The sequence below is a fragment of the Eublepharis macularius genome, chromosome 13, assembly GCF_028583425.1.
Source record: "Eublepharis macularius isolate TG4126 chromosome 13, MPM_Emac_v1.0, whole genome shotgun sequence".
NCBI classification, from domain to species: domain Eukaryota; kingdom Metazoa; phylum Chordata; class Lepidosauria; order Squamata; family Eublepharidae; genus Eublepharis; species Eublepharis macularius.
The window spans coordinates 44,848,899-44,983,895 of record NC_072802.1 but is presented as its reverse complement, the minus strand read 5'-3'; the positions used below and the strand labels follow the sequence as shown (position 1 = coordinate 44,983,895).

The window sequence follows — 134,997 nt, the reverse complement described above, 5'->3', positions numbered from 1 at the left end:
AGGCAGGGAAATGAGCAGAGGTAAGGAGAAGCCACTGCAATGTGTCACTACGGTAGCAGGGCTGTTTCTGCTGCCTGGCACTGGACTGCAGGATAAATGGGGGAGGAGGGAGGAGGAAGTGGGTACCAACATAGACACCTTGACATATTTTGGAAACCTTCTTTAGCACAGACCAAAAGTCTTCTGATTTCCAGACTGAGTTGTTAATCCTTCAGATTTTCTAGCTCAGGGACTCCCAACCTTGCTGAGTGTCCGGGCACTTTGGGAATTTAGAGAACAGGTGGCTGCTAGGATTGGCTTTTTGCTTTGGAGAAGGAGGAAATGGGCACAAGGAAACACATTGGTGGTGCCATGGTGGGAAGCGTTGCTCTAGGTGAAGGCCAGGCACCATTTTTAAAAAGGAGGCACCTATACTCTGCTTTTGGGAGGAAAGAGCCCCAGTGCAGGTCTAGCCTTCTTTGGCTGGACTTGCTCTGCACTATGCTCAGTTGAAGAGGTAGCCCAGCCCTGAGCCTGTCGTGTTGGTTCGAAGAAGGCCTGGCTGTGACTGAGACACACCTCCTGGCTTGTTCCATTGTGATCAGTCCGTGTCCCTCTGATTCATTCTTCCAGCACCACCAGAGGTGGGCTGAGCTGGGCCAGACAGCAGGGAGGTCTGGAATCCTCCTGTTCTGCCTCGCTGCTGTTGCTGCAGTAGCAGCTGACACATCCATGTCGCTCCCACTTCCACCCCTGGCACCCATTCTGCATTCTCTGTTGGGGAGTGTGTGTCTGCTTCTTCCACTGGCTCAAGCATCAGAGGGAGAGGGCTGAGCACACAAGCAAGGAGCTGCTGTTGCTGCACAGAGGCTGGAGCAGAGGCCGGGGGTTGAGGCTTGCACCAGCAGCAGCCCTGGGCCGTTTCCAGACGGCCCCCCGCCTCGCGAAACGTTGCGCGTCGTCGCGCGTCGTTGCACAGAAAACGCGAAATATCGCGTTTTCTCGCGCGAGTTTTGCGCGACGTCGCGCAAAACTCGCGCGAGAAAACGCGATATTTCGCGTTTTCTGCGCAACGACGCGCGACGACGCGCGACGTTTCGCGAGGCGGGGGGCCGTCTGGAAACGGCCCTGCTTTGGGAGACAGAAAAGGGAGTTTTTGGGTTGGCTCCAGCAGCCTAACACTAAAGGAGGGCCTAGTTAGAACAGGTTTTGTGGGCTGTCCGGTGAGGAAGGGGCAAACAGCCAGTGAACCGTATGAGGCTTGCCAGGTGGGTTGGGGCTGAGTGGGGTGCTGGATGCAGGGCCTGTGGAGTGGTACTGCTTAGCCACGTGTGTGTTTGTTGCTTCTCCCTGTAGGTTTCCTCTGAGCAAGGGAGAATTGATTTTGCATGGGTTTCCTTCCACAAAATAATGTGTTTGAGACTTCGGCTCTTTCACTGGATAGAGGTTTAACTGGCCTGCAGCAGATTTGTGTTTGCGTCTCCCACCATGTGACTTTGTGCTTCTGCTCAGCCCCTCATCTGTAAAAGGAAATGTTAATGATTGACTCAGCATGGGGGCTGTGAATGCTTTGGGGGCACTGGATGCTGGAAAACTTCACTATAAATCAAGACAGAGGTTGAAATGAGTAATAGCTTACCTTGCAGCTCCTATCCCTGAAAATGTATAGCTGATGGGGTCCTACCTGATGTGTATCTTGGAGACCAGTCCAGAAAGTCTTCTTTGCCTGTTGCATGACCCAGCGCAGAAGACTCAAAATCAGGGCTTTCCCTCTGCTCCCCAGACAGCAGCTGTGTTCATTTCAGCACTAGTCTCAAAGTTTCCAGGCAGGCATCTCCCACCTGGAGGCACTTGACAGCTATAAATAGAGATCCAAGGGGGAGTCAGTCTGAGACACTCCCTTGTTCAGGAGCTGAGAGAAGCCGTTGGCAAAATGAACTGGGTCTGTTGCGTAATGAGGTGGGTGAATTTTAAGACAATTGCTGAATGAGGGCAAGTCCCAGCAGAATGACTGGGGGTAGAGGGGGAAAGGAGAGGGGGCAGGGCAGAAGAGCAAAGGACAAGTAATCTAGAGAGCGCTTCAGGAGATGGTTAGCCTCTAATCCATTTAAAAAAAAAAGCATTTATGGGGAAACTGAATTCTTGGAAAAATTGCAGAGAGAGTATCTTGCTTCCTTGTAGGCTTCTAAGCAGAGTTTCTAATAACCTGGAGAAGAAATGTCTTGCCTCTTTAACGGGGGCACAATTTTGGAAATGGGTAGTTAAAGCTTTTCCCTGTATGGTGGCAAATAACATCACCTGATAAATAGGGTTCCCATTATGCCTCTTTTAATGGGGCTGAATTTTCTTCTACATCATTGGCAACCCTAACACTAGAAGGTTGTTCCAATGCATCTGATAAAGTTAGCTTGAATTCATGGAAGTTTATGCTGGAATAAAATTTGTTAGTCTTTAATGTGCTACTAGATTTCTGTTTTATTCTGAAGCCGGACAGCCTTTGGGTTAGGAGCGATCAGAGGGCAGGAAAAAAGGCACCATAGCTAGAATGGAGTATAGCTGAGCAAAATAGATGCATAGCTGCTTCCAGAAGTGGTTAGAGTAGTTCTCAGTCAATGTCTGGAGACTGACACTTAATACATTTTCATGGATTTACAATCTCTGAGAGATCATAATGGATATGCTGCCAACGTAGCAATACTGCGTTCTCATTGAACCACTTTTCAATGTATAGTTGACCAACAGTGCAGTCTTAAGCAGAGTTACAGCAGTTACAAACTTCTAAGCCTATTGAAGTCAGTGGGTTTAGAAGAGCATAAATGCATTAGGAGCATATTGTTGGAGTTTAGGATTCTGTGCTTACTGATCCTCCTGTGAACGGAGGGCAGCTTTGCTGGCAGTCAAGGAGGCAACCACATAAAGGTGCCATGTCTTGCAACACTGAGGCTTTTTGCAGATGCCACTTGCATTTTTGTTTTAGTTGCCGTGCTGTTTTTCTTGTTTCTTTTAAAAAAAAATTAAATAAAAAGAATTACTCCCACTGACTTGGAAGGCTCAGAATGCATCTCATATAATTTGTGAAGAGCAAGGATAATAGCCCGTTTCAGAGAGGGAGGGGGACAGGCCCTTGGCATCGAAGCCTAATTTATTGCTGATGGAGTTTTTACAGGGGGCAGCAACTTGGTTCAACTTGAAGCATGGACAGAGGTGGAGATGGCTATGTGTACATGCAACTGCATCCAGTAGGGGGTGCTACAACCTGCAATACAGCACTGCTTTGTCTTCCTCTTTGCTTAAAAGTGTAACCAGAGCATGTAACCAGAGATCAACATGCAAAGATCCTGCTGAAAAGCAGAGTCTTTCGGAACGCCGCTGTGCCCTAGCAGGGCCCCACATTTCAACATGAATGCCATTGTAAGCAGGAGGCAGCAGCTCTGTTTCCAAGTGCTGAGTGAGCTTTTGGCGTTAAAATCAGGCTCCAGGGCTGGTCCCTAATTCAAATCCAGCTCCCTTCTCTGGCCTTCACAGCCAAATCAAATAGCTTGTAGCAAAGGCCATCCAAGGACAGAGAAGAACCTCATGACCAAAACGGACTCCCCCCCCCCTCTTCCTGGCCTTCCAGCTGTGTAATAGAAGATGGTTGTTGTTTCCCAGGGTTGTGTTAATGATTGTCTGGCCCTTGTGCTGACAGAGTTGGGGGCAGCCGGTGGGAGGTATTCAGAGAGCCATAATGTGCATGCCTTAGGCAGTACTGTATGTTGGCCAGCGATGTGTACTTGTGTTTTGGGAGGTGGCTCACTCCCTCCTGTGTGCATATTCTGGCTGGGCACGGGGGCACAGGCGTGCTGTTTCTCATCTTTCTCATTCTCAGCCTTTTAGAGTTGCTCACTGCAACACAGGACCAAAGGTCACCAAACTGCTCTCTTTGCTTCCCTGTGGAAGCCCATTTCCTTTGCACAATTTTCAGGGTGCCTGAGAAACTGCCCCAGAATCTTAAATTCCTTGATATAAGGGAAGTTCTCTTTACCAGATTCCACTTTAGGCCTCATATTTTTCCTCTTCTATTCCCTTTCTCCTTAGAGCTCTCCCATTTCATAAAGACTGAAGAGGGGCCGGGAACAGGGGTGGGCTGACCATTTAACTCGCAGGGAAATGCTCCTGGTGGGCCACTGCCCCAGAGGGCTACTGGCAGCTAGGAGCAAGCACAGCCGGGTCTCAGTGGCTCTGTTTAGCACTGCACGGGCCACTCAGCCTAGGTTACTCCAGGGCCATTTTGACTTCCCAGTCCAGGCCTGAGCAGGAGCTGGGCGAGTGAACGTGAAGCAGGACAGAGAGAAGATGGAAAGTTTCCACCAGCCACGCTGTGGACAGGCTTGGAAAAACCGTTTCTACCTTCTCCAGGCTGCTGTGGATGTGCCGAGTCCTCACAAGGGAGGGAAGGAGGAGCCAGCCTGTCTGCTGTTGGTGCGGTGGTGTTACATAAGGTAACTCTAGGTCCAGTGCGTAGGCAACTTTGTTTTGAGTAAATAGCTGTGAATTCAGATGCATAGAAAGGGAGAAGGAGCTTGTGTGTGTGGAAGGTCCTTTCCTCACAGCTCCTAAACAAATACAGCTTTGGATTCACAAAGAGGCAACCCAAGACATTTGACCTCCTCATCCAAACAATGCTTTTCACACAACTCCCCTCTCCCACTCCTGGCCCTTCACTGTCTTTCCTTTCTACTCCATAGTTTTCATTTTCACCGTGCATCTGTGAGGACAAAGTGGCCAGGGAGATTTTGAAAGAGCCTTTAAAGCCAGTTCTTAACCCCCAAAGATGTTGTGAGGTTTTTTTTTTTACTATGCTATTATGTTGTGTGTTTGTTTTCCAATGCCATTCGATGAATGGAAGCATAGCCTAGCATTACATTTCTATCTCACCTTTCCCCCAAAAAACTCAAGTTGCTGTACTTGAGCCTTCAACCCTATTTTGACCATGCAACAGCCCTGTGAGGTAAGTTAGTGGCCCAGGGTCACTTGGTGACCTTCATGGTTTAGTGGGGATTTGAACTCGAATCTCCCCTGTTCTTGTCTGACAGTCTTGATGCACTGCTCCTTTCTGGCTAGAAACTGCCTGAATCAATTACAGCATTAACCCTCCCTTTCCAAAGTCAGAGCAGTGCCTTCTACCACTCTTTCAGCATGTACGGATTTATTTATTTATTTTAAATGTGGTACATGGGAATGCTACTGAGACAGCTTGGTTTTGGCACCCTTAGAAAGAATGATGGGTCCAGGTTTCCCTTAAGGGGATCGTGTGAATAAGGATTCAACAGCAGCCGAACCTGTTTTCAAGGCTGTGCGTAGGTCTGGGGCATGAGGTTATTGCCAAAAAAAGGCTGCAATCCTCACACATGCTCAAGGGAGTAAATCTCCTAGAACACAATGGGGCTTACTTTCAAGTAAACAAGCTGTCACTCAGGAAAGCTTCTGCCACAATATATTTGTGTTAGACTTTAAGGCGTTGCGTGCCTCTTTTGTTGTCTTGGCGGCATCGGACTCACACGGCTGCCCTTCTGGAATGTGCTAAGTGCGTGCGCTCGGGCCGAGAAGCACTTGAGCATGTGCAAGGGTCGCTTCTGTACTGTAACTCCCTTGCAGGGCTCCACGGCACAGACTGCTGCCGAGCTTTCATCCGGAGCAACTGCAGCTTCCTGACTTTTAAATTCGAATCGCTAGCCCACTAGAGGCGGGACCCCCCAAACCAACCCAGTCCTTGTCGCACTCTAAGCACCTCAATTATGAAGATGAAAGGGCACGATTCGGGTCCAGTGCACCTTTTCAAGACCAACCAGATTTCCAGGATATGACCGTTCGAGAGCCACAGGTCCCTTCGTCAGCGCCCAAGGCGAAAGGATGTGCCAAGAGGAACAAATAGCGTGCTTTTTGCTCCAGATTATAATTTACGCAAAGCGGAGTTGCCGTCGGAAAACCCGCTCTTTCGCCACGGTTTGGCCACGTCAGGCCGGGACCTGAAAGGGCGGCTCAGGGGCTGCAACGGGAGCTTCCTCGGAGGTAGAGGCCGGCGCTGCCTAGCAGCGAGGCACGCCAGCCAGGCCGGCTCCGCCCGCCTCTGCCTGCCCCACCCACCGCGGCCGCCCCGCCCCGCCCCTCCTGCGAGCCGCCCTCGTCCATTGATGCCGAGCGGCAGTCCATCTGGGCCGGCCCGCCGCGCGCGAAGGGCTGCGGGATGGTGCCATGGCGCGGCCGGCCGGGGAGGAGGCGCAGTCGCGGCGGCGGGAGAGCCCGACAGCCAGCCGGCTGCTGGTCTCCTTCCAGTACGTGCACGTGCAGCTGGGGGGCGGCGCGCCCTGGGGCTTCACTCTGCGCGGCGGGCTGGAGCACGGCGAGCCCCTCATCGTCTCCAAGGTGAGAGGCCCGCGCCGCGCTTCCCGGGCCCGTCGCTCGCCACGCGGGGCTGCCCTGCTGGCGCACTCCGAGGCTGTGCAGGGTGCCGCCGCCGCCGCCGCGTCGCCTTGCGCGCTCTCACGCCGCCGCCATTTGGTTGGGTCTCCCGGAGTTTCGAGTTTGGGCCGGAGTTCGGCCTGGCTCAGAATGGTCGGGGTGCGGGGGGGGGGCGTTGCAAGCAGGGGGGCAGCCCGTTGCAGACTTGCGGAGCCCTGCGGGCGTGGGGAGGGCTTGCTGGCGGGACGATCGCCTTCGCTCAAGGATTGCGTCCGCCCCTCGCCGGGCATCTTGTCCTAGCGTCTGTGGCTTGGTCAGCTGTAGAGTGGAAGTCACCATCCAGCCGGGCTTCTGGGCCTCTTGGGCATCTCTGAGGACGGGGGTCACTTATGCTTAGTCTTAGAACTCTGAGCTGGAGCTGAAATGGGAGTCAAACTACCAGTCTGTTTACTTGGGCATTGCCTGCCATAACTGGCAGCGACTGCCCTGCAGAGGAAGATAATATACCTTCCAACCTGAGACCCTTTAAGTGGCAATGCCTGGGAAGAACCATCTGCTGCCCTGAGCCCAGACTCGCCATTAGTTAAAACGGGAGTAGCAGATGAAACTTAGCAGTTACCTTGCCTAAAAAGTAGCAAGCCTCGTTTCCTTATGAGCATAAAGCACCCTCGCCCCTGGTGCGCCCCAGTGCCAGGGAGGGACTTGGTGCCATATATCTTTTTTCCTTATGGTAGTTGATGCATTCTTTCCAGTGCCAGCCTCTGCTAGAGATGTCTTTTGGGCTGGACTTGCTCTGCTGCCGGAATGGGGCTTCCTGCTTATCTCAGCTTGGTGATTGAAATCAAACTCAGCTGTGGCTTGGAGACTGGCCGGTGCAAGAGGAAGGTGCTTAGCACAGGCAGAATCAGAAGGATGTTGAAAGGGGCATGGAGGAGGTCAAGAACTCAGCAGTCTGTGGTGGGTTGCAAATGGGACCGCTGGGTTTGAACAGGAAGGCAACCTCTCAAAGGTCTGCCGTCTTCCTGTGCCTGGGCTCCTGCTTCCCATCATGGCATTAGGCTCTAGCTGTTTGAGACTGGGTGCCTGGTAGTTTCTGTGGGTGGCATGGTATCATCTTTCCAAGGGGCAGGCAACATGCACACACGACTTGGACTATATACAGGAGCCGCTAGGTCATGCATGGGCTTTCTCAGTGGCAGGTCCAGTGTTCTGGAATGGCCTCCTTGAGTAGGTGCAGCGGCTACATCTAGGAAGGCATGCAAGACTGTTCTGTTTCAGAAGGCATTTTCGGGAAAGCAAATTGTTCCAGCGGATTTAGCTTTCTGCGCGCGTTTTAAATCTGTGGATTTTTTAAAAAATGTTAATAGACTTTTTGAGTCCTTAACAACTTGTGGTTGCATTGTTAGTTGCCTTGAGTCTAAGAAAATAAGACAGGGTTCACATATTTTAATTAATTAGCTAAATTTCTCAGTTTGGCTGGTGGTGTTGAAGAATTCCCTGAGTTAAAAAAGAGTTCCTGGGACACATCTCCTCCCCCTCCCCTTTAGCTGGCAAAGGCGGCTTCACACCTCTGTCTATTGAGTGATTGGTGTAACGGGTGAGTAATCCAAGCTTGGCAAAGCATCTGGTGAGTTTTGAGCAGCAAGAAGATTTTGAGCCCCAACGTATTTTTTACCCTAGAAAAAAGATTGTGGGGGAAGGAATGAAGTTGCCAGACTGTTGCATATATACTTGCGTAGGAGGGGGAGGCTTCAGCATGGGGTAGGTCTGGACCCTGGCTATCCATTTCTCCTTCTCTTCCTCCTCTGGCCCGATGAAGCTCAGCCAGTTGCGTCTCTTGGGGAAGTATTTTGACAGTGTTAGAATGAGGAAGGGGTGGAAATGCCTTACAGTTGCCTGGAAAGGCCATAGATGAGACCCCGCCTGCCTGTGTTTGGCAGTGGAGACAGAGGTGAGGTAGCTTTGCTGGCACAGATCATGCACTGGCATGTTGAGTCTCCCATGGATGGTCCCTAAACCCCTGGCCCTGGGGCTGCTGTGTAAGCTTTGATTGGTGGTTTCTTTTTTGCCTGGCCCTGGGAGCTTCCCTTGCCCCAAACTTGGTTTCAGGCCTGCTGCTTCCCTGGTTTAGATTTGGTTCTTGTGAAAGAGGCTTTGTGCTGCACTTCACCCTTTCTCTCCTTCCCCCCCTTAAAACATTTCCTGAAGTGTTGGTTTACCCAGTCTGTATTTGTTTTAAATCTCCACAGAAACTCCTTCCTGACCAGTAGGAGAAACTAATAACCAAGTGTTGTGATAGTGTGTGGATTTCTGAAGGCACCAAGAGTTCTTGCTGAGACGAATGGGGAAGGGTCTGCAGTTCCAGAAAGGACTCTCCCAAGCTTAGCAGTGAGGCACTTTCTGCTTTCCTTTGCTCCCTCTTCTTACTTTTCACAAGGCTTTTCTTTCCGGCATTGTCTGGTTCAGTAGCTGATAACCCACAGTGGGGCCCTGTAGAGCAGGCTGACCCTGTCCGTTGTAAGCCCAGGCATGTCCACCAACCCTCTTGGTTATACAGTATTAGGGGGTGACCCGTCCTGTCTTGCGTTCCTGGGGTGATGGATGTCGCATCTCCCACTCTGCTGCAAAAGCTCCCTTTGAGGTTCAAGGCCTTCCACATGGAGCTTTTCTATCCATTATAAAAGGCTGTGTAAGAATTCTAGAAGACAGGCTGCAATGAAACAACAGCTGTGGTATTTGATCAGCGATGGCTACATGCATTTGCAAGGAAGGTCTTAAAGCCTGGTGGCAGAGTGCCTCCTTTGCAGGCACAACGTTCCAGGTTCGATCCCCAATGTTCCCAAGTATCTTTCCAAGGGAGAGCTGCTGTGAGTTAGAACAAATACTGCTGGGCAGCTTTCTGTCTTCAGATTAGTTATCAAGGGAGCAGTTTTATTTTTATTTTATTTATGCCATTTATAGTTCATCTTTCTCATGTGTATGTATGTAAGGGAGAGAACTAACCCTTAACTATAAGGATGGGCCTTGGGAGAGGAGGATAGAAATGTTCTGTCTTTATCTTAAAAAAAGAAAAGAAAATACATGCATATGCTTTTCAGTGTACTTGCAGATTCGAAAACATGAAACATACTTGATCTTAATTTAAATAGTCAAATAACGGTGATTTTTGCAGTAGTCAAAAGCCGTCCACAGACATTCTCTTACCCACTTCTCCCAGTTATGGACTAACCTCCTCTCAGACTATCAAAGGACACTGTTTCTCACCGACTACTAGGGTGGGTGGGTGGGCAGAAGGGCTACACGGGATGGGGGGAGGATGTGCTGCAGTGCCAGCCTGAGCCTACTGGAGGTGCTAACACAATCTCCCCCGTCCCAATTCACTGTTGGTTCGACTGACTGATAGGGAGATTGTGTGAAAGTAGCTGGAAAGAGTGCAGAGTAGTTAGGGGTGCTGGTGGTATTGCAACCTGCCCCAGTTGATGAAGGCCCACCCCTGCATGCTTTTTCATGCTGTTACATGAATCTGTAAGTGAAATAAACTTAGGCTGGCAAAACTGTGCTCCTGGGGGCAGCACTAATCATCTGTAGATGCTACTGACCCGCTTGCTGGACGGTACAGCCCAGGGTGGGTGGCCGTGCCAGGAGAGTCGGCTGGGTGCTGAGCAGGCAGGCCAGCAGGCAGTGAATCATTAACTGTCCTTGTTCCTTTGCTGCCAGCACCGGCACTTGGTTCTTGGGCTTGAAGCAAGGCCACTCCCCTGGGTGGAATGCCTTGTTGATGCCAGGGCTGGATTGGTCCCTGCGGGAGGAGAAGAAAGGAGAAGATTTCAGATGTGTGGAGGATGGCTTTCGTGATGCATTCTCTCATTTCCTCTGGTCTCTAGGCATCCATGTCGCAACTGCTTCAGGGTCTGCTTGCGTTGACTCGTTCTGAGATGGCTTTGTGTGCTTCAATAGCCACTTGCCAGATTCTACCTTGTAGCTGTAGCATTGAGGGTGACTTGTGGGGGGCATGCCAAGAAGTACTACTGTTTGTTTGATTTGGTCAGCCTGGGCCAGGAGTCAATGCAGCAGGCCTCCCTCTGCCCCCCTGGCTGTGGGCTGCTGAAATAGTTGTAAGAAGTGGCTTCTGCTGTTCGCTGTGGTCACTTCCACATAGCGATGTTTGTCCGTGTCCCTTCCATTGCCGCTATGAATATGAGACAGCTGTGGCTTGGCTTCTTCCACACAGAAATGCTCCACGAAGCTTTATTGCCATTGTGGATTCAGAGGTGATTGCAGCAGCAGCAGCAACGGGATGGCCACACAGTCGTTTTCCTTGCTCTTTCTTTGCCTCTGCCCCCCCCCCCCCCCGTTGCTGCCGCCACCAATCCTCCTGGCACCACCAGAGGATTTTGGAGTGGGGTGATTTTTTTTAAACGATGGTGATTGACCTATGGCGATAGTGCTTTAACTGTATTTTTTTAAAGCCTGAAAAATCTCTGGTTAATGGGTGGGGGGATGAAAGCCACAGGGGTCTGAGGCAGGGAAAATGGCGCCTATGTGGCCAAGAGATGTAAAAATGTGCAGCTTCCCTTCTGCACAGCATGCAGCAGTCCTTTGACTGTGATTTCCCAAAAAAATCGGACCAAACCAGGTTTGGAAAAAAATCACACCACTGCAGGGGGTGGATGGGTGGGTAACAGGGCATGGAAGCAGGACAAAAAAAGGAACAACGGTAATGAGTGTTGTTGTAAGGAAGCTACATTGTAGCAAAACATCTGCAAGGAAGATGCAGTTGGCGAGTAATGTGAGTCACCTCTGGAAGTGAACGGAGCTGAAGTTTAGCCCTGGAACCTCTCTCTCTCTCTTAAGAAATGAAGCTCAGGATGCAAACTGCTTTGCCTGTGCTGGAGGTTGTCTTCAGCATGTAACTGCCCAGCAATGGCTGGCTGTTCGCTCTGAGCTTGGCTTGTTTCTTCATGGAGGCATGACAGCTGATTCATTGGACAGGCACTGCACTATAGCAGTTAGTTGGACTAGGATTTCAGATAACTGGGTTCAAGTCCCTGCTCTGCTCTGAAGTGCATTGGGTGACCTTGGGCTAGTTGCACATTCCTACTTCACAAAGTTGTGAGAATAAAAAGTGAAGGTGAGGGAGACCCATATACCTCCCTGGGCTACTTGAAGGAAGAGGGGGGTAAAACGCATAGGCCTGCTGAGCCAGGGTGGTGTCTAAAATTAAACTCCAGATTTACATCTCCTAAATATCTGGATTTCTTTGCATGCTATTTTTCTTTTAAGCCTAAACCATCTGTCCAAAGATTGGTATGCTTGTAAAAAGACATTACCAACATCTTGGCTAGGGCTGCAGGCTCCCAAATATGATCAGAATTCCCTTCTCCTCCACATAGCTTCCTTTCTATGTTTCCCTACGCCTCAATCCTTTTTGTTTTGCTTGCAAGAGAAATTCCAAGCTTTCTGCAACTTGCTGATCAGTGTTGGGTTAATGATATAGCTGATGCAAACTTGAACAACTTCCTTGGATTTTGTATGTGCAAACGAAGGGCATGGGCTTTGGGGAGAGGTGGGTGTGCCTGGGTTCCCTCTCAGTGGGGTTGAAAAAGGAAGCCCCTCTTTTGGCTTCTTTGACAGGGTGGGATGGCAAGGACAGCGAGCATCTTCCTTGCCCTCTTGTGGCAAAGTCACCAGCGGCCGAAGCAAGAACAAGGGCCTCTTTGTGCCATAATTAGCCTTCAGCCCATGAACTCCCTTTTTTGTGCTCTCAGGCCTAGCCCTGCCCTCTTTCCTCCCTACTCCCTCCTGGATGCTGGGGTCTGATGTTGTGCCAAAAGACATACGGCTCCTCCTTTCTCCAAATTGCCATGCCTAGCCTTCCCCATTTTGGTAGTCAGAGAACCCTGCCCAACAGGCACGAGATCCAAAACGCAACTTCCTTCCTCCCACCCCCTTGTAATCTTGTGTGTCAGCAGTGGCCACAGGACATGCTCTGAACTTTCTCTGAAGACTGGACAATTTGCTCAGGTCCTGCAAGCTGGTGGCTGGACTGCCTTTCCCCACTCCAGCGGCAATGATCTGCTTCTCGGACCTGTTGCATTTATCTCTTAAACTATTTCTAATTTGCTGAGCAGCTCACAAATTGTCTAAAGCATACAAATCTGTTACAAGGCAGAAGAAGAAGATAGAGAAACAAATAGATTACAGTCCAAAAAATATAAGAGGATACAGCTAGGCTAATTCTCCCATCTGCAAATAGTGCATTTTTCCGCTGCTGCTCGGGCAAGGGAGTTCCATAAATGGGGTACCATGAAAAGGCTTTGCTCAGCTCACATCTGACACAGAAAGCACGCTCAGCACGGCACTGAGGAAGATCTTCAATCCTGTGTAGTCTTATACAGGAAAATGTGGTCCTTGACGTACTCTGGGCCTGCACAGTTTAGCATTTCAGAGGTCAAAAACAGCACTTGAATTGGGCCCAGACACCACTTAGAAGCCAGTACAGATGGTGCTACTCTGGCATAATCAGCTCTGTCACAACTGACTACCTTGGAAATGAGTTGGTGCTGTTGGACCCGGATCTTGCTCTGCAGTTTCTAAATATTCTTCAAATGCAGCCCCTCATAGCGCACGTTACTGACACAGGTATGAGTACCTGCCCACTGATGAATGTGGGGGTTCCCATGATGACGTGGTCTTCTGGTCTGAAGAGAGCAAATCATAACTGAGGGAAGGTCTCTTGCCTTGATTTGGTGCCACCTTGAAGGATCTTGGAGGCTGAGTCTATACTGCCGCCTCCACTTGCCTCTCACCTCTGGTGTGAAGAGCAGCTGCTGGCAAGCAGCACTGTGCTCCAGAAAGTGGGGAGGAGACAGCGCTTCCTCCCACAGCAGGGAGTCTGTGGGTTCCATCCAGCTGCCAGGCCAGCTGTTTCCTGTGGGGAGGGGCACGTGTCTGCTTATCTTCTTGCAGCTTAATGTGGCAGAGCAGGAGGAAAAGCCGGACAATGGTGATGAATCTCTTTGCCTTGGTGATCTCTTCCTAGAAAGGATTTCACGGTCCTCCTTGTTGGTTCACTAAAATCCTCCCAGCCTCAGATCTTTTAAGGCGCCATGGCATGTTGCGGTTGTCCTCACCTTCACAATTCCAGGCAATGTGAAACTCCAGATTTTGCAACCACTGCCTGAAGATGTTAATTAAATGCATGCATACATTCAGCCCCCCAGAGGCACATCTGTCCCTGTCTGTAGGCATCAGTTGGATCGATCCCCTGTAGCTAATGTGGCAGAAGGCTCCATTTTTAAAGCTTCCACTTTTGCTCCCTCCATTATGGCTCACTGAAGGCTAAGAAAAGTATCCTGATTTCCCTGCCTTGGGCTGGGCTGAGAGAGGTTGAAAGTCCTGGTCTTAGCCTCCATGGGTTTTGATGTGCCCTGTTGCACATCTGCTATTAAGATAGGTCAGAGGAATCCATACAGCCCAGCTTTTGAGGGAGTTTTTTGGTTTCACTGGGGCAATGCTGTGTGGTCTTGAGAGTCTTCTTTCCCCAAAATCAGAAAGAGTCCAGTAGCACCTTTAAGACTAACCAACTTTATTGTAGCATAAGCTTTCAAGAATCACAGTTCTCTTCGTCAGATCTGACGAAGAGAACTGTGATTCTCGAAAGCTTATGCTACAATAAAGGTGGTTAGTCTTAAAGGTACTACTGGACTCTTTTTGATTTTGCTACTACAGACTAACACGGCTAACTCCTGCATTTTCTTTCCCCAAGAAGTTGATTGATGACTCTCTGCCATCTTCAAGTTTTCCTTGTGGAGTTGGAATTACAACTGGCCTATAGCACTTCAGGGCTAGAAGCATCACAACATGTAGCTTAACTCGTTTAAAATATCCCCTCCCTAAACACATGAATTGCTGCTTTATCACTGCCCTTCACCTAAAGCTCAGTGTCGATCCTGTATGTGCCCAGCATGCTCAGTGAGCCTCCTTGGCAATTTTGGGCCGCAACGTCTCTGTCTCCAAAGCTGTCCCGTTCTTTCTCATTTATTTTTTGAAACCCGGCTGTTCTACATATCTTCTTGTTGAAGGGGTTTTGGAGCCCATTTTCTAATTGATGTTCTTGGCACTGCATCTAATTAGTAATTGTGCTATGTGATTCCCAGACTCCCCAGATAGGTGGAGTGTCTAGACACTATGCCCCTGCTGCCTCCCTCTTGCTTGGGCTCAGTGCCACAGAAAGATGAACTGGGTTTTGGCCTCTTACACCTGGGCTGTCAAGTGCTCTGGCTTTTCTGTTGCTGGCCTGCCACACCCCACTTATTCTGGGCCTCTTGTGCTGTGTGCAGGACCCCCCCCCCATCTGGGTTCCTACAGCAGGCGAGGTTTCTTGGGCTCACTTTGCAAGCTGTTTGCGGCTCTTGGAAACTGGAGACGTTGCCAGGCAGATGCAGGGATGCAGGCAGCTGAGTTTCCCATTGTAGATAAGCTTGGATGGGAAAAGAGCACAGGATTGGGGCCAGAACTTTTGATAAACTTCCGAAGAACCCTATAGTTTGAAAACCACTGGCATTCGCTTGCAGGACTAGGGCTTTAGAGACATACATACAGTCTCCACATCCAGTGTGCTTATAGTCCAGGCCTGCTGTTTGCTCCACCCCGGCAAACTCCAAGCTCCCTATTGCCTCCAGCTGGGATTTGAGGAATGAGAGCCTCTCTTCTTGCTCTGAATGTGCCAGGCCCTCCAACTGTGTGCTGGCCGTCCCCATCTGGACTCTATTTCCGAAATGCGGCTGAGATGCGCGGGATGCAGACCCGGAGTTTAGAGCAGAGGATTGTTTGTTTTCTTTCAGATCTGAGCTCAGCCCCTCGCGGCATTTGGAGAGAATGTGCTGATTTTGTACATAACTGAGCTCTGTGTATTTGGAGTTGCAGTAGACATGTTGGGAGATCCAGGAGTGGAGTGGGGGGGAACTGGCAGTGGCTAAATGGGAAGGGGGAGTCCTGGAAAGGGAAGATTGGGAAAGGTTGAGAAATGCATCCCTTTCCTTTCTACCTTCTGAGGGCACTCAAGCGTGTGTTCCTCTTTCTGCAGTTGAATTCCCTCAAACAGTGATTAGACTTCTTGCCAGCAAAGCAGAGTTGGGTCCCCATCAGAATTTGAACGAAGTACCCTGCCTTTCGTCAAGGCTAGTTTATGGCATATCACTTTGCATTTAGATTGTAATTTTAAAAAAAAATCATAAAGGCATTCTAATTTGGGGGAAGAGCGAAGGTGCTGATTTCCCAGCAGTATTTGAGGGTAAGGGAAAGTCTGCCCCCCCCCCAGTCTTGCAAATAGCCACATTAAGGTGTATAGGTAAGAATCTCTTCTAGGTATTCAGACAGGAAGTGCTTGTAATAGATTTGGGACTTTTCATTCAGGACCGCAGTAGGAGGGTGAGCAGTTCTTGTGGACTAGTGACTTTGGCCTTAGTTGCAAGGTTGATCTACCCAACTACTAAAGCTTGCTTTAAAATCTGGAACTGGATTTTAGCTGCATCAAACTGAGTGTTTCTTCTTTTCCTGCAAGCAACAATTCTAATGGACTTAGATGCAGAGCAAAAGTACTTTGGTTAAGAAGCATCACCAATTCCACTGCAAATTGTACAGCAGGGATGACAGATTTCTGCACTCAACCCCCCCCCCCCCTGCATATGTATCTGTATGTGATTAACATAACTTTGGAGTTTTTAAACAGAATTAAAATTGAGGGCACAAGTCCCTAGCTGCTGGAGTTCATTTGCTGGTTTTAATGCTAGGTATTTCATGGTGTCACTAAGCCTCTAGAACTGGCCACTCTCAAGATGTTTCGAATTAATTCTGAGTGGCAGAGGGTTTTCCATATACATTTATTTAAAATTGTATCTCATCCTGTCATTTTAAGTTTGTCGTCAGTTAAGATTCCAACATTAAGAAAAGCAGAGGGGGCTTGGGGTGGGAAAAGAGAATTTAGTAATCTTAACCATTTATTTTAGCTCTTTCCAAGGGAATGGTAGAACTTAAAGTGTTGGAGTGGCTGTCCTTCAGCAGCTGCCTTTTGTGACGTAGCGACATCCACTCTGTCTGCAGCTGTGGTGACCCAGCAGAGGATCTGTGGAGCAGTGGGGAAAAGCAGCTTTAAAAGTAGAGACTCGTGGGTTTTTTTTAAAAAAAGGAGTCTTAGTAGAATTGTGATGAGAAGCCCCTCAGTGACTGACAATCTCCTTACTGCCACATGTGGTAAAAGCCCTGAGGTGTTACATCCTGAACATTGTTTCCTTTTGCCTGAGCCATGCATCATCCAAGTCAAAGATTTGGATCTCAGTTCTTCCCAGAATTTGATCTTCCCATTCCTGCCTTGGCAGGCCTTTTCCATAATGGGGATTCCCAAACTTTGTACAGGATAATTTGTTCTTTGTCTGAGACCTGGGGGTGGTTTCATTCCCCGGGAGGTGGGTGGGTTCTCCTCCTCCTCTCCATTTGGACAAAGCTCACATTACTTTGCCCTGCCACTCAACTACTTATTAAATCCTGCCCTCTCGTCCAGAAGAGGTTGGAGCCAATCTTGGTTTGAAATCTTGACACAGCCTAGACTGGCATCTTGTTTTCTTCCATTGCTTTGAGAAAGTTTCTCAACTTTCATGATTCCAGGATTGGCTCTGAGAGGCAATTCATGCAGCTGCTTCGAGATCCAGTTGGGTTTTTTTGCATATTCAAAAATATTTTTTGTTACAATGCCCTACTTTGGGAGCTTGCTTGAGGAAGGGAGCTACCCCACCAACTCTTTTCTAGGGTGGCCTGCCTTGGGGTTTGCTTAAAAAGACTCTTCCCCATTGTGTTAAGCCACTCTCTTTTGTGCATGGGCAGTCAGGGCTTTTTTTCTGGGAAAAGAGTTGGTGGAACTCAGTGGGTTGCCCTTGGAGAAAATGGACACATGGCTGGTGGCCCCACCCCCTGATCTCCAGACAGAGGGGAGTTTAGATTGCCCTCCGAAGGCAATCTAAACTCCCCTCTGTCAGGAGATCAGGGGGCGGGGCCACCAGCCATGTGACCATTTTCAAGAGGTTCCGGAACTCTGTTCCTCCTGAAAAAAACCTGGAAGCAGTAAATGCTCAACACTTGTCACAGCTGTGGGAGTATCTTAGTTGGATGTTTGTTTATTTATTTACTTTATTTATAACCCGCCTTTCTTGCTGAGACTCAAGGCAGATTATACAGTGTAAGACAAACAATGCAGTCAAATGGCACCAACAGTGCAATAGGTCTAAGATTATAAAAATTAGAAACAATGCAGCCCCCCACCCCAGTTATCACAGATGATATGTTGTAAACAGTGCAAAAATGGAATTATGAAAGCAGACAGCAGTCCAGTAACAGCAAAAATAATGCCTACAAGCTGAATTGGAGGGAAAGCATTCGTGGTTTTGGTTTGCCCTGGATGTGTGAACTTGAGTCTTTTGGGACTTCTGGCTGGGTCAGACTTTCAGGGGTCCATGGGACAGCCACCCTGGTTCCACCCTGGCATGAAAAACTCATGCTGCTTACAGGCAAAGAAATATTGGCATTTCTTTAGTGCCTTTTGTCTGTGGGGTGCAGCAGAGACCTCCTTCACTGCAAGAGGCGCATCTCTTGGCACATATCAGGTGCCCCACATCGGCCCAGCCCTGCAAGCCTAAGGGCAGGATTTGGAAGCTAAACCTGGAAGCACCAAGGGGTTGTAACCAAGGGTCTTGTATCGTGTCGAGTCACGTACATTTGGGGGGTATGCCTCATCACTTGTCACAGCACACAAGTTAGTGGTGAGGTCTCCAGTTGCTCTGTATGTGCTAAGCAACTTTTCCTGCTCCTGCTTGCCTGTCATCCTGTCTTCTGTTAGCCAAAATGGTCTTGACTTGCGCTGCTGAACATGGTGTGAGTGTGGCCGCCTCTGGTGAGCAGCAACGCAAGACCTTTGTGGGCTCTGGACAGTCCCACTGGCATTTTGGCAGCACAATGGGCCCTTGTGTTGTCTGGGCCACGGGGGAAGCAGCTGAGGGAGCCCCTTCGTACATTCTCCATTCCATGTGACTGTGACGGAGAAGGGTGGCTGAGCCCTGCTCTCTCTTCTGCTTGGTGCTGCAGCCCTAGCTTGGTCCTGGAGTCGGTGCTGGCAGGAACAGTCTCATCTGGGTCACTACTCTGCAGCCAGTAGGTGAGGGTAGACTGTAGCCGGGTGCCAGCCAGGAGTTTTAGCACCACTGCTTCTTCGGATTGTACTTTATCCTGCCCGTTTGGGCTGAGCAGCCAGCTTTCTCAAGGGATTAGCCTGGGAACCTCCCATCTTTGCCATGACCCCTTATCAAAGAGAAAAGGGGCCATTTCAGCCTGGGTGAGGTCAAGAAGATGGAAAGCTCCAAAGCACAGAGGAGGAGAGTACTTTTACTTGGAAGAAGAGTTGGGGGAGACGGGAGTTCTTTAGCCCCTAAATTAGGAGGTGAGCTGGAATCAATACAGAGGTTGCTGGGGGGGGGGGCTGGGGGGGGAAGGGAGGAGACTGTACCAGCACCCCTTCTCTCCTGTACGGAGCAGTTGCAAGTATGAAGCAGAGAGGTAGGTAAAGAGAATCTTGGCCAGTAACCATCTCCCTCTGCTAGATTTGCTTTTAGTGTGAGAATTGTTTTATGAGATCGTTTTAGGCTGATAAAGGTTTTATGCTGTTTTCATGCTCTGACTGAGGTTTTATTAATTTGAATAACTTTGTTTTTTAAAAAAAATTAATCATGTTTTACTTTGTGACTGGCCACAAACAGTTTCCTTAGTGGTATATTAATTTTCTTTAAAAACAGGGTGTTAGCTCCCAGCTGCAGAGGAGAGAGAGGTGCAGTTGTCAGTGTGACATGACGTGACCTGGGTAAGGGGCTACCCTGAGAGTTGCAGCAAGCTGGGATGGCATTTGATGGCGCCATCTGTATTGTTCCTTTCCCTTAAAGCTCTTCCCATAGTTGCTACCAATAGGGCACAAGAGAATTGTGGAGTGGTGGTGGTGGTGGTGGTGAGCTGACTTGTTTATTCTCTTCAGTGCTAAACTAAGCAATTTCCAGTCAATATTCATATCTGCATCACTTGGGGGGGGGTGCAGACCTTTGCAGAATGTGCATGCTGAAGGCATCTTGCTTGCAGCATGACCTGCTTGGGAAGAATGCCGCTCTGGAAGAGGAGGTTGGAGAGTCTTTCTCCTCATCCCTGTAGTAGGGGGCTCCTATTTGCTGGGCAACTGAGGGAGCACCTGGGTGTGTGTTAAGTTCCTGAGTGGGGGCTTGGTGTGCCTGTGTAATCTTCTCTTTGTATGGGTTCTGTGGGGCTCAGGAAGCAAACTTTCGCAGAATTGTAAGTTAAGAATGTTTTTTAAAAAACTGTTTAACAATAAATACAATATAACTATTTTTTTCCCTTTAACTAAACTCATAAGTGCAACCATACAGAAACTTTCAGCCAACAATGTCTTTGAAAAGGTTCAGCTTGTTGGATCCCACCAACTGACGGAGTCCTTTTTCACAATCTTTTTAATCTGAAGCAACTGGAACCCAGGCGTCTGTCTTCTTCTTGGGGAATTACAGCCAGGCAAAAATAATACAGTCTCAGTGACAACAACCAAACAATACACAAATGCTACTTTTAGTCATATTGTTCACATACAACATTTCTGATTACCTTATTCAAGGTGATAAGAGCAGATGAATTATTCAGCTCGCCAGCAACTAGCTTCTTCCTCAGCTGGCTCTAGCTACTGACTCCGCCCTGCTGGGCTAAACCAATTACTTCATAGGGATTATACCTGCTTGCTCTCACAAGCAAGCATGGTGGTGTTGTTAGAGTGCTGGGTTCGGATCTCGGTTGTGACATGGAAACTCCCTGGCTGACCTTGGGCCAGGTGATGCTCTCAGCCTCACCTGCCTCACAGGGTTGTTGTTAGGATGAAATGGATGGTGGGAGAGCAGTGTTGTAAGCTGCTTTGGGTCCCCATTGGGGAGGAAACTGAACATCTAAATAAATGGCACGTGGCCTTCTTTTGGTTCAGGTGGAGGATGGCGGGAAGGCATCCTTGTCGCAGAAGATGCGCCCTGGGGACGAGCTGGTGAACATCAACGGGACCCCGCTCTACGGCTCTCGGCAGGAGGCTCTGATCCTCATCAAGGGCTCTTACCGCACACTCAAGATGATCATCAGGAGGTGAGAGGCACCAGGCAGTCGGGGGCTGGGTCAGGGGCTGAGAGCTGAAACTTAATGAGCCCTTAGAGAAGTTATCTTGGTCCCCTATCCCATCCTCCTCCTACATTCGATCTCCTGGGCACTGCAGTACAGGAGTGTTTGGTCCAGGAGTGCTTGCTTGGTCTGTACTTGAGCTTCGCTCAATGTCCCAGCAAAAGAATAGTCATTTCTGCTCCCCTCCATGTATTGCCTATGCCAGCTGTTCTGACTCCCTTATCAGATAGTGGAAATCTTTGCTTGGGTTGCTGCTGCCATCCTGTGGCAGGAATTAAGATTTGCGGGCAGGGGCTTGTATTGGAGAGCATGGAAACACATCTCCCTCTCCCACCCTCCACAGAAATGCTTACATCTTTTTCTTGCAGACTAGAGTTAGCTGTGATTTAATAAGAGCAGAAATTCTGTGATTCTGAAATATGTAATAATTTGACAGATTGAAGAATTTCACACATGCTGAATAATGCACTTTCAATCCAGTTTCAATGCACTTTGCAACTGTATTTTACTGTGTGAAATGGGCAAATCCATTTGCAAAGATCACTTTTAAGTGGATTGAAAGTGCATTATTCAGTATGTGTGAAAGCAGCACTCAAGTGGATTTTTTTTAATCAGACCAGCTGCTGTTTGTAGGAAAGTGTTGCACACTTTTGCACTTTGCAGAACACTGTTTGGGAGAACAGAAAGTTGTACTAATTCACATATAGAGAGAGTAATTATAGTAATGCAAAGGGGGAACTGAATTTTTCCTACCAGGGAAGTGATATCTGTAAAAAAAATGGGGTGGGGGTGAGACATGTTTCAGCGCAGGACAGAAGACATCACTCCACCAGTTCCTATTAGAGGGCTGGAGAAGTTGGTATGTCTCTGTGAGTTCTTTCTTGGCCATGTTGTATATGACTTTCAAAGTCTGCCTTTCAACATGGCCACCTGCATTGAACCAGAGCATCCTGGCTGTGCATTGTTGGCCAACACACAACCACAGCCACCGGGCCTTGCAGGGCCGAGTTGGGTTCGTGGACAGCCACAGGTGCTGTTCACTCCAGGCCTAGGGTTGCTGTTGGTCTCCCTGCCTGACCCTTCCCGGCACATACAGGCATGCACACACCCAGGTTCCTTTAGTCCCAATCCCACGGCTTCTAGCACAGATCTGGCAATGATCTCACCCTTCCTGCACTCTGTCCCAGCCACTTCCTGCGTGGGGTGAGTGTTGAGACTGAGCCAGGCGGTTCTTCCAGGCTGCAGTTCTTCCACTTCTGGAAATCCCCCTGCTAGTCCAGAGCTTTCGGAGAATGTCCCCATTTCAGGGATCCCTCGGTGCTGGGGGCCAGCAGCAGGCCCTCTGTAGATCGGCCTAACTTGTTCTCGAAGCAGAGTGGCTAGTGGGTGATGGGGAGTGTTGGGACCTTTTCTTCCCCCGGCAGGCGACAGGGAGCTCCGTTCCGCCTTGTAGCCTTGCAACAGGGGATGGATGCTGCCTACAGAGCCAGGAAGCCCTGTTCCCCTGGGGGATGGTCTCTGGCCTCCACTATGCCGCCTTTTGCTCCGTGTGCAGTGTTATCTCCCTGCACATCACTTCCTCACCGCTTCCTGGCTGTGAGGGAATGAGAATCATGTCTGGGACTTGAGTGGGGGGGCAGGAAACCCCTGGCCAGTAAGGAGTCCCTCCCTATTGTGCAGGTCCCAGCCCCTGCAAGCCGAATCTTCCCCACAACTTCCAGCTGTCTGTAGGCTAGAACTCTGGAGTGCTTTCTGTCCTCCAAGCAAATCCCCACAGCTCTCCTCCACTTCCCAGTGACAGGTGAGTGGAGAGCCTCAGGGGCACGAACCTCTGCCTCCCACCCTGATTGCATCTCTTCCTTTTGGGGAAAGGAGGGGGCATTTTTCCTATGCATTTTGCTGTAAACACATCTGAGCATTACAGGATTGCAGGGAGGGGGGACTCTTCTATTCTCTTTAGCAAGAAAGCCGGGCAAAGATTTCCTCATGCTGTTTGGACTTGCGGAGTTTGCAGGCACATGCATGTGGGTCCTTTGGTGCTGCTCAGCTGCGGATTCCACCCGGCTCTTCAAGAGACTTGCCCTGTTCCCTGTTAATCTATCGTTGTTCTACTGATAGCGTTAACCTGTGTGGTGCTGGACTATTTGGAGGAGAAGGGGATGCTGTGTCTACCCTACTGTGATCCACAAATGGGCTGCAGGAAACTCTCCGTGCCTGGGACGTTTTTCTCAGCACTCTGTTTGGGGAGGCCAGGCCAGTGTCTACTCTGTGTTGTTCCCTTGGTGCTTTATAGCATTGAAGTTAACAGCACAAGCTGTGAGCATGGTTCAGATCTCAGCTCTGGTGTAAGTTCAGCAGGTGGCCTTTTGTAAGACACCAGTGTGGGGTGGCACATAGTGGTCTGGCTATGGATGGGCTGATGACTTGTGGCAGTGCAGGTGAGTAAGTGTGGCTATAGCAGATAGCTGGACTGGCTAGGCGGCCTTTTGGGGGATCCCCTCCAGTCCTATGGCTTTAGCCAGCCCTCCTATCCAAGCCCCATACAGCAGCACTGGAGTATTCTTGCTCAGCCGGGGGGCTGCTTCCTTGTTTGGCTAAGGGCATCTTACTATCATCTCTCGAGAGCGTATCTTCCTCAGACTCGCTGAATTTCTCATCATTACCGCAAACGCTTCCTTCCACTTGCTGAGCATAGTTTCAGGTGGGTCGCCATGTTGGTCTGGCTCTCAAAAGCTTATGTCTTGGAAATCCGCATGCTGAGCATATTATCAACCCCTCCTGCCCACAGCTGCTTTTAAGTGAAAATTCATATTCTGAATGTTCCGATCGCAGCTGTCCCTCGGTTGAGAGTTGCAGCGTGGCACGCTATTTTATCCAACCGGAGTCTTAGAAAAACAACAAACGTTTTTGTAAAAATGCTTTTTTGGGGGGAGGGGCTTTTTATCTTGGCTTCTGAGATACGAAAGAGATTTTTCTTGGGCTTTCATCTGCAACCAAGAGAGTAACAACTTCATGGGCTTTGAAGGCAACATGCTGTTGCATGAAGCAAGACTCCTCAAGCCGTTTCTGCAAGTGGATCAGCAGTGAATGTGCAGGCCGGGTTCTATAGGGAGAGGGAACATCTCTGGCGGCAGCACTCAGGGCCGAAGGGGCAAGTGCTGCAGGCTGGGAATGAGGCGGAAGGAGTGCTTGGGTGGGAAAAGGAGTGGAAGAGCGCCAGCACTGGTTGCAGGGCACTGTGCCAGTCCCTTCCAGGGGCACAGTATGCGGCAGGGGAGGGGGGAGCAAGAGAGTCCCAGTTAGGCTTGAGCACTACCTTCCCTTAGCTCCGTATTAGTCTTCCCCGGTTTGTGTGTGAGAGTGTAAGAGTCTTAGGGCACCTTCCTCCCAGTAATGTCCTTCCCGTTCTTGCCACTGGACAGGAGGAACGTGCCCGTCATCAGGCCTCACTCATGGCACCTGGCCAAGCTGTCCGAGGTCCGGACTGAGACCGCCACCATGCACTTCCCTGCGGATGCCTTCAGCCTCTCCTGGCACTCGGGATGTGACACCAGGTGAGTGGCCAGTGAAGAGGGACTGGAGGGGAGCGGGTGGGTTATGTTAATGTGTGGGAGGATTGATCAGCACCCAGAGGCTCACACGGTTTGGCCCCTGATTTCCTCGGTGGCCAGAATAGCTCCTGGCTGGTACTGAACTCCCCCTGTGAGTGCTCTTTCATTTGAATGCTGGCCAGAGCATCTGGGCCATTCTTCCTTTGGCTTTGTCCCCCTTGCTATCTTGGGGGGCTTTGTGTTTTTGTTTTTTAGTGGATTCTACTGCAGGCCAGAGCCAGCTGAAGGGCCACAGGTTGAATTGTGTTGCCGATTAGCTTCAGGGCTGGATTTCCTAGCTTGCGGGGGGGGGGGGAGCTGCCTAACCCTTCCTTGCACTCATTTGCCAGTTCCTGTGAAGCCTTGCCCTTGTCTGGGAACAAGGAGCAGGGCGTGGACTCGACTGCTCTGCTTAGGGCTGCCCCACAACACAGATGGGTCTAGCCTGGGAGTTTCTGCAGGGTTGGCTTGCGCCATTCCTTCTCAGAGCTCTGGCTGGCCTGGGGCAAAACCGTCCCTGCTCTGTGAGCTGGGTGTGGGGCATGGGCTTGAGCTGGCTCCCCTTGGTAGCTGCTTGTTTGGGGTTGAGCTTTCTCTCATCTCCCGTCAGGAAGGGAGGTGGCTTGGGAGCTGCTCCGGCTGCCAGAAAAGGAGGTAATGAATTCCAGATCTGTTGCCCAAGTGAAAAGAGCATGAGCTGCCAATTCTGTCTGGTTGGAGGGTGTGGCAGGCATGCTCTGCGCACTTCCCTGACCTGAAAAGGCTTTTGAGGCGCTTGGAATTTCTCCTTCCTGCCTGGATTCTGCAAGGAGACAGACGCCTCCTCAACAATGGGCACTTGGGGAAAAGATACCTTGAAAGCTGGACAGTTGGAGTCCTCCCGCAAGGTGCAAAAAAATGATGCTTTCTAGGGAGCAGGTGGGACGTGGGCCTTAGGCAAGCATGATACCAGGCAGGAGTCTCCAGCAGGTCGCTCACGAGCTCCCAGTAGCTTGCCAGCTGCTGCAGTGTAGCTTGTGCAAAAGATCCTGAAATGAAAAGATTTGCTCTGGGCTTTTATATTAAAAAAGCTTTAATTTCATAGGATTTCTCTCCATGCTGCTTAGCTGTAGCTTCCTTTCTGGTACTCTTCCTTGTCTGTGTTCCATTTCTAGAACAGAACAAAACCTGGTAAGACTCAGGCAGTAGGAGCAAGTCGCTGGGGATTGTTTTTTTTTTCTTTACTCAGAAGTAGCCGTCATTAAAGAAATTGTTGGCAATGCTGATCCAGGGCCTTGAAGAAGCATTATGTGTGGCTCGGGAGGAGCATCTGGATACAGCTAGAACTAGTGGGATGCATTATGCAGTTACAAGAGTCTGGGGAGGGAGTCCTTTGGAAGGGCTAGTTAACTCCTTGAAGTAAACCGAGCAGACTGGATTGCTCTGTTAGGATTGGTGGGCCTCCTTGCTTTCTGGCCAGAACTGCTGTAGCCGTTCTCTTTGGCTGCTCCTTCTTCATCATCGGTCCAAGGTCTCCTATGACTAAAGTGCTCCTGCATCACTCGCACTCTCTACCCCATGTGCTGCTTCAGCTTCTAGCAGCCAGCCGTTGCAGGGTGAATTCCCACTGCTGTAGGTGGAGGAGGTCATCCACTCCCAGTGTCCTAGCAGGGGGCATTGTGATGTGAAACGCTATTGCAGGCCACCAAACATGAATCATGAAATCAAACACTAAGGTGACATGATAGTAAAATCTGGGAGGATTTTCTTGGGCTCCAAGGCTAACGGTGAAGATGTCAGTGATAGAGGCTCACGCACCCATCTTGCTGGTGTAAATAGGTCTGGGTGCAGTCGGTGCCTGGATGGAAGATCCCCAGGGAATCCCCATATGCACCCATGAAATTCCATGATGGTAGAAAGGAGGGTTAGAGATAGAATGTCTTAATAATTTGGCACCTGGCAGTGCAGGAGGGAGCGATTGGGGAGCACCCAAGGCCCGTCATCACTTGCTTATGTGAGGCTACGGTGTCATCCCAGCGGAAACACCGCTCTGTGGCCCATGTGCCCATTTGTTTAATGGAAAGCTGTTCAGTCTGTGTCTCTGTGGGACATAGAAACAATGTGTTGCTCCCTCCTGGCACTTGGGACCATCCTCTACATTGGGCGGTTTGGCTGTTTGCCTGCTGCGTGCCTCCCCATCGCTGGGTGCCGGCATTGCCTACTGCCGTTCCCAGAAAAGAGAAACCAATCTGAATGCTCTCTCGGCGGGGACGTGGGGAAAACTGCAGCAAGAGCCTGGTTGAAGGTGAGGAGGAAGGCGCAGCCAGGAGTGGCACAGTGGAACAGGAAGACCACTGAGCCATTCTGGTTCACAGTCCCCAGGGCCTTTCCCCAAAACGTCCTTTTAAATGGAGATGTTAAACATAGGCTCTGTCGCTGAGCTGTATCCTGATGCGTAGGGGAAAGAAGGTAGTGAGCTAGATTGCAAAATGGCCTAAGGAAGCCCATGTGAGTTGAGTGTTTCTAACCTTGGGTCTCCTTTCCTCCTTCCCCTGCAGCGACCTGCCCTTGCCGTGGAACCCACTGTCACGCCACTGCAGCACCGACCAGAGCAGCTCCCTCGGGAGCATGGAGAGTCTGGACCAGCCAGGCCAGACTTACTACGAGGGCAGCCTCTCCCCCATCGACCAGGCCATGTACCAGAACAAGCGCGACTCTGCCTACAGCTCTTTCTCAGCCAGTTCCAACACCTCTGACTCTGCTTTGAGACCCGAGGAGAGCAGCTCTGCTGAATACATCCAGCAAGGCCAGTTGCCAGACCCCCGCTACCTGCAGACGAGCAGTGAAGGTAGCGAGGCATCAGGGGCAGCAAGCCTGCCTTCCCTGGCCAGCCAGCTCAATCCTGGCACAAGGCCAGCCTCCTGCACTCAGGAAAGTCACTTTCCCAGCTCCACCAAAGCCTTTGCCCCTCCCCAGCCCCCTGTAAGGCAGGACAGCCTGCGCGCTTGTAACCCCTCGTCAGCCAGCACGGAGGCACGGGGGGCCTTGCCCCAGGTGGAGTCTCTGCACCCCAAGGGCAGGTGGACCTCGGACACTTCTCTCTGTGTGCGTGCCAGGGACCCTCAAGGGACCAGCGGGCAGTCGGCCTCTGCCAACCCCACCAAAGAATCTCTGCCCACTGACCAGTACTATCTGCTGAGCTCCCACGCAGACAGAAGCCTACCCCTGGAGAGGGGAGCACAGAGCATGGAATCGCTCTTGAATGAGGAGGGTGGCGTTCCCTCTCCGGAAGAGGCTGCCCAATGTGCAGACAGCCAGGCTGAGCTGGGCAGCCCTAACATCTGTCCCTCGTCTTGGAAGGACTGTTGGTCAGGACAGCTGGCTCACCGGCACAGTGCCCCGGAGCGACTGCTGGCTGCCCAGTTGCAGGCTCTGAATGTGTCCCATAGCCAGGAGGGGCCCCACTGGACCGTTTCACCACTCCATGCAGACAGCAAAAGTCCCGGAGCCCGGGAGTCGCGGCGGACTCAGGGCCATGGCTGCCAGAGCTCTCCTGGTCAAGCACAAGAGCTGGGTCTTTGTCCGGTGCCAGGGGAAGGATCTTGGTCTCCCAAGAGTTGCCCCACAGTTCTAGAGAGGCCCAGGAGCACTTCACTTGAGCTGACCTCTTCCCTGCCCGTGCCGCCTTCTGGTGATGCTGGCCCAGGCCCCAGGGCAGTGCCCAGTACGGATACTTTGACTGAAGGGGGACAAGTCGGCGAAGGGAGCCAGCCCACCACAAGGAAGGGAGGCTCAGCTCAGCACCGCTCAGCACAAATGCGCCGGCGTAGCGACCGTTTTGCTACCAACTTGCGCAATGAGATCCAGTGGCGCAAGGCCCAGCTCCAGAAGGCCAAAGGCTCTGCCGTGCTCCTGTGCGGGGAGGAAACGGTGCAAGAGATGGAGGAGCCCCCAGACAGCCCCGCTCCTGCCCTCTCTCCTCCCCCACCTCCCTCTGCCCCTGCTCCTGCAGCCCTCCTAGCGGAGAGGAGGCCGCACAGAACAGTCGGCCCTAAGCGCTGGGGCTCTGAGCTGAGTGTGTTGCAGGGAGAGGCTGCTCCCCAGAGCCCCAGCAGGGGGCATCCAGAGCCCAAATGGAAGGCCCCATTGCCCGAGCCCGAGAAACCCCAGGCAGCTCTGCCGTTGCTATCTGGGGGAAGAGGTCGCTGGCGGTGGTCTCCGGAGCACAAATTGCAGCCACACTCTCAGAGCCCCCAGGCAGCTGAGCCAGGCTCGCCATCGCGGCTTTTGGAGGAATCCGGCCTTCTGCCTTTTGCTGACAGGCGGAAGTTCTTCGAAGAGACGAGTAAGGCACCAGCCTCAGCACATGTGGCCTCCCGCCATGGCAGGCCTGGAGGTTGGCATCCCAGAGGGGTGGAACAAAACACTTTCCAGCCAGTGAGTTCAGAGCACAGGGACCAGCGCCGGCACTCTATGGACCATTCCTATGGCCCTCCATCCTCGCCTCTCATCTACCCGGATTTCCAACCAGACATGACCGGGTTTTACAAGCCAATGGCCCGCCACAGGGACTGTGAGTGTTGGCGGTCCCTTCCCTGTGCTTGTGCGACCCGAGAAGCCTGTGTGTACTGCTGTGGGGAGAGGTGCCCCACTTTGCTTCAGAGGAGTGTTCCGGTGCCATCCAGCCACTGTACCCACCACTGCCATCCTCACCCCTGGGCCCGCCGCAGTGACTGCTGCTGCCCAGCTCAGCACAAGCTCTTGGAGGAAGGGGGTCCTTGGCAAGTCAGGAAGACCTACTCACCGGTAAGAAGGTTGTCATTCTGGTTGTGGTGTTGGCTCCGTTTGTGGCAGAGCTGGGAGACAGCTGTGGCCAGAACAAATGGGTGCTGTTGGGCTAGCCCTGTGGAAAGGAGACAGATGGATCTGATGGAGGATGGGATCTGTGGCTGGGAACAGGATATTTCTAAAGGGGACAGAGAGCTTTTTCCCGCCAACCGTGTGTGGTTTATGAGCTTCCTGGGTATCTGGCTTCGATTCAGTTTTGGATGTGGACCAGATGGACCCTTTTATATGGGGAGGTTTGCCCCGGAGTTGGAAGGGGGAGGGATACAGCTGTAGCCCCCTGCTTCCCAGCTGTGGCCAGCCAAGCCCCAGTTCTATCAGATGTGGAAAAGCAGTCAGGCCAATAACAAAGCTGCATTCTTTACAAGGAAGGACAGAGTTGCCTGTCCTGGGCTGCCCAGCTCCATCTCCATTGGCCAGGCTGAAAGGCAGCCTGTGAGAGGGCTGGCGTGGCCTGTTCCATCCCCTCCCTCTTGGTTTCTTCTTTTCAGGAATTTCCAGTGGATGAATGGGAGCCTCCAGCAATAAATAGAAAAAGCAGCCAGTCAATGAGGTAAGCAGTGAGAAGGAGCAGGGCAGGAAATGCTTGACCTCCGGCCCTTAGGCACCTTACCTGCCACAAATGCCTGCAGGCTGCTTTGTGGGGAGAGAGGACTCCTGCCTGCTGAATTCACCAGCAACACAGCTGAGCGCTTTTCCGCACTGGCCGCTATACCACGTGGTCGGCAGGAGGCTTTGGGCACCAGCAGCCCACAGAGGGGATTCTTGCAGGCCATGGGATAGTAAAAGGGTTCCTTCCCACTCCCGCTGAGCTTTGTGTTTGCTGTAGTGGTGCTGGCAGGAGGGTCGGGGTGCAGCTCAGGTTGTGGCTAAGTAGTGCTTCTTTGTGGCTGCTGGTGCTTCAGACCTCAGTGTTCTCACAAGCTGAGGCCAATGAAGACCGTTCTTCGGATGCCTCGAGCCACCCACAAACTACTGCTGGAGTGGGAACATAATGTGTGACTGGAATGATCCCAGCCAGACTGGAATGATGCACAAGCTCTCTGTCTCTCTCGTCTGTAGGGCAGTGGAAAAGCCATTTGCGGAGCCTCTTATTGACGCAGAAGGCATTTCCCATGGTTTGGTATAAACCGTGAAGGAGGAAGAGGAGCGTTACAAAAGATGGGGGGGGGGTCCTGAGTGATAGAGCCACACTTTGTCTTAATGCATGCAAGAGATCCCAATGGGCAGAAGGTCAGAGCATCTGCCAGTGAGGCTGTACTTTAGGATCCTGTGATTCCTGCACGGGGCAGAGCAAGTGCACCGCCCCACCCCCACCAGCAGACATTCAGAAGTTTATTCCCCCTCATTGCTCTTGCCAGACATTATTGCGATGCTGCTGCTGTGGGTTGACAACTGTCCCTTTGTAGTTGTGCTGTTTTGCTCAGCTGGCCTTGTGACCAGAGGTCTGCTACAGCCATTAATTCTTCTTGGAGGGACAGTGATCGCATTGCAGGGCGAGTGAGTCTCGCTTAGCTCCTGGCTGCAGGTAATGAGCTGGTGTCCTTTACAGAGATGGCTTTGGATTATGGTAGGTGGGGTCTTTGCCGACATGAATTGAGCTAATTGGGGAGTTCTCTAGCTGAAGTCAGACTTTGGGGAGGGGGAGGGGGAGGTCCTTCGCCATATGCTTTGTACAGCACCTGAGACTTTAGGTCAGGTGCCTTGGCTGGAAAGCCCCAGTGCAGCTGCCCCATCATCTGTGTTCCTATCTTTCTTCCAGTGAGCTGGCGCAACAGAAGATGGGCTTTTTGAGGGCCAGCCCTTTCTGGCCACGCTCAGAAAATGACCCAGAGTGGGCTCCTTTCTGCCGGGCTTTGTCCACTCACAGCCTCTCTTGGGACTGCGAGAGGCCTAGCCAAATGGAGGGGAGCCCAACCTATGAGGAGGGTGCCTCTGAACTACGCAAGCATCCACTCCGTGAAAGGGCGTATTCCGAAAGCCATCTTTGTGGAGAGTCGGGCAGCGCTTCCAGAAGAGAGAGGCAAGAGGCCTCGTTGGCCAAGTTGGAGGAGTTGCCTCGAGCAGCCAAAAAGAAGGGCCCGCCCCCTCCACGCCCCCCACCCCCAAAGTGGGAGAAGTACCGCCCCCGTCGAGCCTCCCACCACCAGCTGCTTCCCACTGAGACTGGCCTGTCAGCAGTCCCAGAAGACTCTTGCAGCACAGACGACATGGCCAGGCAGCGGTCTCAGAGCCTGCCCCTGGAGCAGGTCTGGAGTGATGCAGCCCAGGAGCCCCACCCCAGGCCTCGGGGATCCCCCTCGCCAGTGGACCGTGGCCACCTGCACTACTACTGCCATGGCTCCCCACGTGGGACTCCAGAGTGGCCAACCCCAGACTTGAGTGGAGAGAGCGACTCCTCCAGGCAAGTGCCAAGGACTTTATGTCCTATTGCTCGAACTCCAGGGATGGGTGGGGAAAGGACAGCAGGAGCAACTAGCTGGACAGTGATGGGAAAAACAAGGCCAAGTGTCCTTACATATTGAGTTATTGCATATCTTGAAAGAGGCAGGCTGTGCCCCTTTTTGAGAAGTTTCAGCTAGAACTATACACTGTACCTACAGCAAAAGTTTCTGATTGGAAGTTTAAAAATGAGAGAGGAGAAGCCTGGAATTTCCTCTACTTGTGAAGATGCAATGTGGTTGGTCGGTTTCTAACTGGGGCCTGCTTGGTTCTGTGTTAAAGGCCTGCAAGTTCCCTGGCAGAGGAAGCCAAAACAGAGCCCTTGTGGGATAAGGAGCAGAATGCAGTGCCTAGCAGAGGCCCAGAGCAGCCACGGGCTAGCCCCTCCAATCTGCGTGAGTCCTCTTTTGTCTGGGGAATGTCAGTGCCCTGGTGACCTGCCCACTGACTTGCACTGTGTCCCTTCCCACAGGATCCAAGGAATATGAGTCTGCGCAAGAGGCTGCTGGAGAAGAGAACTGCCACCTGGGCACGGCAAGCCCAGGGCCACCCTTCCGCCTGAATTCGGAGGAGCTGATGAGAGATGTGGTGGGCAGGGACCGCTCTCTGGCTGCTGTGCTGAATCCAGCCTCAGGTCTGGTGACAGCAGCCGAGGTGATGAATGACCTCTTCTCCCCAAGCGAGGACAACATGTGGAAGGGGCAAGACTGGCAAGCACAGGTGGCTGGCACTGGATTTCCCGAGAGGTAGGAACTATTCAGTATGCCAAGATTTGCAAATGGAAGCACCAGTTCTGTTGGAAGGAACAGGTTGCTGGGGAAAAGCAGGAAGCCAAGACCTACCTGTGCAGCTGCTTTGAGTCCCCTGGGGCCCAGTATCAGTGTTCCCTCTTCTGGGACAGAAGGGCCCAGGAATTAAAAAATATGGGCCTAGGGTTCCCTGATGTTGTCCCATAAAAACAAGCCGTTGTCCACCCTTATACCACCCTCAGCTCCCTTTCCTGGAGCTTGGATCATCTGGTTCCTTGGGCTCCTGTGAAGCTGAGTTTCCATTATGCTGTTTCTGGTGCAGGCATCCAGTTCAGCCTGCCTCCCCAACCTCAGGGGGCACCTCCTGCTCAGCCTATTACAACCTGTCGTCTGGAAAGGCCGAGCTGCTCAACAAAATGAAAGAGCTGTCGGGAGCCAGTGCAGAGGAAGAGGAGCCGGACCACGATCTGGCCCGGAAGAAGGTGAGAGGCCTTCCTCATCCTAAGAGCAAGTTGTCTGTCAAAGATCCACCCTGAGAGCAAGTGTGGGGTGGTGGCTACAGTGGAAGACTGGGATCTGGACCACTCAGGTTTGATTCCCTGCTCTGCCGTGGAAGCTGGCTGGGGTGACTTTGGGTCAGTCACACCCTCTCAGCTTAACCTACCTCACAGGGCTGTGGTAAGGAAAAAAACAGAAAGGAGAAAGGCCAGGGTACAAATGAAGTTAAAAAATAAAGATTATTAGCTCCTGCTGTCCCAGTGGGTTTGGAGGGAGAAGCCCCCAGTAGAGTCCAGGCGAGAAGGCAGCCCCTAACTTGGCTGGCCTAGGGCCTCATCGCTAGGACTGTGCGCCATGAAAATCTCTTAACATGCACAGTCATCCCACAGTGTACTCCACTCCTGCTAGTCACATGGGAAACAAAATGCATGCAGGTCTCTGGAGGGTCTGCTCTCTGTCCCTCCTCTCCCAAGCCAGCTCCTGGGATGTATCCCAGCTTTGCTGCACACACTTTGAAGCCTATCTTGTTGCAGCCAGTTGGGCACTCTTGGAATGTTGGCTTCTGTGCCTTTCCTGCAGTGACCTCCGTACTTGCAACCCTTTGGTGTGGGCCTTGCCCAGCCAAGCAGAAGTGTATTTGCTCGGGGTGAAGAGGGAGGTTGGGTTCTCTAGCGCATGAAAAACTTGCTTTAAATCTTGCTGGAGTTAGGCGGGTGGATTTGAATCCTCTTGGCTCCCTTTTTCTCCTATTGGTGTTGCTAATGTCCTTTTGCTCCCTGGCAGTTGTTTTGCAGCTCCTGTTGCTTGGCATCTTGGCTGGGTGTGAAATGCCCACATCTGTCCCTCTTGGGGGGATCCTTAAGGGGTCTGACTAACTCTGAAGACCAGAGCATTTGATTTGTTGACCTTGTGCATGAGGGGTGAGAGCAAGGGAAGGCAGAGGATGCTAACTGGTGTTACACTGATAAGAGCTTTTTAGATGGGAAGAGGATAGAGCAGATCTTTAAGTCTCGAAGAGAACTCAACAAGAGTTTGTATCCCCTGCCTAAATTTCACCTCCCGCTTTTCAGATTTCGGTCTTTAAAATATTAATAGCTACACAAATAGTCTCCAGCCTCCAAGTCTGATCTGATGTTTCATCTCAGCCGAAGAAGAGCCCTGTCTGTCTCCAAAGCTTGATTCGCTCCTTCAGTTTTCTACCAATAAATGTATCCAATTAAAAGATAGCCCTAGATCTGGCTGAGATATTAAGGGCCAGTGTGCCTGCACATTCAGATTGGTTTGAAAACACTCGATCGCCATTCTCTGCCGTCCCCAGAAAAACATGGGCCATGTCCTTTGGAGAGAGAGTACTGAGAACACATGGTTAGAGATCCCAAGCAATTAACAAAAACTTCAGCTCTCAGGTTAACTTGGTTTGTAACGAATGGCTAAAACAAGTTCAAAACATGTTTTTACTCCTTGATGCTGCCCCAACCCGCTTCTGATGGCACCCTGTCTGTGACCAGGTTCAGCTGATCGAAAGCATCAGTCGGAAGCTGGTGGTGCTGCAGGAGGCACAGCGAGGCTTGCAGGATGACATCAGTGCCAATTTAGTCCTGGGCAAAGAAGTGGAAAGTCATGTCAAGGGAGTCTGCAAGCCTCACGAATTCGAGAAGTTCCGCCTGTTCATCGGAGACCTGGACAAAGTGGTCAACCTGCTCCTTTCGCTCTCGGGGCGACTGGCCAGGGTAGAGAATGCCCTAGGCAACCTGGACAATGATGCCCCAGAGGACGAAAAGGTATGTGTTGGGTAGGGAGACTGCAATTATGGGAGTTGGCAGTGTTTCCATGGCCGCTTGCAAAGCCAAGAGAAAAACACCTGCCCGCTGTACCCCTTGTATGGAAAAGCATCCTGTTAGCCAGCTGGTCTCTTTTTCCGATGGTCTCTTTATCCTGACCTCCTATGCTTCAGAACAAAACCAGAATGAATGATTATACAAATGTATTTATAATCTTTGGATTACGCATGGCGGGCTTCAGCACTCTGCTGTTCTGATGCAGAACTTGGGTTACCCAGTGACCCAGGGCAGACGAGTCCAGGAACCATCTGCCAGTGTTTAGCAGGGAAGAGCTGGGCTGAAATACCTGATGCCATGAGTGGGGAGGCAGGGCTTGAGTGTTTGGTGCCCTGCCTAGAATCCTACTCTTTGGCTCCTCAGACAGCCCCTTACTTTTACCTCTGGCTACTGCAAGGGAGGGAGCGTTCTTGCATGTCTCCTGCCAAAAAAAGGTCCTGCTCCATCCAGAAACTTAACGTGCCCCCTTCTGTCTCCCCTCCCCTCCCTACAAGCTGGCCCTCCTGGAGAAGAAGCGACAGCTGACAGCCCAGCTAGAGGATGCCAAGGAGCTGCAGGAGCACGTTGCGCAGCGGGAGCGTGTGGTCTTTGCCAGTGTGTCGCGCTGCCTGCCCAGTGAGCAGCTGCAGGACTACCAGCATTTTGTGCGCATGATGTCGGCGCTGGCCATCCAACAGCGGCAGCTGGATGACAAGATCAAGCTGGGCGAGGAGCAGCTCCGCTGCCTGCGTGATAGCCTGCGCCGGGTGCCCCAGGACTGCTAGCCAAGCCTCGCTTTGCGGCCACCAGGAGAGTTTTTATCAGAAGGAACAGCTGGGCCTCCCACGTGCCAAAAGAGTCCCCCTTGGAGAGTTGCCAGTTGCCATGCCTGTCATGGATCGTTTGCCATCTGCTGTCTTCTCACTCTCAGGATAATCCTCTTTGCCAAAGACTGTGCCATGCCAAATAACTGCATCACCTTCTTCTATAGCCAAGAAGAGGAAGGGCTCACCAAAGTGCTCTTTGCTAAGACACAGACCATGTGACTGGAATGGATTGTTGCATCTGCTCAGGAACAAGATGGTGGGATTCCTGGAGCCACAGTGGAGTGATGATGAGGCAGTCCAAGCTTCCTCCACCTCCTTCCCAGTCTTCTCTAGGTAGCAGGCTGTACCAGGAAAACCAGCTGCCTTCAGCTCCAGTGGTATCCACCTTGCCAAGCAGAGGACAAAGGCATCCTGTGAGCAATTGTAGAATCACAGCCTGGCTGTGGAGACCCTGTCCTTGTTTCATGTGTCTGCTACACTTCGAGCATTCCATTTCTCCTGTTCCAGTTCTATTTATTTTTCTACCTAACAGTTTTTGTAAAAAAGAATTAAGGATTTGTGTAAGGTGGCAGGAATAGTGACTGACCCTGTATTGCTTTCACATAGAAGCCATTCACCCCCAACTTACAATGCCAGTAGCAACCAGGACTCCAGTCCTTTGGCCTAGGAGGGTTTTTCCACACCTGAAGGGATCTGTTCAGGCAGAGTGGAATTTAACCCAAGTGGAATTTAAACAATGTGCAGAACCTGTGATTCTCTCTCCCATTGGGTCCAGCAAGGCCTTTTGTAGTGCCGTGATCCAAAGCGGCTCTCCTAAGTTCAGGGGGAGGAAAAGTCTCTCCAGCTCCTCTTCCCCCTTCCAGCTCCTCTGAGCCAATTTTTCCCATCAGAGTCCAGGGCAGGGTAGCATTTTAGGCCTTCTCAGCTGGTTACTCATTTCCCCTATTTCCATGTAGGGGCAAAGTTTAAAGACTGTGTGTACAATCATCCATCCTGTGAAGACTGGGCACGTCTGTGAGCTCGAAGGGGGGCTGGAGCCCACACTTTCCACGCAACATCAAGAGAGGCTCTTGTGCTTCGCAGATCCCTTGAGCTGAGGTGTGGGTAATCCCAGCCCCAGAACCAAAGCCATTTCCTTACCATTCAGATGAAACCGTTATCAAGAAGTAGTATTCATTGCTGTGCCATCTGTGAGCCTGGGTCCTGCCCTCTCCTCCTCTGCCATGCGGGTGTGGCTGGATCCCAGAAAGTTCTTTCTAGGTTTGAAGTAGATGTCTGTTATGGAGCATGGGGACCTTTGGTTAGAGGCTTTCGGAACTGTTGGGCGACTCCATGCAGGAGGAGCCAGCCAGGCACAGCCTTGTGTCTGCATTAGCCCCTTGTGCTTTAATGTACCCCAAGAGATGAGCCACCCTTTTGGGTACAAATCCCATTTGTTGGCCCCTCCTTCTTTTCCCTGTGTTTCTGGAGAAGCTGACCTTTCTCCTTACTGGGGATATTCTGGGTTCACTGTGGGGCTTAAGGAGTTAATGAGGCTTGTCTCTCCCCTCCCCCCCTCCACCAAAAGAATGTGCTGGGCCCCTGCCACAGAAATTCCACCTCAACATCCTCTTCCTCTCCATTGTCTTGGAAACAATGTTGGAAGGCTGAGCTCCTCTCTTTAACCCCCTGGGTGCTCCGCTGCCCAGAGATCGCTGTCTGGCTGCAAGTTCTCCTGGCAATCAGAAAGGGGGGGGGGAGATCCTCGCAGCTGGCACAGTCAAAAGCCACCCACACCTTTCAACCTTGGGGTTGCTTTCTCAGCAGAGCCTCTGTTGTTGAAGTCGCTTTGATAGATACAGTGGAGACCCCTCGATGGAAAAATAGCACTTAACACTTGAAAAGGGCTGGAAGTCAGGGCTTTCTGGTTTGCAGCCAGGCAAACTCTGTTTTCAAGCCCTCGCCTTTTAAAGGACTACTTCACTCACCCCTTGTAAGATGTTCCTCTTCTTCTCCCCTCACTCCATTTGTCATCACAGCAGTAAGGGTTCAGCTAGATTAGATGCAAATGGCACGGGTGGATTGATCTCACCCCCTCCCCGCACTGTTTTACGATGCAAATCTTTTTCCTCCCTAGAGCTACTCTTTGCCCTATGGTGGTGGGGAGGGGGGGGAGCCATGCAGTTATACCAGGCAGGTGTGCCCTCCTGTGTCCTCAGCCAGGTCTTTCAACACATCTGCTTGGAGATCTTTAGCTAGCTTTGCACAGGCAAGTGTCAAAACTGTCTAGACAAATCTGGCTGCATTTTGGCCCGGAGGATAGAGAGTTTGAATAAAAACAACAATCCCAAACCTCCTTTATGCAAGCCCAGCTCTGAACAGCCCAGGGACTGCAGGGATGGCAGCACTGTTCAGCCCTGGGCAAGGCAGGGGCAGCAGGCAGGTCTGGAACAGCTTCCATCCCCTGCCCCACTGGAGAGGGCTGTTCTTCTCATCTGTATTTGATGGAGCAGCAGGTTGAGGGGGCACAACACAGTTGTTTGCTTTCTGGCATCAACCATTCCAGAAGCCCCTTTGCAACGGAACACTTCCTTTCCAGGGCTGCCTTTGCACTAAACAAAGCCCAGCCTGTTTGCTTTATTCACCCCTCCCCTCTCATTCAGGGCTCTGGTCACTGCCCTTTGGCATCTAGTCCAAGGTTTTCCTCCACCCCAAGTTGCTTGTATGTTTTGCGCAGAAGTCGATTCCTGGTGTTTGCAATCTCTAGGGAAGGTTGAACTCCTCTGTCTTCTGCCTGGCCTTTTAAGAAAACTGAATACTTCCCTTAATGTTACATTTTGAACAGCACTTAAACATCCTGGTTTTTGGCCCCTGTGTGGCATTGCAGGCTTCTCTTGGCACCTTGCAGTTGTGCTGCTCCCTGCCTCGCTCTCTGCTGCTTGCATGGCTGGAAATAAGCGCTGAAGCTTTCAGTGAATGGGGCAGATTGCCCCATTTCCCAGCCCATGGAGTTCTGTGGATCTCACCAGAAGCAGCTGCCCCCTAATCCAGGGCCCAGCATTCCTCCTCTTGCTGCCATCCAAAAACTGCTATCCTGGATTTAGGCATAAGGCTGTGTGGCTTTCTCATTGGTCTCTTCAGAAACTAGCGGAATGCACCACTTTTAATCTCCTCCTTTACATAGTGGGTTTGAGGTTGTCATCTGGTGCAGCCGGGCATGAGCTGAGGCTTCATCTGACTTTTGCTGCACCACTTCCTCCACCAGAAGCCCCATCTGTCATCGGCTGGGATGAAACTCTTGTGGGAAAGGGCCACAGGCCTCCTGTGAACCAAAACTGTGAAAAGGGAGCCTGCATCGTGGCTGTACTGCTCCCCCTCCCCTCTCTCGCAGCTGCCTTTTGTGTGGCTGCTGGGTCTCTTCCCCCACCCCAAGCCAGAGTGCAAACTAGGCAAGGCAATATCAGTCCAAATTCAGGTTGTGGTAGAATATGTAAGTTTTCACACAACAGGATTCTTTGTCAGGTGGGATGAAAACTGATGAAAAGTCCTGTGTATACTTCAGATTACCTACATCTTTCTTTTGAGGGCTGCCAAGAGGAGATGGGTTTCACCTCTTCAAATATGAAAGTATTAGACCACACACACTTACCTATGCTGCCCCCCCCCGCATCCTGCCATGCAAGGTAGGCTGCATCTCCATGCCAAGGCCAGCTTTTTCTTTGCACATTGAGAGTCCCAAGTGCCAACTCTGTATGTTGCTATGTTATTAAATGCATATATTGCTGGGTGTAATTTTGTGCTTTCTACACACTAAAGAAATCAATGGTTGCTGTCCGGCATTTCCACAGCAGGGCTTTTTCAGTAGCGTTTCTGAAGCTGTCTCTTGCCATTTGACTGTTCTGTTTTGGCGCTGCCTCTACAGCTCATGCCTTGGGCGTGGGTGCCATTGTAGGGAGGGAGGGGAAAGGGGCAGCGTCACTTCCATTAAATGGTGCTAATGATAAGATTCTCGAGTTCTGTGTGATGATTTTGCACTGGAGCAACTCTTCGCAACCTCTTGTAGCTGTGGAAGGGGCAGGGTGGCTGCAGCTGAGTTCTCAAAGGCAGGGTGAGGCTTGGTTGTGCAAGACAGTTGGCCTTCCTGCCTCAAAGACGACTATCCTCCACTTGTGTGTTTGAAGTTAATCCCAAACACTGGCTTCAGTTTTGCTGGAGACAAGGGTTGGTGCAAAAATAAACAGGAGTTCTTTAGCATCTTAAAGGCTGACCTGATTTTATTCCCACTTGACCTTTTATGGACTCTTAGCACCCACATAATGTTGTGGTCTAATTGTGTTCCAGTGGCCCCTTCCTCATCTTTAGTTGCTTTCTGAAACCTCCTTTCCACCCATCTCCTTGGGAACATGCAGCCCAAGCATATTATAGCGTCATCTAGACAGAAGGGTGCACATTTTCCAAGGTCCCATCTACATGAGCACCATTTTCGTTCAGCCCCTTACAGCTCTCATTCTTCCCCCTCATCACAATTGCTCTATAATATAATAATTACTATTTATTTTTAAAGCCCTCAAAAAGCCCGAGTGAAATAAATTCTTTCTAACCTTTAAGGTGTCACAAGACTCCTATTTGTGCTGTAATGTAATTTACCCAGCGACTTCTCTAGACCCAGCGCAGGTTCTGTGCGGAGTTCCTTGCTTCATCGACCCCTCCCCTTTTAGCGTTGCCTGCTGTTTTAGCCACTAGAGGGCCCCGCAACACAGCAGCAGTCCTAAGCACTGGAAGAAGCAAAAGGCTGGAGTCTGAGGACCTGGGCATTTTCCTTTCTTCAGTTGATGGGTGCAATTATTGTGCGATCGCCTGGTCCTTTGAAGCTTTCAATGAGAGGGTGACTCACAGGGCCAAAGTCTTTTCAAAGGCTCCTGCTTGACTTGATCTGGTTTTACAGCCCTGAGAATGGAAGAATTGTTAGTGACCCATTTAAGAGATTCTGAAGCACGCAGCCATTTTTGACAAGGAGCCCCAGTTTTTGCAAGACCTTGAAGCTGGGGACGGGGGCAATTTTGGCAGGCAGTGTCTTCTGCCTGACTTAGCCTCTCCCAAGAGCATCCTTCTCAGGCTTACAGGTTCAAGAATGGAGGAAGAATTGGGAGGAAGAATTAGGAGTGTGTGGCATTTGGATAGTCTGCCGAAGATGACAGGGATAGAAGGAAATGCTAATTAGCAAATAGGTGCATTTAATTAGTGTTTTATAATCAAGTTTGTACAAGTGCAAGTATGACTAACCTTTTGAGTGGGGATTCTGTATCTTAATGGCTATGTAAAGAGAAGCTTCTTCTAGAGTCCCTGGGATTAGTGCAGGTGGAGTAAGAGAGAGGTAGGCTAATGGGAAATGACTAAATAGCCAATCCATTTGGCCTTCCTTGGTGCTAAAGCATGGAGCGTTCTTTTACATACACATTCTCTCTTTGCTTTGTAGTTAAAGAGAGAAACAAAACACATTTTTCAACGGGATCTGTCTTAGCAAGAGGGGAGAGGAAAGCACACATGCCTCTGATAAATACAAGTACTTTCACTCGTGATGCTAAAAGCACCTTTGAGCTTCTTCCGAGTGCTGTAATGATTGGTTATACATTTATTTATTCTCCTGCCCTTCCTTTATAGAGCCAGTCTCCTCCCCGCCCCCGCCCCCCCCACACACACACAGGATGACCACATAAAGTAGCTTAGCTTGAATAATGGTCAATAGGGGGAAATAAAGTCAAGATGCAAACAGCCATTTGCAAAAAAACGGCTTCCTGGCTGTTCTTAGTTTTCACATCTAATATGTTGGTAATACTTGCAAGAGCCCTGAAAGATGAGTTGGTATTGTTTTCTTAAGGGTTCATTTGTGGAGGAGCATCTGGCTTGTCTAAACCCAGTGAATTAATGTCCGAGGCCAGATCTGAACCTGGCTTACAGGTCAGTATCTTACAACCATCTACCTAAAATGAGTTCAAAGCTGGCTCTAATTTGCAGTGATACAATCCCATCTTTGGTTTTATTGGTAGGGTATCACTGGGAATGGTGATGGAGAGTACTATTAAGTCATAGCTGACTTACAGCGAACCCTGATGGGATTTTCAACTAACAGAGGTGATTTGTCATTGCCTGCCTGCCTCTGCAACTCTGGTCATCTTTGGAGGTCTCTCATCCAATCACTAACCCAAACTGGCCTTGCTTAACGTTTGAGATCTGATGAGATTGGACTATCCAGATCAGGGCCCCTGGCAGTAAGGAAGCCACCTTGAGAAGTAAGCCTGATGCCAGTGTAGATCTACTTTCAATGACTGGCAATAGTGAGAAAGATGATTGGCATTTCTTCTGTCAGCAGCCCCCAGAATCCACCCAGCAATGTAACTCCCTATAACTCATGAACATAATGAGCAAAAGTGATTGACTGACTTGGTCATCCACACACACACACACACACACACACACACACATAACGAGCAAAGTTAAATGGCAGAAAAACAGCCATGATCGGTGTAGCATCTGCCACAGAAGTTATGTGCCAGGCTTGGCGACTGCCACAATAGTTAAAGCTGCCTGTTTCTTCTTGCCAGTCTGTCACCATGCCAGGAAGTTAGGGTCATCTGGTGGGCCAGTTTTAAAGATTGGTTGTTGTGGATTTTTTAAAGACTTTAAAAATCTTTTTTTTAAAGATTCTTCATTAAGGTTTATCCATCTGACTTCCCTTTTTGATAAAGCATATGGGTAGGGTGAGCCATTTAAAATAGGAAGGTTGGACCAATGAGGGTGGTGATTTACCCTCCCTGTTAACTGGCAGAGGTTATGTTTTCCATAGAAGGTGCTGTCCTATGGGGAAGCCTATTTAAGAGCCCAAGAAGTCCTGGCTCCTTAGGAGAGTCTCACAGGTGCTGCTGTTCACCATTCTTCCTTACCACTGGCCACCCTCCCCCAACCCAACCCAGTGTCTTGGAGAATAACTTTTCTGGATTCAAAAAGCTAATTAAGCAGCTATCAAAGTCCAGCTCCTGCATGTATAATGCTGGCTGAGAACAGCATTAACCCTTTATTGCCTGCCTCTATTCTTCTCATTCAGTGTCTGGAATTCTTATGGTCAGCAGCCAGCAGAATAAGCTGCCCTTGAGTCCACCCCCTTCCTGGTGGATAGTACAGGTTTAGATAAAACTAGTTTGCCCACTTTTCCCGTTGGCTTTGATCATTTTATTCATTCCCCTGCCCAAGTACAGAAAATGTGTAATGGTCCTTTGTTCCTCCATATAGTAGCTCGATGAAGTAGGCTATTAATGCTGCCATTTCACAGTCTGGAGAGCTGAGTCTGATAGCCCTAATATCGTTTAGTAGTCCATGGCTGAACAGGACTTTTTATGGCTGTAGTAGCTATTGCATTTTTACTCTACCCTTCCTCCAAGGAGCTCAGAGTAATGTACGTGGTTCTCCTCCTTTGTTTTGTTCTCACAACAAGCCTGTGAGGTAGGTGAGGCTGAGAGTAACTGTTCCAAGGTCAGTCACCCAGTGGGTCAGTCAAGGTCAGTCTTCCCAGGTCTTTCATGTTCTTCTTTGATAGCCTAATCACTATAACATGCTGACATCCATTCTGCCTCTCATGCTGAGTAAAGCAATAACTTGGTCTTCTGCTATAAGAAATAACCAGTCATTGTGTTTCAATGCCCATCTGAGCTGTGCAGGGAACTGCAGTTCAAGATTGCAGCCTGCCCAGATTCACCATCCCTTATGGTTGTGTTTGCAGCTTAGGATCTCTTTTCTCAAACACATTATAAGAGCAGAATCCGAGGATGAGAAAAGAGGAGTTAAAATCCTCATAAACTGCATTAGATGGTGGCGATTAACCTCCTGAAGGCAGATGATAATCAAGAGAACCCCCTTGCTATGATTTCAGGCTGAACCCCACGGTTGTGAAATGGAGCAGATGCTGGGCACAGTTTTACAGCTGAGCCAAATACCTTGAATCTCTTCACTGAAGGAGGAGGCAAAGGCTCAGACAAAAGTTTTGGGCAAAAAGCAGATTTCCATGCCAAGAAGGAGCTGGTGCGTCAAGGTCAAAGTGATGGACTGGCGGCTACTGCTGGCAAGTGAGCTGGAGAAAATAAAATAGATTATCAAAGCTCCATTCATGTCTTATAATCAAAACTCACACATTTTTTTCTACTCGTGCTTCCCCTGGACCAAAGAATATTGAGAATTCAGACAACTGGCTATTTCCGACCATCACTTTTCATATGAAACCTATCGCCAGCCACAAGCAGGCCAAGCCCATTTGCAGAGTTGAACCTCTCGTTAGGCCTGGTGATGTGACCCATCTCAGGCATCAAACGGTTGGCTATTTGATTTGTGATCACCACTGGGGGGCACCGTTCGGATTTTCAGTTTCAGATACCAAGATTCTGCCCCCTTGGTTTCAGTGGGACTTTGGGCATGTAACCGTGCGCCTCTTTCGAGTCCATCTCCTCTAGCTATAGCTTACCTGGCCTTATGACTGAGCTAGAGGTCCATCTGGTCAACACTCAAAAGCGTGCTTTAGTCTAACAGAAACTGCTATCCTATGATAAAGGAATTGCCATTTTGGTGTTTTCAACAATCCCCCTGTGGCTGCTCACTATTTCTGTTTGTGAGGCTCCATATATTCTGTACCACTAGAAAGACTTTGCACAATTGCACATCTAATCTGGTCTTTTTCCAGAGGGTGCACCTTTAGTGTGCATATATGAGATCTCAATGCCTCCTTTAAAATCCAGATTCTTTTTTATTTACGATATTTATAGGCCGCCTTTCTCATTGAGACTCAAGGTGGATTACATAGTGTAGGTCAATGCAAACACAGTCCCTGTCCCTTTACCAAGCATCCTTATGTACCATTTCCTTGTAGTACAGCCCTCCTCCCACCTGCACAAAAATCCCTCCAGAATAATTGTTTTGCATAGTTCACAGAAAGGAGAGCGGGTGCCCTCCAAGCATCAGGCAAACCATTTCAATTAAGGGCCACAATAGAGAATGCATATATATGGGCAGTCATTGATGTCACCCATTTGCAGGGTGGTGCCTGCAGAAGGCCCTGCTCAGAAGAGCAAAACTGCTATAATAGAGCACAGAGAGAGAGGTGATCCTGCAAATATGAGGAAATGAGGTCATGAAGGGCTTTGTATGTGATAGCCAATGCCTTGAACTGAGCCTGATAACTGATGGGCAGCCAATGAAGTGATGGCAGAATGAGAGTAATATGAACACTCTGCCTAGCTCCTGATGGTAATTAGACTGAATCATTCTGTACCAACTGGAGTCTCCAAATTGACTTTGAGGGGGAGACCTATGTAGAGTACATTGCAGTAGTCTAGTCTTGATGTTACTGTGGCGTGGATCTAGGTGGCCAGATCCATGTTAAGGTAGGGGAGTCATCTGGGCTAGACTGAGTTGGTAGAAAGTGTTTTTTTGCAATTTTATTAACTTGCTTCTCCCACAGTGATGCTGGATCTAATATAACCCCTGGACTCTTAACTGAGCTGGCAAGCATCAATTGTACCCCATCAAAAGTGGGAAGTGCAATGTCCTTAATTAATCCAAAATAGCTACTACTTCCAAATTCTGCTTTTACAATCTCTAACTCATGTCAGGAATCTGAGCTTGTGTGTTTTTACTGTCCTTCATTAAGCACCCTGCTGAAAAGTAAGAGGGGGAGCTGAAGTGTGTTCTGCAATGTGTACTTGCACCTGCCTTCAGAAGATCAGAAGCCGCTTGCTGGAAGAGGCCAAGGAAGCCTATCTAGTCCAGCATCCTGTTTCCCACAGTGGTCAAGGAGATGTTCCCAGGAAGCCCACAAGCAGAGCAGCGGGCAACAGCCTCACTAGAGCTCGGAAATACTCTGCCTCTCTGAGTATTTAGCTGTCCTGGCTAACAACCACCAAAGGACCTTTCCTCTATGCATGAGTCTGATCCCCCCTCGATGCCATTTCAGACGGGGAACGTTGTTTACTTCTTGTGGCAGCGAGTTCCACAAGTCACGAGTGCACCTTTTGGCCCGTCCTGTACCTTCTGCCTATTCGTCTCATGGGGGGCGGGGGTCCAGTTGAGATGATATGAGAAGGGGAGAATTTTTTCTCCTGCTTCCCTCTCTCCAACCCCATGCACGGCTGTATAGGCCTCGATCATCTCCCCCCTCAGCCGCCCTTCTCTCAACTCAGAAGTCGCAAACCCTTTCCTCCTCGGGAAGTGGCTTACGCAAATGGAGGAGGGGGCTCCGTTGGGGCCTTCAGGTTGCGTCTGGGGCGCCCCCGGTGCTCTCAGAGCACCCAACCAAGCCCCCCGCCCATGCATATTCATGTCTACAGCGTGCTTGTTTTGTGGGTGACATAATTGTGAAGCCGGATCGCTCGGAGCCCCTCAGCTCGGCTGCAACCCCCAGCGGGCATCTTCCCCGGAAGGCAGCGGCGCTCCTCGGCCTGACTCAGTTCTGGGGAGGGGGCGGGGAAGAGGGCTCCGGCGGGGGGAGGCGCGACACTGCAGTGCTGCCGGGGGCGGCTGCGTGCTCGGCGCTTCCTCGCCCGCCTCGCCCGGGCGGCTGGAGCGCTCTGCTGCCGCGGGGAGGGAGGCCGGCCGAGGAAGCAACACGTGCGGGAGCGGCAGCCGCTCCGGCCTCAGCCGCGCCGCGCGTGGAGGTTCGCTTGCGCTGCGACTGACGGGCTGTCGCCGGACGGGCACGCGCGCTCCCCCGCCGCGCTGCAGGAACCCGGAGAGGCGGCTCGGGCGGCGCAAGGCAGCCTCGCTTCGGCCCGGCAGGTAAGTCGAGGCAGGCGGGAGCTGCAGCCCCCCCCCCAACCCCAACCCCCACCCCCGGGAGGGACGAGCGAGCGGCAGCGGCCCAGGCGAGCGGGCAACCACCTGTTCGCCGGCTCCGGTGCAGTTGCGCGGCGCGGCGGCGATGCCCGCGACTCCGCCCGAGCCCTCTTCGGAGCAGGCCGGCCGGGCGCTCGTGGGGAGAAAGCGACTTCTCCCCGCGCATCGCTTAAGGGAGCGGGAGGGGGCAGCCGGAGAGCTGCTGTCGCCCGGCTCGCTGTTTACCGACGAGGGCGAAAAAGAGGAAGCCGCCTCCGGCGAGCGCTCTTACGCAGCCGAGGAGGCGAGGCTGCCGGGGAGGGTCTGCGCCGCCCGCGCGAGGGCGTGCGGGCGCCACCTGCTCCCCTGCCTCGTGTGGCCCGAGCCCGGCTCCAGAGCTCTGCTCTGCCTCGTGTAGGAGCTCGGCCCCGGACCGCCGCCCTGCCTCGTGCCGAAGATGGCTGAGAAGCTGGCCCCCCCGGGGGAGCTGTTCCTGCGCAAGGGCCGGGAGTCGGTCTCCTCCCTGGACCTGGACCGCCTGACGCCAGGCGAGGCAGCAGGAGAGGAGTCCTCGGATAGCGAAGGGGAACAGGACGGCAGCTCGCACAAGCTCATCCGCAAAGTGTCCACCTCCGGCCAGATGAGGACCAAGGTAAAGGAAAGACTGCTGGTTCCAAATGGGTTGGGGGGGGCATTTGAACAGATCTGTCTTGTTTTCTACCAGCGGCTTTACTACTGGGGTGGGTGCTTCTGGGTCAACCTGTCTTCTGCATTGCAAAATCGACCAGGGTCTGACCCCAGATGGTGGTATCTGTAAGGCAGATGGCCTTGAATCACTCAGAAGGCCATTGCTCTGCCACCTGCTTGCTTGTGACGCCACTGTCCACGTGCAGAATTCGCCTTGTGGTGAGGGGCTGAAAGAATTGGCATGGTGTTGCTGCTCTTGGGCTTCAGGGCAGCTGTTTGCCCCAGAAGTCTTCCGTTCCTGCCAAGTGGATGAGGGTGATGTGAAGAACAGCCCTCCCATGGAATGCCACAGTAAATCTCATAGACTCCAAGCTCTTTGCAAATATTGGCTAATGAACCATGTTCATCTCATTCAGTTTGAATAAATTTCAACTAATAAAGAGGGTTGAGGTGTCCTCTAAACAGGTAGTGGGATCACTGAGAGTGGCAGGCTTCCCCCACTCCGTGGTTCTCCGCATGTATCCCAAACTGACCACTGCTGGAGGTACAGTGCTGAGCTATGAAGACCAAGAATGGTTTTGGTCGGGTTGATCGTTCTCCCCTTGTGTGCCTGAAGGGCAAATAGCCTTGCTCTGTAGTCATGGAGCCCTTCACCATTTTCTTTCGATGGGTCTTGCTTCGGGTCTGATACATTTAGCTGCACTTAACTAATGATTTAGCAGTGATTGCCATCTTTTTAGCACAGTTCACACTGGGAGAAAGACATGTTACTTAGAATTCAGCCTCCCAAATGTCAGTGTCCCCTGAAAGAGATTCATTGGCGAACAAATGGGTCACTGTGGCTTCATAACTTCCCACTTGCAGGTCTGCGTTTACTCTTTGTACCCCTAAATTGAATTTGAGTCACTAAATAGAATCAACCACAAAACATCTCACCATATGCTCTGGTGAGAAATAGCTTCAGGATTTTACTCTCTCTTCGTTGCTGTCGAATTTTTAAAAGCAGGGTTTTTCCTCTGGTCAAAAAACCCACAATAGCTGTTTGGACTGGGTCTAAGAATTGATTTTGACATACAAAATACCTATGAAATATAGAGTGGCATTATAAAGCAACATTGAAGATGAGGGTTTACAAGTACTCTCCATGTGCTGAAAGTGAAATTTCTGTCTGCTTGTAATTTTGAATCTTTCCTGCAGAACCTCCATGGATTTTGTGATCCAAAACTAATGTTCTTTTGTGAGTATTCCTGAAGAAAATTTTAGGTTGAAATGAACCCTTGTTAGCCAAGGCTGCTGAACTTTCACCTGTGCAGCCTTCCTAGAAGAGGAAGACCGCAAGAACCATTGAGAATCTCTTGAGATGTTCAGGAAGCATGCATGAGCCAGACACATGGTAGAGAGAGAAGCAACTGGAGGAGGATGCTTTATTATGTCTTAGAGGCCATAAGGAAAAAAAATAAATTCTAAGCTAGTACAAAAATTAGCTGATGAGCTTGCTGTGAAATCCATCCCCAGCTGTTCACAGCAGCCTGGAGATGGCCAGTTTGTGCGTGTAAAACCAGCATCTACACTTTTGCTCATAGGGCGGATGATGACAAGAGCATCAAATACCATCCTCCAGGGCACATGTTGGTGCCCAGCTGGCAGGGCGTTCCATTCTGGGGAAGCTGGTGTTTTGTCCTATCCCTGAAGTAATGGTTGCAACAGCTAAGGGACTGGTGCTCTTTTGGACAAACCGATCTGAGCATTTCCGAGTATGGATGGGAGTACAGCTTGCTGCAAATTGACAGATGAGGAATTAAAAACTGGGCACCACTAAAGAGTGCTGCAAAAGAGAGGGGGAAGGGAGTTATCATAAAAGATGCCAGGAAAGCTGGCCAAGAAAAAGGCACAGGGATCTGGAACGCGGAGCTCCCTATTTCATTTCCTAATAGCATTTTAGGCTTGTTGTTTTTCCTGAGGGTCTCCTGTTCCCATTGGGAGCCATCCAGAGTAGCACCCTTATATAAGGTGCTGATTTGTTTCAGACTGTGTAGAGTCTCTGAACTAAGGGCAGCCACCTTGCTGTTCCCAGTAGTGCCAGGCTTGGGTTGAAAGGGGCTCTGTTTTGCTCCAAAATCAAAGTCCAGGTGAGCGAAGGCGGTTTTACTGCCCTACCGAACCATTTCACTCCCCAGATTTTTTTCTTTCTACGTGATGGATTTTATTCTTCTGGTATAGTGAAGAACAGGACTGCTAGTAAAGGCAGACACCTAAACATTGCCACTTGGAAAACAGGTGTCATATTTGCATCGGGCCCGAGGGTTCCTTAGTACAGGATCGGGAGAGAAGTACGTCTACTTTGTGGTGGGGGTTCTTTGAGGCCTTTGGCCTTATGAAATATGTGCTTGCTTTCCCAAAGATTTAGCAAAACTGTGTCAGTCTTTCTTAAAACCAAAGCAGATCATGTGCATGGGCTGATCATGGCAGATCTTCTTGAAGAGTTAAGGGGGGTGTTTGGAAACGTCCATTTCACCCTCCACCCTGTGAGGAGCATGGCCCCTGAACTGAAACCCAGCAGGACACTTTTTCTTTCCTGCACTGAATGCCTCCAAAAGAGGCTAACAGAAGAGAGCCAGTTTCTGGGGTGTCATGTTACGTGGAAGATGAGCAAAGGCTGCTTGGCTATTTGCCCCACATGGCAGTAAAAATTAGGATGGCCTTTTCTGCCCTTGGGGGATTCTTCAGCAATGGCTCCTGCTTGTGAATGTGGGGGTGGCATTAATTTGTGGAAATCTTGTATGGAAGGGAAAATTGAATGGCTTGAGGCAAGTGCTTAGATGTGTTGTGATGCGCCATGTCACCAACTGTGGCCGATCTTCTGATGGTAATCGGAAGAGTATCTTTATGTATATCACTGGTCTTTTCTCTCTTTTTTTTGGACTTACTTGCATTGAACCTTCTTTCTTTTTAAAATATAGTTCAAAAGCATAATAGCTTTTGAGGTGGTTTATAAGTAAAGTTCACAACTAAAACAAATCAATTAAATATTCAAAAACACCTGTTTGCCAAGCTCTGGCAATGGTTAATTTGCCATTTTCTGGGAAGGAGGTGTTTTGCTTGTTCACCTTGTTTAGAGAAATTTTGGAGTTCACCTTCCTGGACAGAGTTTAATGTTCTCCAAAAAATTTAGCAACCACTTAGCTCATCCCTGACTCTGAAAAATTAAATAGCACAAGGACCAGTAGAGATCCTTCGTGTATTCCAGCGCTTGTTTCCCTCCATTGTGAGAACTGTTGTTTTATTCCAACCATCTGTGGCCTTGAAAAAAATTAGAAATATGTAATAAGGTCACTGCAAAGGAACCTTTAGTGAGACTCATTTACAAGCTTTTGGAAGTCTGACGATTTAATCCTCTAGAGATCTATTTATCAGTGGTTTCTCTTAAGGAATTATTAGAGGTTGATGAAGCAGGACTTCCCCGTGCTGTCTTTTCCACTACAAGGCATGTCCAACAATTCTAGCTTTAGTAATGTCCCTAACCCTAACCCTAACCCTAACCTATCCCCTTTATCTTGAAACAGTTAATGAGCCTGTAACTTTCTGATTCCCCATCCTGAATTTTTTTTTTGCAAACAGTGGATATTTGGGCTAGCATCTGGTTCTTTGGGTTGGAGGCTGACTTTTAACAAATTATATCTTTTTAGTGAAAGATCAGCATTTTCATATGTGTGCATATTAAGAACTCCCAAGTAAATACCATCCAGCCTTCCTAACTTGTCAAATGGCCTCAAAGCTTGATCCTGTGTCCCTTCTATCAGACAAAACAGTGTGGCAAATGTGGGGCCTCTCCCCAATGTCTTCTAACAGTTCATGTAGACCATTTACTTTGCAATCTCCCCATTCTTTCGGTGTCAGAATTTCATTCTTCATTCCAGTTGTAGTGTTTAAACAGCTTTCTTAAGCAAGAAAAGGTTTTCTGGGGTGCTTTGTATTTATTTATATTTAACTATGATAAAGATGCAGGAACGTATAAACACTCTTTATCTGTAGAAAGAATGGAAGGAAACATATAGAAAATGGGTCAGCAACCTTCATAATCAAAGAAACAAACTGCTAAAATTCAAAGTAGGAGACCAATAAAGAGCAAGAATAAGAAAGTCTGTTTGCCTAACTGAAAATTTACAATATTATTGATAATTGACATATTTAATATTCCGTAAAATCTCTGCCACTGGTTGTTGCGAGTCCTTCATTAGGAAGTGGCATACAAGAGACTGCATAAAAAGCAATGAATATACACAAGGAGAATCCTGCACATTTATTTTAGTAAACTGGCATATATCTGTGCATGGTTTGTACTTGGATTACAGGCATCTGTTCACCTCTACCATTTCCCTTTCTGTGAAGCATCTCTAAGAAATGTTTCTAGTCCCTTACAAATCTTTGCCTGCTCTTCCCTTCACGTAGTGGTTATTGTGGCATCTCACCGAACCCTCCAATATACCTTAAATGCTAGATTTTCTTTTTAAAAGACTCATATTTGGTTCTAGACCATTGGTGTGGAATATATTTAGATGAGGCAAAATGTGTTTTGTTGGACCTTTTAGATTCTTGTCTCCCCCCTGCCCCATTCCCCACTTTGGTGAGCCAGGAATGCACTGAATGTGATTCCTCTGGCCATTGATTTGGGCACCTGAATTTTTTAATGTCTGAAAATATATTTTAAGTTGCCTTTATTTATATGGTGGCTCTGAGGAGCCCCTCATGGTTCAAGAAGTGAATTGGAGGCTCTCAAGGGAGACAGTGGATTCTGCAGCTGCACGTCCCTCGGTGTATTGCCTGGTGATGAGTCACCACTGCAGTCTCCAGCAATGAGAGAAGCCCGGTTGCCTGCAAGTGCCATCTGCCTAGACTGCCACAAGTCGGAGTGTTTTTGCTTGCACTCTGGAAACTTCGGGGTTAACCGAGCTGCTTCGGAGCAGAGAGTTCTGGCGGTGAGACTCCACTGCCTTGCTTCGCCTTGCCTCTTCCAGGCTGAAAGGAGGAGTGCCAAGAATATTCCCTGAACACCTGGTCAGTAGCACTTTTTGTGAATTGGAGGCAGAGTACTGACTGAGCACTCCTGCTTGAGTGGCACAGCAGATGAGCGTACTCTTTAAAAGGGACTAAAGGGATTGCCTGGAAAGGCTCTTTCTCTCTTTGGTTGCGCCAGACGAGGAGTGGCTGTTCCCAGCACCCTGGAGAGCGCTTCTCTAGCAGAGCGAATCCCTCTGGCAGCGGCTGGCTGCAGCTGAGCTGTGCTAAACTTATTTGGGCTCCATTTACAGGGGGAAGCGATGAGTCTCCTCTCCATCTTGTGTCCTGCCTTTTTTCCCAGGAGCCAGGACCACTGATTTAGCCTCTCAACAGCCATGTGAAATTAGCTTAGCCTGAGCGAGAGAGCGTGTGAAGCTAACTTACCCAAGGGGGCACCCCAGAAGCATTGAGGCTGGGCTGGGACTTGAGCCAAATGCAGCGCTTGTTTTCGTGTACCACATTTCCTTGTTTTCCTGCAGAAAGCCAGCCTGTGAAATGGGGTCATCAAAAATGTTACTTTGAAATTGGCTTAGGCAAGCTGGGCCCCTAAGTAATATACAGCGAGCGCTTTTCAAAAGTATCAGAACCAATGCTCTGGATATTTGTGCAATGTTGCACCCCCCTCCCCCCAATTAGGCTGAGATTTGCATAGGGCCACTGTGTGGATTACATGTTGAGCTGAGATTTTGGTGGATTCCCAATTCATATGCTTGACCTCTCTATAACACGACAGTTCTAAGTGAGTAGCTAATTCTTGTTTTGTGGGCTAACATCTGTCTGTATATTTGCCTGCATGTTACACAGAATGCCTCCTGACAGAAATCAAAGCTTGTGTTATCCTGTGTAAGTTCTTACTGATTTTGGGAAGGCTGGATGGGGCAATAGCGATTCATAGAATGTGTCTTCCCCCTCCCTGCACCTTTTGCTTTTCTCTTCTGGAATATGAAGATTAGCCAGTTTAGTTTTGACCAAGAACATTGAAGAGGTGTGTCTGAGTTTTTATTTATTTATTTACTTGCTTCACTGATACCTTGCCTTTCTCCTTCAAAGTGGCTTACCTTCTTCTCCTTGCCTCTGTTTTATTCTCACCACAATCCTGTGATGTAGGTTAGGCTGAGAGTGTCTAATTGGCCAAAGGTCAGTTACTGGCCAAAGGTCATCTAGCAAAGTTGTAACTGGCCAAAGGTCATCTAGTAAGATTCCGTGGCAGAGTGAGGATTCAAACCTGGGTCTCCCAGGTCACTCTGTCACTCTAACCATTACACACCACACAAATTTCCTCCTTCAAAGGAGCCAGTAGATACTGCTATTGGACAGTAACTTTAAGGGGGTTTCTTATGGCTCTCTCTCTCTTTCTGTGTGCATGGATTTAATTCTTCCTGACCTTCCCTAGGGTATGTTCCAAAATCAAATTCTACCAAAATCAAAAGCTACCAAAAGAAAACCTGCAGATTAAGTTGGTATAAGCAGGTGCAGTATTTGTCTTTCTTGATGAAAGAAATTGGTACATTTATTTATTTATTTATTTATGCTGTTTATATTCTGCCTTTCTCACTGAGACTCAAGGCGGATTACATAGTGTGAGATTAGTACAATCAGTATCAAGGACATTTCCATAAACAATATCATAGGATTTTACAAAGACATAGAATTAGTAAGGATCCAATACGGGGTTGAAGAATTGCTGAAACAGAACATAATCAATTCTAGGACTGACATTAGACAACAGGAAGCACAGGTAGTATATAGGAGTACATATTTAAAGCAACATATAATATTTAAGGCAACATAATGGTGAAGTCTATGGTCCCTAACTCATTAGAGAAACATCTGAGACCCTCTCCCTACAATATCGCCCTCCTATCTGAGTAAAAAGCATCTTGGAATAATTCCATTTTGCATTGTTTATGGAAGGCCAGGAGCATGGGGGCTCTCCTGACCTCCTCAGGCAGGCCATTCCACAGGGTAGTGGCCACCACAGAGCAAGTCCATGTATGGGCTGCTGTTGATTTCACCCATGTGCAGGCTGGCACCTGCAGGAGACCCTGTTTGAATGAGCAAAGCTACCGTGGAGGGACATAGGGAGGGAGGCGGTCCCATAGATATGTCGGGCCAAGGGCATGAAGAGCTTTGTATGTAATAACCAATACCTTGAATTGAGCACGGTAACGGATAGGTAGCCAATGGAGTGACTGTAGGATGGGAGTGATGTTCATGCTCCTGCTCGCTCCTGCTAACAGTCGAGCTGCAGCATTTTGCACCAATTGGAGCCTCCTAGTTAACTTAGATGGGAGACCAATGTATAGTGCATTACAATAGTCAAGTTTTGATGTTACCATAGCATGGATCCAGGTGGCCAGGTTGGCCGTGTCAAGATAAGAAGCCATTTTCCAGGCTAGAGTGAGATTGTAGAAAGCATTTTTTGCAGCTGCCTTCACTTGTTTTTCAAGTAGTAGCGCTGGATCCAGTATAACCCCTAGGCTCTTAACCGAGTCTGCAAGGGTCAGACGAATGCCATCAAAAGTGGGGAGTACAATGTTTTTCAAAACCTCTGCCTTCTCAACAAGCATCACTTCAGTCTTGTCTGTGTTCAATTTCAATTTGTTATTTTTCAGCCATTTCACCATGGCTGTCAGGCAGCGATCTAAGATTTCTACTGCATCCTGTGGGGACCTGGATAGCGAGATATAGAGTTGGGTGTCGCCTGCATATTGGTGACATCCCACTCCATAGCTGTGAATGAGTTCTCCTAAAGGTTTTATGCAGAGGTTGAATAAAATGGGAGATAAGATTGCGCCCTGCGGAACCCCACAAGATAGTTCCTATTCTAGAGACAGCTGATCTCTGATGGCAACCCTTTGAGTCTGTTCCATGAGAAATGATTTAATCCAGTCCAGGGCAAATACTTTGATGCCCACTTCTGTTTCTGAATGCCTCAACAGGGTGGCATGGTCTACTATGTCAAAGGCTGCAGATAGATCCAGGTGGAGCAATAAAGAGGCATGGCCTTTGTCTATATCCAGACGAAGATCATCCACTAATGCTACTAGTGCTGTCTCTTCCAAGCTCTTCTGCTAATATGCAAGTCATATTAGCCTTGTTGATGAGCTCATTCTGGAGTTCCAATGGAAGTGAACAAAACCAGGCAGGGCTGGCCGGCCCCCTCAGGCAACCCATCTTCCCCCCTGAGCTGAAATAAATCCTGCGATCTCCCTTTGCAGATACTTGGGAGGAGCATATGTGTTATGCAAGAAAGACAAGGAAATGTACAAAGACTGTGTAAAACTAGGCTCCCTTCCCTCTTTTGAGCAGTTCCCAGGGGAATGGGAGATGGGCTAATAATAGCTGGCAATAGCCCCATTTCTTGCACTTAATAAGCTTGGGGCTGAAGGCTGTGTCCTTGCTCTGAAGATCTCCCCCTCCCTTTGGCATTGGGTCTTGATTTGACAATGGAAAGTCGCAACCCAATTAGAGATGTCTCAATTAGAGACATGGGGGAAAGTCAGCTGGGCAGAGGAGTAGCCTGCAGAGACAATTATACCTCATCCAGTTAGAACAGGAATCTGGAACTCAAAGCCTCCCCTCTCCTTTAAGGTTGGCACAGGTAGCTGATGAGTATGTATCTAGGAGGCTAGCCAGTCACATGAACACTAGCTGTGCTGACCATCTTAGCAGCACTGCCAAAGCTCAGCATATTTCTTGTCAACCCTGCACATTTGCTGGCCCAGTTGAATATTTGGAGCATCCGTCACTGTGTCTGGCAGTGTCGTTACTCGAGACAAGAATGATGCAGTGGACCCTGGGCCTGCCGCCTCTTCTTCTCTGGGCCTGGAGTTTGGCATTCTAGGGGTAGCAGCCGTGCTTCTATGGTAGATATAACAGGTCCCTGCAACCAGTTTGCAGCCCTCTTGAACTTGAAGCCCAAACCAACGTGCTCCAAATTGTGAATCTTTCACTTAAAACAGAGGTGACTCTGTGCTTCCAGGGATCCCATAGAAATCTGTGAGACCTCCCCACATGTAACCAGCTGTGCATCTGGTTCATACAGCAAAAGTGAAAGTGTTAATGCTGTTTCCTCAAAGCTTTGGCTTCTGGAGCTGGGGAACGTTGTTTCCATATTATGTGTTTTTTCAGCCTTCCTGTTACTATCACAAAAAGATGCAGAAAGGATCCTGAAGAACCAAAAAGTGGACCAACAAGCACCTCCAATTTAAGCAAATATAAGCAAAGCAGATGGAGGTGGAAATGCTGGTTTCCCATCCGTTGTTCAAGGCTGTGGTTGGGCCTCCCTTTCTCCACTATTGTTCTGTTGCATAGGGGATCTCCTGAATTGCAGCAGAGTGCTGTGTGTAGGGGTGCAGAGGCCTGTGGTCCATGTTTTTATTTGATGGAAACAAAAGCTTCCGACTCGCTCTTAGTTCTGAACTTTTAACAATGCTGGGGTTTAGTGTGACATTGTGTTGTCACCACCTCCTGCCAAGTGCGGAGCACACCCACCGCATTCAACTTCCTGATGGGGAGGCGGGTTGAGCTGCCTTACAGGCAGGGAAACCAAGAAGTCAGGATGGAGCTAGAGAAACTGCATTGGTGACCCACCCCAAGTTTACAGCAAAGTTCCTAGCTGCAGCAGAATCTGACCCTAGTGCTGAGTTAGAAGGCTTACCTCTCCCTCCCGCTGCTTGCAATAATGAGGTTGAAGAGGCAGTGCGCCTACTCTGAAGGCTTGCCATAGCGTGGCATGCAGCAATTAGAGGGAGCCGCAGGCCTTTCCATAATGGGCTTTATTGTGCTGCTGGAAGGCTTGTAGGAAGCTGTTTATTATGCAGATGGAGGGAGCAAGGCTGGCGATAAATAGGGCTTATTAGGCACTTGGCTGCTATGCAAGGGGCCATTGGTGAGCACAGCTTCCCTGTACTCTCAAAAACTCAAATCCATATTGTTATTTCTTGAATGGGGGCATGTGGGGAGATGCCAGCCCTTCCTCTTTCTTGCCCCGCCCAGTTCTGTAGTTCCAAGGCAAATCTGTGGATGGGTTGGCGGGGTGGGGGGTGGGGAGCTGATCTCTGCCAGGAATCTGAGCTTGTTACATATGAACTGGGGATAGAATTCTCCATCACGTTTACTTAAATGTATTGGTGAGTTTGTGTTCAAGCCGTTTAAATCCACAATGCCTTGATGGCTTTCCTAAACTCTTGTTAGAATGACACTGCCATGAACTTGGCAAAGATGGAATATACACATAGAACTGAATACGTTGTGGGGAAATCATGACTTTTACTTCAGTGAAGCATAACAGAGGAGCTTGGTGGCCCACTCCAGTGTGAACATGTGAATGTGCCTGATACAGAGTCAGGTCATTGATCCATACAGTGAGTATTGTTTGCTGTGACTGGCTCACTACCAGAGAGAATGAGCCTGGGACCCTGGGACCTTTGGCATGCAAAGCACGGACCTCTGCCTCCTCCTTGCCAGTTGTTTTGCTCTTCCTTCATGAAGGTGGAGTGTTCCTAACAAGCATGCATGTGCTGGGTAAAACTACAGGTTCAGTGGCAGATGAACAGCAAAGAACCTCCCTGGCTTCGAGAGAGTTGGACAAATGTTATTAAATGTACCTTGTGGTTTCTTTGGAAGTCTCAGTCATGGCGCTGCTGCACAGGGTGGGGCAATTCTCTTCTTCCCCTATACATAAGACAGTTGTTCCCTTGCTGTATGTCCGGGTATCAGGGGCTGTCTTAGCAGTATGTGGGGGGGGGGGGACTGGGGCTGCATCAAGTATAGTCTCCTAGGAAACCCTCTAGGTGATAGGTTTGCTTATACTTGAGGCCGTATTTGAAGTCTGGATATAATTTCCTATTGGCCAGCTAACCAGTCTTACTGCATCCCTTCCTTGGCCCTTCCTTCCTTCATCCTATCTAGTTGGGATGTAGTAACCAGGGCAGCAAACCTTGCTGCGTTAAGATGTTGTTATGGAATTGGAATTGGAATTCACAGCTCTGAGGTCGTCTCAATGACACAGGTGTTTCTGACTGGCAGGGAAACTTCAGAGCAAAACTGAACCAATAGGTTGTTTGTTCCGTTACAGATGAATAAAGGCAGCTATCGGGATAGGCTGAGAGCTCTTGATGTCACCACTGAATAGCAAACACTTGGAATGTGACTGTTCCTCCCCTCCCCCCGCCTTTACTTCATACTAAAATCTATAAAATGAAAACAATTTTGTAGGAGATGAGATCCAGGAGGGGTTTAGAAGGAGATGAGCATCTTGAGAAACAGGATTTTGGCAGTCTCAAGCACCCGCCTAAAATGACCAACTGTGTGTCATGATCAGAATACATCACCCTGTCTGATTTAGGTGTGGGTAGGGTAGAATACAGATGGAGGAGGGGGAGGCACTGAGCCATCATCAAAAGAAAGATTATCTCTGTTCAGAGAAACCAATGGAGCAAAAAGCCCGGGGCTTCAAAGGGAATCTGCAACCCAGCAAGGAAGTTGAAATTGCTACCTCTTCCTTTCTGAATAATTTGTTGTATGTTGAGCAAATAGGAGATTCAAAACAGCAAGATGGACGAGGAATCCATTTCTATAGAGGTCTAGTAGGATGTGCCACTAAATGACTCTTTATGTACTCTCCACAACCCAGAAAACATTTTTTCCTTGTTTGTAGTATTGCTTCCAAAACACTGACACACGATTTTAAATGTAATGCATGTCACTGAAGTCATGAGATCTCATTCCCAAGCAATTTGTACAAGACACAGGGCCGAACCAAATGAGACATTTTCCATATATACACTTACAGGTATTTTTAAGTGTTTACTTATGCCTAACAGGAACATTTCAGAGGTCAAGATCTGTGACCCATCCAGGCTCAGGACATCATTTCTAGCATGAACTGCTGCAGCTTTGGAAAAAACATTCCCCACAGCCACCAATGTGTTTAGCCTAATTGCCTCAATGAGCTGCCAGGATCTCCCTTGGACCCCCCTTGGTATTCTTGATAGAGCTCAGCAGATGCCCAAGGAAGGGAGTGTGCCCTGGTGGGAAGCCTCTGCAACAAGTTCACCTACTTTGGTCTGGCCCTGGCTGGAAAGCAATCGCTTTTCTGACCTTTGGAGAAAAGAGAAAGGTGTGAACCTACTGGGGGGTGGGGGATATCAGGGCACTTTCCCTTCCTTGTGCCACTTAGCTTGTGACAGAGACACTGCGGGAGATCTGGCAGGAGTCCTGGCAATTCATGCAAGCAAGCGGGCTAAGCACATTGGCAGCAGGGAGTTTTTCCTGACATGGCAACAGTTTGAGTTGGAAGGGATACGTGCAAGGCAACGAAATGCAAATTTTCTTGGAGTCTGATCTCTTAAAGTGTCTCGCCAGACAGAGATAATGGTGGACTTGTGAGTATTTGTAAGTGTATGCGTGGGAAAATGTTGCATCTGGTTAGGCCCATGGGGCAGCAGGCAGGTAAGAAGACCACCTGGGAACATGCTTGGGGCACATCAGCCGTCTTGTAGTAAGGCCCAGAGGGATTGCCGTGATGCTGCACTGAGGCCTCTGATCCTTCCCTGATAGGGAGAGCACATCCCAAAGGACTGCTAAAAGGATAGATTTTACTAGCGTCTTTCAAAAGGTGGCAAGTTGATAGTTTTCTCCACTTCAGTGCAGGCCCCCAGGTAGGTGGATTTCCTTTCACTGGAGCATGGCCCTACTCCTGTGACCGTGTGACCTCTTCCCCCCCACCCCCAACCCATGGTAGTGGTACTTCAAGGCCAACCCAAGGGCTATTTTTAGCAGTTCCTCCCCGATAAGATCACACCCTTCCACCTCTGTGTTGTGCTGCCTGAAACTGTTATGAATGACTCAGCCGCTGTGGCTTGTGACCAGCAAACGGAGAGTTTCCTCGATTTGCCTGCTGCCCTACTTCAGAGTCAGAGGCTGCCTAGCGGAAGAAGTTTGCAGTGAGTTATGCCTCTGCTGGCTGCTCCTGTCACTTGGACATCAGTTAGGGCAAGATCTGGCACTTCTCTAAGGGTCAAAACTGCATGCTCAGTCCTGTGAATATTTTCCTCATTAGAGGGAAGGGTTACCCAAAACAGCTACAGGAACCTTCGATTTGGAATGGAAGTTCATGCAGGTGAGAAGGGGATCCTGTGGGCTGTTTTTGTTATCAAAGTGGCCTCCTCTGAACTCCTTTTTGGCCCCAGGAGAGGGAGGATAGAAGTAGTTGTCTCTCTCTTTTTTTTTTTACCCAAGGGCTGCCATTTTGAGAGGAACAGCACGTTAGGAAAGAAGGGAACCCCCTGCCTTCCTTATGTGAACGATGGCTTCGTATACTTGGTGTTACTTTAAGTAAGAACACCTGGAAAAGTGCTTCATGTGTAGGTGCACCTTAGGTAGTGGGAAAATGTGGAGATGCCTTGCTTTATGCCACTGTTTTGTGGATCCCATTTAGTCTGGAGGAGTCTACGTTTTGACGGGCTTTCATGTTGCTGTGCTTCAGTAAGCAGGGGTTTTTAACTTGATGATTTCTGTCTTTTGGTTCCTTGAAAATTGTAGTGTGGGTCACAGTTCCATGACACTGTACTCATTCCCTTCTTCAATGATCTACCTTGCCTGCCTCTGGGAATTGAGGAGGCTGGAGGCATTGTTTTCTTGGCTTAGGGATGCTAGCTACGGCAGAATGGATGAATGAGATCTTGTTTTACAAAACCGCAGCATCCACATCTACAGAAAAACTATCATCTCTGTGGGTTGTAACTTAATTTTGTAATATTGGTCTGAAAACAGCCCTAGAGAGAAATGGAACGGAAGTTGCCGAGATCAGGACAGGAAGTTGCACCCATGTTTCCTGTGTCAGGGTGATGACAGAGCAGCGGGGTGGTTCTGGAAGCGCCTTCGTTCCATCCAATGTAAACTGCTCTTGTTTTTCCAGGGCAGCTCTCTGGGAAAAGATGGCTGTGCAGGTGGGGGCAGAAGTCGGCAGTGCATGTTGCTGGTGGGCTGAACCCTGTGATGTCATCATGAAACCTCTCTTTCTTCCCTCACCCAACCCCAAGGACATGTCCTTTTAAAAATTAAGAAGGTAGAGAATGGTCAGATAACACTCATGCACTTCAAAAAGGTGAGACAAAATAGGCAGCCCACTTGAAGCATAGGAGAAAGGGCAGGACTGGTGACTGGGCCATAATTTGATTCGTCAGTCTGTTCTGCTGCTGTTTCTGTTGTGAAGCCGAGACCCCACCACCACCACTGCCCCATGGCTGAGGGATGCACTCTAAGATGTGCTATGTCAAGCTTCGTTATATCATTCCAGATTCTTGGCTGACCTTTCTTTTTATGACTGGGGTCAATCAGTCTGTTTAGTCTACTCCACACCACAGCCCTGGACCTGGAGAAACACAAAGCAATCCCATTGCAGTCTGAAAGCGACATGTTAGACCCTCCCAGAGCTGCTGGCTGAATCTTGGTCAACAAATGAAAAGAGCCTGTTCTGGGGCTTCTTTCAGCAGTTTCTGCTGTTGTGAGAGTGGGGGTCATGCAGGAGGGGCTGAAGAGATGCTCACGTCAACATACCCAGCTTACCTGTTTGGAAACTGACCCTTGGGGCTTAATCAGGTTTGGGAACAAACAGCATGATGTTAATGCTGAGCCCCAGAGAAAGGTCAGCCACAGCTGAGGAGCTTTAAGGTGGAGGGGGAAAAGGGCAGAGATTCCACTTTCTGTCCATGCCAAGACTGATTACCTCTCCAGTAAGGAGCTGGGGCTGCTTTTGCTCACTCAAATGAGCAGCCACCCTTGACAGACATTGGAGTTTGGAAGAAGAGGGTAGTGTCCAGCAGGCAGCCGTGGGCCTGAACAATACATAGAAGGAGCAGAAGCCCAGATCTACGGTAAGCAGACTACTGCTCCACACGTGCCCTTTGGGCTGGTCTGCACATGAGGGTCTGTTGCCAGGAAATCTAAAGGATCGCCTGCTGCTATAGCAATCTGCCTTTGAGTTCCCCTGCCACTTTGAGGTGAATGGCAATGGATGGTTAAGGCTGCCCGTTTTGGCACTGCCTCTAGACAATTGTATTCCTTGCAAGTTTCACCTGGTGCCTTCCTTGTCTGGCCTGGAGTTGCCAGGCCAAGGCCTTTTTGGTCTCTCGGGCCAAATGTTTGGTTCACTTGCTCTTTTTTCCTTTCTTTTCATGTATAACTTTGGTCCTCTAGGGTTTTTTTTGTTTTTGCTGCTGAGTTATCATGACTTAATTTTGTGCAGAGCGGTAAGCTGCAGTACTGCAGCCCAATCTCCGTCACGACCTGAGTTCAGTCCTGGCGGAAGCGGGGTTCAAGTAGCCGGCTCAAGGTTGACTCAGCTTTCCATCCTTCCAAGGTCGATAAAACGAGTACTCAGTTTCCTGGGGGTAAAGTGTAGATGACTGGGGAAGGCAATGGCAAACCACCCCGTAAAAAGTCTTCAAAGAAAACGTTGTGATGCGACGTCCCCCCATGGGTCAGTAATGACTCAGTGCTTGCACAGGGGACTACCTTTACCTATGTCTATTGATATTATGTTTTTAATTACTGTTTGCTTCTTGAAGCTGTTGACTTTTTGGCAAAGCAAGGTAAAGGCGATTTTAATAAATGAAAATTAATTACGTGCTGACAGTCCTCCTGGGCTTGATACTGAGTGCTTTTGATGACTAGCATGACCCCCTGATCAGCATCTCTCTGTGCCGCCACATCTCCATACCCAAGTTTGATTTCTTTCACACCTTGTATTTTTAAAAACTAAGTGTGTGAAGGAGCTCTGAGGTTAGAGGAATACTGCTGCTTACGGAGCTCGGCTTTTTGCTGAAGCGACAACTTCCTTCTCCGCCCCTTGCAATACTGCCATGCAGAGCCGCAGGTGGGTGCTAGCGCTCTAATTCACACACCCCTCCCTTGGTGAGGCGTGAGGAGCTCTTCCTCCTGTCCCCATCAACACTCTAGAACTGTGCCAGTGCTTCCGGGCTTGTTGCTGGATCACTGCCTGAGTAGAGTTGCCATCCTCCAGGTGGGGCCTGGATCTCCAGATTACAGAGAACAATTCCCCTGGAGGAAATGACAGTTTTGGAGGATGGACTCCATGGCAACACATCCCTGAAGATCTCTCTTTCCAAATTGTGCCCTCTCCAGGATCTGTTTCCAAATCTCTGGGAATTTCCCAAGCCTGAGAGGTGACATCTGGGAGAAACCAGTTATGCATTTGGGAGGGGGAGAGGTTGTTGGCCTTGGGAAGGTCTGGCCCAAGCCAAGCAGACTTGCCACGGAGTTGTGAATGTTGGTGGATTCTATCAGCAGTCATCTCTTCTAGCAGGTGTGAGCCAGGAAGGGTCCTTTTTGTGTTACTCAGTGATGGACTTCCAAGCCATGTACTCCATGCAACCTGTTCTCCCACTCCGCTTGAGGAGAGGGGGTGGGTGGGCTTGCACTGGGCTGCTGCTCTTGCAGCTGTGCCCAAAGAGATTGTGCTGGTCTGCAGGCTCAGAGAGGTTTCTTTGGTTTTGCAGCAAAGGCTCCAAGCTTTTGTTCCCGTCTATCAGCTGGGCAGAGAGCAACAGGCTCGGCAGGGATCCAGGCACACGTTCCTGTTCTTGCTTGCCTGTTTTGGTCTTCCTCTCCCAGCATCTCCTGCTCTATTTTTATCCCTTGTCTGTCCACCTGCTGCTTCCCTGACTCACTTCCTCATCTTTACCTGCACGGCAGGAAAGGCAAGCATAGCTCATTTTGCATACAGGCCTCCCATTTGCTGGGGAGGCTCCGCTGAGGACAGTCTCTGTGCTGCAGAGCCCCAGGCAGGCTTGTCCCCTGAAACAATGAATGGCCATGGAAGGCTGGAGGGGAGAGGCGCACACAAGGAATGTGGGACTGCAGGCTGGTGGTCCTACAGGGCAAGGTTTGAACAATTGCGCACTGGGGGTGGGTTATGTGTTCTCTGTGCTTGCTCTCTCCCGCTCCTCCTCTCTCTGCTCAAATGCACATTCACTGGGCGGGGGGGGGGGGCTCCATTCCATACCGGACTTGGAGGAGCTGTTGCAGAGCAGCACAGCCCTTGTACACAGTTCTTCTGTCCAAAAGTGAAATGCAGGATGTAACTGGCTTCATGCCTGCCCGATACTGATAACTCTTAAGGAAGAGTGTATTGTAATGTTCATGACAGAGGCATTATGGTTTTCAGAATGGGGTAGAATTGGGGAACTGGCCTGTGACTTCAGAGTGTGCTACGGGACATGTTTGTTGGCTGCCCCCCTCCTCACTGCTTCTTTGCTGGACATCCGTCGGTGTGTTTGTTCTCTCTTAGATGCCCCATACCTACCTCCATAATATGCAGACTTGGCCATGTATGTCGATGTAGACAAAGGACAGCCCCATACACTCACAGTTCTATCTCCTCTTTGTTGTTCATATAATATTCATACCCTTAGGTAGGGGACAAATGCTTTGGGAGACAAAAGAGGCCCTGTTCAGCCAGATGAGAAAATGGGATGCTCCCCATATACAAACCTGCAAGTCTGCTGCATATGTAGCCACAAAGCCTTTGCAAAGGCGGCTGGCTGCCTCCCACACACACTTCCATTGTCTTTTCAGCACAGGCTAGATTTACTTCCTCCTCGGGCTGATTTGCCCAGGCTTAGATGCCGGTAAGGGAGAGGTGGGGGGGGGCCTGCCAAGGCTAGCCAAAGCCTTGCGTACCCTGAATTTCCCTCCAAAGGATTTTTGCTTCCTCCTACTTGAAAAACAATGCTAGAATAATTTCTACCTCAGGTAGGTAAGAGAGTGCAAATATTCCAGTTAGTGGTCAGTTTGGGGTTTTTTTAGCCTGCCTTACTTCACCAGCTAAAGGCTTTTTGTCAGCCCTACAGTAGTCCTGTTGGAAGAATGCTTTGTCTTCCAGTTAAGGCTTGCGTTATCCTCATGTGTGCTGTGACCAGAGTGGTGCGCAGGGAAATGTGGATTGCTCCAGATGGGGTGTTCTGGGTGAGCCAAACTCTGTAGCTTATGGTAGCTTGTCTTTGTTTATACAAAGCAGGAAACATGCACCGGTGTTTACATTGACAACTGGACAATGTGTGTTCATTTTTGTTTGTTTTATTCATTGAGCTATTCGTACCCCACTTTTCTCCCCAACGGGGACCCAAAGCAGCTTACAATATCACTCTCCTTCTTGTGTTTTATCCTCACAACAAGAACCCTGTGAGGTAAGTTAAGCTGAGATAAAGTGACTGGACCAAGGTGAGCTTTTGTGACAGAGAAGGGATTCAAACCTGGGCCTCAGATTTTAATCCAAAGCTTTAACCTGTACACCACGGGGTCTGTGTTTATGATGATACAGAAAGGAAACCTCCATATTCAGAGGTAGTATACCACTGAATACCAGTTGCAGAGCAGTGTGTGTATGGGGGGCGGGGGGAGCAGTTACCTTCATGCCTAGTTTGAGGGGATCCTGATGTCATCTAGTTGGCCACTGTGTGAAACAGGCTGCTGGACTAGATAGACCTTTGGCCTCATCCATCAGAGCTCTTATGCTGTGATCTCATGTAATTTCCAGCCGGAGGAAACATGTCCATGGTAGGCTTCTCTGGAATGCATAACCATTATCCCGTGCAAATCTTTTTCTATAAAGCAATTGATCCGCCTGTGGTGACATCTTCGTGAATTAAAGTATGCTGCAAGATCTGGGTCCAATAGCACTTTAAAGACCAATTAGATTTCCAAGGTATGAGCTTTGGAAATACCTTGGAAATCTAGTTTGTCTTTAAGATGCTCTTGGACACAGATCTTGCTCTTTGACTGCAGACCAACACAGCTGGGCTACCCATCTGAAATTAACGTATGCTGTGACTTTCTGGTGAGTGTCCCCGAACAAGGGTCTACTGGGCCAAGGAAATCCCACCTCGCTGCTGTACTTTGTGTGTTCTTTTCCCATGCAGCATACTGAGTTAACCCAGGTTAAATATGGATTTATTGTTCATTGGTGTTTAACACAATTAGCTTCCTGGTTAATTAGAGGAAGAGAGCTTGAATAGGATGGTGATTTGCATCTTATTTAAATACCAATTGGATACTGCTGGCGGGCCTGTGAGGTGACAGAGAGTTCAAGGAGCAACTCATGTTTGACAAACAAGGTTTAATCCTCTGCAAACACAGCCGGGGGAGCTGGGTAAATAGGAGCAGGGCAAGTTGCTTGTGGACCTGGTAGGAAGGGAAGCCTCTTGTCTTTCCTCAGGCCGAAGTGGGAGCCCAACCGCATTCCTCCTGTCCCTGGACAGCCTGTGACCGCTCTATTGTTGAAGGATGGAGGGAGGAGGAGTGAACCAAGGGCTGAATTAAACCTCCTGTGGAGGTCTTTGTTTCTTGGGCAAGCCCTTCCTTTTGTGCTGTGCTTGCCACTGAAACCCCCATCCCCTGCTTCTTTTATCCCTGCAAAGCAGTGTGTAGTGCTGCCCTGCACTATTACTAACTGTAACCATGCTACTAATAACTATAGGTGGCATTTGTATAGGACTGTAGAGGATTCCAAGCACTTCACGTATATTAATTTGGCACTGTAATCCTTGCCACTACAAACTCACAAGGTGGCCTAAAGGAAGCCATTCTTTCTCAGCGACAACCCCATAAGGTAAGCCAGTGTTGCCATTCCCATATGAATGTGCAGAGGCTGATACTGAGGTCGCTTTATGAGTTTGTGGCAGAGGCAAAATTTGAACTAGGGACTTCCTGATTTGTCTCTCAAGCTGTATACAGGAGCTGCTGCAGTCTTTCACTTTCTCCTTCTCCTCTGTGGCTGGAAGCCCATTCAAATGTGCGGTACAGTCTTTCCCGGTAGCTTGTGCTTGTGGTTGATACTCCGTTAATGCAGTAGGTTGGGCTGGCTGATCCTCAAAGTTCCTTCCACGTTTCAAAGCACTGGAAGGATCAGGTTTTTCTGGTTAATGCTGCCCTTGCATTTTAGCACTCTGCTATTTCTGCATTTGCAATTAAAAAAAAACAACCCTCACCTTTGTCCTCCTTCGCCCTGGAGTTGCCCTTGCTGGTTCTAAAGGCCAAAGTCTCAAACAGCTGTAAGGTGGGCAGAGATACGCATAGTGATTCAGGGACAGCCCTTTGCTCCTGCTTCTGTTGCAGACACAGGGAATAAGTGTCTACACCAGCAGTGCCTATGTGCATGTGCTTCTGCTGCTTAAGGACTACCAGGGGACGAAGGCAGATCAGGGCATCTGAGGTGGTAGGTTAGTAACAGGCCAGGGGTCCCAGCAGTTATTGCAAGCCTCAGACAACAGGGGAGGCTGTGTCTGTAGGTGAGGACCAGTCAGCAGTACATTGGCCTGGATTGCCACTGAGGGCTGCAAATATGACAGCCACCATTCCCTGGTTCACAGGCTGAGAACACGAAGTACAGGGCTGCTGGTGGGGCCATGTGTGCTCTTTCTTGAAGGCCTAGTGCTTTGGTGGTGGGTTCTGATGCCAAGCAACTGGGGCCTTTCTTCATTTATCTGCAGAAGAGTGTGAAGGAAGGACTCCTGTTGAAGCAGACAAGCTCCTTCCAGAGGTGGAAGAGGCGGTACTTCAAACTGCGAGGACGGACCCTCTACTACGCCAAGGATTCTAAGGTAAGGCTGGTCCTTTGGGTGTGGTGAGTGGCTTCTTTACAAAGCGAGGTCAGAGAGAATTATGGCTGGTGGAGCTACACTGGTAGAAACAGTTTCTGCTGCACAAATCCTCTCTGTTTTATGATATATAAAAGACCACAAGCGCCTTGTCCTTCATTGAATTTTGCCACCCTATTTTTGGAAGCCAGCATCAGGCCAAGGGGAGAGAACTCCTGCCTATCACCTCCCCTGGCTGCTGCAGTCACAAGCTCATTTTTTAAAAAGGAGGGAGAAAAATCCCTTCGTAAGTAGGTGATCTTGAAATCTGGACTAAAAATATACAGGTCTGCTACTCAAAAACTTGCTTTTCTTCATCCTTGTAGTGTTCTGATTTTGAGACTATAGTTAGAAAGATCTGGGTTGAATAGAATAGCAGATGGGAGGCCTGCTGCACCATTAGCCTGAAAGATAAAACAGAGCAGGCCTCATGTCTGTTATTGGCATTGCTGTCTCCCTTGTTTTTTCCAGTCTCTGATCTTTGATGAAGTGGACCTGTCAGATGCCAGCGTAGCAGAAACCAGCACCAAGAACATTAACAACAGCTTTACGGTAGATCTGCCTCCTGTGCCCCATGAGATTGAGAGTGCTCGGCCAAATGGTCCCCCCCCCCCAGTCCCTTAGTCCAAAGCCTTTGGTCCAACTCTCCCAGAAGCCTTTCTTCCTCCTCCTTTGCCCAATTGGTCAGTTCTAGTGGCTAATCCAAGGCAACCCTTCTCCTCTAGGTTATTACACCATTCCGAAAACTCATCCTCTGTGCAGAGAATCGGAAGGAGATGGAAGATTGGATTGGTGCCCTGAAGTCTGTCCAAAAATGGGAAATCAATGAGGTAGGAGAAGCAGAAATGGGAGGAGCAGGGGAGATGGACAAGGGAGCAGCAAGAAAGAAAGGGTTATTTTCCACACCTGCGTGAATTACTCTTAGACATATCCCTGACACTGTAGGATTCATGTTTTTAGTATTTTGTGCCATAAGCCTGAGATCCTCAGAAGGATCTCTGAAAGCCAAATAAGTCCCCTTAAGGGCAGCAGCTGTCCCTCCCCAATTTCCAGATATAAGAGAGATACTTGAATGGATTTGTTACTGGTGCCCATTTTGGCACACAGCAGGTGTGCATGTGTGTGGTGGGGGGAGGGTTGCTCACCATTAAGTCCTGAGAATTGACCTTCCCATAAAGTTGCCATCCAAGAATATAGAGGAATTTGTCAGGAGAGGAAGTGCCCTTGTGGAGATTCCTTTAACCAGAGTGAGTGTTTTTGTCCAAAGGATGTTCTGCTGAAAGACAGTCAAAGCCCCCCTCCTGCTTGCACACCTGAATCAGTCCCTGTCACTTTCTCCTCTATTAACCCCATCCCCCCTTTTAATGACGTTTCAGGCCTCCCAGTTCAATATGGAGCATTTTTCTGGCATGCACAATTGGTACGCCTGCTCCCACGCCCGGCCCACCTTTTGCAACGTCTGCCGGGAGGCGCTGTCTGGGGTTACCTCTCATGGCCTCTCTTGTGAAGGTAATTGGCTCCTGTATCTTGTGCACAAACTTTTTCCATTAATGGATAGCAATGGAAAGTGAATGAGAGAGGTAAGCTATGATGCTGACCTTGGTAGCAAGGAAGCCACGGCCCAAGGCCAGATAAGACATTTTTTCCTGGCAGTTCAAACGACTGAAATTATGCCCCGTCCACACTATGACCCGGCGCACTACATATCTTACATGCTTTTTTGTCCAACGCAAAATGAGGAGCAAAAGATAACCTTAAAAAAAACCCTGTCCACGCCAACCTGCCTTTCCTTGATGAGACACTAAACTGTCTAATATACAATTTAGTAATTTATGGTCATTATTACAAATGGTTTTGTTAGCCATTTTGATAAAATATTTGTTCATGAAAAGCAGATTATATATTCTCTATGGAAATTTTAAAAATGCTAATGAATTATGAATACTCAAATGGACCACAGACTAAACTGAGCCTGGTCTATAAGAACGTAAGAGGCCTGCTGGATCAAACCAGTGGACTGTTTAGTCCTGCATGCCATGTCACACAGTGGCCAACCACTTGCCCAGGATGGCTAACAAACGTGGCATAGAAGTCAGGCCTTCCCCTTATGTTGCCACCTAGCACTGGTATTCAGAGGGTTGCTGCCTGTGTATGTGGAGGTTCTGTTCAGTCACCAGGACTAGCAGCAATTGATGGACCCTCTTCTCTGTGAATCGCCCTATTTCCCTTTTAAAGTCATCTCTTCTAGTGACTTGATTTAAAACTAAATCATCCCATTTCATTTCTTGTCCTGTATCTATAGTGTTCTAAAAACTTTAATACATTTTATAGCAGATACACACTGACACTGCCCCATCACATACACATGTACTTTTTGATACACAAACATAAAGAAATCCACTCACACGAATAACCTCTCTCACTTTTATGAGAACGCAGACAAACCGCACACCCTCTATGTGCATAGTCAGCTCCCATCTTCTTTCCCAGCAGAGCAGTCAACAGAATTTTTTTGGAGATGAAGGGATGCACTCAAGTGGACATTTGATGTTGCACTTCCATAGTGCTATAGGAATTATTCCCTGCTGGTTTGTCTTACCCATACAGGAAAATCCAGTTGTGAATTATGGATATGAGTTAAGCTCTCTTTTCAAGTCCTGCTCTCTGTGGCCCCACCTTCAGACATGAAATGAGTGTATGGCTGTCAGCCTCCAGGTGGAGCCTGAAGTTCTCCCAGAATTACAACTGATCTGTAGACTTCAGCTATCAGTTCCCCTGGAGGAAATGACAGCTCCAGAGGGTGGACTCTGTGGCAACACATACCACTGAGCTCCCTCCCTTCCCCAAGCTCTTTCCTCCTCAGATATTCCCAAATATCTGGGGCCCCAAATACCCAGGAATTTTCTGAACAGGAGCTGGCTACTCTAAACAGGTGACAATTTTCCACTGGTACCAGATCAAGATGGGTAGCCATGTTAGCCTGTCTGTAGCAGTAGAAAAGAACAAGAGTCCAGTAGCACCTATAAGACTAACAAAATTTGTGGTAGGGTATGAGCTTTTGTGAGTCACACAGCTCACTTCTTCAGTGACTTCAGAGCTGTGACTCACAAAAGCTCATACCCTACCACAAATTTTGTTAGTTTTATAGGTGCTACTGGACTCTTGCTCTTTTCATTGATACCACTTCACCTTTGGAATGTGCTTCTTCTTGAAGCTCGCCTGTCACCTACTCTTCTGTCTTTTAGGTGTCAGGCCAAAACATTTATTTTTATCCAAGCTTTTAACTGGCAGGGGGAGGGATCTTTTAAAAGCTTTTTATGTCTGCTTCTAGCCTGAGGACTGTTTTATGGATATTTTTAGACTGCTTGGTCTAGTTTTATGCTATGGGAAGATTAGAAGCCCTCAAAATTCTGCATTATTGAGTAAGAATCAATAGGCGGCTCTTGTAATGGAGGAAAGTAAGAAGGAGCATCCTTCTCACCACAAGATATATGTTTAACGAATGGAGCTTTCATTATTCATAAATGATGAGCACTTAAGGGTGATCAGCAAGGTAGCAAAGTTTGTGGATGACCCCAAATTATGTGTGATAGCTGCAAAGCAGACAAAGGAGAGCTTCCAAAGAGTGCCTCCAATCTGGGTCAGCTGGTAACAGAATGGCAAATGAGGTCCAATATCAGTAAGTGTAAAGTGGTACCTATCTAGGGCAGAATATCCTAATTATATATTCTCACTGATGAGTTCTGAACAGGTGGTAACAATTGCTGAGAAGTTAGCAGTGTTGGAAATGAAAACATCGATTCTTTGAGCAGTACAGAGACAAAGACAAACTTCAATCATGGCAAGGATTTTTGAGGGAAGAGACTGAAAATAAAACTGCTGGCATCAATACATCTGCTTGTTTATCTACGGTGCAGCTGCAACTGGAATACTTTTTACAGTTGTGATCAAAAAGATATCCCAGAGCTGGGAAAAAAGCATAGAAAGGGACGGCCCATGTTGATCAATGGATTGGAGCACCTTCTCTGTGAAGGCAGGATTTTCCAGTTCAAATAACTATGAGGAGACATGGTAGAGATTTAGAAAATTATGCATCAAGTGGAGAAAGTGGAGAGAGAGAACCTTTGTCCCTCTCCCATTGGGGTAACCCTCTGAGAGTCAATGCAAGACAGACAAAATGAAGACCTTCAAACCATGCATAATGAATTAATAGAATTTGCTCCCAACAATATGTGACTTACGTTGCAGAGAGCAATTTGTGCAAGAGAGCAATTTGTGCAAGATAAAAATCTATTTGTAGTGCCTGTTATTGGAGACAGGGTCCTAGCCTAGATAAATCCAATAGGCTGTTCTTACATTCAGATGTCTTCCTTCCAACCAATCATCACCTGATGAGTGATTTCTCCCTCTGCCTAGTTTGCAAGTTCAAAGCCCACAAACGCTGTGCTGTGAGAGCTACCAACAACTGCAAATGGACAACTCTGGCCTCCATCGGAAATGACATCATTGAGGATGAAGATGGGGTAATAATGTTGAGAAACCTCCTTCCCTCCCACTGCCTCCTTTGCACCACCAGTGCTAGAGTCTGATTGCCTTGGAGCGTTCAGCTCTTGGTGTGGCGGGCTCATGCAAAGTGTTCTGCATCGTGGCATTCTCTGCTGCTTTTCTCTAAGGCTTCCTGCAAAGGATGAGGCCAAATCTGTAGACACACGATCCACACCTCCCCTGTAACCTCTCTGATCTTTTGCCTCCAGGTGGCCATGCCCCACCAGTGGCTGGAAGGGAACCTCCCTGTCAGTGCTCGCTGTGCTGTGTGTGACAAAACGTGTGGGAGTGTGCGGAGGCTGCAGGACTGGCGCTGTCTCTGGTGCAAAGCAATTGTAAGAGCTGCTCCTTCTTCTGTTCGCACTCTCCTTTTCTCCAAGTCTTGCTTTGCCCCCCTCCCCTGCCTGCCCACCCACCCAAGGAGAGTGTCTCTAGCAATCCCAATATGTAATTGTGACAGATTTTCTGAAGTATGACCAGATTAATAGTGGTTTGATTGGCTCATGTGCTAGGAACTCTTGGCTGGTATGGGGGTGGAGGACCAGCAGCTCAGGAAAAGGGGGGAAAAGATTGTTCTAGCACATGCACCCTGGGAGTAACAAAATTCCTGTTCTTTTGTAGAAGGCTGAGAAGTGCATGTTTTCCCCACCCCCTTGCACAGAAAAGTAAAAACCACTGAGGCTGCAGAACAGATGAATGGGGATGCTGGGGAGAGGAGAGAGCGAGGGAAGGGAATAGGAGGAGAGAGAAGGTTGCAGAAATGAAAAGCAGCTTGGAGGCAAGGGAGTATGTTTTTACAGTTGCAGAAAGTAAATACTATCCTTAAGGTGGACCGGGCAAAGCTTTGCTAATTTCTCGGCTCCGCGGAGAGTGGGGCACAAACACGGTGGCTGCTGTTCCTGCTTGTTGCTCCACCCTTGCCTCTGAACATCCACACAGGGATTTAATGCATGGTATATGGTGCAATCAGGTGTATGCATGGAAGCACCGTGCAGTAGTAGGTCCCTGGATTCAATTCAGAAATTGACCTGTGATACATGCCATGCATACACTTGATTCATACGTTAAATCCCCGCATAGATGTTTGGAGGTGGAGCTGATGCACCAATAGGAGGAGCAGACATGTGCATCCATGCTCGATCCTAAAGGAATTGGGATTAGTCCTCTGTGCAAACCTGCATGGAACTTCTTCCCAGCAGAATGGGGGGCAGTCCAAATCTCGGAGATGCCTGCCTGTCCATGGAGAGAAGAGCAAATTAGTCTGCAGGCTACTGGGAAAGCGTGTGACTAAAAACAGGATATTTACAAAGCTGCGTAACCATTTAAATTGTTGACCTTGTCTTTTTGCCAAGCAGGTTTATGAATGGCTGAAGCCCTATTTAATGTAATGCTTTTTTTTTCTTTTTTTTGCATTGCATCTTATCCATTCTGCCAGGAAGAGGGGGGTCTGGGAGAGGCCTGTGGCCTCCACAAAGCAGCCAAAGGTGTCCAGACAAAGAAGCAAAACTCTCCTGTAAAGCAGACCATTCAAGCTAGAATTGTCCCTATCCTGAATCCTTAGGTCCCAAATATAGGGCTGCCTCCAGTTTCCAAATCCCTTCTTAGTCTGATGATCCAAGCAGTTGTCTCCCCCTTCCCCTCTCTAGGTGTGGCAGCGTTGGGTCCATAGATCCTCTCCTTTTTGTTTTTGGGAGAAATTGCCTGCTTTAATGGCTTCTGTCGCTCTTCTTCTTCCCAGGTCCACAGCGCATGCAAGGAGCAGCTGGGGAAGAAGTGCCCCCTGGGACAGTACAAAGTCTCCATCATCCCACCAACTGCCCTCAACAGCATTGACTCCGACGGTAAGGCTGGGATGGGCCACTGAGGTAGAGCAGGCCTCCGTGGGTCTTGTCTGGCAGGCAGGTCACTTGTTAATTGTTTTCAGAATGACGTTTTCTGTTCCCTCGGTGTTGAAAAACACATCATCTGCTGCACAGTCTGATCAGCCTAAAGGTAGTGGAGCTTCCTGCCTTCCCTGAACAGCTGCCAGGCTTGGTCTGTCCCGCCTCTCCTCCTGGCTCTTGTTGTCTTTTCAGTGTGCTACCCGTCAGCCCCTTAGCCCAACTTGAACAATAGTGGTGGGAAAGTCTCCCCCTTGTTCTTTGATGTTCTGTGGATGGCAGCTTCTCTTGCTTGGCAAAAAAACACCCTGTAGAGTGGCTGGCGTTGGGAGTTGGACCCAGCCACCCATCTTCAACTGCAGTTTGCACTCAGAATGGGTTTGGCCAATTCCTCCCAATGAATCTCTTTCCCAGGCCTCAGCCCACTTCCCCCACACCCCTGAGAGGGGCTCCTTGCAAAGTTGTCTGTGCTCTGGACTGTGGGCAATTTGCCCTTGGAGGGCATGAAAGATTATTCCAGTAAGCTTTGGGGGCCCTGCTTTGGGGTCCCTCTGCCATCTGAGGCTACACGGCAACCTGTTTTTTAGAGCTGTGACTTTAACTGTTTTTATGATGAGCTGCCGCTGCTATTAGGACTGCCAGGTCCAAGTTGGGAAATTCCTGGAGCTTTTGGAGGTGGAGCCTGAAGAGGGTAAGGTTGGGAGAGGAAAGGGACCACAGCAGGGTATAATGCCTTAGAGTCCACCCTCCAAAGCTGCCATTTACTCCAGGGGATCTGATTTCTGTGACCTGGAGATCAGTGGTAATTCCAGGAGATCTCCAGCCACTATCTGAAGGCTGGCAACCCTAGCTGCTATTGTTGTTTTAAAGGATTTAAAATCTGATTTTATTATGTATATTTAATTTGTCCGCTGCCTTGGTGGCCCTTATGAGGGCAGAAAGGCAGGATATAAATTTTGTTCAATAAATAAATAAAACCAGGAAAGGGCCTTTTTGGTCATGGTGCCAAAATGTTGGAACTCTGTCCTCAGGGAGATTTGTCTGTCTCCCTCTGTCCATGTCTTCTGACCGGGGTGAAGACTTCTTTGCTTTGTTTGGCCTACCCTCACTCACTGTTCTTGGCCCTCATCCCTGGTTGTGTTGTTATATGTGCTTGCGTGTTTAATGATATATACTTACATTTTTAATGCTGGTTTGATGTTGAAATGTTTTGATGTCCGCTGCCTTGGGGGAGGTGTATTTAGGTGGAAAGTGGAATAAAAATGTTAGAAACAAATGAACAAATAAATGGGCTGCCTGCTACTGAGATAATTTACTTTTAATTTCAGGGCATGTACAGAAAAAACATAGCTGTAGAGCCAGCAAGGTGTAGTGGCTAGAGTGTTGGACTAGCACCTGGGAGAGCCAGGTTTCAGTCCACACTGTGCCATGGAAGATTGCTGGCAGAATTTGGGCCATTTCACACTTTCTCAGCCTAACTTACCTCATAGGGTTGTTATGAAGATTAAGTGGGAGAATGGTGTTGTAAACCACTTTGGCTCTGCATTGGGGATAAAAGTGGAGCACAAGGAGCCTGGTTATGATTAATCATAGTGAGCAGCAGGGCTTTTTTTCAGCTGGAATGCGGTGGAACGGAGTTCCGGAACCTCTTGAAAATGGTCACATGGCTGGTGGCCCCGCCCCCTGATCTCCAGACAGAGGGGAGTTTAGATTGCCCTCCGTGCCCCTGGCATGGAGGGCAATCTAAACTCCCCTCTGTCTGGAGATCAGGGGGCGGGGCCACCAGCCATGTGACCATTTTTTCTGGGGCAACCCGCTGAGTTCCACCACCTCTTTTCCCAGAAAAAAGCCCTGGTGAGCAGCACTTGAAACTTTAAGCCCTTTCCCCAAATGGTCCTGATCCACATCAGAGCTACGTGTGCAGTTTAAGTTTTGCAGAGTAGTGGAGATCCATGATCTGATGAGGTTTTTAAAAAGAGCGGTGTGAAGTTTACGGGATGGGGGAGAGGTGAGGTGAGGTTTACACTGGGTAGGGTCTCTGAGGAGTTGAACATCTTTCAACTGCTGCGGGGAGAAAAGGCGCTTACCCATCGAGACTGTTTGTTCCTGGACATGGTGCTGCTCTGGTCTCCAAGTGGCTCTGAGCCAGACAGGCACAGATCGCCAGCCAGCTATTGATCTACCCTTGTGGTGCCAGCCTGGCTCATTGAATGCATTTTGTCCCAATCTAATTTATTTAAAGTGCCTGCAGATTGCCAGTCCTTTGTGACCTGTCAAATGGTTGATCTTGTTTTCTTGCATCTGGTGCTGCTCTCTGCCAAAGAGACCATTTGCACATCTCTGGGCAATTTCCAGTCAGCCTGGTGGATTTTTCATTTTTTAAGAGAGCGAGCTGGACTAGAATTGGTTCTGGGTGTGGGGGCTGCATCGCCTCAGCTTCCGTGAATGGAGCCTCTTGCACATCCCAGATTCATGCAAGCTGTAGAGTTGTTCCCATTGCTTTAGTTGTGCTCAGGGCTTTTTTTCAGCTGGAATGCGGTGGAACGGAGTTCCAGCACTTCTTGAAAATGGTCACATGGCCGGTGGCCCCGCCCCTGATCTCCAGATAGAGGGGAGTTTAGATTGCCCCCCATGCCAGTGGTGCAGAGGTCAATCTAAACTCCCCTCTGTCTGTAGATCAGGGGGCGGGGCCACCAGCCATGTGACCATTTTTGCCAAGGGCAATTTAAACTTAAAAAAACTCCCCCCTTGTTCCAGCTGACCCAAAGTGATGTCATTGTACGGTCCTGAGTTCCACCACTGAGTTCCACCACCTCTTTACCCAGAAAAAAAAGCCCTGGTTGTGCTCTTCTCAAAATTGGCCTGGAAGATGTTAGTGCAAGGAAGGGGCAGGAGGACTTTAAGGGAGAATAAATGAGGTGAGTGACTATGCGGGTGACTGGCCACTTCTGCCGTTGATTGAATGTATTTTCCATCTATTGTGCAAGGGTTCTGGAAGGCCACCTGCCCCTCTTCCTGTTCTAGCCCCCTGCTGGCCTTTGTCAACTCCAAGAGTGGGGACAACCAGGGAGTCAAATTCTTGCGCAAGTTCAAGCAGTTCCTCAACCCGGCCCAAGTCTTTGACCTGATGAATGGGGGGCCACACTTGGGGTAAGTATCCCTTCTGAGCTCTCTGTTCCTCATGCATGCTGCCAGCTTGGATACAACAGGGCCTCTGACACAGCAAGGAGCTGTCCTCTCTCTTGGGCACTCACCCTCCCCTTGGAACAACTTGAGGTTGGATTGAGCAGTGGTTCCTAGGCATTAGGTCCCAAAGCATGGCCTTCTCTACTCAGAGCGGGACCACAAGTGACGCCTGACACAGGTTGGACACTAGTCAGCTTCCCTCAAGTTTTGATGGGAAATGTAGGCATCCTGGTCTTGCAGCTTGGCTCTCTGACTGCTGTCCAATGGACTTTTCAACTGTCACTTGTCCAACATTCCGCCAAGCTGCCTACATTTCCCATCAAAACTTGAGGGAAGCTGTCAAGTGTCCAACCTGTGTCAGGCGTCACTTGTGGTCCCGCTCTCAGATACAGATTTCTAGGTCTACTGTACACTGACTGCATCATAACCCATCCTATCTGTACTATGCCAGGAATTGGCTATGTGTCAACTTGAAAGAAAGAACCAAATCTCATGGAGATGAGCAACCAAAATTGCCCCCTGTGATCATAGCTGCATCTGGTGTGCTGGTGTCCATGCCAGTCAATCCTTTCCTCTTCCTTGCCCAGATTGCGCCTTTTTCAGAAGTTCTCCACTTTTCGGATCTTGGTGTGTGGCGGTGATGGCAGTGTGGGCTGGGTGCTGTCTGAAATCGACTCACTGGGACTACACAAGCAAGTGAGAATCATTCTGTTCCCCCTTCCCCCTTTGTTTCAGTTGGAGATGGTGTTGTTTTTAATAGCAATGGGAAGATTAGAAACCCTCAAAATTCTGCATTAGAAAAATCTGATTTCAGGTTCTCCCAGACACATGTTTCGCTGCACACTCCTCCTCTCTCCACCCTCAAAATGGCAGCAGGGTTTTTTGGAGCTTGCACATGATACTTTTGTCCAGTTGCCCATCTTCTGGGTTTTCCTCAGCTTTGCTGCATGTTTTCCCCCAAACTTGCTTTGGTAGGAAACAGTCTTTCCTGGAAGATGATACTTAAAGAGAAATGGAGCATGTCACCTACATCTGGCATCATTTCCTCTTTTATTTCCCCTTGTGCCCTCCATTGCCACAGTGAAATCATTTGTATTTGCAGTGGCAATAAGAGCTCAATGGAGGATTGTCCACACGCAGAATCAGCCTTTGGTACTCAAAACATTACGTGATTTGAATGAGCTGCAGGAACCAGGCAAACCTGCATCCATTCTCCCAATGCCTCTCATAGCCCCGTTTCCTTGGCCTGGGGTGGGAAAAGTGGCAGTTGCAGAGTGTGCATTTTGAACCAAAACAGACAGTAAATATTTATCATTTATGTAATGGGGCTTGTGAAGTATGAAGGGACAAGAAAAAAAGAGGAGGAAACCAATACAGGACTCTAAAGGATGGCAGCTTCCACAGGTATCTAAGAATGAATGTTTCATATATATTCCAAGGTATTTCATGATCACTCCTTCTATCAGGGGAAACTTCTGTTTATTGTTGAGGACTGTGTTGGTACATTTTCAAACTCTGTTGCTAAAACAAGAGAACTTGCAAGCTTCCTTGCTTAGCCATCCCCAATGAATAGCTGTTATCCTTGATGGAGAAAGTGATGTCAAAACATGTTGGGAAATATATGAAGCGTTTATTTTTAGACACATTTGGATGTCATCCTCCTCTTTTGTCTCTCTGAGCACAAAAAGAAGAGAAAGACAAATCCTTTTGAGCGGTCATGGTGTTTGATTTCTGAGCAACCCAAGTATGGCAAACTTTTTGTACAGCTCTAGCTGTGCTGACTACCCTCCCCCCTTATTTTACAACAGTGCCAGCTTGGCGTCCTGCCACTGGGCACTGGCAATGACCTGGCCCGGGTGCTTGGCTGGGGCAGCCTCTGTGATGATGACACGCAGCTGATGCAGGTTCTGGAGAAATTAGAGCGAGCCACCACCAAGATGCTGGACAGGTGAGAACTAGAAGCCATCTCCAAAATGGAGGAGCCGGTGAACATTGGCAGTGTATGCTGGGTTAGGGGAATTTTGACACTGTAACTAACTCCAGCCAGATGATTTGACATGTTACGGGAATATCTGCAGTAATGGCACAATGCACCTCTGCTGGATTTCATTCCCCCCTCCCTGCCTTTGTTACACCCAAGCAAGATTTTTACAGGGAAGGGGTGAGGGCACTTGGCAGAGGCAGCACAGTTTCACTGCTGATGGCCAGAAGATGGGAATTGGTATTTACTTTATAGCACCCTTTTCTCAAAGCAAAAGGCAGGGCTGACTATGCTATGCCAGGAAGCAGATTCTTGAGCACCCTCCAGCCCTAACTGCACATATTGAGAGTCTGCATTTTTAATAACACACCTACCAGGTGTCTGAGGGCCCAATTTGGATTTTCCCGATCAAAAATGGCCTCAGTAGAGTGTTATTTGCCATGCTGCAAAAACACACATATACTGCTCATGAAAAGAGTAATCACCACCACCCCTCCAATACATGGAAGGCTTAAAAGCCTCATCCTCTCATGAGACAATCCTGTTCAGAATCAGGCCTCCAGGTGGCTGGTGAGTTTAAAAATATTCTGGGTGCTCCGTATACAGAACTCCCAGCATGTTATGTAGTTAGAGTCTTTGACTGGGCAGGTCACTGGGTGGGACACAGACCGTGAAATCTCCATCTCCCCTTGCAGGTGGAGTGTCCTGACCTATGAGGCCCCAAAGCAGTCTCCTCCAGCCATCAAAGAAGAAGAGAATGAAGATTCCAACATCCAGGTAAGGGTGATGGTGGGCAGCTACTGAAGCAGACATAGTGTACCCTAAGTTGTGAGGGCAGAGGGATATGAGGGAAGGGGCTTTGGGTGTCAAGATCCAAGGAGACACAGCCCTTTCTTGAGGACCCTTCCCTAAGACAGAGCTGGTGGAAAGACCATTGGCTTCTGCTCACCTGCTGTCTCTTTCCCACCATTGTCACTCAGGTTCAAATTTCCCACTACGCAGACTCAGTGGCCTTCCATCTGGCAAAGATCCTGGAGTCCGACAAACACTCAGTGGTGATTTCTTCAGCAAAGTGAGGAATGGAGCCCGGAGGGGGGCAGGGGAGGAGGGAAACCACTCCAGCAGCATCTTCAGCAGAAAAGATGTCTGCACACAAGCTTGTGCCATTGAGTTAATCCGTCTGGTGCATTGGCACTCTTGGTGGCATTGGAGTGAAACCAGATGTTCCACAGCTGGAGGTCAGAGTGATGGAGAAATGAGCATTGCTCTTGGGAAGTACATGTGTTTTGGAGTGGGTAGGGAGAATAAGGGATGGTGTTAGTGGTCACGTCATTGGATGGGTAGAGAGCTGCCTGCAGATCCTGCTTCGGTTTCCCTCCCTCTCAGGTTCCTCTGTGGGACGGTTAATGACTTTGTGGCTGAGGTTGGCAGAGCCTACGAGCGGGCAGCTGACAGCAAGCAGGAAGCGGACACCATGGCTCGAAAGGCAAGTTTGCGTGACTCATGGGGCCCCAACGGTACCTGGCATTTTCCTGACGTCTTCCCCAGTTCTGCTGCAAGGAAGTATAATCAGATGTGACTTCTGAGTTCCTGGCTGGGATTTCAGCACTCAAGTGGGTAGGGGCATGCTTTGGATCAGAGCAATGATGTACAAGGGGAGGGGGCTTCAGCCTGCATACAAATATCATTTTTCCAACCTAGAATGGAACCCAGGAAGCTGCTATTTCCCCTGCTGGAAATACTTACAAGTACTGGTGGCTACATGTAAGTTTCCCCAGTTGGTCAAATAGTGGCTCCCCAGGGTCATTTAAGGTTAGGAAAACCATAATGGGGGTAAGGCTTAAGCCCTGTTTTCTTGTGCACTAAAGCCCCAATCTGATTTGGATGTGTATGCATGCAGGAACATCTGATCAAAAATTCTTGTGGCAGATTTGGAGAAGATGCAAAGACGATGTAACAAATAATTAGATCTTCAGTTGAGTGTACCATTGGGATCCCTCTCTCTGGTGCAGAACATAATGGGAACACAAATCCTTTTGGGTTCAAGGACAGAGAGGTCTCTGGGATCTGCAACAGCAGCAGCGAAAGTTTTCTGTGTCCTTTTGTACCTGTTCTAGTCCTTCTTCTGGGGCCTTCCTGACCTTCCCCCCCCCGCCCCCTTGCAGTGTGCAATGCTAAATGAGAAGCTGGACTCCTTGGTTCGAGAGCTGAATGATGAATCGCAAGCTATTGTGGTTCCCGAAGGCACCTCGCCAGCAGCCTTGCCCAGTCCTGAAACCCCGGACAACAGCAAGGAAGGGACATTCCATCCCAGCCCTGTGCCTAGGATTTTTAAGTCCAAGGAGCAGCTTATGCTGAGGGCCAACAGCCTGAAGAAGGCCCTGCGGCAAATCATTGAGCAGGCTGAGAAAGGTGAGAAGCAGGCACCTGCTAGCTGAGTACATGCCTTGTGCCGTGGCCGTTCTCTTCTATGGGCTCTGCCTCCCATACAGGCTGGGCATTCTGCAAGGGGATTGTTTGAGGTTTTTGTAATGCAAAACTGCAAATCCTGGACTTTGATCAGAGCCTGCAACTTGGAATAAGTTGCCCACTTTACTGAGATTCTAAAATGTGACACTGGTCAAGAACCAATCTGAGGATTATTTGTGGGGGGCAGGAATTGTGCAAGGAAAATAGGAATTTGCAAGAAATGATTGAATGGCATGTATAGGAGCAGGGGCTAGAGGCTGCATAGGGTAAAGAGGCTCCACCAGTGGGGCGTGAGCTGTCCTACCAGAGGTACCCACAGGCCTCTGTATTTACCCAGCACCCTTGAAATAGATGGACCAAGAGAATGTCCTCTGTCTTTCTCCTTCGGTACAGCTGTGGATGAGCAGAACAAGCAGACCCAGTCATACAGGAGCATCACAGTTGCCAGCAAGAAAGACAGCAATGAGGACTTCAACAAGGAGACAGAGAAACTTAGTAAGACCCTCATGGGTTCCTGTAAGTCCAAAGGGGGGAAGTGGAGGGAGCCACCAGAGAAGCTTTGCGGGCCTGATGTGGGAGTAACGGGCAGACTCTGAAGTGGATGTGAGAGTCTCTTGGATCAGCCCCTCCACCATTTCTCCCCGCTTCATGCACTTCTAGTCACCCATCCTCCAAGTCCCTCTTTCATCAGTGCTGGAATGCCACTGGGGCAGGCTGTCTTCCAAACTTGCATGAACGTCCCCAGCATCACTTGCAGCAGAGCCTAAAGGCCTGATCTGCACCCAAAGTATTCTTGTTCTCTTTTACTTTGGATCTTTTCCTTGTGCTTGCAGAAAGGCTCTAGTGTGGCACTGTTACATTTAGGGGACTGTTACATTTAGGGGAACCACTTATGACCAAAGGAAATAAACCCCAGGAATGGCTTGCAAACTTCTGGAAAAGTTCCTTTCCTTTTCTAACCTGGTTTGGGGCTGGCCATTGCCACGCTGGGCTCGACCTGGTGTGTGCCATTCTGAGAGCTTTGGGGGAATGGCAAGATACAAAATGCAACAATATAAAATGTGCGTGATACTTCAGTGTGGACAAGAAACCCTTTCCCTGATTCCCTCCTCTCAGACCACCAAGACCACCTGCAGGAGCTTGTTAAAAGGCAGGGGGGTGGCTGGAGGCTTGGAGACCTTAACACATCTTCTTATTCCAGAGTCCCGTCGGGACACTGTCATCAGCACCACTTCATCCATTATCTTGGACAGACCCGACAGCTTCAGTGCAGTCCACTTTGCTGAGGACCCCAATGCCATGTGAGTGTGTGCAGAGATCATGATGTGGAGGAGTTGTGGCTTGACACTGCCTTTTGCCTTGGCCATTTGGAAAGATTAATGCACTTTAAACACATGCAGTATTGGATGGAATAAAACTGGGGGAGGGCGGGAGTGATGCTCTTTCCATACTAGAAATGCCAGACGAAACGATGCTGAAGAATAACACTGCTTGAGCTGCTTTCCATTCTCCTGGAATCTGAACTTCCCTTGGTGTTAGCCGCATTTATGGAGAATGCTACTTGCTGTGCTGCTTGCTTTTGATCTTTAAATATCTTTAAATATCTGCCACTGGCTGCTCTTGGCTTGTGGCATTTGTGTAAACTGCAGGGGTGTGGGGAGCCCCTTGATTTTGCCTTGGAGAGTTGCAGGAGCCAACAAGTGTCTACAGACACATCAACACAAAATGTGATCAGGACTGTGACTTGCTAGTCTTCATTCTACTGGAACTTTTTCAACAGAAAGCATCCCTTTGTGTGTGTGATGGGGGGGAAAGGTTTAATATCTTTCCCCTGATCCTAGCGGCCCTGAAATCTCTCTGTCATTTCTTTAGAATCTCAACCCTTTCTTCAAGGAGCTCTGGATGGCTAATCCAGTTTCCCCCTCCTCCCTTTTATCCTAACAATAGTCCTTTGAGATAGTTCAGGCTGTGAGTGTGACTGGCTCAGGGTCACTCACTGAGATTTGAACCCCGGGCATCCCAGGTCATAATCACAAGCTGTAGCTGCTACACCACCCTGTGCTGAAAAGTCTGGCCTGAGACATTCTGTAACAATCGTGCAACAAGACAAACCAGAAAACCAAACAGCGCTTCATGTCATTTTATTGTCTCTTTAGAAAGCCGGGAGTAGCGTCATCACGGCCAGACATGGGTTTGTCTTGGTTATCAGCCAGTCAGAGTCCCTCCCTCTTGGAACTGATGCTCAAAAGCCATTTTCTAGTTTTCTCTGGTGCTTGAAATAACAGAAAGGGCATTTTGTATTCTGATGGCATTTTGCTGGTTTTGCTCCACTGGTCGTCTCTGAACTATTTCATCTCCCCCCATCTGCTGGTTTCAGACAATTCTCCGAAAGATGCGTCATGAATAATTATTTTGGCATTGGCCTGGATGCGAAGATCTCTCTAGAATTCAACAACAAAAGGGATGAGCATCCCAAAAAATGCAGGTATGTTCACAATCTCCCCCCCCCCCTTTTCTCACATGCAAAAACCGGCGAGGCCTGTGGATTGTGATGTGACACTGTTCTTTGCCAGTCCCATGGAGGCTAGAAACTCTAGCAGTTGTATGTGTTGACTTAAGGTGACAGCAGGGAAGAAGCTGCAAAACAACTGAAAAACGATTTGTTCACACATGCACTCGTTTCAGTTCCATGCGCAGAAACTGCATTTGCAAACTGATTAAGAAACATCCTTTCACTGCTACCATTTCCTCTGCAGCACTGCTGAATTTCCAATGACTCAGAATCTCCCAACGGGTTTTTGCACCGCTGGATAGGAGAAAGTGAGGCTTGGGTGGCGTAGATGGAGATCCCTGTCTTAAGGGCCAGGGAGTGGACTTCTCAGACCTCTGCCTGAATCACCCTTGAAGGGCAAGTGGGGTGAGGTCCAGCATAGCTGTAGACAGTATCGTGGCCTTCTGCCTTATCGATATTTCAGGGAAAGTCTGCAAGGAGTAGAGAAATGGTGCCTTCCCAGTGAAGCTGCTTAAAATGCAAAGCCTGGGATTTTGTTGAGGGCTTGTCTGTTCTGACTGAATCTTTTGCACAGTCTTTCTTACACACTCAGTCTTCAGCGGTGGTTCGTCCCTTAGCAGTGCCCTTCATTCAAGGACCCTGCAAATAACCAGTAATTAGACTTTCCTGTTGTCATGTCTGGGCTCACAGAAATGATGATCAAAGGCCAGCAGGACCCAGAGCAATCACTGCAGGAGTTGGGCCCAGATAACGTTTTAAAATAAGTGCCCGCTTGAAACAAAGCTGGAGGCACCTCACATGGCGAAGGGGGGAGATAGCCAAATAATGCCACTTAATTATCCTTAATTGCCTGCCCTCCAAGGTTCTAATAAGCCATGAAGGAGACTGCTGATTGCATTGCTTTCAAGGAGAGCTGATTGTGTGGCTGTACAGAAATCACAGATCCTCACGCAGAGAAGCTAGCCAGGAGCAGTTTAAGTTGGGACAACCTGATTTTACAGTCTGATTTTTAAAAAGAAAAACAACAGCACAGGGCAATGGTCCAACTGCTCTACGTGATTTGGAGGGGGGGAGGTATGGCTCAAGGGGGGAGGAGTTACTGCAGCCCCTCCCTGATCAGCTCCCGCTCAACCTGCGAGCATCTCCCTGTTTGCACCATTGCAGCAGCCGCACAAAGAACATGATGTGGTATGGAGTTCTGGGGACAAAGGAGCTCCTTCAGAGGACCTACAAGAACCTGGAGCAACGAGTCCAGCTTGAGGTATATGCAGGCAAATCATCATGGGGGTTGTCTTTAGGGCAAATGGAAAGCAGGCTGGTCATGCATATTTGTCTAAGATAGCACGTTGTCCCTTGCATAACTCTAGGCCAAGAGGAAGAGGTTGGTGTGTGAGTTAATTTAAAAAGACAAACATAAGCTACCCCTATGGCACATCTTAATGTTGCAACCCCCGGATGATTTAGGGATAGTCTTTTTTATAAAAAATGCTTGTGTATGAAGGATCCAGTCCCAGAGTAGGTGATCCTGGGGACAATTCTGACATTCTGACTGTTTAAAATGTAGGACGCTGTTTGGGTTCTGTCCTGGTCTGAGCGAAATCTGCTGTCAAACGTAGACATTTGTCTCTGCTCTTGGTCTGGGGTTTCTCAAGCTTCCTCTCTTCTTTCCAGTGTGATGGGGAGCCCATTTCCTTGCCCAGCTTGCAGGGCATTGCCGTGCTCAACATCCCCAGTTATGCAGGAGGCATCAACTTCTGGGGAGGCACCAAGGAGGATAATGTGAGTTTGAGGGTTAGGGACTGGGTGGGGGAGGAGATGCCTTTGGCCAAAGCCGTTTTTAACTTGCACCATGTGTCCCCCTGATTAAGTTCACTTTTCTTAATCTCTCACTTTGTCACTCAGTCAGTATCTCTCCATCTAATCTTTCACTTTTTAAAATCTTCACAACAACCCTGTGATGTAGGTTAGGCAGAGGGTGACTTGCCTAAGACCAGCCAACAAATTTCATGGTTGTGCAAGGATTTGAACCTGCATCTCCCTGATTCTAGTCCAATACCCTACCATTGCCCCACACCAGCTGTCCAATTTTCCACCCTCTTTGTGTGGTAGAGAAGGAATGGGGCCTCACCCCATGGGGTGTGACCCTATGTCTCCTTTTGCTGAACCTTTAAGGGTGGGATAGATAGGGGACCACCGGAGCAGAACTTACAGGAACCTTTCCAAATCTTGGGGATGTTTATAATTTTTTCCCCTTTCAGAACTTTGGAGCACCCTCCTTCGATGACAAGAAGCTGGAGGTGGTTGCTGTCTTTGGCAGCATCCAGATGGCAGTGTCACGGGTCATCAACCTTCAGCACCACCGCATTGCACAGGTGATCTGGCTCTCATATTTGCATGCCTTTCTGTCCAGTTAGCCCACCCGGCTTAACCTTCCATGTTCAGAAGTAGTACACTCCAGAAAACTAGTTGCTGTGGAGAAACAACAGGAACCCCCTTTGGCTCTCTGCCTCTGCTTGTAGACTTTCTGGGTCATGTGGCTGGCTGCTGTAAGAGACAAAATGCTGGCTTAGATGGACCTTTGGTTCAGTGCCTCAGGACTATATTTATGTTGACAAGAAGTGGAATAACTCGGTCCAGATCGGCTAGAATTCGCACCGGTGAAGGAAGGGCATAATCCTCTCTCTGTGGGGGTTCCTTGTATTTGCTCCTCAGTGCCGGATGGTGAAGATCACAATTCGAGGAGATGAGGGAGTCCCAGTGCAGGTGGATGGGGAAGCATGGATCCAGCCCCCTGGCATGATTAAAATCCAGCACAAGAACAGAGCTCAAATGCTGACGAGAGACAGGGTAAGAAACCAGTGGCCTGTTGTGGAGGGGGAGCTTGCAGAACCCAGTGCACACACACCCAGCACAAAGGAGTTTGTTTTCAGCTGAGTTGGCTTGGGATTGCTGACATTAGCATGATAGTTGTGTTGTCCAGCTGCTGCGACAATGCGTTGGGGTGACTTCCCAAAGCTGCTCTGGCTGCTGTTGGCTTAGCTGCTGTGATGTCAGAGAAGGCCTAGGCAACTGTTTAAGGAAAGGGGAACTGACCCCTTGGCTGGTACAAGTCAGTTGAGAGCCCTTTGAAGATAGATGGGTGGGTAGTACTTGTGGCCTATAATGTGTACTGCTCCTGTGTGGGCAGCATGGCCCATTCCCCACAGCATGGCCCACAGAGATAGCTTCATTGGCCTTACTCTGAACTGTGTGTGGGATACAAGTTTTAACATTACTAGAGCCTTCCCTCCAGGCCTTGTTTTGTGTGTGCCGCCTTTCTGAGGAGATTTTCCCTGCAGGCTTTTGAGAGTACCCTCAAATCATGGGAGGACAAGCAGAAGGGCGAGGGCTACCGGTCCACATCCCGCCCTCGCCTCAGTTCCCAGCAGTCCATGGAGTACCTGACAGAGGAGGAGCTTGGTCAGATGCAACAGCTCGCCCAAGCCACTGAAACACTCATCAGCAGGTAGGAGGGAGCCAGAAAGGCAGCAGTGCAAAGCAAGCTTATAGGGGAAGGGCTGTCTGTTGCCAGAGTACCAAACAGGAGCCAGTGCGTGCCACCTCTCCCCACCGTGGCTGCTAGGAAGGTGGACTTCCCCATCAGGGCTCTTATTCCATGGCAGCCTTTAAGTTTCTGGGTAAGCTAGATCAAGACAGTCGCTCCCTGAGCCCGCTTGTGGGGAGGGCGGAGTACAAATATGATATAAATAAAAAATAAAATAATAAACCTCAAATTCCCATGTGTAAAATGGGACAAATTAAGTCCCCTTACCAAGTTTGTGGATATGACCAAAATAAAGAAATGGGTTTCACTGGGCTTATAAAAGGCCAGGTTCTAGCCTAAATGAATCAGCTGCTTTGGAAACTTGGTGGGTTTCCCATTAGTCTTACCTGTGACAGGGATATGGAAGGATGGGTATCCTGGGGGAGCTATCTATCCTGTGGTTGCCATCTTCCTGTGGTGTTTGATTAAAGGGGAGGACTCAGTATAGGGTTTGCTTTCCAGTTCCTAACATTTCTTTGCTCTCCTGCAGGATCCGTGAGGCTGCCAAGACACGCAGAGCCATAGAGCAGGAGTTGGCACATGCCGTGAATGGCAGCTCCCTGGCACTGAGCGAGGCCATGCCCAACAAAAGTGGCAGCAACAGCCCTGAGGTACGGGAAGCATTGGTGTGACCTTCATTGGCCACAAGGCTTAAGTCTTTGACTTGTTGAGCTCCAAGATCTCACTGGGGGCTGTAGACCTGTGGAGGTGTCAGTTTTGAGGGCCTCCATGTGGGGGAGGCACTTATTTATTTACTTCATTTATACTCTGCTTTTCTCCTCGATGGGGACCCAAAGTGGCTCTCATCATTTTCCTCTCCTCCATTTTATCCTCACACCAACCCTGTGAGGTAGGTCAGGATGACAGTGTGTGACTGGCCCCAACTTACCAACGCTTCTGTGGCAGAGTGGGGAATTTGAACCCGGGGTCCCACATCTTAGTCTGATGCTCTACACACTACACTGGCTTTCAATATTACCGGGCATGTCCATGAGCGTTTTGGAAGAGGTAGCTCGTCCTCTAGTTATACAGTGAATGAGGCCACTGTGTTCATTGCCCAAGTTCCCGGAAAGAAGAGAGGGATTGAAATATGAGTAACAAATCTAGATGACACGATGGTGCTTTTGGAGATCCTGTTCGCATCAGTTCATCCAGTGTGCTGCAGATGATTGGAGCAGGCACTTAATTCACATGAGCTGGGGGCCAGGCCTGTAAAGCCTTGGTGTTTCTCCTCTTGAGCTGAGCATGTTAGTCCAAACATGCACAACATTCCTGCAGAGGAAGAGTGGAAGCACTGAGCAGCTGCCTTCCGAAGGATCCTGTCTTCTCGTTGAGGAGCCCCCGATAAGCTTCAGAGGAGCCTTTGTCCCCCTCTGTCCCATGGGACCCTGGCACATCCAGCTCCGGAGGCATAAAGTGCACTGACTTCAGTGGAACTTGCAATCATGCTTACTATCACAGCCAATGTCAGCTTCCTTTCTATTGAGCTAATGTGGTGCAGAGGCTAGAGTGTCAGACTAGGATCTAAGAGACCTCAGTTCAAATCCCCACTCTGTCATGGCAGCTTGCTGGGTGACCTTGGGCCGGTCACATGCACTTATCCTAACTTACCTTGTTGTGAGGATAAAACTGGAGAAGAGAATGATGTAAGATGTTTGGGTTCCCATTGGGACCCATTAATAAATGAACTGAATGAATAAATAAGAGCCAAGGAGAGTGAGGAGCCTGCCATTCTGGAGATCTGTCTGGCTGTCTCTCAGCTTACAGTCTCTGTCAGCTAAGAGCATTCCTCGTTCAAGCTTTGTGCAGTCATCATCTTTCTCTCTTTCCTGCCTGGCCTCTTCAGGTTCTGAGTAGAAGCACAGCTGTGGACGTGTCTGTGAGCGTGAAAGCACTTTACACCGAAACTCGAGCTTTTCTGGAAGGAAAACTGGTGAGTGCAGAACCAAGGCAAGAGCAGAGTGAAGGACTGGACTGCGTGACCCCCATCCCCTGCTTCCCCATCATTGCACTTTTCTGGAGCAAGGAAGCATTTCTACTAAGTGGGGAGGGGATGAGCAGCACACCTCCTCCCCTCGGTCAGGTCTCTGGAGAGGCCGAATATCAGTGTTCACAATAAATGGGTACCCTCTACTGAAGCAAAGTGATTGAGGTGCTTCTGGATTTAAAAATGCAGTCCAGGTGCTTAGATGAGGAATAAGCAGGGAATTGCTTTGGAATCATGGGAGCCAGAAGGGCTGTATTGAAGAAGAGGGGTGATGGACTCCCCCTTTAGCATACTCCTCCTTTTGTCTGCATACTATTCCTGCATGAGTCAGAGCCAAACTGCTAGTGGCAGCGGCCACCAGTCCATCCCATAGCTGCCATCGCTTTTTTAGAAGCATTTGTAAGTTTTAAAATTGTCACAAGGCTCTGATCTGGGGAGCTAGCATGGTGTAGCAGCACCAGGAGCTCTCATTTCTTCCCCTTGCACCTTTTCCGCCGCCAAAACCGCAGTGAAACTCAATCACTCCGTCAGCAGAGAGTCTTCAAGGGTCCTCTTTCCCACCATAACCCTAATCCAAAATGCCATCAGTTGTCTTGGAAGTTAATACAGCCCCTTCCCTAAAGAGAGTGCAGCTTCTACCACACATGGCATATGGAGCAACTTGTCTGTGGTGCCCTATTCCACTTTCCTCTTCCTTTAAGCTGAGCACTCATTACACCAAATCATAAATTAAGCAATAGCTCCACCACCTGCTTTCTAGCCACAAACTTGCAAAATGAGCGTCCATCAGAAATGAAGGCAATTCCCTCCCAGCCACTGGAGGAGGTGTTTACCGAACCACCTACCCCAAGCAAAAGGGAGCATAAACCCAGCCCTCTTACAAGGTTCGCCTTTGCTGGTGCTTCAAGACTATGGAGGGAAGAATTCCAGCAGGCCTTTAAACTGCTGTGATGTAGCACTGGAATTTTTGCCACCAGGTTATTTACGTTTGGGATGTTCCAGTCAGTAGGATTATACTGTTTTATCGGATGTATTCTTGTTTTTTTTTTTTTTTTGAAAAAATTTTTATTGGGTTAGAGCATTATTATTTTTACATTACATTCAATTTTCCCCTAATTTTTCGTTTCTAACCCCCTCCCTTTCCCCCCCTTTTGTTGACTTCCAACAGCTTTCCCACCCTCTGTCCCTTTTCCCTTACTTCTATAAAATTCATCTGTCTAAAACAAATATACATTCTCCATTATATTAAGCAGTACATCTTTAACTCCTTTACTTATTATACACCCAAACCGTACATCTTTAGATAAACAATTTATCCCATTTTCCAGTTTTGAATATTTCTATATATCATAAACCTATACATCGTAAACCATAAAAAATTCCCCCCATTTAAATCAAACAATTTGATTTATTCTCTATATATTACTCATTTCATCTTTTTATGGTAATTCTATCTAACTTATCACATAATCAATCAATTTAACTCTTCTATGCATTCAGTTTGGTGCATATAAATCTTATCAGAGAAAGAAAATATTGTTAATTACTCAATCCTCATGTTTAAACCTTATCATTAATTATTCTCTATCAGTATTCTATCACTTAATCTTTACATATCTATATATATCTCGATCAATTAATCTAACTGCTTATAAATTCACATTTCTCTTCCTCCCCCGGTAAAGTCACCCCTCCCTTTTATACTTTTATTATATATTTTATTATACTTCAGTAGTTCTCAAACTGCCACAGTTTTCCTCCCACCTCCCATTTCTTCTCCAGATATTGTTTCAGCTTCTCCCAGTCTGTGTTAAACTGCCCTGAGTCCAGATCTCTCAGTTTTCTTGTCATCTTGTCCATTTCAGCCATGTACAGCAATTTGTAGATCCAATCTTCAATAGTTGGCACTTCTTGTACTTTCCATTTCTGCGCATACAAAAGTCTAGCTGCTGCAGTCATATAAAAAATCAACGTCCTATGATGGGCTGGAATTCCCTCCATTCCCAAGTTTAGCAGCAGGAGTTCTGGGTTCTTATTTATTTGAAACTGTAAAATTTCACTCATTTCTCTTATTATTTCCCCCCAGAACTGCCTAGCTACCTCACACGACCACCACATATGATAGAGGGAGCCCTCATGCTTCCTACATTTCCAGCATTTGTTAGAAGTGTTCAAATTCCCTAGCGCAATCTTCTTTGGTGTCATGTACCAACGATAGATCATTTTATAAATGTTCTCTTTAATATTAGTACATGTCGTTGTCTTCATTGTAGTTTTCCACAGGTATTCCCATGCCTCCATTGTTATTTCTTTATTAAAGTTTATAGCCCATTTCACCATTTGTGTTTTAACTATCTCATCCTCGGTATACCATTTCAACAGTACTTGGTATACCTTGGATATTCTTTTCTTGTCTTCTTTAAGAAGGGTCTGCTCTAGTTCCGAGTTCTCTGTTCGTATGCCCCCTTTTGCAACATCCGAATTGTATAAATCTCTAATCTGTCTGTACTGGAACCAATCATAGTTAGGTGACAGTTCCTCTTGCGTCTTTATTCTGAGTTTAGATACTTCAGTTTTAGTTATTTCTTTGTACGTTAAACATTGTTGTTCATTATCAACAGCTCTCGGATCTATCACCTCGTATGGAACCACCCACAAGGGGGTTCCTTCTTGTAGGTAAATTCTGTACTTCTTCCAGATTGTATATAAACTTCTCCTTACAAAATGATGCAGGAACATCGAGTTGACCTTTACTTTGTCATGCCATAGGTATGCGTGCCATCCAAAAATTTTTTTATATCCCTCTAGGGCTAATAGTTTCTTATTCTTTAATGTCATCCACTCTTTTAACCAAACTAGGCAGATTGCATCATGATAAAGTCTCAGGTTGGGCAGTTGCATTCCGCCTCTTTCCTTTGCATCTTGTAGAACTTTTACTTTCACACGAGGCTTCTTGCCTGCCCAAACAAAATCTGATATTTTCCTCTGCCATTTTTCAAATTGTTTAGAGTCTCTGATGATTGGTATTGTCTGTAGCAAAAACATTACTCTTGGTAACACATTCATCTTAACTGCTGCAATCCTGCCCAACCATGACAAATTCAGTCTATTCCATTTGATCAAGTCTCTCTCTATCTGAGTCCATAATTTTTCATAATTGTTCTTGAACAAATCTATATTTTTTGCAGTCAGTTCAATTCCCAAATATTTCACCTTACTAGTTACTTCACAGTCCGTTGTTTCCATTAACAATTGTTGTTTCTGCTTAGTCATGTTTTTGCATAATATCTTTGACTTCTTTTTGTTAATGAAGAAACCTGCCAAGTCACCAAACTCCTTGATCTTATCTATCACTTTTGGCATGTTCTCCAATGGATCTTCTACAATTAACATTATGTCATCTGCAAATGCTCTAACCTTATATGAATAGTCCTTTATTTTTATTCCTCGTATTTCCTCATCTTGTCGTATTTGTATCATCAGAATCTCCAATACTAAAATAAACAACAATGGAGATAACGGGCAACCTTGTCTTGTTCCTTTACTAATCGTCAATTTCTTGGTCAGTTCATCATTCACTACAATTGCTGCAGTCTGGTTTCTATAAATTTCTTTAATTGCTCTGATGAATCTTTCTCCCAGTTGTAGCTTTTCCATAGTGGCAAACAAAAAATCCCAGTTTAAATTGTCAAACGCTTTTTCGGCGTCTACAAAGAAGAAACCAACCTCTTTATCACAACGCTTGTCATAGTATTCAATAGCATTGATCACTGTCCTTAAATTGTCTCTTATTTGTCTGTCCGGCAAAAAGCCTGCTTGTTCTTCCTCTATGACTTCCGAGAGCCACCCCTTCAGTCTCTCCGCCAATATCTTCGCAAAAATTTTATAATCATTGTCAAGTAATGATATAGGCCTGTAATTTTTCACGTTAGTCAGATCTTGGCCCTCTTTTGGGATCAATGATATATTCGCTTCACTCCAAGTGTCTGGAATTCTTTGATCCCTGAAAACTCCGTTCATCACCTCTTTTAGGAATGGTGCCAGTTCGTTGGCCATTGTCTTATAAAATTTAGCCGTAAGTCCATCTGGCCCTGGCGCCTTTCCTAGATTTGCAGATTGTATTGCCTTACTTATTTCTTCATCAGTTACTTCACTGTTCAACTTGTTTCTCCAAGCTTCCGAAATCTCTGGAAGTTTAGTTTTCTCCAAATATGATGCTATTGATTCTTTGGTTACTTCTTTTTTATTATACAGCTTAGCATAGAATTTATAAAAGGCTCTACTAATGGTAGTCTGCTCCAGGTACGTTTTATTTTCTTCACAGATTTTATTTATTATTTTCTTTTCCCTTTTCTTCTTCAATTGCCATGCCAAATATTTCCCAGGTTTATTAGCACCCTCAAAAGCTTTTTGATTCAGTCTTTTAAGGTTCCACTCCATTTCTTTATTGCTCATTGCTGTTAACTGTTCTTGAAGAATTTTAATTTCCTGATGTATTTTCTTTTTCCCTGGTCTCTTTTTTAACTGTGCTTCTTTGGCCTTTATTTTCTCCTCAATCTCTTGTCTTTTCTCCTCTTTCTTTTTCCTTGCTCTGCCATTTAAGTCCATTAGTATGCCCCTTACAACCGCCTTGTACGCGTCCCAAACTTTACTAGTTGGTACTTCTTTATTCACGTTATATTGTATGAAAAACTTTGTCTCTTTTCTCAATATTTCCATATTCTCACTTTCCTGTAACAAGTCCTCATTTATTCTCCAGGCTTTCCTTTTTCTCCTTTTTCCAAATTTCCACATAATTGGATTGTGATCTGAGCCTACCATCGGCATTATTTCTACCTCCTTAGTCCATAACGCTAAGTCCTTTGAGGCCCAGATCATATCAATTCTTGATAATGTAAGATGCCTTGCAGAATAAAAAGTAAACTGTTTGGTTTTAGGATATTCTCTCCTCCATACGTCTTCGAGAGTCTCTTGTTGAATCAACTCAAAAAAAAGCTTTGGCAATAGTCCTCTTTTCTTTTGTGCTGTTGTAGTCTTTTTATCTAGTTCCAAATCTGTCACTCCATTGAAATCTCCAGCAAGAATTATCTGGTCATATACAAAATCGTCTAAATGCTTCCTTAAATCCTCAAAGAAGCTTTCCTTTGCACCGTTAGGTGCATAAAGTCCGACTACCAACACTCTCTTTAAATTCCAATTACATTCCACTGCTACAAATCTAGCTTCAACATCTCTCATAACAAATTTTGGCTGCAGCTCCTCTTTTATGTACAACACCACTCCTCTTTTTTTCTTGTTAGAGGCCGCTACAAATTCTTTGCCCAATTTTCCAGATTTTAAATATTTTACATCCTGTTTTCTAATGTGGGTCTCCTGCAAACAAACAATATCACATTTTTGTTTTAGTAGCCAATGAAAAATATTTTTTCTCTTATTCGGTGAGTTTAGTCCATTTACATTCCAAGATAATACTTTACACTCCATATTCATGGTTTTGTTGGTAAGTCTTTTTCATTGTCCTTGATAAATCTCTCCATCTCCCGCTCAGATCTGATGCGTTTTTTTGCCCCTCCAAACTCAAAGGACACTCCTTCCGGTAACTCCCATCTGTATCTGATATTCATGTCCTTCAAAGTCTGAATTAGCACTCTATATTTTTTCCTGTCCAGTAACACTGATCTGGGCAGTTCCTTCATTATAATAATCGTCTTGCCATCAATCTCCAATGGATCTTGAAATTGTTTTGTCACAATCCTCTCTTTCATGTTTCTAGTTGTAAACTGCACAATCACATCCCTTGGTAATTTCCTCTGGGTTGCAATTCTCGAATTCACACGGTACGCCACATCTAGGATAGCCACAATTTCCTCCTCCTCCTTCCCCAGGTAATCAGCCAACACCTCAGTCATCTGTTCTTGCGCTGACTTCCCTTCCACTTCTGGCAGACCACGAAAACGAAGCTGCTTCTCCATGTGTTTAGTTTCTGCAACTGACATCCTCCCCTTCACCAGCCTCATCTCTGTTTGTTGCGTGTCTATTAAATTCTCCATCGCGTCTTCTACTGTTTTAACTCTCTGCTGCGTTCCTTGTAATTCACTACTAATCGTTTCCACGCCTTTTTTCACTTCTGACAGCTCCGACTTTACTGTCTGTGTAACTTCTTTGACCTCTTTAATAAGCTCCAATTTCGTATCCTTAAGTTCTTTCATCATGTCTATAAGTTTTTTGTCCAAGTTTTCTATTGCCGATTGCCACTCTTTTTTCGACATCGTGGGGCTTGCTTTAGCTCGCTCCCACGAATCTGCTCTCTTCCTTAGCTCCGTGGCGTATATTTAAACGTTTTCCTTTTTTTCAAATGTCCCAATCTTTGCCAAAATTAATTTTTTTGTATCCAAAATGTCGGGCGTCTTTTCTCTATGGTTTCTCTATGTTATTGTAATCCAAGATGGCCTACTTCCTCTTCCGCTGAAGCCGCGACCCTTCCCCTTTCAAAAATGGCGATTCCCTACTTCCTGTCCGTCGGCAAGGGCCGCTTCCCTCCAGCCACTCTATTGTTGTTACGCACTTCCTGTCTCCCGTCTTCCCACAGCAGGTCTCGCGATGGTGTCTTTTTCCCACAGCTCCAAAACCACAGGTATTCAAAACAATAGTCCGATTTTTGCAATAACTTCTTTAAATTTAGTCTCTTTTAAAATACAACTCCTGCCGAGTCTTCACCTCCTTTTCACTAGTCTGTTGCAGTTTAAAAATCTACTTTCTTTCCTCTCTGTTTTTATCAATCTGTCCCGTTTCAAGAGATAGCGATCTTTACATTCTCTTCAACTTTCTCGGGTTGTAATCGCTGTTTCGATCTTAAATTCTCCTCTCGACTTCCCTCCCCGATCGAAGCTTGGGTATGTAGGTCTTATGCCAGCCGAATTGGCCCCAAGACTGCCACAGAGATTATAGCCGACCCGTCGCAAGGTGGGACCTCAAGGATCGGGGGGGAGACTCCTTGCGTAGAGCCCCCCCTCGTCCGAGATCTAGCTCACCCTAGGGTCTTGAGCGTTCTTTGCCTGCTCCCCGCCTGAGAGCAGTCGGCCGCGGGTTATTTTCACCCCTCCGGCCGGTTAAAACGGCAGTCCGGTCAGCTCCGCGAATGGAGCTGCATTAGACCTCCATGAATCCCAAACCGGAAGTCTATCGGATGTATTCTTGTGAGACCTTCCTCAATTTTGTGTGCAATTTTTTAGCATTTAATGGATTTTAATGTTTTAGAGGCGGTCTAAAAATTTGAAAAATAAATCTCTTTGGGGAGAGGAGGAAATAAAATCTTTCCATTCTCTTCCCCCCCCCTTAACAGCAGTTGGACTCCCCCCAGCAAGAAGAAGGGCTCCGCTGTGCCCTGAGTGCCGTTGGCCAAGAACTTCAGAAACTCTCCGATATTCACTGGATGGCACCAATCATCAACTCTGCGGAGGAGGTGGGTACCCCCATAGTTGCAAGATCCCAAGTTCACTTTTTCCTGTAGGTGATGTACAGTTAGGGACCCTGGGCTAGGGCAGGAGTTTACTTGTCTTCCCAATGATGGGAAATGGTAATCCACTAGAAAAGGAGGAAGTTTAAAAGCGAGAGTCATAAGAGACTGGTTGGAATGCTCTTCATCAACTTTGGAACTGGAATATCAGAGAAAGGAGACAAAAATCACCCCCCCACCCCATCTCTGCTTTTAAATTGCTCATCAAAAGGAGGGAGCATCAGAACACAGGCCAGAAGTGGGGCTCCCTCTCCCTCTCCCCCTGTTCCAAGCAATGCAATGTCTTTCTTCTCTTTCGGGGGCACCAACTAGGAGTCTTCTGGTAGCAGCAACAAAGGGAGCCTGAAATTACGCATCAACCTTGCTAAGCCCAAGCGGGAGAAGGAGAAAACCCAGAAGCAGAAATCCGGCAGCATTACACCAGGTAAACAGCTGGCACTCTCAGAGAGTGTAGGGAGTACTAGTCCATGGTGGCGAGAGGCCAGCGCTTGATAGACAGACCTGCACAGACAGTGTGGAATGTTTCCCTTCCCCAGATGACTAATAAGTCTAACAAAGCCATTCTGGGCTTCTTGAGTTCCAGAAAATCTTTTGTTTGTTCATTTTCACTATTTGTCCAGGCTAACTTCCTCCTGCAGAAGCAGGTTGCAGCAGTGAGGGGTATCCAGGCTTCTCAGGGCTGGACTCAAGTGTGCATGCAGGGAGACCAGGAAAGTGGTTAGCAACTTGGGTAAAATTAAACAAGAGCAAGCATGCAGATCTGAAGGTGTAGAAAGGAGTCCTGGGCCAGTATGTGCAGGCAAGCGTAGCAGTGCTGTGAAAGGGCTGTGTTGCATGGTCCGGAACTGGTGACCCAGGATCTCTCACAATGCAACAGAGGCTCTGCTGGGTGGACCTCCTGACTCACATGCAGCTGCCGCCCAGCAACATTGCAAGAGACCTCAGATTTCCCATTCATGGTACCTTTGTCAATGCTGACCCCCTGAGCACTTGCTTGTATTGCTTGCACAGTTGCTTCAGCCCTGGGCTTCTGGTGTCCTTGTGGATGGCAATGCCTTGGAGAGTCTACACAGAAGAAAAGGGGTACCAGGCCTGCAAGCCTTGACTGGAACAGCCTTTTTTACTGTTAGCCTTTTTCTGGGGAAATGATGCTTGCTGGTTTGGAGGAGGGGCACAAACCCAGATTGCAGCTGATTGTGAATTGTGCTTGTGTAACTGCCCTTGTATTAGCACTCTGCTGTGTTAGCATCATCATCCTTTCAGTGGAGCCAATGGGCAGCTGGGAGGCTGGCTTTGCCTTGAATTGCCAGGGGTTAAGTAAGCCAGAGGAATGATCAGGATTCACGTGTAGGGACCAGCTGTAGTCTAGCTCTTGGGGAGCACTTAACCTTGGACTGCAGGGATTCCTGGCGTCCCAGCACCCTTCCAAGCTTGCTGCTGCTGCTGTTTCTGTTCTTTGCTTGCTCATGTAGCTGCTGCTGTGCTTTGCCATTCTCTGTGCTGCCTCCCAAATGGCTTCTGCTCAGCACACTTGCCCTTTCCACAGCTGAATCGACCATCTTTTTAATTTTCCTTTTTGCTAGTGGACAAATGGGGCCCTGAAGAAGTGTCGACCTGGCTGGAGGCACTTGATTTAGGGGAATACAAAGAAATTTTTATGCGCCACGACATCCAGGGCTCTGAGCTGATCCTACTGGAAAGAAGAGACTTGAAGGTACTCCCCCTGACATGCTTGTGTGCCCAGGCACCTCCTGCTCTTACATGCAATTGCTTGTGTTGTGGGTGCTTGCATGGTGCATGGCATTGCCAAGTTGGGCCGCTGATATGGGCTGCCTCTCCTTTGTCTGTGCTCCCCACTGTGCAAGTAGCCAGGAAGATTGGTCAGTAGGTGTGGGGAAGAATTGAGAACTTGAATCAGAGGAGCCACCCATTGAGAGCCTCTGCTACACCTACCTGCCCTCTTAGGAACCCCTCCTAGATTTGCTGTGCCTTTGCCATTTTTTAGACAGCATACTTTTCCTAGCAGATAAGTAATGCAACAGCTGCACCTGCTGAGGGCTAGAGAAATAACTACACAGTGCTCCTTACTGTGTTTTAGTAGCCATCATTTCACTCCAGTGCACTTCTGTTCAACTACAGTGTGTATAGGGTGAAAACGGCAGGAAGGGGCTATCTGTAGCAAGGACACAACTTCAGAACCGTCCAGCTGTACTTGGATAATGGTCCTCATCTGATGACTAACTAGAGTTGCTCTCTCTTTTTTAAAGGATCTTGGGATATCAAAAGTGGGCCATGTGAAGAGGATTCTCCAGGGAATTAAAGACACTACCAGCCAGCTTTAGATGCCAGCAGGAAGCTGCAGCTGAGCCCTCCCTCCCCTCATCTCAACTGTGCCGCCAGTCTTGGTTTGTGGAACCCGTCACGTTGGATCTGGACCTAGCCGGAGCCTGGGTGCCCTAGAACCCTGACCCAAGGACAGCTTCCCATGCATTCCATGCAATGAGTTTACATTTCTGTGTTTGCCAAATATTGTGGCTTGGCTGTGTTTGTCCCTCATTGCCTCCTGCTCCTTCCCCTCCCCGTAGCAATTCTGATGTCTTTTTTGGTTCATGTGTCCAAGCTGCTTTAAGTGAAGCCATTCATTCCCATCCATTCCTGGTAATTTGTTGCGGGGGGCGGGGGGGTGTTCCTTACAGCTGTTCCTGGGCTCACTAAATTTGGTTGCTTTAGTGCTTGGCAATGCTGTGAAACACTATCAGATGACAGGGAGCAACTTGGAGGCAGGTTAACAGACTGCTCCACTGGGTAGTTAAGGCCCAGAAGACCCCAACCCCACAACTAAAGGGTGATGGGCACGCCGCAGAAGTCTCCTAGCTTCTCTGTTGAGCTGAAGCCTTGTCCTCTGCTTGGATGTGTCCAGCCTGCAGAGAGGAATGTAGCAGTGTGCCCTGCTGTCCAATAAAACCAAAGGCAGTGGCAGGCTGTGGCGGCTTTCCTTGCAGGAGGAAAAGAGGGGAGTGCACCTCTGGGCCTGAGAGAGTCTCCAGGACCCTTGACAGCTCCATAGCCAGGCAGAAATGTAACAGTGGTCCTTGCTACTGCACTTCTAGATGCCCTGCAGCTGTTATTATTTTTTAGAGTGCTTTCTGTCGGGGGTAGGCTAAGAGCCTCACCCCAGAGTTGGCATCTCCAAGGTCTGCCAGTGCCTTCCTTAATCTCCCTCCTATGTCCCCCTTTCTGTTTAGATTAAGCATGGAGATGACATGGGGGGAAGGGGCCACAGTGCCCCCTCCCCTGTGAATAAAAGATGGTTTGCAAGGGGTTGACCCACCATGATAACAGCAGTAACTTGCGGTTTGGTTGGTGCTGATCTCAAGCAAGAAAGTTGCTAGTTTTTCATTAGACCTATTTGGAAGCCAAGTAAGCAGCTGCAAGCTTTTGAGTTTTGCTTCTACCTGTCATCAGCAGGTAGAAGCTATGCTACTCAAAAACTCCTATAGACTAACAGAAAAAGCTCTCGTCAAAAAATCTTTTCATGCTTGCACGGTAACTGTATCCTAAAACCTGGGTGGGAGCAGGGGTGCTCTCAGCTTTCCAAGGTCTTTAGCATGAGGTACAAATGAGAATCTGTTTTGAAAGAGTCGCGCCTGTGCCATATCTGCAGAAGGCACTGCCTTGGCACTAGGATGGCTGCCCTCCCTCTCTTTTTGTGGAAACATGGCTTCTGCCCCCAGCCTCTGTATGACCAGTTGCATGGCTCTCTTAGCCCCTGGAAGAGGAGAGCCAGGGAAGCACTTTCTGCTTCTTCCTGAGCTGCTTAAATGAAATAACTCTACCTTCCCCACTGCTTGGGGAGAATGTAACTAGTTTGGAGAGAAAAAAAAGCTATTTATTTAAAGAATTAATATATAAAGCTTAATTTATTTTTCACCTGTGTTGCGCAATTGCACTTTTCAAGCGCCACTCCTTGGTGGAGGCTATCTTGTCCGTTCTGAGGGTAGGAGGAGAGACCTTCAGCTCTGCCTATGGCTGCCTGTGCAGTGGGATGCTCGGAGGGGAGGTGGGTGCACCTCTGGGCCTTTTGGGAGGGAGGAGTCAACCTCTTTAGCCGTTGCTGTTTGCCTGCTGGCTTTGCTTTAACTGTGGCAGACCATCTCATGCACCAATACAGTCATCACTGCATGAGCTGGGCCCTGAGAGGCCCTCGATGCCATGATCCAGGCAGTTTTACAGGACTGGTGCCAGAGAGAGAGCAACTGGGACTGCTTCCGTGGGAGAGTAGCAAACAGAAGAACCAGCTCTCCTCCCCTCTGAGGCTGCAGCCAGAGGAGCATTGCAAAGAAGCTAGGACGTGGGCAACCTGAAGAATGCAGCTGTCCCTGCAGCCTGACTGGGCCTCCCTCTGGTCTCTGACATTCCACTGCTGGCTTTTCTGCTGCCTGCTGTTAGGAAGCTGAAGATTAATACATGCCAGTCAAGGGCACTACCACACCAGGTCCTTTGCAGTAGCTCTGAGAACTCTTCTCAAGGCTGCAAGCTAACAGCTCAAGCATCTTCTTTTCCTCTCTCCCAGCCCCCTAGTGCAAAACAGCAATGGGGGGGGGTTAAAATAGGGCTTTGGCTTGGGCCAAGCCACTGCTGCCTCCTTCTGTAAAAGCCATGGTGCCTGAAGGAGGCAGAAATATTGCTACAGACTGGTGTAGCTATGGGAAGCTCAGCAAACTATTAACAGCCAGCTTTGGTGGGGGGAGTCCCCCATTGCCACCTGGAGCAGCTCTTGCTCTGCAGTTTGTGCTGTTGGGGGGGGAGGGTTGGGTGTATGGCTGCCATCGTATTTTCTTGTGCTAAAGTGATTGATTTATATCGTGACTGTGAGTGTAGGGGAAAATGGGGGGGGTGTACATATTATTTCCTCCTGAGGGAAAGCTGGGGGAAGAGGAGGCAGCTTGCTTAAAGCAGGCATGCACTGAAGGGAGCTGCAAGCGGCACCCTTATGCCTCTCCAGCCAGTCCTCCCAGGGAGTTTATTTTTGTTGGCCAAAGGCCTGGGCCCAGTTACAAAACAAACAACTGTTGGTCCCTGTGTTTAGGATGCAACTACCATTGGTTCCCTTGCCTGGTGGTGTCACTCCAAAGTAGAAAAGGGAAACCCTGCCAGCAGTCCCCTAAAGAGTGTTTCCCACAAGAAGTCAGGGGAGGCTAGCCTCTCTTCATTGGTTAAAGAAAATGAGGCAGGGTCCAAGTCTACTGGAAGCAAAGAGCAATTAGAGGGGGATGTTACTGAGTTTAGGCAAGGGGCAATTGCTATAGAGGATGTGCCTCTGTTCTCAGGATAGCCTTATAGCAAAGCAGGGGTTGTTTTCAGTCCAGCTTCCAGAAGGAAGCAAAAACTGGAGTTGGAGAGAGAAACTAATTTCCTTCTCCCTGTGTATGCACTGAAAGAGAGCCAGAACCCTGAACAGATTGGCTTTTAATTTTAGAAAGAGTAGTGGAAGAGGGATGACTCTTATATTTATGGCTTATATCTCATTCTTATGATTTCCCCCCAGCCCCCATCAGGGCTTGAAGGCAGCAAATAATGCCTGTAGCCCCCTCCCTTTTATTCCCACCTCCTTGTGGCAGGGGAGGTATGAGTGAACTGGCCCCCCAAATCCTGTACTGCTTGTTCAATAAATGAGGCAGCTAATCTGCTCCTGTCAAGAGTCTTGTGTCTTTTAGCAGCTGCCTGACAGGTAGAAAAGCAAAAGGTGAGGATTTCCCTACACCACATTCCCCAGCAAAAACTTTATCTGGTGGATTGCTGCTAGAAACAAAATTCAGCTCCTGGAAACTTGGTGGGTTTCCAATCAGAGGCCCACCACCAACCCTGCTTAAAAGGAAATGCATGTTGCCTCGCTTGGCTACTAGGATTCTGCAACGCTTGTGCTGTACACCACACCTGTTGCTAAGCAACAGCTCCACGTGGTAGTTCTGTTGACTCCCTGCCTTCTCTTGGGCCCCAGATACCATGGAAAAGCATGTTGGAAGGTGTAAGGCAGGTTGGTAGGAACAGCACCCCCTCCCCAAGTGCTATCAAGGGTAGAGGGGAGGAAAAGAGAAACCAAATTAAGTAAAGCACTGTGGCCCACAGCGGAGAGAGGAAGGCTCAAAATTGAGGGCACCTCCATGCCCTGGAATATGCTCAGGTGGAAGCAGTGACATACAAGGCGGCAGAAATATCACACCATATTTTATTGAAAGCTTTCCTATTATACACCCCCCCTCCACACACACACATTTCTTTTCAATTTTTTCCACACAGTTTTTTAAAAAAAAGTTATATACACAGCGTTCAAGGTTGAGAATTGCCTCTATTTACACAGTATTTACATGGCAGCTACTTTGCTATGGCTTATGACAAAGATCTCCTGCTTGCCTTCTGCAAAGATTCCTCCAGCTCCAGCATATCCAGAGGCACCATCTTGGCCACTGCAAAGAAGACCCTACAAGATACAGAGAGAGAGAGAGAGAGAGAGAATGCTTGTATAGGTTGATGCAGGCGAGGGGACAAACACAAGGCTTGTTTCTTCTGTTTGTCCTTACAGCCTCTGCTGTACTACTTCTTCCTCTTTCTTTCCCTTGTTCCTTGAATGCATGAAATTGCCTTATGATGAATTTCACCACTGACCTATCAAAGTCAGTATTTGTTTACTCTGGCAGTAACCCTCGAGGTCTCAGGTAGAGAGTTCTTTCACATTACCTACTACTACCCCAAACTTTTAATGTTGAAGATGTTGGGGGTTGAAGCAGAGACCTAATGCATGCAAAACAGATGTTCAGCCACTGAGCCACCTCTCTGTTTTGGCACAGAGTGGGCTAATCTGCCTGACAACAGGCTATGGACACAGTGATGTTTGCTCTGTGGCTTGGGAGCTACCTTGGCTCTTCTGAGCAGCATCCCCCCATGTTCTAGGAATGTGGTCAAGGCCACTGCCAGGTATGGCTCATGATTGGCACCTTGAAACAGCAGCTGCTAGTGGACAGGTAATCTGAAAACTTTCCTTAGTTGCAGGTCTTGTGCCAAGGAAGGAAGTAAAGGGCTGATCCTCTCCCCCACCCCCTTTTTGCAGACAGTATCACAGCATGGGGTGGCTGCCAAGAACATGGCAAGCTGGCCACAGAGAATCATTAGTACCACGGCAGCCACCTGGGAAAAGAGCAAGCAGGCCACTGTGGGATGATGGTGTTTTTAGCCCCCTTTCTCCATGGTGAGCTTGCTGTCTACTTGGTGCCTCCATAGTCTCACTCTTTTGCCCAACCTGCTGTGCTTCAGTGCTGAGGAGGGAGTGGGAAAGCAGAGAGGAAATCACTCCAGATGCAGAAGAGCTGGCTCAGGTCCAGCAGAATGGGGAAAGACTACCCTATATGTGCAGAGGCACTTGGGCAGCTAAAAAGAGTGTTAAGTTAACTATACAACTACAGAATTCATAGTCATATATGTAGGGCATTCTGTAGTCATGTGGCTGTTTTGATTGACAGTAATTGCAAATGGGGCCCTCCATGAGTTGTGGACCCCTTGCCTCCCCGGCAGGAGGAGGATAGAAAGGCACCTGTGGGGAGAACACATGAGCGCCTCATTTTTCTGGAGCAATACAGAAGCTATGGGTCACATTGAGGGTGGGGGTGTTGAGTAAAAATTGCTACCCAAAAACTTAGCATTTGGGAGTGAACTGCCCCTCCCCAGCACAACTCATAGCTTCCGTATCACACTGGAAAACGATGTCATTTTCCAGCACAACAAGTGGGCATTGGATCATGCTTGGAGGCAAGTACCCTCTGCCTCCGAGTCTGGCTCTGGGGGACCTGGCAACCCGAGCCCTAATGGGACAAACTTCTTTTCATGCCAACAGTGAAATTCCCTTCAACTATTAAAATACAGGAGCGTCCTGTAGAAGTGGACGTGGAAAGCCCCCACTCCTCTTGCAGTTGGGCTTTCCCTGAATCAGTACTTTGCCCCCTGGACCCACACATTTGCTTTTACATTTGGGGGGCAATTTTAGTTATTTAAGTTTTCAGTTTGTCTTTTTTATTAAAAGGCAATATATGCTTAAGTATATTTATTAGCCCCATTCAAAACAATTTAGAGACAATTTTATTTACTTAAGCATTTGTACCCCACTTATCTTCCTAGTGGGCAGCAAATATATTTCAGTTCTTGTTTTTATCTTTGCTACAACAACCCTGTAAGATAGATTAGGCTGTGACTGGGGGAGGTCACCCAGCAAGCTGCTTATGGCAGAGCAGGGATATACACCTGGATTGTCCAGCCCCCCCCCACCATGATGTGGGGGGCTGCATGCAAGCATGCAAGATTAAAATGTCATGAAGCCCACCACCACCCCTGCAGCATGAGAAGTATACATCTTTGTATATGAGCAAATACACACACACCATATAACTCAACGGCAAAAGGAAAGAAAAAAGGAAAGGCAGGAACCCTCACCGGTGAGAGTATTTGCAGCGCACAGCTTTGAGCCGCTCATCGTGCTGATAGGTCAACAGGAAGTTGAGCTTCTTAACCAAAGACTGGAGCTCCTGGATGCAGTAGCCGCTGTAATATTCCAGTGTGGGGTTCTGCAACACATCAGGGATTTGCATTGTTCCAGGACAACTTCACAACTAGGGCACCCAAGCTCTGAGGCTGCAGAACTCACATGCTGCATTCCCACTGCCATGAAAAGCCTGCCCTACTGGGCATCTCATCTGCTGTGCTCACCTGCCAGCACCACCACCATCACCACCCCCGCCAGCTCAGAGGACAAGCGCTCACCCAGCCATCAAGGTTCTTCATCTTCAGTGCCAAGAGCAGGCAGCTGGCAGCCAACCGCGAGGCGCTCTCCTGGACAAAGTCATACTCCTGCAGGGTCAGTTCGCAGATGAATCGGGCCAGTGTCAAAGTCTCCATGGTAGCATGGGCACACTGCAACGGGAAAAATGTGGTGGTGGAGAGTAAGACAGTATCTCCTGAACACATTTTTCCTTTGTCTTGCCAAATGTTCCAATGTTCCAGTTAGTACCAAGGCAATACACACAACCAGAAAGCTTCCCTTGATGCAGTTCCTCAACCCCATCCTTGATTTTGTGACCACAGCACTTCTAGCACTGCAGGATGAGCCCGAGACATAATCTCTAAGAAGCCTACAGAACTGGCTCATTCATACTTCACCGCAGGTCCACAGCCTGTCTGGTAGTAGGACAAGAAAACTGCTCTTACTTAAGTGCCATACATATGCCAAATAGTTGTACAATTTTATATGCTAAGTAAAATTTTACATGCTAATCCAAAATGGACCCAGGCAGGATGACTCACACTAGCCTGATTTCATCAGATTTCAGAAGTTAAAAATAATTGTGCTTATATGCCATGCTTCTAGACAAATAAGACCCCCACTCAGAGCAGTGAATAAAGTCAGTGTTATTATTGCCCCCACAATACAGCTGGGGAACTGAGGCTGAGAGAAGTGGCTTACCCAAGGCCACCTACTGAGCTCATGGCAGTAGTGGAATTTGAACAAGCCAAATGCCAATTTACAGACCAGCCACTTAACTGCTATGCTACAGAAGCTAAGAGGGTTGGCCCCAATTAGTACTTTGATGGCCGACCACCAAGGAAGCCCTGGGTTGCTGCACAAAGGCAGACAATGGTAAAACACCTTTGTTAGTCTCTTGCCTTTAAAATCCCATGTGGGGTCACCAAAAGTCAGTCATGACAGTACCTTAAACACAAGTACTAAACAGTAACATGACTTTTAAGTAATAAAATAAGACTGAAAAGGAAGTAGTGCATACTTCTCAATTTTTTCCAAAAACCTCTCTGGGTTTTCCCCACTGAGGGGAAAATATCCAATCTCCAGCTCCAAAATCTCCAGAAATACTACATCTCCAGACAGCACAGTGTGTAGGGTTCCCATTTCTAAAGGGCCTGAGAGTCTGTCCACAATACGTGGCACTGCCAAAACACTGCCCCCCTTCTATATTGGTGTGTGCATGTGGTAGGGAGAAACAGCAGGCAACATTCCCTCCCTCCTCTGTACTCCTCTTCGTGTCCTTCTCTTCAGTTTTATTTTCAGGGCTCTGCCTATTGCTGCAAAATACAGAATCCCGAGAAGCACAACTTTCATTTTAAAAAAGATGCTAGCATTCAAGGTTGTAAGATGAGGTAAAGTGAGCATTTGGGCAATGGTTCCTCTCCCTGCACAATTCAGCCCTTTTTGCCCCCTTCTGCTAGTCAGGGGAAAGAGCGTTTATAAGAACATTATATATTTCAAGCGCACAGGGGATGCTGGCCTCATGAATAGTCCATCCATGTTGCTACCATTTGAGCCAATCCGTGCATCAGCACCATGAAGGGCAGGATTTGGCTTCCTGGATAGTGACAGTTAGGTCACAGCTGCTCTTGCAGAGGTGCAAAGGCAGCATTGGGAACATACATGATTCCCTCCCCCCTCCCCCCCCCGAACATGCACTTGTGCTCCATGGTGGACCCCAAATGTCTTCTTACTTCCCAAGCAGCAGCCGAACACTGGCTCACCTTGGCAAAGCGGCGGAGGAAGCGGTACGCAACAGGAATATTTATGTCAAAGTGAAGTGTTTGCAATATGCTCATTTCCATGGAGATGAGTTCTTCTCTCTTGTAGGCATCATCACAGATGTACAGGAAGTCATCCACACAGGGGGGACAGCGCTCCTGCGTAGAATAGGGTGGCGGAATTGTAACGGTTACCTCTGCGCTCTGAAAGGCTTACTGGCAGTACAGCTTTTATCCAGAGGCAAATTCCAAACAAAGAGAAGGAATATTCAAGGGCCTGTCACTTGAATGCAACCTTTTATGACACAATTCTCCTACCAAAACGTGTTTTAGGACCACTGCATTCTTTTTGTAAACTACTTTGTAGGTTTGTAAGTTCAAAGGGAAGTGATATATAGGTTATATAAAATACAACAATACCTTACAACCTGTAGGATCACTTCCCTCAAGGGGGACTCTGATCTGGGGCTTTTGAAGCCCAGAACACAACTGCACAGGGGAGAGCAACAGTTCACAGAAGCTGACATTACAGGTAGAAACTTGGAAATCTAAAACCCCCATTTTCAAAGAGAACATGGGTGGGGAGGAGTCAATTGGATCTAAAAGGGCCTCTGTGAGGGATTTCTAAAATCAAGAGAGAAGCAAAAGTGCTCCAGCCTTGATCACTGGATCACCGAAATCATTTCCGAAGAGTAAGCCAGACCCACCAGCCCAAAGCCCTCTTGACCACTTGCAGACTGTGCCCCAAGCTCCATGGCCAGGGAAAAGACACAGTGGAGCCCCCAAGACAGCAGCCACAGGTCTTGGGAGAGGCAGGCAGCCCCGACGTTCCTCCAGCAACCAGGATGGAAAGGCTTCCACGCCCTCTTGTTCAAGCTCTGCTTTGCCCTGCCCCATTGCTCCCACTTGGGCTTACCTCGAACTTGGAGGCAATGAGGATGGCTGTGGAGCCAATGAGCTGCAGCTTGTCCCGCAAGCTGGTCACCTTCACCAAATAGTGGTCCATCAGTTTGACTGCCAGGTAAAGTGTCTCATGAGTGAGGTCAAAGTTCTCCTACAGGAGCCCAAGAGGTAAAGGTGGGAGTCAGCGCATGACTGCATCTGTTTCTGCTGGCAGCAAGCCAGGCAGAGAGACAGAAAACTCTTACAATCAGGCAGCTAGAAAAGCTTCTAATTGGAAATTGAATGTAGGAACTTCTGTATGCAAAGCACAGACTTGGCACAAACCAGATCTTGAGACGGAAGGGAGCCTGTCACATGGGGCCCCCACCTGGTACTGGACAACTCCTCCCCAAAGAAACCAGCCCTGAGTCAGAGTTTGGGGGGAAGGCATCATTTCACCTCTTGCTGGCCATGGAACTGGTATCATGACCCAAGACTTGCTAACAGAAGCAAATACCATTCCCAAATAACCATTCATTTTTTCCTTTTTCACTACACCAGGGGATAACTGAATTTTAGTCCCCCCCCCATCATCTCAGCCGAGAGATCATCTGCCCCAAATAGCTTGGCCATATGGCCATACAAGAGGGCTCGCTTGAATGGGCAACCCACCTGCACCTCCACCATCCAGTCAACCAGAATGGCCCGCATGTCCCTGGTGATATCAGGCTGATTCTTCATGTAATCCGGGATCACGAATTTTTCCTAGGAAAGAAGGAAAAGAAGAGGAAGAGCCAGGAAGGCAGTCGGGTGCCTTCCAAGCTGCTCTCCAATCCATTCACAGGGTAGACCAACTCACCGAGTCCAGCCAGGAGGGTCTAACAATCAGCAAGACCAATGCCAAGACTTTTGGCAAAACCCAAACCAGGCTTCAGACTGAAGCTGGCACTGCTTTTGAAATCCAGACAGTCCCAGCTTGCATTGCTTAGTCACATCCTCAAGTGCTCAGTGTGGGAGAAACCCAAGAAGAGATGAGGTGGGAATTTTCATTCATGCACAGCCAGTGGAACAAAACCTTACTCCAGGCCTCATTTATGTGAGACCAGTGAATTCAAAGTACAACTCTGTAGCTGATTTTAAAGGGAGTTTCATCCCTCACATACACTCAGGAGCTGCTCCTTTTTTAAAGGGCCAGGCTGGAGTTGGAGAACTAGCCCTGAACCAACACCCCTTCCCAAGCTACCTCACGCTCCCGCATGTAGTTAAAGATATCCTTGGCATATTCAGCGCTGGCGTAAGGATCGTCTTGCTGCCCCTTGTCAATGTCCTCAATTGGCCTCACCTGCACATGGAAGGAAGTCATGTTTTGTTTTTAATGAAAATACCATGTTCAAACATACACAAGCAATCTTGTTCTACCCTCGACTAAAACCAGAGTTCAGTGAGGGACTACTTTATCCTCAGCTCACTGGCTTCTTCATGAATTCACTCTTTGAGGCTCAATTTACTGCTACAGCCTCATGAAATTCAATTATTACAAGTTAAGATCCAAGCAGGGCCTTTACTGCCCTAGTCTGAGCCATTCCGTTGATCCACCCTGTCCAGAACTGTCTACTCTTGACCAGCAACTGTCACATCTATACTGGCAGGAGCTCACAGCTGGGTCTGCAAGCTCCAACTAAAAGAAGGGGGACTGAACCTGCAGTGATAAAACCCCCAACTGATTCTGTGCACCTGCAAGATGGCATGAAAATGTTGGGGCTCTCTTGAATGAAGGGAAGGGAATGATTCATCACAGAAATCTTTGCCATGGTCCAAGAAATAAAGAGCCTACAGCTCAAGTCAGTAGGTTTTATAACATGAAAATACTGCAGATAATGGTTTCAAGGGACAAGAACTTAACCAGAAGCCCCCCCCCCCCGCCCCCACAAGGCTCATGGACACAACCAGGCTACCCAAGAAAGTGCGGCATCAGGATAAGCAGATGCTACAAGTGTTCTCACGCACTCAGTATTGCCAGGAACAAATATCACCATCTGTCCAGAATAAAAGTTCTGCCAAAATGTAATTGACAACCCTCCTTCCCACCCACCACACTCTTTAGCTTCCATTAACCACAAAGCCCTCAATAAGGGTAGCTTCCCTGTACCAAAGCCACTTGATTCGCTGGCGGCTGTGAAGGATCTGCCTTCTCTGCCGGAACCTTCTCAGCTGGTGTGTCCTCAGAGGAAATTTTGCTTGCTGACCTGAAAGAGACACACCTGAGTTAGCAATGGAATCAGATCACTGATGATATCCAGACAAATCAGCTGCTGGTGGGGCATTCCGGCCTAACACCTTTTGCTTCGTAGAGCCCTGCAGTGGGCGCGTGCTTCCCATGGGACATACACACACCGCTTGGAGGAGGTTCCTATCACAAGTCAAAGGCAAAACGCAACACTCCCCCCCCTCCCCAATACATGCCTTTGTGGGTCCAGATCTTGCCGGTCAAATCCAGCTCCCCAACACTACCAAAAAGAAAGTTTACAGCTTGCCAGCTGAAAACATCCATTGACACCTGCTGTGGTTTCTGTACCTCCAGAGAGCCAGTTTGGTGTAGTGGTTAAGAGCTTGGGACTCTAATCCGGAGAACTGGGTTTGATTCCCCACTCCTGCACTTGAAGCTAGTTGGGTGACCTTCGGTCAGTCTCAGCTTCTAGGAGCTCTCTCAGCCCCACTCACTTCACAAGGTGATTATTATTGTGGGAATAATAATAACACACTTTGTAAATCGCTCTGAGTGGGTGTTAAGTTGTCCTGAAGGATGGTTTGTTTATTATTATTATTATTATTATTATTATTATTATTATTATTATTATTATTATTATTAACTGCTCAGTTTACAGTTTTCTTCAATTCCCAGGACTACAGCCATTCTAAAAGGTTTTTTTTAAAAATGCTGAGCCAGTCCATAAGCATGGAAAAGCCTGCACAGAAGGTTAGACAACGCAATTCAGAAGCAGTTGTTCCTGAACTTGTGTCTAGGAGACCCAAGACACATCCCAGGGTCATCTGTGTGTCAACAGCACTACAGCTCTGGTAGAATCTCTTCTGGGCAGAGTTTTGAATTTCCCACCAGCTTGTGCATAATCCTTTCAGAATCTAGGCTGCAGTTTGATGCCTGGAGGTATCTGGATGAGATTTTAACCCTAGCTGAGGCAAAACAGGGGTTAGGGACCCAGTTAGACTCTCTTGCACATCTGCTTGCTCCAGAGGTAAAGATGTAAAATTTCCAAAAAATGTTGACGCCACTGGGAAAAACTGAAATAACTTTATCAAACCTAAACTTTTTTGTTTACAGATTTAAGAACATAAAATACATCATTTATAACTTAATATATAACACTGCACTATTTGGCATATTTATGGAATTTAAAAGTATTAAAAGTATTCATTTTCTCTACAAAAAATTGCAAATATTCTCAAGACATAAGAGCTGCAAACTGTTGCATCCTATCTACCATAGCACTTGTATCTTTAAATTTTGCCACAGAAAGCCAGAAAAAATAAAAATGGAAGGTAGAAAACATTCTGTAGTAAACAAATGGAAGTATTACTTGGACAGAAATTTATTTGGACAGAAAAATATTGAGAGTCTGGGAGGGGGAACATCCAGAATCCGGAATCAGTGCTACACAGATTGCAAGAGGTAAACAGCAGATATGGAGGTGACAGGCAAGGCAAAGGAACCTGACATTGGTAGACAACTGAAGAGAACCATCCATGTACTGCTGCATTTGCCAACAAACAAAGATGAAGGGAGCCTTGACTTTCGAAAGCTCATGCCCTGGAAATCTAGCTTTAAGGTGCTACTGGGCCTGAATCTCATTCTACTATGGACTAACACACCTACTCAACTGAAACTAAATTCAAGATAGACTCTCAAATCCTCCCCTTCCTCAATGCAACTTACTCTTTTGCCAGAAAACTGCCCTGACTTTCATTAGCACTAGCAATCGAGTTTCTGCTTGACAGCTGGGTGCACGCAACCACCATTCCAACCCACATATGTGTTCTTCCTCTTGCCAACACATGAAAATCGTCCAGAGCCCAGGAGACTGGTGGCTCTGGTTAACAACTACAAGTCCCACATGCCAGCAGCTCCTGACCATCTGCCTCTGTTGTACTAGCACAGTCTGTATAAATATGAGCTCTCATGACTACAAGAGAGATGCCAGCAGATGAACATGGAGGGGCTGAGCAGCAGGAAGGGCAGCACAAACTAACACACACTTATTGCCTCACTTTTTAAGGTTAATCTCATTGTTCTTTGCAACGCCCACTACGATCAGTCCCTTTGGGGCCTTTTTGGAAGCTGCTTTTGCCGTCTCCTTCTTTCCCAATATATGTTGAGTCTTGTGAGCCTACAAAGGAGAGACCACGAGGTTATTAGTGCAGGAAGCAAACCGACTAGTACCTTTCCCTACCTGTACAATAAACGCCTACTCAGAAGTTGGCACATGCTTTCAACTTTAGAAAAGACTGAACTACATCCCAACTTTCCATCAATCACACCTGAAAGATGGCAGTAAAGTTTCAGACTTGCAGATGTACCCAAGATGTCACACATACAAAAGCAACAGTTGTTTGTCAGTGTGCGTAAAGCCACTTTAGAAGCATGTGGAGGACTGGACCTCCCAAGCCCAAATGGCAGAGGACTCTACTTACATTGGTAATATCCCCAAAGGCAGAACGCTTCTTGGGTGCCCCCTGCGGTGAGGAAGGGGATCGTTTCGCCTGAGAGCTTTCCTCCTAGGAGAAAGTGAGAAGCTGAGAAATCTGCACACCATGCCTGCATTTGTAACAGGCCTTTACCCAAAGGGCAAGATTCCCCTCAAAAGAACCAGAGCCCTGGCAGACATAGCCATGTCAGTTTCCAGAGAAACCCTGACAGAATATTCCCAGAAACACCCTAGGCTAGCAGTTCCACTCTTTGTCACCCACCTGTAGCTGTTCTACAACTAATGTTTGTGTTTATTTGTTATAGAAATGTCCCTGATATTGACTATACTAATCTCACACTATGTAATCTGCTGTGAGTCTCAATGAGAAAGGTGGACTACAAATGACATAAACAATAATAAATAATAATGACACTACATTCAGCCAACAGCCACCTCATGACTCTTTGCCTACAGCACAGAATGGTGTTTTTCCCTGGCCATGATGCTGCCCCAGAAGAAGCGGGGCGAAACATGCAGATCCTGGTTACCCAGAGTGAAAAAGGGACGCCAGAGGTTCCACACACCTTCTTGGCTTGGGCATTCTCCACAGCTGGCACTCTGCCTGGGCAGGGCTGCTTACTGCCTGCAGGCTTGGTGCTGCGTGGGGCTGGCATCCGTTCTGTTGGCAGCCTGCCAAACCAAAGCTGGATACAGGAAGGGAGACAGAAATGGTCAGTCAAAAGCAGAGAGTGCACCCACCATCCCACTTCCACAGCATGCCCTTATCAGCCCAACAAATACATTTAGGTGCTGCAGAGGGCATGAGCTTTCAAGAATCAAAGCTCATATCTTGGAAATCCAGTTCACCTTTAGGGTGCTCCAGGAATGTCACAGATGGCACCAAAGGAACATGGGAAGGAGTGTCTGGCAGGTTCAGCTACCCCAACAACAGTTAAGCACCACCTATTGGATTTCTGCCTAGCAGGCAGCTGCTAAAGGCCTAGAAGCCTGCCGGCAAACAGCTGTCAACATACTGGCTAGAAAATCCCACGCGCGACGGTGGCGGGGAGCTTTTTCTAAAGGCAAAAGGATCAGCTACTATCACTCACCCCGTACTGGTAAGCCAAGAAGCAAACGACAAGCTCCGGAACCCTCCAGGGGGAGACACCTTCGCTGCAACAATGGGCAGTGAATTGGGACAAGCAACCGAAGAACGGAAGTGCGACAGCCTTGCACAGGGCTAGGGAGAAGGGTACCCGGGGCTGGGAAATCGAAGCCGTCTCCTTGCGCAAGGGGTTCAGTTAAGCCACCCCTGCCAACCTAGAGCTTCTCCTCGGCCCCTCGATCCGGCTGACTGCTCCCCTGATGAATCGGGACTACCTACCGCCGCGTCTTGCCCAAGCCCCACTAGCCGCCACCCCCACTCGGCTTGCTTGATCTGCAGCAGCACAAAGTGGGAATTTGAAAATTGCTACATTGGCAGAGGGCAGCCGTCGATTGGCTCCAAAGCAGCCAATCCAAGAGCCGGGAAGAATGCGGTTGCTAAGGGCGGTGCCTAAAGATTTTTAAAAACCGGCTCTCGCAGCCAATAGAAAGCGACTCCTTCGGCTCAGGCTGAAGGGGCCGCCCCTTACTGAAAACGAGGCTTTTGATAGGTTGAGGTATGGCCAATATAACTTTGCTTTAAAGGGGCAGTGCTCCAACGGCTGTGATGCTTTCTATGTCGCTTGAAGCGAGGGCGGCACACTTGACCAGTATCGCGAAACGTCGGGACTCTGTCACTTCCAAAGTTACTTGGCAGACACTTTCTTGTAGGCAATTGCGGGGTTCACCCGCGTAGGTGATAGTGGGAGCTGATCCGTACTTTACTTTTATTTAAATATTCGGTGTACACGGGAAAACAATACGCGTTTCAAAGTACCTGTGCAATATGGCCCCACGCTCTCAAACGGCTTCAACATCAAATATAAAATTGGAAAGATATCAAACTAGAAGGACTCTTTGAAGCATGTGTTCTCTTCTGTAATGCTCCTACATGAGACTTAATCGCAGTACACGTAGCTATTTGCACGCATGTTAAGATGATGATCCCTACAAGCGGGAATGTGCCATTTCTTACACAAAATAGTCCTTCTTGGGAAACTGTCCCACGTGCTTCTTAACCTTAAATTGGGGTGAGGGCGGAGAGAACCTTGCAATGAGTGAAAATAAAGAGAAGCTGTGGCTCTGGTGAAAGAACCACGGGACAGCCCTTACACGTGCATCTCTTTACCAGGGCTGCAGTTTCGTACTGGTAAAATGTATCTGACAGCAGTGATCTGTGACATTCAAAAGCTAACTGTTCCGGCATCTGGAACATGAGTTGGGTGAAAGTGATATTTAATTCAGTTCTCTTTCCACAAGAGGGCATCATAGGCTATGACAAAGGCTGCAATCCTGAGCATAGTTAGGCTGCTTAGATCTTATCGGAGCCAGTTCTTTTTAAGTGAACTGGGTGCAGGACATTGCCTTGAAATTCACAAAACGGGTAAATGGATAAACTGCCAGTTCAATTTTTATCCCAGTCTATAGTTCTGTAGTGACACTAAACTTTTTATTATTGTAAACTGTGAAGCCTTTGGGCACCTGAATACAGGTTTATTGGTTCTTGGCAAAGTAGAATGTTTCATTTTGCATCTGTGTTATATTTTCTGTGTGTTTAGGTCATAAAGACATTTAATTCAGCTTGCTTACCTACTGTCTTAGAATGTCTTCTCTCCCCTTCCTCCTTTCCTCTAGTGCAAATATCTGAAAATTTGGTTGCACTGACTGAGCCTGCTTGAATCAGACAAAGTATGTTTGAGTCTTGCTTGCCTCAAGCATTCCCAGGACAAAACTAACCCAGGAAACTTGCAACTGACTGTCCAACGGCACCTCTGGAATGCCTGATTATCAGGTGAAGGTGCTGGCTGTGGGCCTTTTTGTGGTCATCCCTGTGACCACTCTTGGAAAAGGGATCCTGAGCAAGCAGGACTGCTGGTCTGATGTAGTATGGTCACTCCTGTGTTCTTATGTTATGTTGTCATGATTGCATTTTGAGTGAAAGTTAGAGGAAAATTTGTAATCCTTTTTGGTGTTGGAGAGTGCCCTCAACTCATAGCTGACTTATGGCAACTCCTGTTGGGGTTTTCATGGCAAGAGACTAACAGAGGTGGTTTGCCATTGCCTGCCTCCACAACCCTGGTCTTCGCTGCAGGTGTCCCATCCAATTATTAACCAAGGCCAACTGTGCATAGCTTCTGAAATCCAAAGAGATCATGCTCACCTGGGCTATCCAGGTCACAGATAATCCTTTTTAGGAATGCAAAATAAATATCCACTTCATAAAGACCAGTTGGAGGTATATTTGCAAAACATGGATCGTGTTTGGCAGGATCTTGTGTACAACTCAGCTTTAAGTGCTTTCAGAAAGAGTCTCTCTTTATCTTTACTGTGTCTTTCCTCCAGTCTTATTTTATATCTTTCTTGCCAACTTCACATATGAAAGACCCTGCTTTGATGACCTAGCAAATGTTTATATTATGGATGGCCTTGATCGTGCTGTGTTCTTTGCATCCCCTTCATTTTTCATTCTCACCATAACAACTCCAATCAACTCTGTTCTGTTCTGAGACTGACACTGTCTGCAGACACTCCACCCCTTTTCTCATTGGCTGCTTGTGAATAACTTGAATAAGTGCCCAAGAATTGGATTTTTTAGTTTAGCTAAGGGACATAAAAGAGGTTTTCTACATGTATTGTATTTCATGAGTTACCTGCAGAGAAAGAGGCTTTTCTTAAAGTGCAGGGCTGCCCTGGAGCTGTATACCAGCATCATGACTCAACAAGCCTGGCTGTGTGAAAGGGCACCCATTACAGATGCAGAATATCTGTGAACAGACTAGTATGAGTAATCAAAAATTCCTACTGTGAAAATGGGTATGATTTTGCTTGCTGCGGACTCAAATGTCTGCTGTTTTGGAATTCATCTTCTGTGTCAGTGATTGTAAGTATGGAACTGTGTGCGTGCACATGCATGTGTGTAGTTGTGCTGAATTAAAGACAAGAGGATGACCTTTTATAAACCAGAGTTGGCTGGGGAACAGCCCATGAAATTTCACTGCATGCTTTTAAAAAACTGAAATGATTATTTATGACATTTGTGGTCTTCCTGCAAGGAGGCATATACAGACTTATCCCACTTTCTCCTCACAACAACCCTGTGAGGTAGATTAGGCTGAGAGACTGCCCAATGTCATCCATATTGCTTCATGGCTGAGTGGGAAGTTGAATCTGCAGTTTTCTGGGTATTCTCTCCATGGCTGAATGCTGGCTCTCGACAAGAAAAGGAAAAGGCTCAGAAAGCAAAAGGGATCAGGGCCAGCTCAACAGAACAAGGAACGCAAGAGCTTGCAGCTGGGAGGGGAGGGGTTGACAAATGCTTTGAGGGATGTTAATGAAGTCATTTGGCCCAGGATTTCTTGCAGTGTGCCATATAACGCTGGCCCACAATGCTCAGACTGTGCACAGACTGGGGCGTGTCTGTCAGCCTGCCCGGTGTAGTTGCTCGTACCCGGTGAAATGGCAGGCGCAGATGAGGGAGTGATGAGCAGGAGGCCAGCAGTATGACCGTCAGGGAAGCAGAAGAGCATGAGAACGGGTTAAAAAAGCCTGAGCAAGGGGCAGGAGGTGGATGAGCTGGGCCAGCAGCACTGCCACAGGGAAAAGGAGAAGCCCAGCAGGCTTGCTCGGCTAACCACAAAAGGCCCACAATCGAGATGTGTGCTGTGTCTGACCAAGGCTGGCTTCTTTTTTTAGCTCCTCATTTCTGCAGTGGGTTGCAGAGTCAAAAGCCTAACTCAAGATGCTCAAGAGAGCCAAAAAGTTCCTCTTTCTGGGCTGTCCTGGCAGAGGCGAAGGAACGGCTCCTGTTGCCTGTTTTGAAACACCTCAGGGCAGAATTCGAGGAGTTGCTAACCACACCGTGGCATCTGTAGAATCTTGTCCAGTTGTTTGAACTGGTCTGTGGCCTTTTTGCAGAGGATAATTTGACCCGACGCTGTGCTGCTTTGCAAGATCCTTTGAGGTTGAAGACTTTCTAATCTAGGCTCACTTAGATATCAGTTCAGATATCAGGGACAGCAAGCTCATCTGCTTGTCAAAGTTGTATGGAGGGTTTTGATCTCTGTGATCAATGCTGACAGAAATCTTGAAACGTGTATTATTGTTTTCTGTTATTTCTAATTTCTGTCTTTTCTTTTTTGTATGCGTTTTTCTTTATTTCTTTGCCCTTTTCACTGGGCTTTTAATTCTATTAATAAAATAAAAATTTCTTGTAAAAAAAAAGAAGAAATCTTGAGGGAAATGAAGGTATTTGCCTGTGAATTTGAGCTAAGCCCCATCCCTTGGCTGTTACAATCATGCCAAGATACGTTAAGGGTCTCTTTAGCCAAAACTGCTGATTCATCATTAATAGTAGGTTTCTGAATGCTTCAGGAGGGTGTAGTAAGGTCCTTATGGAACAGAGGCAAGGGAGACTGATCAATTATAGCCCTGTGTCTAATATTCTTTTTGGCATACAGTCACTGAGTAGCTGGCAGAAGAGCATGTTTACCTACATGGCACATCTGCCCTTGACCCATTTCAGTTGGCTTTTAGTCCTGGTTTGAGAACTATTTTGGTCATTCTGGTGGATGATGGTGATAGAGAGTGCCCTCAAGTCATAACTGACTTATGGTGACCCCTGGCAGGGTTTTCATGGCAAGAGACTAGGGCTTTTTTTCAGCAGGAACACGGTAGAACAGAGTTCCAGCACCTCTTAAAAATGGTCACATGGCTGGTGGCTCTGCCCCCTGATCTCCAGACAGAGGGGAGTGGTATAGAGGGCAATCTAAACACCCCTCTGTCTGGAGATCAGGGGGCGGGGCCACCAGCCATGTGACCATTTTCACTGAGGGCAATTTAAACTTTAAAAAACTCCCCCCTTGTTCCAGCTGACCCAAAGTGACATCATTGTGCAGTCTTAAGTTCTACCACCTCTTTTCTCAGAAAAAAAGCCCTGCAAGAGACTAACAGAGGTTGGAGACTAACAGAGATTGTGTGTCATTGCCTGCTTCTGCAACCCTCGTCTTCTTTGGAGGTCTCCTACCCAGTTACTAACCAAGGCTGACCCTGCTTAGCTTCTGAGATCTTACAAGATCAGGCTTACCTGGACCATCCAGGTCAGAGCCTGGTGGACAATATCCATTTGCAAATGGACAGAGGCAATGCTTTGTTATGGATTCTTCTCAAACTGTGGGTGGCTTTTGATATGGTGGATCATTCAATGTTACTAAAGAGCTTGGGAAAGAGAGTGAGGGTTTCTACTCTCCTTGACTGCCCTGTGATGGTTTTGATCATTCCTGTCCAAGAGGACATGAAGAGTTACCATTGGAGAGGCTAAGCCACCTGTGCAAGCATTGATCTGTGGAGTCCCACAGTGGTTATGACTCTTACCAATGCTGTTCAGAATTTATGTCAGGCCACTGAATCAGATCACCTGAAGCAATGCTGTCATCAATATGCCGATGACACCCAGCTATATCTGTCATTTACTAATCCCCCGAAGAAGCTTGCTCAGTCCTAAACCAATGCCTTGAAGTTGTGGATGAAGGGGAACAAACTGAAACTGAATCCCAATAGGACAGAGACTCCTGTTGAAGCCCTGGTGGACTTCTGGAATATTGGAATGATCTGAGCAGTTGACTCAATCACTCTCAGGTAGAGCTCAGGTAGCCCCTTGGTTTACTGAGGGGCTATGAGCAATGAAAAGACAAGGGATATAGCTAGCGTAACAGTGGAGGAAGACAGGGAACAAATCCAATAAGACACAGGCAAAGGTTCACTTTAAGCATAAAGGCTTCTGAAGTCAATTTATGGTGCTGGGCCTTGCCCTTTATGGCCTGGACTTCCATATCTGAAAGACTGTCTCTCCCAGTATCAGCCTGTATGCTAGCTGTTCTCTTCATAGCCGGGTGCTCCTTTCAGTCTCCTGTCCCTTGCATTGCATGTTCTGTCCTTATCCATTCCTGGGCATTTTGCTTGCTGCCTCTGAACTGTGGATCAAGAGGCAGTTCAGAAAGCTCCCATATGAATGGCTTTTCCTAAGGTGTGCCTCTCTTTCAGCAGGCTTTGTCATAAGGGACAACCTTTAAAACTTAAATTGCCTACTCTCTCCAACTGGTGCCCTTTCTCAAAATGTTACCCCTCTCCTCCCATCCTGCTTTTGCTGAGGTCCAGAGACCTTAAAAGAGAAGTGCAGTTTCAAGGCAAAGCCTATGCACAAATCTCATAACAAAAGAAGAGCCCTGCTGGGTCAGACGAGTGACTAGAGCTGCCAGTTCCAGGTTGGGAAATTCCTGGAAATGCTGGTGGTAGAGGAGGGGGAAAGGTGGGGTTTGGGGAAAGGAGGGACATCAGTGGGATATAATGCCATAGAGCCCACCCTCCAAAACAGCCATTTTTCCCCTAGGGGAACTGATCTCTGTTGCTTGAAGATCAATTGTATTTCTGGAAGATTTCCAGCCACCACATGGAAGTTAGGAAACCTAGGGGCAACTAGTCCAGCATCATGTCTCACATGGTGGCCAACCAGTTACTCTGGAGGACTAAAAACAGGGCATAGAGGCTGCCTTCCCCTCATCTTGCCTCCTGGTGTTGGTATTCAGAGGCTTACTACCTTTGTACATGGAGGTTCCCTTTAGTCTCACTAACTAGTAGACATTGATAGACCTATCCTCCATGAATCTGCCTCATTCTGTTTTAATGCCATCTGTGCCTGGGGCTATGACTACTCCCTATGGTAGTGAATTCCACATTTGAATCACTATTGAATAAAGAAGTATTTCCTTTTGTCTGTTCTGAATCTACTGCCCATCAATTTTATTGAATTCTCTTGAATTCTACTATTTGGGGAGAGGGAGAAAAATTTCTTTCTGTCCATTCTCTCTGTCCTGTGCATAATTTTGTAAGCCTTTATCATGTCTTCAACCCTTTAGCCATCTTGGTTGCCCTCTTCTGCACTTTTTCTAGCTCTGCAATGTCCTTTTTGAGATTTAGTGACTAGAACTGCACCCAGTATTCCAAATGAGACCACATCATAGATCTATCACTCCAGAGTTGCCCAGAACATATTGCAAACCTCCAGAGCACCAAATCAGGAAGTGCTAGTTTGCTGATGCTCTCGAGAGCTGAATGCTGAGCAAGGCAGAGGGGGCAGGTTACTCAGCTCTTGAGCCTTGGTGCAGGGATGGGTCTGAGCTATGACGCAGCTGGCTGGAGCTTTTTCGGCAGCATGGATACAACAGGGAGTAAAAGCAAAAAGACATTTGCTGAAGGGAGCATAGAAGAGAATGGTGGAGATGGAACCCAGCAGGGAGAGGAAAAATCTGTGGTCAAGATCGCCACAGAATTAACTTCCTGGACACAGCAGTTGCTGCCACAAAACTGCGGAAGTTTCTATGGTTTCTAGTTGAAAGTTGAGCCTCAGTCATCTCTGTTACCCAGGAGGCAGCCTTATGGAGGAGACCAGTCCTCAGTTTGTTTTTAATTTCTTCCCTATCGATGGTGCCTTTTTTTGCTGAGACTCAGCCAAGAAAGGAATTCCTGTGGCAAAATGCAAAACAAGGCAGCGTCTCAAGGCAGGAGTTTGGGGCTATATTTTGGTGGTCCTGGTGGGGGGCAACTGTGTAAAGCCTTAAGACAGGCATGGTAGGGGAGAAAGGGAATCTTTGCACTGCAAGGGGTGGGTCTGTCCATGGATAAGGAGTCTTTTGTCTTCAGTCTCATGCTTGCATGCAGTGGTGGACCTACATTTTTGGGACCTTGAAGCTTGAACTGTCATGGGGGCCCCTTCTCAACCAGCAACAATAGGGCAACATCCAACAATGTCCAAAGGGCCTTGCTGCCCTTGCAAGGACCTCGAGGCCCAAATGGCGAAGAAAATGGGCCATACAGTGAGCCCCTTAGAACTTTTAAGCTGTGCACCAATGAAGGATTTAAGGTTCCCGCTGCCAAAATGTAGGCTATGAATAGATTCTGGTGAGCTCAGTGAGTCCATATCGCTGGGGGTTCGGGTGCTGCAAGCCCCTGAGAAAATTTTGAAATTTGACCAATTACAGGGACTTTTTAAGGCCATATGAAATGGGTATTAGAGTATATTCTAAGGTCAATATTAAGTACTTCAACCCATTGGCTTATGATTCTGTCATTGAAACAGCTTTATTTTAATTATAAACACCTTTAAAACTCCATCAATTTTGTTGAAAAATTCACTCATTAAAAAAAAGTTGCTTCAGGGCCCCTCCAGAATTAGAGGCCCTGAAGCTTAAGCTTCGTTAGTTTCATAGTAGAGCCACCGCTGCTTGCATGTCATTGCCTTTCTCTTAGTCCTCTGAAAGTCCAAATGCCACTTAGCCAGACGTGAAGGATAGCGCTCTCCTCGAATGGTGGCTGCCGCGTGGGTGGGTGACGTGTGTTTCATGCCTGACCTTAAAGGCCCCGAAGACCCAGAAAAGGGGGCTGCTGTTTCCTGCCCCATATGCAGCTGCTTCCCTCGGCATAGGCAGTACTCGTAAGTCCAAGGCTGCTACCTCCCAGTGCGGAGAAAACGGCCAAGCATCTGCTTCAGATTACACCCACTGCATTCCAGTCAGCCCTACACAAAGGCTGTGAGGCAGCACAGGCTTCTCCCCTTCCCCCACCTCATGGACCATCTAGGACTGGAATCTTCTCACAAGCCCTTCTCGCATTCCAACCAACTTCTGTTCCCACAGCTGTGTACCTTCTATCCCCACTCCAACGTCATCCTGCCTCACCTCCAGCCCTGTTCCAGTGGGCTGGTACTATTTCCCTACTAGTCCTGACCTCACGAGATTCCTTGTCCAGGGCTGTAACTGGTCTTTCTCACCAGGGGCTTCAGAGAAATGAATGGGAAAACAGGTCACTTCCTTGGAGCCTATAGAAACATTTGTCATGTGTGGGGGAGCAGAATTCAATCCCCCAATGGATAGTTTGGCCGTAAAAAGCTGTTGAGGAGGGGGTTATACTGGGGCTGCAGCACTGGGAAACCAGGGAGTTAACTCTAATTGCCTGTGCCACTGTTTGAATCAAAACCAGTTCCTCAGGCTTTGATTAGCCCCAGTAAAGAAGAAAGATACATGCTATCAACCCCCCCCCCCCCAGCTAATGGCAGCCCAGAAGAAGGCATTTTCAGTCAGGGAAATAATGTGGGATAGGGAGAAATAATCCCTCCTTCCCCAGTGCCAAGACTGTGTTCCAATCACATCTTCCACAGTAGACAAAAGATTTAGATAGCCACATTGGTCTGAAGAAAAATCCCAAAAAATCCATGTAATATCTTTTATTAAGATCAACTGAAATTACACAAAACTGTATGTGAGATTTTGAGTTTTCAGAACTCTTCATCAGGCTGAGTCTTAAGAAACAGAAACAGCAAATGGGTGGGAAACCTATTCTGGCTGTTTTGGACCCAATCCTGGCCATTCAGGGCTGAAATTGGGCCCAAAATGGCAAAAAGGGGCTGAAAATTGCTGAAAGGGGACCAAAAATGGTCAGGACCGGGCTGCTGATGAGTGGGAGAGTGATCCACCACTCGTCAGAGGCCCGATCCAGGCCGTTTTGGCCCTAATCCAGGCTGAAGGGCCCAAAATGGCCGAGAGTCAGGTGGGTGGGGCCACCTGACATGTGACCTCTTTGGGGAACTGCCAGAACTGTGTTCCTGTGCATTCCTCCTCGAAATGAGCCCTGGTTGGAGCCATGGAGGAATCCTCTGTACTGCTGAGTGATCTTGCCTTGCCATCCTGATGCTCCTCTCAGAATGCATCCAAAGAGAAGGAAGAGGCATGGCTTGTTCTTCATGCATATACACTATCAACAAGTCCTTTCCAAAGGCAGCAAAATAACGGTGCCTCTGCAGGGACTTGCAGCCAATCAGGTGGGGCTCCATAGCTCTGCCAACTTCCTCTCTGCCAAAGAGAAGCTAATTGTCTGGGCTGAAGAAGCTCTCCACTTCTCCCAGCAAGATCAAGGAAAGAAAATGTTCTAATACACATATAATGGCCTTTACAACTCAAAATGATCCAAACAAACAGTGTCTGACATTTCCAATAAAGGCTCTTTATTTAGTGTGGTGTCTAAGTTGGACAGGATGAAAGCAAGTTTATCAACAAAGAATCTGAAAAATATTTCACAATGGGCTATCAAAATATCCTCTTCCAAAGGTTCATGTCCAGGATCCTGAATTGCCTTTCAAAACTCTACCGAACTGTGCAGCTGCAACAATGACAGAGAAGCTTTCTATGCCATCATAACACCACCAAAGAGGTGTGCTTCATGGCATGTTTAGTCTGGTTTGGCACAGGGCTTTTGCTTACAGTGCTCTAGCTGCCTACCAAACCTGCTTCCTGGTATACCTGGGGATGGAGAACTTTGAGACAAGAGAGAGTGCTGGAGAATGAGCCTGTCTCCTAGACAACCCTATATTTCAGGCTGCCACAAAGGAGTCAACTTAGAGATCTGAGACCATGACAATGGCCACACTTCAGTCTTCCCACCCAATCATTAAATTCCTGCTTGGCACAGAAAAGTAAATCCAGAATATGCACTTTCCTCCATTTGTCAGGTGCAATAGCACCTGGCTGCAAGGTACTCCCTCCAACTGCTGCTTCTGAACTCCCAGTGGTGAAGTTGGCCCTGAATTTGGGGGGCAACCGCTCTTTGCAAAACTCTGATTTCCCTGGCTGTAAAAGACTTTGAAAAGAGAGACAATCTGAATTACAATTTCAATTTAAAAAATAGATCCCCCCCAGACCTGAACAGAAACATGCCTTTCTCTTTTGCCAGGCCCCCTGTTTTAAGACTGTTGTTCTGGCTATGAGTCTCAGATTTGCCATTGGTCCATGTAGTGTATCAGCCCAAGAAGCTGCATGCAGACATGAAGAAACCACCTGCAGTATGCATTATAAAAGAACAGCAATAAACACACGAGAGATCCCTCCGGGAGTTAACAAATAGAAGGCAATTAAGAGGCAATGCTGTATGTGCTTTTAGCTTGTTAGCTTGAAATACGGGTCATGTTGCAATGGGTGGCGGCAGCCACAGTGAGGCCTCAGAAACCCTGAGGGATTTGGTTCAGCTGGGCTTCATCTGGCCTCAGCTTCCCATCGGAAAAGCACAACCACCACTACCCCCCATCTCCAGCTGGCAAGGTGTGCAGGGATTAAAATATCCCCTCCCCTGCCCCAGCACATTTCATTGCCCCACCAACAAGGTGGTCTGGTAGGAATGCTGAGTAACCTCTGAACAGGCTAACTGAGGCCTCTGTGCAAACAAAAGGAAGACCCGATGTTAAGTAATGATTGACCTAGTCCTTTGTAGGATTGTCCAAAGGAGCACCAACCTTCCAATTCATAAACAAAGATGTTTTAAAATCTAAACTCTGCTGTTTGCCTCCAGTTGAGGGAAAGAACGGTTTGGCTGGTAGGCACAGGCAAAGAGAAGGACTGTGCACTGTTGTACTGGATGACTCTGGTTTTAATGTGTTCAAATGCTTTTTTTTTTGTACTTTTTATACTGCTATAACCCGCCCTGAGCCCACCTGCAGGGAGGATGGTCTAGAAATTTAACAACAACAACAACAACAACAACTGAATGATGGTTCCGTTTCCCCACTGCAACCAGATCTTGCAGTCAGCCTGCTTGTTAGCAGCTAGCTTGCCAAGGCCTATCTGTACAATGCATCAAAACCTCCTCCTGGTGTTTCTGCATGGCCCACCTCCCTTTTCCTTGCCACACTTGATGGCTTGGCTGATGAGTATGTCACTGTTACTCTTGCAAATGACTTAGAGCCTAACTATACGTCCTGTTTTCCCACGGGTCCTTGCTGAGTATGCACAATGAAATGTGTAGCGCAAGCTCCATTCTGGGAACTCAAGCATCCATGAGCCCAGCTTGGGTTTGGATTGTGGTGTGGAGTTTCAATGCTCCCCTCTGCAGGGTTGTTTTCCTGACCTGAAATGGTCCTAAGGATCTGCTATTTCCGCTATCTGGGACTCTCCATGTATTGAGGGGGTACACCTAGATTTCCCCAGTGGGGCAAATAGTGCTCTGGGACTGTTTCAAGTCCAGAAAATGATGCAGGAGAGGGAGCCTTAAACTCTTTGTCTCAGGTAAAAGCCCTAATCCAAACTGGGCTCACACATGTGTGGGATTAAGTTTCCAGCATGGAACTTACATGACACGTTCAGTCATGAAGATCCGGGGGAAACATAACCTTTAGCTGCCTGGCATTGGCTCAGCAGAGGGCTTATAATGCTTTGGGCCATTTTTCTGACTTCTTAAGAACAAGCTGGAAAACATTCAAATGTGAACCCTGGGATCCGCAAGCAACCTGTGTAAGTCTCATAGGCTATTGCCTCAGAGGCTTACAGAAGACTGGATGGATAGGCTGGCAGACAGCCTGCAACCCAAACTTGCTTCATCATCATCATTATCATTCTGTCATTTCACCCTTCCTCCAAGGAGCTCAGGTGGCCACTGGAATCTCCTGTCAATGTTATCCTCACCAAGGAACCTCATGAAAACTAACTAGAACAAGGAGTTAGCACAATGATATACTATAATTAAACAGTAATAATAAAGTGCAATTTATAAGGATGTTCACTATGTAATTCACTGTATTAACAGGCACGCATGAAAGGAGACCCCGGCAATGTAAAACCGTTACAATTCATTAACATGGACTGTAGAAACTCATATAAAGTGCTAAGTGCTTAAGCCTATGACCATACAATTCAAAAATCATTAATAGCTGGTACAACATGTACAACAAACATACACGGAAAGTGCTAGATGCTTAAGCAAGAAAACGGTTCATATCATCGTGTACTGCATTACCATCATCTGAAGGAGAGGGTTTGATGTGCTTGTTAAACTGTGGAATTGTTATTCTTTGAATAGGACCAGCGTCAGTACCTGCTTTTGCCATGTCTTGCCATCTTTGACAAAGAATCGAAACAGCTTCTTGCATAGGAACCGGTCCATCCATAACAATATTCTTATTGTTTTATATTTATATGTTTTAGTACACCGCCCTGAGTCCTTCGGGAGATGGGCGGTATAAAAATTCAATTAAAGTAAAGTAAAGTAAAGATGGCTTTTTGTTGATTGGGCCCCTCCTCCTTGCTGCTACACCACGTAGACCCGCCAGCAGATTATTCATGGACATATATGCTCTCGTGTAAGAGCTCCACGATGATATGAACTGTTTTCCTGCTTAAACATCTAGCACTTTCCGTGTATGTTTGTTGTACATGTTGTACCAGCTATTAATGATTTTTGAATTGTATGGTCATAGGCTTAAGCACTTAGCACTTTATATGAGTTTTTACAATCCATGTTAATGAATTGTAATGGTTTTATGTTGCCAGGATCTCCTTTCGTGCGTGCCTGTTAATGCAGTGAATTACATAGTGAACATCCTTATAAATTGCACTTTATTATTACTTTTTAATTGTAGTATATCATTGTGCTAACTCCTTGTTCTAGTTAGTTTTCACAAGGTTCTTTGGTTAATGTTATCCTCACAACAACCCTGTGAGGTAGGCTCAGCTGAGAGAGAAGGACTGATCCAGTGTGTCCCAGGATGGTTCATGGTTGAGTGGGGATTTGAACCCAGGTCTCCCTGCCTAGTTCAGCACTCTAACCACATAGTATTTAGGAGTGTAGGGGGAAATCCAATTTTGAACCTGCACCTAGCATTACATGCAGTGCATGCCAGGAGAGCACCAGAAAGGCTGCAGGGTGTGTCAGGTCACCAGGGATGTTCTCAAGAACTAGCAAGGCACTGTTCAGTCCAGAATTTCCAAAGACAGGTTTTCTGACAAAGCAGCTCCAGGGCATAATTCAAAGAAGACTCAACCCTCTGAACTAGTAGGTTGGCTTCCTCCTCGTTGCCCAGGCCTAAGCTGGAAGTGTGGGGAGGGGCCCAATGGTGCCAGCTTCATACACTCAGTTTCATCCATCCTTCCCCTCTTGTGGCTGCACTGATGAGGAGTTGTGAGACAGGCGTAGTAAGTTTACACAGACTGCTGGACCCAGGCCAAAGCTGACTCCTCTCTTAAAGAATGACTTGACTCTAGCTGGAGGGAAGACCTATTCATCCCTGCTAAGGGGCCACTCACCCGGGAGTGGGATGCTTGACTACAGGGGGGAAATCCACTGGTGTTTTCCAGTCTCGTGACTGTTACACAAAACGTGGGCCACTTCCATTCTTGTATAAGTTTCACCCACTTAAAAAGAACTTCTCTCTTTTCTTCTTGGCAGCATCCCTTGGAAAATGTGCTCTCCATATCCCCTTTCTGAAACCAGACTTTCTCCGGAAAAGAACTGTGCTCCAGATGTTTGGCTCTCAGCCAGGGCCTCGTAGCCAGTCCTGTTTTGCTGGGGTCAGCAGAACAGCTTGCTATTGCATCACCGAGAGGAGAGAAGCATGACTTTGCATGAGCCCTGAGCTGAAATTATCCACCACTGGACAAAGAACAACTCCAAACTTGCAGCAGATTCTTCTGTGAGTGGGGTAGGGTGGGTATTGGTTGAAATTGACTAGACACTGTAGCAAAGTTTAATGTGCAAAGGTTTTTTTGCACACTATTGTTTGGTTCATAATGGAATTCTGAGCACGGAGGGTTCCAAGTCTATTAAGAATCATGTGAGTGGTATATGACTTAAGAATTTTTTTTTCAAATGTTGCATGTGGAACTTTATTCTTTCTTTTATTTCAATGTAAACAAATACAAATTCTTACCATTACAACTTACAACTTATTAAAAATATATTTCTTAAACCCTTGCCAAAACAATATTGTTGCCAAAACAATAATTCTTACACAGACATTAACACAGTTAAAAATAGTTCCCACATAGTTACAAATTTGGATACATTACCACCTTTTTGTAATAAAGTTAATTTTAATCAAAATAGATCTCTCTTTAGATTTGAAAATTCAGTTACTTATACTAGGTTGAGACTCCTGTTTCTAGTATTCTCCAAGCACAATCCTGCAACTGTAATCAAACCAGTATCTGAAGTCTTTTGATACAGGTGTAACATAGGTTATAAACAGAGTCTCTGGAGTTGCCTGGAAGTCCACTCCCATGCCATTTTAAAGAACATTCACTACTTCTTGCCAATAAACCTTTGCATGTGAGTAGAGCCACCACATATGCAGAAAATCTGCATTAGTTACCTTGCAAAACCAACATTTATTAGGACATAATTTATATATCCTAGCCAGTCTTTTGGGGGTCATATACCACTAGTGTAACATTTTATAAAGGTTTTTATATAGTAAACAAACTGAAAATAATAATCCGTATTTTAGTATGTATTGCCAAACATGGTCCAGAAATGCATAACCAAGTAAGGTGCTCCACTTTCCCTGGATACTATTATTTACTTTATATATACTCTACAAAGAATATTCTACATCTTTGACGTATGATTTTCATCCTTCAAAAATAATAGTTCAAAATTAGAACAGCTCCTTTATACATGCATTCTCAGAAAATCATTTCTCAAAAAGGACCTTAGTATTTAAAAAAACCCTATCCTACCATTGCTTTTTAAAAACAATACATCATAGTCTAACATCCAATTATTAAGTATTAAAGAGTTTAAACCTGCTCTCTCCCAAGGATCTTTTTGGAGGTTTTTAAGCAGAGGCTAGATGGCCATCTGACAGCAATGGTGATTTTGTAAACCTAGGCAGATCATGAAAGGGAGGGCAGGAAGGGTTACCTCAGTGCTTAGTTCTTGTGACCCCTTTTTACATGCCCAGCATTATGCCCATCGCCACTTGGGGTCAGGTAATAATTTTCCCCAGGCCAGTTTGGCTAGGGATCCTGAGGATGTTTTGCCATCTTCTGGGCATGGAGCAGGGGCCACTGGGTGTGTGGGGTGGGGAGGTAGTTGCGAATTTCCTGCATTGTGCAGGGGGTTGGACTAGATGACCCTGGAGGTCCCTTCCAACTATGATTCTATGATTCAATGATTTTGATACAGAAGCCAATTGAAAAATCTGGAGCTGGTCTAAGTTCCTAACTGCAGAAGCCAGTGGAGAAGTGTCTGGAGGATGTTTTTTCCTATATAGATCCCAACCATACAGTATTTTTTTTATTATGAAACTGTTACTGCGAAAAGAAGTTTGTATATATTTTTGGCATTATACACTCCAGATAATAATAAACAAAAACCAGATAAAGCTGATAATACTGTACAGGATCAGCCACTGTTGTTGTTACTATTGTTAGTATTATTGTACTTCATTTATACCAGGGGTGGCCAAACTTGATTAATGTAAGATCCACATAGAATAAACATCAGCTGTTTGAGAATCGCAAGACATCTCAAGTGACTTCAGAGGAAGAGGCGAGTTTGGGGGTGTGTCTTGGAAGTGGCATCACAGGAAGGGGTAGTGTTTTGGTGCAGTATGCTGGAAGTGACATAATTGGAAGGGGTGGAGCTTGGGAAGAGCCATCACCCGACCTTTGACAAAAGTGATATCACATCCTTGATAGGCTTCACCCCCAAAGTCCCCAGGTATTTTCTGAGTCGGACCTGGCAACCCTAACATTTTTATTGAAAATATGGAAGACATGGAAGGAAAGGGAGGGTTGGAAAGACATGGAAAGAAAGAAGGAAAGAAAGGAAGGGAGGGAAATAAACTACAATAAAATAAACTGTACAGCCACAACGATCCTCAGAGACCTCAGGGAGCCACACAATATGTCTAGAAGAGCTGCATGTGGCTCCCAAGCCACAGTTTGGCCACCCCTGATTTATACCCTGCCTTTCTCTGCAGTGGGGATCCAGAGCAGCTTACATTGATCTCCTCTCCTTTGTTTTATTCTCTCAACAATCCTGTGATGTAGGTTAGGTTAAAAGTATGTGACTAGCCCAAGGTCACCCAGCAAAATTCCATCCAGAGTGGAGATTGGGTCTTCCAGATACTAGTTTAACACTCTAAACCCTACACATCACTCAATAGCAGAACAGAATAACTGCAGTGAGGTGACTAAAATCTGTTGCAGCAAAATAAACAGGATTCTTGCGGCACCTTAGACTAACATATTTTTATTCCAGAATAAGCTTTCATAGACTAGAGTTTACTTGTTAGATGCTATGAAATGTCTACATAGTGGGGGTCCACTCACAGAATCTGAAGAAGTGGGTTCTAGTCTACAAAATCTACTGCTGGAATACAATTTTGATAGTCTTTAAATTGCCACAAGATTCCTGTTTGGTTTTGGTAGAAGATGCAGGATTTTGCTTCACAAAGAACTCTTCATTGGGCAAAAAGGAAAAGGTTAATCCTTCTCCACACAAAAGCTGCAGTGAAAGAGCAAAAATGCCACCCAAAGAGACCCCTCTGACTACAGTCTGACATTTTTAATGTCTTGTAGCACTTATAAGACCCATACTTTACCACAGATTTTGTTAGTCTTATAGGTGCTACTGAACTCTTGTTCTTTTCTACTGATACAAACAAACATGGCTACCCATCTTGATTTTTGATGTCTATAAGGGTTTATTAACTGCCTGTATATTTCGTTCTTAAGTAGATACATTTATGGCTCCTATGAAATGTATTTGATGAAGGAAGCTTTGACTCCTGAAAGTTTATATCCTGATAATCTTGTTGGTCTTTAAGGCGTTACTAGACTCAGATTTTGCAGTTCTACCACAGATCAACATCAATATACACCTGAAACTATGTAGATTGGTATAACAGTTGCTGCTGTAATGCTTTAATAAGAATATGAAAACAGTCTTTAGGAAGTCTTCACTGCAACAAAGTGTGTTTATAAATTACACAGAATTCTTCAGCAGTTAGCTCACATTTCAGGTTGTAAACACCAGGGTTTTGAGCTGCATTCAAACACAGCTCTGACTATGAAACTTTCCAGATTGAAATGCAAACCAGAATGTAACAAGCAGGGCTTTACAGATTCTCACCTTGACACTTACAGAAGATTATTGCAGTGGTAGGTAGCAACAGTGAGCACTTGAATGCAAAAAAAAAAATGCTTTTGCATTTTTACTGCAATGGGGCCCCTTCTAAGCTGATTTTACATGATTCTCCATCTCTGTACCCATGTATATTCTATCAACTGAGGACAGCATTTTAAGCCCTGAAAGCTTCTGACACAATATATGTTTTTATGACACCACAAGACTCTTAGTTGTGCTAGTTGCAATAACTGCCTAAAACTACCCTCTGGAAACTGTCATTCATGGCACTGGAGCTGATGCTCTACTGATGGCTAATAGAGGGTGCATCTTCCCATGCTAATTAGCTGTAAATCAACAAATTAGCTCAGTGGACTAAGTGTATGCCTGTCTCCTTAAAATACATCATGTCACTTAATCCTTGAGGAAGGAAGGGGATGTTTATATTCTGTTACCCAAAACGAAAGTGGCGGGGGGGGGGGGGAAATCCCGATTTATTAGACCCAGCAGGTACCACAAGCCAGATTTGATGGCCCTGGCTGCCTTCTTTCTAATGCCCATACTCTGTTGATTTTTGATGACACAGTATATTTCTTTAGAACTATTTCAAAAATGTAGCAGCATAAGCTAAGAGCAAACCTGAAGAACTTGTTATCACTACCCAGTAGTAGATGAACAAGCCCTATTGTCCTTCCATGGAATTACTTGGTAGCTTTGCTCTGTGCCCTTCTTCTGATTGACGAAGGATCCCGATGTGACCTGCAGGCTCATGCAAAGAATGAGGCATGCTTTGCCCTCTCCTCCTCCCCCTCCCCCCTCCCTTGTTTCTGGCCTCCTGTGATAGTCCAAGGGTGGCCTTGTGGCTGGTTTGTCTTTGCTTATCTGCTGCAATTCTCTGCAGAGCCTTGGAAGGTCTTTCCCTGCTGAGCCTTCTAGCTGGATCTCACTTATGATGTCCTTGTTCTACATTTTGGATTCTGTGACGCTGTCCTTGGACTGCTGCTTAGTTGGCCACCATGCTTACCATGGGCTCAGGGCTAGTAAAGCTCATGCAGCTCCGTGGGAAACTGTATGCAGTATCTGGCTACACAGTCAAGTGAATTTCACTCTACATCTGTAGCTGAGAGGAGATGAAAATCTTACCACATGGCTGTGGGCTGCAGTCCTTTGGAAGGGTAAGAGTTGCAGCCATGTGATGTAATCTTCCTCTGAATTCCTCCCCACCCCATTCAGCTGTCTTTGTGGGAGGGGGAATTTGAGATACAGACTGGTAACTATTCTGTTATTGACTGAGGGCAGCTTCATTTATGTGTTTTCTGCCTGGGAATCCATGCCCCTCCCCCCCAAGTAGAAATAAGCAGATGCCCGAGGATTGCATGTACACCGTGCATATGGAGTATACATGTTGGAAGGCATTTTCAACATTGCCTCAACCTATGTAGAGATCATTTCACACAATTATGTCATTTATGTGTTAATACTATCTTTTCCACATTCTAGCCAGTTTACTGGTGCCACTGGGACCATCAATGGCATCGTCAGGAAAATATCAATAAAAACAGATGCCATATAAAACAGATTTATAAAAAAAATCAAGTAATTAAAAAGGAAAGCTTTGCACTTTCAGCTCTCAGGAGCTCAGAAGTGATCCTGTTGTCTTAATCTCCTCTGGAGATCTGTTCCAGAGAGGAGGAGCCACTCCAGGAACAGTTCTGGATCAGCCCCCTTTGGCAAATGAAGGGGAACACCATCAATATCAGTTGGCCAAATCTGAACTAGCACATGGGCGTATGTGAGGAGAGGCTAATTGCACGTAGGACCCTCCGCTGCAGCTTTGCTGATCTGAACAGGGCCTTCTGAAGATATCAGCCTGCAGCTAGGCTAAACCAACAACTGCTCCTACATGCATTTTCTCTGTGGCAGCCCCCACCTTGTGGAATGGCCTGCTTGAGGAGGTCAGGAAAGCTCCCACTGTCATGGCTTTCTTCAAATTGTGCAAGACTGAATGACTCAGGAGGGCTTTCTACTCAGATTATAGGGCTGTGCTATGAGAAATAGCTCAAAAGGATACCTTGGTAAGGGACAGGGACTACAGACTAGGCTATTGGGTGCTGTTTGCTGATGTAGATGTGCTCCTACTGGGTAGTTGGAAGTTGCTAAAGATGTCATGTTAATTACTCACGCTTTAACTCAGAAAGGTTTTTATCTATGTGTTCAACTCTGGGTTATTTTTCAAACTTGCAGTTACCATACAGCCTGAGTGCGTGTGGGCTTTCGGGGACCACAGTTCTCTTTGTCAGATGCAGCTGGCAGGGAGAGCTGTGGTTATCGAGGGCTTATACTACATAGGAATTGTATACCTTCACTGCGGCAAACTGACTCCACACCAAAAGGAGATGTTTACATTTACAAGCAAAGGAATGTTTTGATTGCCTTCACAC

At 47.8% G+C, this 134,997-nt stretch overlaps 3 protein-coding genes across 5 annotated transcripts; 2 read left to right on the top strand and 1 right to left on the bottom strand.

The window, feature by feature from the left end:
• Positions 1 to 6,188: 6,188 nt before the first annotated feature.
• SHROOM4 (shroom family member 4) lies at positions 6,189 to 39,408 on the top strand. 2 transcript variants are annotated; one of them, XM_054996080.1, is made up of 11 exons: positions 6,189 to 6,384; positions 20,492 to 20,643; positions 24,099 to 24,230; positions 26,804 to 29,051; positions 29,582 to 29,643; positions 30,853 to 31,494; positions 31,815 to 31,927; positions 32,005 to 32,278; positions 32,604 to 32,763; positions 34,288 to 34,560; positions 35,112 to 39,408. In XM_054996080.1, exons 1-11 carry the CDS (start codon positions 6,214 to 6,216, stop codon positions 35,379 to 35,381), a joined length of 4,497 nt encoding a protein of 1,498 aa, XP_054852055.1. In that variant the 5' UTR covers positions 6,189 to 6,213; the 3' UTR covers positions 35,382 to 39,408. The 2 variants fall into 2 exon arrangements, with proteins under 2 accessions (XP_054852055.1, XP_054852056.1); XM_054996081.1 differs by lacking the exons at positions 6,189 to 6,384; positions 20,492 to 20,643 and adding an exon at positions 22,396 to 22,477.
• Positions 39,409 to 46,710: 7,302 nt separating this feature from the next.
• Positions 46,711 to 101,250, top strand: DGKK (diacylglycerol kinase kappa). Its single transcript, XM_054996238.1, has 29 exons — positions 46,711 to 46,905; positions 67,517 to 67,627; positions 68,135 to 68,215; positions 68,389 to 68,493; positions 69,040 to 69,172; positions 72,080 to 72,186; positions 72,418 to 72,543; positions 73,947 to 74,049; positions 77,076 to 77,238; positions 77,862 to 77,970; positions 79,083 to 79,222; positions 79,951 to 80,032; positions 80,236 to 80,327; positions 80,642 to 80,741; positions 81,421 to 81,667; positions 82,118 to 82,219; positions 82,926 to 83,025; positions 84,102 to 84,209; positions 85,401 to 85,497; positions 85,908 to 86,015; positions 86,495 to 86,608; positions 86,949 to 87,083; positions 87,575 to 87,741; positions 88,310 to 88,430; positions 89,666 to 89,752; positions 97,149 to 97,268; positions 97,635 to 97,746; positions 98,906 to 99,036; positions 99,590 to 101,250. The coding sequence occupies exons 1-29, from the start codon at positions 46,711 to 46,713 to the stop codon at positions 99,662 to 99,664; spliced, it is 3,471 nt and encodes a 1,156-aa protein (XP_054852213.1). The 3' UTR covers positions 99,665 to 101,250.
• A 2,304-nt stretch (positions 101,251 to 103,554) lies between these two features.
• CCNB3 (cyclin B3) lies at positions 103,555 to 114,888 on the bottom strand. Of its 2 annotated transcripts, none has more exons than XM_054996552.1 (12): positions 114,583 to 114,888; positions 114,058 to 114,177; positions 113,478 to 113,561; positions 113,055 to 113,173; positions 110,917 to 111,016; positions 110,014 to 110,115; positions 109,443 to 109,535; positions 108,805 to 108,942; positions 107,892 to 108,047; positions 106,131 to 106,280; positions 105,804 to 105,934; positions 103,555 to 103,803 (listed from the first exon to the last, which is right to left on the bottom strand). In XM_054996552.1, the coding sequence occupies exons 2-12, from the start codon at positions 114,145 to 114,147 to the stop codon at positions 103,713 to 103,715; spliced, it is 1,254 nt and encodes a 417-aa protein (XP_054852527.1). In that variant the 5' UTR covers positions 114,148 to 114,177; positions 114,583 to 114,888; the 3' UTR covers positions 103,555 to 103,712. The 2 variants fall into 2 exon arrangements, with proteins under 2 accessions (XP_054852527.1, XP_054852528.1); XM_054996553.1 differs by having other exon boundaries at positions 110,014 to 110,112; positions 110,920 to 111,016.
• Between the last annotated feature and the right edge of the window lie 20,109 nt (positions 114,889 to 134,997).

What these genes read in the sequence shown, in the direction of transcription:
- SHROOM4 (XM_054996080.1), top strand. Translation starts at nt 6,214, where the DNA reads ATGGCGCGGCCGGCCGGGGAGGAGGCGCAGTCGCGGCGGCGGGAGAGC. An exon ending in AGCCCCTCATCGTCTCCAAG is followed by an intron (nt 6,385 to 20,491) that starts GTGAGAGGCCCG and finishes CTTTTGGTTCAG; the next exon opens with GTGGAGGATGGCGGGAAGGC. An exon ending in GGAGAGAGCGACTCCTCCAG is followed by an intron (nt 31,495 to 31,814) that starts GCAAGTGCCAAG and finishes TCTGTGTTAAAG; the next exon opens with GCCTGCAAGTTCCCTGGCAG.
- DGKK (XM_054996238.1), top strand. Translation starts at nt 46,711, where the DNA reads ATGGCTGAGAAGCTGGCCCCCCCGGGGGAGCTGTTCCTGCGCAAGGGC. An exon ending in CACTGGGACTACACAAGCAA is followed by an intron (nt 77,971 to 79,082) that starts GTGAGAATCATT and finishes ATTTTACAACAG; the next exon opens with TGCCAGCTTGGCGTCCTGCC. An exon ending in CGGACACCATGGCTCGAAAG is followed by an intron (nt 80,742 to 81,420) that starts GCAAGTTTGCGT and finishes GCCCCCTTGCAG; the next exon opens with TGTGCAATGCTAAATGAGAA.
- CCNB3 (XM_054996552.1), bottom strand. Translation starts at nt 114,147, where the DNA reads ATGCCAGCCCCACGCAGCACCAAGCCTGCAGGCAGTAAGCAGCCCTGC. An exon ending in CGAATCAAGTGGCTTTGGTA is followed by an intron (nt 110,116 to 110,916) that starts CAGGGAAGCTAC and finishes TCCTTCCATGTG; the next exon opens with CAGGTGAGGCCAATTGAGGA. An exon ending in CGCTGCAAATACTCTCACCG is followed by an intron (nt 103,804 to 105,803) that starts GTGAGGGTTCCT and finishes TGTATCTTGTAG; the next exon opens with GGTCTTCTTTGCAGTGGCCA.